The sequence below is a fragment of the Cyprinodon tularosa genome, unplaced genomic scaffold (genome assembly GCF_016077235.1).
Source record: "Cyprinodon tularosa strain WSP-4 unplaced genomic scaffold, ASM1607723v1 ctg736, whole genome shotgun sequence".
Taxonomy (NCBI): domain Eukaryota; kingdom Metazoa; phylum Chordata; class Actinopteri; order Cyprinodontiformes; family Cyprinodontidae; genus Cyprinodon; species Cyprinodon tularosa.
In genome coordinates, this window is record NW_024039492.1 from 7,400 (window position 1) to 147,432 (window position 140,033).

The following is a 140,033-nucleotide window of genomic DNA, read 5'->3' on the forward strand; positions in this document are numbered from 1 at the left end:
TGGAATTTCCCATGGGGAACCTGCTAGCACTAAGTTGCTAACTGGTTAGCAAGATGCTTCCAACAAACCAGCTACAACCAAACATGCTTGCAAACCTTCCTTCACAACAATCCCGCCCCCTTGATAATCGACCAATCACATTCACTTTATTCCCTCGTGTAAATTCGTGCACCACTCTGGAGAATTCAGAAATGCGACGTTTGGAACAGCCACTTCCGTACGACTTTAATAATGTCAATATAACTGCTGCTTTAAGTGGGACGTTCTGTCAGCTTTATCATGTTTTAGAGTCTCTATAAACCGGTTAATGATTAATCAATTACTAAATTAGTTGACAATTATTACTATAACTGTTTCAGCCCTAGTATAAAGTTAAACAATTAAGCTCGGCTTATTATTAAAAATGCTGTCAAAAATAGAAAATAGAAAGTTGTTTTTTGCCATCGCGGCTACAGACTCTGATGGTTTCATGAGGTTTTTCTGTGGATGTTTTTGTTCTGCAGCAGGAGGACTTCCAGGTTCCCGTCCTGCTATGAAACGCATCAGTTCCCTGTTGTTTGCGACGGCCTGAATAGAATCATGTTGTCCGTGAGGACAGTGATCCTAAAAACTGAGTGGCTGAGAAGTTCAAACATGAATCCATCTGTTCTGCAGCTGAGGCTCGGCTAAATCTGGGTCAAGGCAAAGCCGCAGCAGAGGGGCTGAAAGGGAGAAGAATGAGTGTGGAGCAACAGCCCTCAGCCTGATTGAAATGCTGCTGTGGGATCGAAGCCGTGCAGAAACCAAAGTCCTCTGACCTCAGCGACACCAAGCGAGGGCAGAAAGGAGAGTCGCCCAGATTCCTCCTCAACAATCATAGAACATCTGAAGCTGCTGCTGCTGCAGGAAGGCTCGTTTACGTCTCCCTTTACCAGCAGGCCGGTTGGGACTGCAGCGCCTACGCTTTAATACTCCATCCAAGTTTACTTTTTAAATTAAAGATTATAAGATTCTTGAGATTTACTTTAAAATTCAAAAGAGCTTTTTATGGTTGAAGGAAAGTTGGTGACATCAAAAGAAATAAGCCTGGAGATGGACATCAGGAGTCAGAAGGTCGGGAGAAAATCAAACATGGTTGAAATTCAGTCGCCGTCGTAAGGCGGTGGTGGGCAAATCGCTCAGCGGGCGAACAAGGATTCTTCTTCTTCTTCTTCCTCTCAGATGTAAACCTAGCAGCATGGCGGGGGGGCAATGAGTGAAATGGAGTTCTTCCTGTCAAACTGACAGACCGTAGTAGCCACGTTAGCTCAGCCATGTCTTTGTCCAAATACGCCGTCTCCTTTTCTTTTTAGGACTTTCAGCATTAAATTGCCCAAATATCCAAGGCAGCGCGTTTCACTCTAGTGAGCTTCATGTTCCTTTTCTACTGGTTTGGCTTCCAGATAGACGAGTCCAAGTAGCGCCATCTCACTGCGGAGCTGAGTCCCACCTGGTTTTTAGACGTACAGAGTGAGCAGGTAGATCGCATCAGAGCGCCGTGATGAGGAAACCGCAGAGGCTCGTCGTACAGTGTGAGCTGTAGCTGCGTGCAACGATTGAAAATATCGCACAGTTTACGCCCGGCTCGTGTTGCAAAACATAAGGTCACAAAATATAGTTTGATTTCAAAACAGTGCACACTGTTAGTGCTTCTGCAATTGTCCTAATTTGTTTAGTTTTGCTAACTATTAATGTGGCAAAGAAAAGGTGAGTCGGTTCGTCATCATATCGGCGCTGATGGAGGCGGGGTGACGGCTAATGGAGTCGCCTCCCTCACCGCGCAAACGAACCCCACCGTATCCAAGAAATTCAACGCAAAGATGTCCGTTTGAGTCCAACGTGTCCGCGGTCTGGGACTGAACCTCTGCGTGTTTTCTTCTAAGACTCCTTCTGTTTGAATAGGCGGGAAGCTGGCAGGGCGGACGTTTAACGCAGTGGAACGCCGTTTTTAGGATACAATCGCTGGACTGCAGGGTTGGAAGTTGCTCCTGGATTTTTTTCCAGGTTTTTTTTTTTTTTTTCCCGGCTGGGAGAAACTGTTTTTTCCAGGTTCCTCTGGAAGAAAGTTGGAAGGTCAAATTTACTGGAAAGTAAAACCGGGGCTATCCCAGTTCTCCAAAATATGATCTATTACCAGGAATTTCTTCCAGTTTCTACTAGTTTTCGGGACGAAATCTGTTTCTTCCAGAAGAAACTAAACCCTGCTGGACTGAATATTCATTACTGATATCTGTAAACGGAAGACATCTCTCTGTAACTGTAGTTCTGACTATCCAGGATGATGGTAATGATAATTAAATGTAAAAACGGCTTGCCATATTTATGGATCGTTGGTGACGCGGCGCTGAAATGTCCGGCAACCGCTGCCAGGCGAAGCGTTAGCCGTGACGGTACAGCTGTTAGGGTTAGTTTTTCCATTATTTATCGGTTTATTCAGGAAACGCAGCAAAATTTTGAAACTGAAAAAGGGCAAAATAAAGGCAGCTTGAATGGTCTGGCTGTTGACTTACGGTATTTGTGTTTTTATCTAAAGACTGTTGAGACCAAAGGTTCAAAAATGATTAAACAAAGGTCAGGTGTCAAAGTGGAGCCCATGGGTCACAGGGCATTACGCTGATACTACAAACCACAGGATGGGCTGAGAGGCGTTTATGGCTGAAACAATCAGATTAATCGATTATCGAAATAATTGTGAACTAATTTAGTAATCAATCATTCTTTAAGTGGATTTTAGAGACTGTAAAACGAGCCTTTAGCTGACAGAGCGACCCACTTAGAGCAGGAATTATACCAAGATTGTCAACATTTTGTATTTAAGATTAAATAAATAAATAGTCTGTCAATCTGCTCTCTCCAGAACTCCTTAAGTGGAAACGTTGTAGTTTCACTCGACAGATTAATCGATTTGCAAAATAATGGTTAATTTCTGCCCTATTGCCGCATCTGTGTATTCCAGGTTTGATGGTTAAAATCTTTTATTTAAGGAGGTCTGTAGTTATATGTTAAGAAAAGGGGAACATTTCTGAAGTCCAGTGACTTAATTAAAGTTTATTTAAATTTGAAGCTTTAAACGTCTCCGTCTTCTTTAACATTTAGCTCTGAAGTTCATAAACTAAACCTCTGGATATTCAAAACTTCAATTGTGCGTGTGAGGGACAAAACTTGAATAAGGACTAAAGGTGTTCAAAAATTTAAAAAAAAACTTTTAATATTGTCAGAATAATTAACAAAAGTTCAAAGGCAATACAAAATAGCTTAAATAATAATTAATAACATGGATTTGGGCCGAACTCAACTGAACAGTAAGTCACTGATAAAGAACAGAGGCTGCTTTAAATGAGGGAGGTACAAATAAAAAAAACAATGGCAATAAATCAAAAATATCCATACAAAACAAAAACATAATAAACACATAAAACAACTATTTAACTTAGAACAAATTTAATTAATATTAAGGTGAGAAAATAACAAAAGTCCACTTAAACAAATCCCCCCCCCCCCCCCCCCCCCCTCTGTTCTTTGGGAAGTGGTTTGTTCCTTTCTGCTTCCACCTCCAGCTGATCTGTATTTGTAGAACCTCAAAGAAAATAATGAGTGTGAGTTAAACTATTCAGAGATTAACTAAATGTGCATCAATTAGTAAATATAGATCTAAATGGAATAAACTGTATAGTTTTATAATTTGTATTTAGTTCCAGATTCAAACACTTTGTGGTGGAGCTAGAAGGATCCAGCGCAGTCCGGTTTGGGTTTTTTTTTTTCTTAGCAATTTTGCTTCAGTTTTTTCAAAGTTAAACTCCTGTTTCTGTTTCCAGCAGATGTTCAGAGATTGGAGGTGATGAAAGAGAAGGTTCCTTGGAGCCCGAGTCAGAATCAGCAGAACCCAGAACCGCTCCACATAAAGGAGGAAGAGGAGGAGCTCTGGATCAGTCAGGGGGAAGGTTATCTTTACGGGCTGGATGGGAACGAGCACGGCCGACTCCCGCTAACTGTTGTAGTGAAGACCGAGGATGAGGAAGAGGAACCTCAGACCTCACAGCTTCATCAGAGCCGAGCTGACGCAGGAGAAGCCGAGCGTCCGACCAGCAGCTCCTTCAAATGGATCAAAACAGAAACTGATGGAGAAGAGTGGGGGCGACTGGAACTGGTGAGGAAACCAAGCGCTTCAAGACCAAAGAGCGGCGCCGAGGCTTTGAACTCTGAGCCGGAATTCAGCGACGATGACGATGATTGGCGGGAACCTTTGTCAGAGAATGACTCGGGCTGTAAGGGAAGAGCAGCAGAGTCGGGGCTAGGCGGCGATAACGGCGCTGTCAAAAAACCCTTCAGCTGCTCAGAGTGTGGTAAACAGTTTCTATACAGGCAGTCTCTGAAGAGACACATGAGACGCAACATAGAAAAAAGCTCCTCCAACTGTTCAGCCAATCAGAAATGTTCTGACGTTAAACAAAACGCCAATTCAAAGACCAAAGTCCACACAGGAAAGAAAAACTTCAGCTGTGATATGTGCGGCAAAACATTCAGAGATCATTTCAGTCTGAAATCTCACATGAGAGTCCACTCGGAGGAAAAGCCCTTTGGCTGTGAAATTTGCACCAAGAGCTTTAAGCATGAGCACAATCTGAAGATTCACATGAGAATCCACACCGGAGAGATGCCGTTTAGCTGCGAGGTTTGCGGTAAAAGATTCAAGCATCAGCACAATCTGAAGACGCACATGAGAATCCACACGGGGGAGAAACCTTTCGTGTGCGACATCTGCGGTAAAAGAGCGAGACACCAGAATAACCTGAAGACCCACATGATCGTCCACAGAGGGGAGCGACCCTTCGGCTGCGAGCTTTGCGGTAAAAAGTTCAACCGTAAAACCAGCCTCAGGGCTCACATGACTGTCCACACCGGAGAAAAACCGTTTGCTTGTGAGATCTGTGGTAAAAGCTACAAACGCAAAACACACCTTCGGACTCACATGACCGTCCACAACGAAGAGAAGCCTTTTGGCTGCGAGGTCTGCGGTAAAAGGTTCAACCGTAAAACACACCTCGGGACGCACATGGCGGTCCACACCGGCGAGAAGCCTTACAGCTGTGACTTCTGCGGTAAAAGATTCACCCGCAAAACGCATCTAGATTCCCACATTACGGTTCACACAGGAGAAAAACCGTTCGGCTGCGCCGTCTGTGGGCAGGAGTTCTCCCAGCAGGGGAGCTTAAACCGACACATGACGTTACACTTAGGATAGAAACGCAACTAGAAGCTGGAGGTCAAACCTGAAGCTAACTTCACCTCCGTTACTGAGGTGGCCTGACTTTGTTGTACAACTTTGTTTGGATTTTGACTTTATTAACTACAAGTATGAATGTTATAACTCTTAACTGCCAGAGAGTGCAGCAACTATGAGAATCTTATTTTGGTACTTTCTCCCTTGGTTGATGTTTAGAAACACTAAGTCAAATTTTCTTAATGTTGATACCGGTCCTGTTTTCAGTCACATTTCTAAGTTTTAGGACCTGATTGTTTTATTTTCCATTTTTCTTTTGTTGTATTTCCATGCTGAAACTAATCATTGGAGGCATGATATGCAAAATGAGCTTTAAAGGGTCTGCTATCCGTATGCAGCCAGCACCTTAAGGTATTTAGTTCAGTCAAGCAGCACTACTCTAACAGGTCAAATCTGAAATTCAAACCAAAATAATTGGTTAAAGATCAGAGATGAGCATTTTAAGACGGCGGCTGTCAAAGTGGAGTCAGCTGGAAACGTCGTCTTTCCTTTCTGGGTGAATTAAGTTCCTGATTTATAAGCTTTTGCACTAGTTTAGTTCAGGATTATCCAGCTGAGAAAATGACTGAGCCTAACAGGCACTTGTATGTATTCATATCCATCAGTTATTATTTTCACATACCTTTAATTATCATCAGATTATGACCAAGTGTGTTTATAAAAAAAAAGTCAGATAATGGAAATCTATAGCTGAGAAAAAAAAAGTTGTATTTGATTTAAATAAACTTTGTTTTTCTAAAAAACAAAAAAAAGTCTATTTTTGTAATCTGTTTGGATAAAATAATTAATATTGTTCTTAAATGTGTGCCGCTAAATCCACCAAATGTTTCATCGGTGAAAAACACATAGCTTCAGAATAAATGTTCATATCTATATATATATATATATATATATAAAGTGTGTCATTTTAAATAGTTTTTTATAAGAAATATTTTTTCTGTGTTCAGCACCTATTTATTCATGTCCCTAAAGGCATAGATAAATTTATACTTTGCGGAGTGTTAGCTTAGTGAGTTAGAGCAGTGCACTTGTGCTCTGAGAAGGTTGCAAGTTGCTGGTTCGATTCCCACAGCTTCCACTCTGGGTGCCTGAGCAAGGGGACTTATATGTTCAGATGACAGGAAGTAAATTAGGTAAAGACGTCATAGAGCCTCTCAGGACAGCCAATAGAACCTTTTCCTGCTGAGGAGAAAACACTGACAGTCTGACTGAGGGATAAACACTGATATATATTTAAAAAACTCCTATTATAACTACCTTAAAATGTATTCAGATGGTTCTAAGAATTTAAAAGGACATATTGGAAAAGGAAATTAAATACCAGAGCTTGAAATATAAATCTCTAAAAGAATATCAGATCAACTGTCTGTTTTCACAGCAGAAATATACTAAGCTTACAGTCTGTAGACCAGACAGGCTGGTGGTCTGTGCAGATTCCCTGGAAAATATTCAGAGAGAAGAAAAATTATAGAAAAGATTTAGTATTAGACATTAAGCACATTCTATTTAGATTATCTAGGGGTGGCTTTGATATTTGGTTATGTTGGGTTCCAGCACATAAAGGCAATGAAAAGGCAGATATATTAGAAAAAAGGCTTTAGAGGGAATAATAATCATTAGAATTCCTATTGGGAAAGGGGAAGAAAAATCATTTATTAAGAGTAAAGAAATGGAAAAAAAGGCAAAAGAGGTGGAACGAAGATAAGAAAGGAAGAGGATTATATAAAGTACAAAAATCAGCATTAAATAGTTTCATTAATGAGAGAAACAGAAGGGAAGAAGTAATAATGAGATTAAGAGTGACTCAAACCTATTTAAATGACAATTTATATTTAATAGGGAGGAAAAATAATGATAAATGTGAAGGATGTGGATTAAAAATGTAGAACAGCTACTGATGAACAAACATGAAAAAGAGAAACAGAAGGATGGTTGGAAGGACAGAATAGGAACAGAGTCTTAATAGAATATTGGGAAATGAAGGAAATATAAATGATATTAATAGATTAAGGAAAGCATAAATTATTTATCTACAGAATACAATAAAAATAAAAAATATTTTTTTTTTTTTTACTGAATTTGATGTAAAGTATGAGTTATGCAGTAGGTGGCGGTATGCAGCTTAAAGCTGCTGGCGATCCACCAGAATAGAAAAGAAGAAGAAGAATCTGACGTCACTGCTAACAATGGCTGCTGAGGAAATCTGCACCGAGGCTGAAAAAAAACATCCTAGGTTACAAAGAAGACGTCAGACTGCTGGGAATCTACTGGAAACCGCAGATTGAACTCCAAAGAATCGGTAAAAATCTAAAACCGTATGATAAGTTTAATTTTCTGCTCTGATCTGCTAGCTTAGCAACGCGACGCTGAAGTCTGCTTCTGATTTAAACCACTGCGGTGAAACTAGTCTTAGAAAGATGGATGTTGTTGTAGGTTCAGGTGCTTCAGCCTCGTTACTCTGCCGGGTCAGGTAGACTGGTTTCAGGCAGCAGGTCTCTGACTCGTTTCAACTCGATCCACTGCGGCCATCTGAAGTTAGCATCCGAATTGTAATAAAGGGCCATTCCGCCTTTTTTCTTTCTTCAGTTTGTCGTTTTTAATGTCTTCTTATTCAAGAACTGCAGGATTTAGACAGTTAAAACCTGGATTATATTATTCTGCAGTAACAACAGAAGAGCTTTATGACGGCCCTATAATTTTTATTTCTATTTTTTGTTTCCAGGTCAGCTCAAACGCTGCAGCATTCAGTCATTTCAGACCTGAATCATATTAACCCACAATAACAGCACGACCCTTTAAACCCACTTTGGGATTTGTGAAAGCGATATCTGACTATTGAATATTTACTATATTTTTTATTTATTTTCCTATCCCTGGTAGGCCTGAAATAATTAAGCAGCAGCAGCTGGTTTCCATGCAAAGTCAATGGTTGACGCGCATCCAGGTGCAGCAGAAGATCCTGCAGCGTCTAGAGCAGCAGCAGCAGAAGGAGCAGCGCCTCATGAGCATCTGAGGCGCTTCATTTATGAAAAGAGCAAGAAAAACTTTGACAAATTTCACAGATCTCTCTCACTGCCCGATCGGCTTCTAAACCGTCCCGCAGGTTTTATTGCTGCATTTTCTTTGCTTTGGGGCTTTGCTAAATAGCTGCGTTTGATTTTGTTTTTTTCATTTGTTCATTTTAAAAACGTTTCATCATCTGTCCAAGTCAAATGTGAGAAATTGTTTTACCTTGTGTGGCACAGAGACAGAAGTAAAAAAAAAAAAAAAAACAAAGCTGCAAAGATCTGCTCACCCTGCGCAGATGGAGCCTCTCTTTACGCAGTCGGTGTGACCGGACCTTTACTCAGATCATTCTTTTAAATTATCTTTAAAAAAAAAATGTTTAATTCTCTATGGAAGTAAAACCACCTGATTCAGGATGCAGTCCTCCTGGGTCAGCATGTGGCGACAGACATCCCTGTGGATTGTCTTTTTTTTTTATTATTTTAGTTGAAAATAAGGAAACCGTTTTTGGATTTTCTGTTGGAAAACCAAATTTGAATGTTCAGCATGTAGACGGACCAATTAGGACGGCTCTACTAGAAGGACTCTATGATCCCGGTATTTTAGCATTAAAAAACAACAACCTGGAAGTAAAGTGATCATAGCCCTGAGAAAGTAAAAATTGTGTGTTGATCTGTCATTGTTAAAGGTAAAGAGGAGGATCTTTTATTTCCGGGTGGATCATCTCAATCAGTGGTCCTCCTAACTGTCAATCATTCTGGTGATATGTTTACGGTCGTCCTACGTGCTCGTCCCGATAGCTAGCTTTTTCTGCGCACTTTCAGGCGTATATCTGTGGTGAGCTACGGTTTCATTGAAGCTCACCTTTCTCACTTTCTTTGAAAATGGCCGAGAGTCGGAAGAGAAAAGGCGTCTACAAAGTTTATGAGAAGAACTCTCCTCGCAAAGCATTATGCACATTTAGCGCAGGCCAGATTATGATCTGAGCCCTAAATCAGACCACAATCTGTTTCCCATATGGAAGTTAAGATCCAGGAAATCAACATTTTTATTGAAACCCTCCGCTTCACTTTCCACTAGCAATGGAACAGAGGCTAATTATAATCATGATGTTTTGTTCCCTACAGAACTCCAAAAGCCACATGTCTCCAATGAGGAAGAAACTCTGACCGTCCAACAGCTCTCTGACCAGGAGGAACTAGTACCTCCATGGACTGAAGAGGATCAGATGGAACCAGATAAACCATCTCCTCCTTTTAAAGAACTGCTGGAACCAGAACCTCAGTGGATTAAAGAGAAGGAGGAAGAGCTCCTGCTTATTAAAGAAGAAAATATGGAACCCCAGGTTACCTGGGCTAATGAGGAGCAGAAGGAGCCAGAGTTTCTACCCATTAAACTGGAGGAACCAGGACCTCCATGGATTAAAGAGGAAGAACCCCCAGAGACCTCGCTTATTAAAGAAGAAAATGAAGAACCCCGTATTTCCTGGGTTATTGAGGAACAGAAAGAACCAGAGTTTCTACTGATTAAAAAACAGGAGGAACCAGGACCTCCGTGGATTAAAGGAGAAGAGAAAGAACAATCACTGTTTAAACTAAAGGAGGAACCAGATTCTTTCCTGCCTAAACCTGAGCAAAGCATAACCCAATGTTCCCAACCTAGACTGGACCTACACTGCAGACAGGAAGACCATCAGCTTCTTCAGAAGCAGTCCATCACTTTTATGGAGACTTTTACTCCTCAGGAAGAGGATTTGAGTAAAAATGAACCAAGAACTCAGCAGCATTCCTTTCATATCCCTCCTATAGCGGAGACAAAAGATCAGGAAGAAAGTTGCTCCTCTTTGTCAGAGAGTCGCTGTCAAACCGACAAAAAGACTTTCAAATGTGATATTTTTGGAAGATCATCTAAGACTAAATATAACATGAAACAACATTACAGAACCCACACGGATGAGACATGTACTTCATGCGAGATGTGTGGGAAAAGTTTCTCTCAGATTAGTCATTTAAATGCTCACATTAAAACCCACACTGGTGAGAAACCTTTTTTATGTAAAACATGTGGAAAAAGTTTCTCTCGAATAAGTAATTTAAACGTTCATATCAAAACTCACACTGGTGAGAAACCTTTTTCATGCAAGAGATGTGGAAAATGTTTTTCACGGAGAAGTAGTTTAAATGTTCACATCAGTACCCATACTGGTGAGAAACCTTTTCCCTGTAAGACTTGTGGAAAATGTTTCTCTCGAAAGAGTAACTTAAATGTTCACATCAGAAACCACACAGCTGAGAAACCTTTTCCATGTAAGATTTGTGGAAAAAGTTTCACCCGAATGAGTCATTTAAATGTTCACATCAGAAACCACACAGATGAGAAACCTTTCCAATGTCAGACATGTGGAAAACGTTTCTCATATATTAGTCAGTTTAATAGCCACATTAGAATGCACACTGGTGAGAAACCGTTTATCTGCAACACATGTGGGAAACGTTTCTCTCAGATTAGTCATTTAAATGTTCACATCAGAAACCACACAGGTGAGAAACCTTTTACTTGTAAGATATGTGGAAAAAGTTTCACTCAGGTTAGGATTTTAAATATTCACTTCAGGACCCACACAGGTGAGAAACCTTTTACATGCAAGACATGTGGACGAAGTTTCTCTCAGTTTGGTCATTTAAATAATCACATGAAAACCCACACTGGTGAGAAACGTTTTACTTGCAAAACATGTGGAAAACAATTCTCCCGAACTGACAATTTAACGAATCACATCAGGACTCACACTGGGGAGAAACCTTTCACATGCAAGACATGTGGAAAAGGTTTCTTTCGGATTGGTCGCCTAAATGCTCACCTCAGAACACACACTGGTGAGAAACCTTTTCCATGCCAGACACATGGAAAAGGTTTCTCTAACTTAGTCATTTAAATGTTTGCGATGTTCAATGTGAAAATTGTTTCTATGTGAGACGTGGGAAGCTGAGTAATTTAAATATTCACACATGGCATTATGTAAATATGAAATAAAGCTTCATCGACACTGGCATACTGAAAAGGTCCAGCCTTCTCCAGCCTCCACCCCCGCACTCAACGTATGCTCTGTTGCTTAGCAACCGTGCAGTTAACACACAAACTTCTCACGACTATTCTGGGTGCTAATATTTTCTGAGGAGCTTCAGCAGCAGTCCCATGGTCTGAGATATCAGATTTATAGTACCCATACTCCACAGATATTAGAATCTGAGCTTAAATGTCAGCCAAACCCATTTAAACAGGGACAGATAAATCCTTTCAATAAACCAAACATTACCGCCACATATCTGAATCTATAACCATTAAAACAATTATTTTCATTCATTTCACAAAAAACAATTCACTTCCTTGGATTATATCAAACTGCACTTCCAATATTCCCCACTGTTGGGTGCCATTTCTCTTTTTCCTCTAAGAACAGCAGCTTGCTTGGACTCGCAATGAATCATGGGATATCCAAAGTTACACGGGATACAGCAGACCTGTTCTTCAAAACGGGCAAAAAGGACGTAATTAATTTTTTGTTATTGTTGCACTTCAATGCATTCATCCTTTCTGTGTACATTTTTAAGGAGGCTTAGTTTTATACATTGAAAATGTTTGTTTTAAGTGAAGATGCATGTTTCTCTTTATTCTTGTTTTAAAAAGAGCTTGTCTGCTCTATGTTGCCTTCTTTTCAAATAAAAAAATGAAGAAGGCTGCATTTGTTGGCTGTTTAATGAGGAGTCTTCCAATCCAAACAGCCAGCGGTGCTGCGGTATGACGTTATCAGCCGACGAATCTGGCCTTCGGACACAGGCTGCTGAATTTGAACACAGCATCTGTCTCCCTTGCTGAGAATCTGACTTGGAGACCGGAGGACTGTGCCGATGCCTGGGGACAGGATTGGAGCGAGAAGAGAGGAAAGGAAAGTTCTGAGCAGAGGGCTCCGACAGATGCCTCTTTTAGATATTAAAGGAATAGTACACCCAAAACATGATTAGCCTTCATTTTCTACTCCCCCCCATGCTGAACAACACTCTGGAGTACTTTTTTGATATCTCAAATGCATCTGGAGATCTGGGAGGCTTCTTGCTGTCTGCTGACATTCAAATAATGGAGGTCTATGGCGCCCGAGGCAGAAAGGTCCATAAAAGTCCACAAAAAACGTGTCAATATTCCTCCATACTGCTCGTCCAATGTATTCCAAGTGTCCTGAGTGGGTAGCGTCCAGAATTTACTCGAAACGAAGTCATTTAGAATGTTTAAGAGCATAAACAGTAGTGTATAGGATTTCCTAAAAGCGCGATCACGACGCTACGGAAACCGCGGCAGACCAAACCAGATGAAAGTGCGCATTCAGCTCGGCAAAGAACTCATGCTCTTCCTCAACACTGAAGTCCTCAGACATTTTTCTTTCGTTGTTTCTTTCTTTGCACAGGTAAACAGCACATTTCTTCTTCTACGCTTGCATTATCGGCAGAGCAGACGCTGAATGCGCACTTTCATCTGATTTGGTCTGCTGCGGTTTCCGTAGGCTCGTGAACGCGCTTTCAGGAAATCCTATACACTATTGTTTATGCTCTAAAAACATTCTAAATGACTTCGTTTCGAGTAAATTATGGACGCTACCCACTCAGGACACTTGGAATACATTGGACGAGCAGTATGGAGGAATATTGACACATTTTTTGTGGACTTTTATGGACCTTTCTGCCTCGGGCGCCATAGACCTCCATTATTTGAATGTCAGCAGACAGCAAGAAGCCTCCCAGATCTCCAGATGCATTTGAGATATCAAAAAAGTACTCCAGAGTGTTGTTCAGCATGGGGGTGAGTAGAAAATGAAGGCTAATCATGTTTTGGGTGTACTATTCCTTTAATATAGCTAAATCTTTTGTATTTACTATTTTGCTATGCTAAGGGATTTTTATTTTTATTTTAATGATAATCTAAATGAACATTTTCAAGCCAAAAATAAATATTTTCAGAAGATAAAGTTTTAGTGAAATCTAATTTAATGGAAATTTCTCTTCATGCAGCTCTTTTAATGTATTTGAATCCCTCATCCTGTTTTTTTTTGTTGTTTTTTTTTGCTTCATGCTTTTCTGTTTCCCTGCGAATTTCCCTCTTTAAAAAAGTACATTATTTAAGTCATACCTTTGTCATTTAAGGCTGTAACATACAGAATGATCATGGATATGAAAGCAAAGTACTGCTTGTTTTGGTAAATTGTGGAAATAAAAGTTCAGGCATAGGAACCTTTAGCTGGGTTCTTTGTTTAAAGGGGATGTAAATAGTGGTTGAGCACAGATGGCTGGAGTTTTCGGATTCGTGTTTATTTTATTTACAGAATTTGATCTTAGAGGCTGTAAATTGTTTAAATCCCAGCAGCTTTCAGTCTGACTGAGGAAGGAGGCTGGATGAGGAGGAAATAAAGGTCAGATTAAAGATGAGCCTTTTTATTCTGCCTGAAATCACTGATTAAAATGGAAACAGATGCAGACAGAACACCTGAATAAACCCTTTATGCAGCCTGACCTTCATTTATTATCAGACTTTGTTCCTTTAAAGAAATAAAAACGATGCCTGAATAAAATTCCGACTGACTTAAACAATCTGTTGGTCATAAGTGGTTAATATTTTCAAATATAAAAAATATTTTACTAAATATTTATATTCTTAACAGCTGAATTTATCAGTAAAAATTTACAAGAAAGTCACTCAACTGCTGCGTCAACCGGAAGCTGCTGCCGTACGTCAAAGAGTCCGCCATATTGGGAAGGGTAGAGCAAACGTCAAATAAATAAACATCGTTGAAATGATCATAGAGGATACCGCTTTATGAACAGATTATTATTAATAATAATATTAGATGGATGCAGGCATGTAACCGACCCTATAGAGCAAGAATAAACTTCAGGACTTTTATTTTAAGTTTGTCATGAATTTGGTTTCAAATTACCTGATTAATGAGGGATAATGAAGCCAAACTATTGATGCGGCTTTGATGAATACTGACACCTGCTGGACATTTATTGACACTACAGGCAGCTGATTGGACAGAATAAACTGAATTAATTTAATGACCTAGAACAATGATATAAGATACTGTAGATTATTATAATGTATTGTTTCGTATCTATGTTTAAATTGAAAATGTCTTTGATCTTTTTAGATATATAATAATTTTAACATTTATCATAATGTGAAAATTTAGGTGGAAATGTGAATGAGGATGCTGGACCAGGATTTTAAATCATATTTTTAAAACGACAAGTACAGTCAATAAATATTTGAATTTACCTTTAATTCAGATAAGTTGAGTGGGCTTCATGCATCGGGGTTAATGGACCCATCACTGCTGCTAACTTTTAAAAAGACTAATAAGCAGATTCTTGACTAATTAGTTTTTGTTATATATATATATATATTATATATATAATATTATATGCACCTCTACGTGTGACTAAGGTGTGAATTGAGTTTATGTTGGGGTTACCTATGAACCTGTAATGGTTAGATTTAGGGCACTTCTTACTAGTGTTGCGCCAATGCCATTTAGGTTTAACAAAATCTCTTAAGTTTTCTAAACCTGAAAAGAGGGAAACTGACTTTTCCGTTTCACAAAGTGAGTTCCCTAAACCTCCGTTTCTGTTGCCATAGTAACATCCTCTCAGAGCTAACCTGGTCAGCAGCAGGTTTCCTTCAGTAAACTCAGTGTCCTCTGTCTCCACTCTCAGGAAAGGAATTACTTTAGAATTAGGATTCACTCGATAACAAGCTAATGATCCTACTGGCACAATCTGAAGCCATTTTATGGGACTGATAGCCGCTAATTATGGCCATTTATTGGGATGATAACATCAGAAGCGGCAAACAGCCACTTATTTACTGTGTAAAAGACAGAATGAAGATGAGGAGGAACCCATGAGATGATGAACAGGTTCCATCTATTAGAACATCGTTTTTCTCCTTTATCCTCACCTGCTGCCAGAAGATTTCACCTAAATAGATACATTGATCTACTACGCTTCACAACATAAGCCTGTAATATTTTCACAGCAACAGTTATGGCAAGCCATTTTGATATGTACTAGTTTTACTGAATATGTATTCCTAATATCTGAAAAAAAAAAACATTTCTTTCTTGCCTAAATGATTTCAAACAAATAAACCTGCTTGATGACAGACTGCTGACAACTGAAAAGTTAATGTAATTTTATGTCAGCTGATCTTTTTTCTTAATGTTTGTGTTTGTCCTACTTAAAGATGTCAAATACCAAAACTAAATGAAAGAAGAGGTTTCCTGGACCATTAATTTGGACCATCAAACATTAGAGCCACCAAAGAAGAGGAACTCTGCGTCAGTCAGGAGGAAAAGCAGCCGAACAAGGACCTAAAGATGGTTATCAATAAATTCCATTTTACAGTCGTGACTTTGAAAAACAATAAGAGAGAAATCTGTTTTCTGAGCTTTTTCCAACCAAAGCTGAAGGCAGCAGAGAATCAGGATGTCTTTCCAAAAAAATAACTGAGAAAATAAAAAACAGAAAGGGATGAAGAGGACAGTGAAGGCTGGAAGCTGCTAAAGATCCTGATCCACCTTATCCCAGACATCCAAAGATGGATGAAAACCTCTAAGATTCTTCCAACTCTACTATAACTGAAACCAGTGATGATGAATATTGGCAGAAATGTTCCGATTCTGAGCCTGAAATTGAAGAAAGAAACTATGATTCTTGGGCACCAGTTTCCGCAGAAAATGATGGTGTGGGAGGGAGCTCTGCGAAAATCACTTTTCGCTGTTCTCTGTGCAAAAAGCAGTTTGATTCAAAGTTCAATCTGAAAACACATGCGTGTGCATACAGGAGAAAAACCATTTGGTTGTTCTAACTGTGGGAAAAGATTTAGTCAAAATGCAAATCTCCTGCGACACAGGCTAATCCATACAGGGGAGAAACCATTTGTTTGTGATATTTGTGGTAAAAGATTTAGTCAGAGTTCTGCTCTCACAACACACAAACCACCGTCCACACAGGGGAAAAATGCTAAGCTGCTATGTTTGTGGTAAAATACTTGCTACAACCTCTAATCTTAAAGAACACCTGAGTGTCCATACGGGAGAGAAACCGTTTAACTGTGACGTGTGTGGCAAAAGATTCAATAAAAGGATAAATCTCCGGACACATACAACACTCCAAACAGGAGAGAAACCATTTTGCTGTCATATTTTTGATAAAAGATTTACCCAAAGCTCTATTCTTAGGAGACACATGGAAGGCCACACAGGAGAAAGACCATATAACTGATGTTTGTGGTCAACGATTTAGTACAACTGAAAATCTACAGGTACATATAAAAATCCACATAAGACCAAACAGCTGTGATGTCTGTGGCAAAATATTTACTAAAACTGCAAATCTTCTGGCACATATGAGCACCCGCACTGGAGAAAAACCATTTGGCTGTGATATTTGTGGTAAAAGATTTACCCAGAATTCAACTTTCAGGAAGCACATGTATGTCCACACTGGAGAGAAGATTTTTGGTTGCAGCATCTGTGGTAAAATATTTACCCAGAATTCAACCCTCAGTCGACACATGAGCGTCCACCCAGAGGAAAAGCAGTTTCTCTGTGATGTTTGTGGCGAAACATTTTGTACAGCAGCTGATCTAAGAACACACAGAGGTAGTCATGAAGGAGAAAAACATGCCTTGAGATGACATGATGTGAATTAGCGCTATAGAAATAAACTGAATAGAATTCTGGGAGAGAATGGATATACCCCTGCAGGAACTTCAGGTCTATTTGCATCTAACTGACAAATGAAGGCAGTAAAACCACCGATTAAAATGTTGCAGCTTTATTACATAACAATTCAGTTTAAAGTCTTGTACAAAGATATTTACATACAAATATAAAAATAGCTCTATTGCAAATAAGTAACAAACTTTTAAATGAAAGACAAACGGTGGCTGTGCTGGAAGGGGTTCTAGTTTCTCTCCCTTTAGATCATCAGCTTCAGATCCTGAATGTTAAAAATCAGCGTTCTGAGCTGAAACAGGAAGTCTGTTGCGTTTCTGCATTAAAAGTCGTTTTAAAATGTGAAACGTTGCTGTGATCTTTGGTCATGGGACTCAGCGCCTCCGTCTGCAGCGTGAAAATAAAGAACAGAAGCTCTGCTCTCAGGGAGGCTGGACTCTGAATCAGTCTGTAGTGGCGGCGGACGACGCATCACGCCTGATAGATGCTAAAAAGAAAAGCAGCAGCAGCAACAAACTGGATCTAAACTATGAACAGATTCATTGGATCACAGAACAGTTGGAGCATTTCCACAGGAAACGTACGGTCCGGCTGCGGGGCGGCGGCTCAGACGGCGCTCGGCGTCCCGTGCACTCTGAAGCGGTACATGCAGGTGTATTCCGGGTGGCCCCAGTTGGACAGAACCTGAACCTCGATGATCTGGAAGGCCTCGTCGTTCTCCTAGTGAGGACAAAAAAAGAAAAATACAAAACTAAAATAGATCAATAACAAAAAAATAAAAACTCCTGATAAAGATTTAAAACCGACAGGAAGAGCCTCAGAAAAACAAACTCATGTAGGCGATGAAGTGCTGAAATGAAACCGTTTTATCTGCTTTGTAGGAAAACCAGAACGTCCCGCAGGCAGACAGTTTTAGTCAGATTGGTTCAAACTCTGACGGACGGTCCGGGAGCAGACCAGAGTCATCGCCTGAAGGGGGTCAGAGAAATCCTGACATTCGATAACGGCCAACTTTCTGAACCTGAGGCGGTAAAGAAACTTAAAACTTTACTCAATGCGAGAATAAATTTGAAAATGATCAACATTTCAGTCGGGTTATCGGATATTGCGTCATGTTTACGACTTGATTTTACATTTAAGGCTCCTGTCACACTTTGCTGATTTCTCCAGCGTCTGCCTGACGTCCCAGAATCTCCTAAAACGCTGGCAGACGCTGAACTTTCTATGGATGCTTTCTATTTTAGGCGTAAACATAGAGGATTCATAACGAGTCCAGAACTTCTGTCCAACGAAAGCCTAACTTCTGCATAACGCACAGCAGCATAATGCTCAGGAAATGATGCACAACCAGAGTCCAGAGGGGGGCAGCGATGGGTCCAGAGGCGCCTGGCCTGCAGAAAAAAAAAATTTATTTGATCGCATCGTATAAAACTAGCTGCCGTTTACTGCCAGACGAAAAAAAAAAAAAAAAAAAAGAACAAATGGAAAGAAATAAAGCTAGGAAGTGTGTTGGTGGTGGGCGTGAACGCAGGAAGGATCCATCAATCACCTTCTGGCTCACCCTATGACGGGGATGAAGTCTGGAGGAGAACTGACAGTTTCCTCCTGTGAACCCCCTTTATACCAAAACGCTGCCAATACGCCATTATACAGTAGCTGGAAGCAGGGGCGGATTTAGGAAATATGAGGCCCAGGCAAAGACAGGCAGGGGGCCCCTCTGAATAGAGAAGACATCAAACAGCCCCATTCTCCAGATAGAGAAATGTTAATAGAGTAGACATCCATTATCTGTTCTAGGTTGTGTCCCTCTCTTCTTGTCCCTTTTCTTCTTGTTTTCCTCTCTATGTTTTGTACTCAGCTGACTTTTCATGCTGTCTCTAAAGGAATGAAAGATTTTTTCCAAGCACTAAGCTCACTTAGCTGATTGCTCCTTCCTGTGTTTCCAAAAAGGCCAAAGTAAATAACCCAGTCCTTCTTTTCACTGTAGACAAGCCATGATCTGCTTATCTGTTCTCCATTTTTCATTTGGATGAAATAATAGCTGCATGAATCATGACAGCAGACAAGATAGAGGAGAGCAGGAGGCGGGGTTACCAATCTACTCGCTCTGGAGAGCAGAGTTCGCTGCTTTTAGATGTTGTCTCCAAAGTCTCCAGTAGCAGAAAAAAGTCTCTAGATTTGGCGCTAGGAGCTTTTTAGAAATCAAAGTGCTAGAGGGGTCTGAAAAGTGGCTAAATATAGCGACTAAAGCGCTAAGTTGGCAACACTGCTCTTTGCATGGTTTGTTTTCAAATGGTTTGCTGCTGTCTGTTTGGACCTTTCTGAACATGTGCAGCAAATGGACTGATCCAATATGGTGGACACTGAAGGGGGGGGGGCTGAGACACACTTAATATTAGTGTTCTGATGGCATTTTAGAGAAAGGATTTTTATCAAAAACATCATTAATGTTCACAAATAAGGAATAGCTGTATTAACAATACATGGAAACAGAGTTTTATGGGGCCCCCAGGAACTTGGGGCCCTGGGCAACTGCCTAGTATTGCCTAATGGTAAATCCCCCCCTGGATGCAAGTTAGAAACACGTCAGATACTTTGAAATGCTTTGGAGAGAAGTTCTGGATAAGATACTCAGAGGTTTAGGATAATCTAGACGCCACGACTGATGAGGAACTGATGCTGAACGGATGTCGACCATCAGATAAGTGACCTGGAACTGATGAACACGTATGAGCAGATGCCGGCATATGTCAAGAAAATCCGTATGTTGACGTTTGCCAGCGTTTTTGCCAGATTTTTCATACGTCAGCAAATGCTGTCTAAATCATCATGGTGTGACAGGAGCTTCAGTTTCCTTTTGCTGCCGTGCGTTTCTGGACATTCCCAGCCAATCGCTCTGGACGTCCAACCAAATCAGACCTCTGAGCTTCCTTTGTCGGACCGTTGGAGCAAAAGTCACAGAACAGAACCACATGTGACCCGTTTCCACTTCAATAAACTACGGATGCTACCGAAGAGCAAGAGAAAATAACCTCCATGCAACTCATTCCCACCGCATCAGGAAATGACTAAACTAATTCCAGCAGCGACTCACAGCGATGGGGAACGTCTGCAGGTCCTCTCCGTTTTCATGGTAGGTGAAATTTCCCAGCAGCTTCCCTCTTTCCTGGCGCTCGGTTTGCAAACCCTGAAAAATCAGCATCAGAGATGAGCTTGGACCAAACTCTGTGGTTCTGAGGGGTCTGGCTCCGTCTTACGTAGACGCTGAAGTCTCTGGGAGCGCTGCGCAGGGTCCCGCTGGGGGCCAGGGATTTGGGGATGTGCTCCATGGTGACGGCCGTGGGAAGGATCCTCATGGACAGCTGGATCACCAGGAAGCCTTTGGAGCCTCTGAAGGCCCAGCAGTTCCCGGGATGGACGTCAGGCTGCGGGACGAAGGCGACGGATTATTGATATGGAACCAGAATAACGACGTCTAAAGTTAAACTTTCTGGTGTTTTTATTTCCAATCGACTTGGAAATTCTGGCTTTATGTGAATCTAATCTGCTCCGAGTTCTGGTGGTGTTGGTTGAACAGGTGAGTCACCTGGATCACAGCACGAGGAGACTGGGAGAAATACCAGAGAGGAACTCCGAACAGGCTGAGCAGGGCCGCCTTGGTCTCATAGGTCTCTGAGCAGCGAGTGCTGAGGATGCTGCCCCCTGCAGGACAGACACAGACATGACGAAGCTGAAAGAGGCCAAACCGTCTGAGTTTGCAGGAAACCAAACATCTGAGTCCGTTTGAAAAATGTAGACAAACTGAAGCGTTCCAGCGGAACCATAGCGGAGTGTTTCTGACCTCCAGACTCCAGAGCGTAGTCCGCCATGCCGGTTCTGTCCTGAGAGAACCGCCTCAGGGCCTCCGCCAACATCTCCTGGACCTCCTGGAAAACAAGGGACTCCTTTCAGAACCGTAATGTCGACATGTTGGGGGGGGGAAAGACCTCCTCCTCTCACCTCCTTGGTGACTCCGTTCCCGGCCTCACCCAGAACGGCATCTGGGAGCGGGTCCTCCCCCCGCAGCTGCTGCCGCCGGCGGCTGATGTTCTGCAGGATGCTGAGCTCCAGAGAGGACAGCGCCTCCTGCAGGTCATCCTCGCTGATGAACCGCTGTGACAGCCATTGCAGGAGAGACTCGGGCAGGACAGAGTCCCCCCACTGGGTCAGCTGGTTCCCGTAGATCAGAGCCCGAACCTCCTCTCGGATCAGAACCGACGTCTCCTGAGAAACCTGTGGGGGAGACTGAGTCATCATTGAGGCTTTTATTGTGAAACTGCGCTCTTGGTAACTTCCTGTCGGGTCTCTCACAGTCTGCTGGACGCTGTCAAGCCGCTGGCAGCCGCCCCGACACCCGGACAGACCGTCTACGTCTCGCCTGACGTCCACCAGAGCCGCCTCCAACCGGGTGACCTCTGCCTGCAAAGCATCATGGGAATGTTGGTCCCCGTTTGCGCCGCTGCAGGTGGAGAGCAGAGAAAAAACAACAAAATCAAGCCTTTAGGTCCAAACCCAGCAGTCGGGTTTAAATCAGAAGGATGAAGGACGAAGGCTACCTGGGAGTAGCTGGAAGGGCAGCAGGGGGCGCCGTGTCCGAGTCAGGTGGAAAATTCAGCTCCTGCACAACAAAACGCAGCAGGTCAGAGAGATGCAGCCAGAGAAGGATTCCTATCCTCCAGACTCACCTGACTGCTGGCAGTGACCTGCTGCAGCTGCAGCTCCAGCTGCTCCAGACGGGACCTTTGGCTCTTCAGCACCAGCAGGTCCTGCCGCCGCATCTGCAGACATGGCGATGACAGTGAATCGGCTGCTCCGATCAGGAAACCAGCAGGTATCAGACGTTTGAGTCTCCAACCTGTTCCCTCTGCCGCCTCTCTGCGTCGAGGCGTCTGCGTAGCAGCGACAGCTGCTGCTCCATCAGCCCGCTAATCCACAGCTCCACATCCACTCCGCCGCGCTGGGAGGCGGACGCCTGCTGGCGGAGGTCGGCGTAGAGCTGGAGCAGCTCCCTGTGACTCTGCTCGGCACGCCGCCCCGCGGCCTCCATCTCCTCCCACAGCGCCCTCAGACTCCGCTCCATGTGGACCAGCCGCTCAGCGTCCACAGCTGGTGGAGCCGCCTCTGGAGCCTCCTGGTAGGAAAGACCATCGCACACGTGGGACGCCTGGTTTAATACTTTATTCATTTCATCTACAAAAACATAAACCGAGGAGCTGAAATGCTTTGACCCAGTTTCCTTTAAATGTACCGTCCACCTGCAGTTGAAAGGTTACAGAAGCTCATGGAGGAAAACGTAACTCTTGCCTAAATAGTGGATGAATCAACAAGAAAAACAGCAACAGCAGATTAAACAGCAGATTTAATCTTTGATGGATCAGGCTGATTGTAAAACAGTTTCCACTGCAGGGTGGATGAAGCCGTTTGGTACGAGCAGGGCTGAATTAATTTATTTAAATCATTACAAAATGTTTGTATAGAATGAGGATATTAAAACTTAGCATGCTGTATTTTCCAAGAAAGCTAATAGTGAGAATAAAGAGTCTAAAACGGTAGCTTCTGGGTTACAGACGGATCGAGCAGTTCCACTGTGAGGCCAGCAGGAGGCACTAAAATCACCCAGAAATCAGACTTTTTTCTAATCTGTGTTTTTGTTGAGCTTCAGTTAAAACCTGCTGGACAATCCAGAGCGTCAAAGTGGAAACTTCCAGGATTCATCCAGATCATAGTCATTCCAAAAACCTAAAGTTAAAAAACATTGACTGAACTTTGTTTTCCAAGTTAGGCGACGTTTTGCTTCCCATCCAGGAAGTTTTCTCAATTAAAAATGTCAGAATTAGCCTCGAGTTCCAGGCTTTTATAGAGTGGACCAACAAAATAAACCATTACAAGGGGCGGATCTAGGAAATTTGGGGGCACTTTGAATTAAGACAACACATCAAACAGCCCCATTCTCCAGATAGAGAAATGTTAATAGAATAGACATCCATTATCTGTTCTAGGTTGTGTCCCTCTCTTCTTGTCCCTTTTCTTCTTGTTTTCCTCTCTATGTTTTGTACTCAGCTGACTTTTCATGCTGTCTCTAAAGGAATGAAAGATTTTTTCCAAGCACTAAGCTCACTTAGCTGATTGCTCCTTCCTGTGTTTCCAAAAAGGCCAAAGTAAATAACCCAGTCCTTCTTTTCACTGTAGACAAGCCATGATCTGCTTATCTGTTCTCCATTTTTCATTTGGATGAAATAATAGCTGCATGAATCATGACAGCAGACAAGATAGAGGAGAGCAGGAGGCGGGGTTACCAATCTACTCGCTCTGGAGAGCAGAGTTCGCTGCTTTTAGATGTTGTCTCCAAAGTCTCCAGTAGCAGAAAAAAGTCGCTAGATTTGGCGCTAGGAGCTTTTTAGAAATCAAAGTGCTAGAGGGGTCTGAAAAGTGGCTAAATATAGCGACTAAAGCGCTAAGTTGGCAACACTGCTCTTTGCATGGTTTGTTTTCAAATGGTTTGCTGCTGTCTGTTTGGACCTTTCTGAACATGTGCAGCAAATGGACTGATCCAATATGGCGGACACTGAAGGGGGGGGGGCTGAGACACACTTAATATTATCAGCGTTCTGATGGCATTTTAGCAAAAACATAATTAATGTGCACAAATAATGAATAGTTGGATTAACCATAAATGGAAACAGTTGAGGGGAAGATGGAGCGGGAGATCGATAGGTGGATTGGTGCGGCGTCTGCTGTGAAGTGACCCTGTACCGGTCTATTGGCTAAGAGAGAGCTGAGCCAAAAAGCAAAGCTCTCGATTTAGCGGTCGATCAGAGTCTGATTTTGCTGCTGTTAAAATTTATGATGAAACCAGATTAATGTCCCATCAGGGCAGAGACGACAGCATCATCTGCGTACGTGATGATATCTACATCTTCGCACGCAGCCTGGAGGTCGTTAATATAAATACTTCATCAGTTACCTGAGGCGGCTTTGCAGCCGATGGGGGAGGACTCTGGGCCTCATCGTCTGTGACGCCCTCTGCTGGTGGGGCCTGAGGAGACACGGGGACAGAGGACAGACCGGGGACATCCTCCACGTTGAAGCCGGGAAGGAGAAGATGGAGACCAGCAGGACGGAACCAAAGCAAACCTGACGGAGGAGCAGAAGAGTTTTATTATCCGTCGTTCCTCAGAATCTCCTGCAGGTTTTTATTTTCTGATGCTGAGAACGAGAGGAATCTCCTCCTAAAGCAGCGATTGTTTCACAGAAGCTCATCAAAATGAAACAACCAGTTCCTCAGGACAACTAAAAAACCAGCAGCCAGCTGCAGAAATTAAACTATTCAAGTAGAACTTACAGAACAGCAGAAGGAGCAGGAGTCCAACCAAGAGCCTGAGGAGAAAAAAAAAAACTGTCTGATGTTAAACTGCTGCCAATCAAACAGGCGTAGGATGATGGAGGGGGGGGGGTGGGTCAAAGGTCAACTCCACAGAGCAGAGAATGGTTTGCTGAGCTGCCTGCAGCTCTTATAGGATGCAAAGTAACATCTTACCTGCCGGGATGGAAGCGTGAGCCCGCGTGATTCCATCGACTGCCGACCCACCTGAACGCATCTCCCGCCATCCGACCTGAAGACACAAACGGATTCAGGATTGGCTGCAGGCCTTCAGCCGCAGGGCGGGTTTTATGAGGAGATGTTCCCATTGATGAACTTCTAGTAAACAGTAAAAAGCCAGAAACGCTCCCTCTGAGAGGAGGAGAAGAAAACGCAGAGAAACACCCAGAAGAAGCCGATCAGAGGCCAATCCAGGCCGTCTATTCTACCGCCGACCTACAGACGTCTATCTAGAGAAACGGGCAGCGAACACGGCGGCTGTGACCTGCAGAGCGTCCGGCTCTCAGTGAAGCGGTAAAAACCGTCTGGGTCAGGAGCCACAGAGCTGCAGCTGCAGAACAAAGCTGAGCGTTAGCATTTCAATCAGCAGGACCAGAGTTTAAGCTGCTGTAGCTCCCACTGTGGGTTTGACTGAGTGGACCTGTGAAGACTGCGGCGCTGCAGATGAACGCCGAAAGGCTGGATGACCAGGAGGAGGAGGGGGGGTCCAGCTGGGAGCGCTGCTTCTCCTTACAGTCGTCACCTGTTGGCGCCAACATCCAGTTAGAGCAACAGACTCCGTTATCCTTTCATTCAACTCTCAGCATTTAAAGATCCAGAAGCTTCCAGCTGTTCACCATCAGAGTCACTGGTTCCTGAATCTTAATGATCCATCTGAACGGTTCCCTTCACAAAGAAACCAGCATCTGATGCACAGGTTTGGATCTACAGCTTTCAATGTTTGAACTTTGACTAGGCCGTTCCAGGAGCTTATTTACAGGGAAACAAACTCAATTAACCTTAAATTAATTAGGATGCAGCTTCAGGATGATGGTAGAAGGCTGCAGAAAGCAGAGCAGCTCGTTAAGAAAGTCTAAAAAAATTTAACTATCCTCCGGACTTTGTTTCCGAGTTTGAAGGCGTTTCTCTTCCCATCAAAATGTCAGAAATAGCATTCCATGCTATAATTTCTGACATTTTGAATTAAAAAGCTTCCTAGATGGAAGAGAAACGTCTTCAAACTTGGAAACAAAGTCCAGTAGATTGTTTTTAACTTTTTTGTAATGACTCTGACCTGAATGCTTAAGAAACGTTTAACAAAACATCAGATCCAGTTGGGCAAACTTTGACCAAAATCACTCTAAACTTCTGTACCAACTTCCTGTTTTCCTGAATCTTTGCAGCCGTTTGTTTAGAGATTTTCCGCCTCAGAATACATTGATGGTTTGAAGGAGTGAAAAAGCTCAAAATAAAGACATTCATGTCGGCGACGACTGATTCAAACATCTAAACGATTCTGGGTTTAAGGAAACTCTAAATATTAATGCAAATGACTGAAACCCTTAAAAACATTTAGAAATAAAAGTTTGGAATATTTTTCAGCTTAAAGTCTGAAAAGCTATCGGATTTCTGCAGAAAATCCCTCCTTTCAGAGGGTTTAGTTGGTCTATAGAAATCGTTCCTCTCCATTAGATCCATCCTGCGGGACGCAGCTTCCTGCAGCTCCGTTTGCAGACGCGCTACGCTTCTCCTGACTGCACGCCGTACTGCAACACGTTTGACTCACACAGCGATCCGACGGGATGAGGCTTCAAATCCATGACTCCACAGTCAGCCGGAGCGGAGGGGACAGAGAGTCGGGACTTCCTGCAGCTAAAGGGCATCACCTGCGGCGGGGAGTGGCTGCGAGCGTTAGCCACCATTTGCATTTCACCCAGGAGACGGCCAAAGGGAGGCACCCATTGTTTGAGAGGAACCAGTTTGTGTTGAATCCCAGTTAAACACCAGTATGCGAGTCCCTCCACCTTCAGAGCTCATTACCTCTGCGCCTGTTTGGGTGGGGGGGCTGGAACGCCTGCAGCACAGAGAAGCAGAAGGCTGCAGTTCTCCTGACCATCAGCAGGGCGGAGCTCAGCCACAGCTGCAGCACATCTGGAAAAGGCCACAGATTAAAGCTCAGCTCATTTCCATGCACTGGTTTATACAAAGCATGGAGGCCTGGAGAGCAGCAGGAAAACATCCGATCAGCAACAGCTTCACTGCTTTCACTGGTCTAAGCTGCTCCTTCACGTTTAGCCACGTCTGGATGCTAGCAGACCCTCAGCTACACCCCACCCAGTCCACTAAATGCAGCCGGTTCAGGGGGCGGCCCTGCAGAGAGCAAAGATCCTGCTAAACGTAGCGGCCGCTAGCAGAGCGCTGGAGGCGACATTCAGCCAGCGTTCTCCAGCTGCAGTCACAAGAAGAAGAACGATGGGATGATCTCAGAGCAGCCGCCTCCAAAACGGTCAAAATGAGACTTTCAGTCCAACACTAGATGGATCAATAAATCATGAAAAACTGAACACAGAAATATCATCTGATGGTTTCAAACAGGGAAATTCCACTAATGGTTCTGCTGCCGGTCCGTCAGAGATTCTGTGATCTGCTCAGAGTTCTGATCAGACTGGACCTCTGAACCGGGCCGTCGGTCCTAACTTATCTAATGGAGGCGTCTTCTTCCACCTGCCTCGGGAGAATTTTCTCAAACAGTTTCTGTTTCTGAGAAAAATACTATAAGTGGCGTCCAAGTCCAAACAGGAACAGGGCTGACCGGGACCCCCCCCCGCCCGCCCCCGCCCCACGCTGGTTCTCCGTTTATCGGGCCTTTCAGGGCCTCCATCTTTACTGATCCCTTTCAGTCGTCTCCTCGTTCCAGAGTGATTTTCCTGAAGGTCTTTTTCTCTGTTCTTGTTCTGCACTCAGATAAGCTCCGCCCCCTCACCTGTACGGCCCCTGCGGCCGCGCTCCCGGCAGTAGACCGTGGAGGTTTCCGTCTCGACCTTCGGCTCGCTCGGACAGCTGCAGTCTCGACAGCAAACCGTGGCGAGGCTGGGGGCCGGCGGTTTGGCGCAGCAGCTGTCTGGACCAATCAGAGCGCTGCTCTCGCTGGCTATGATGGTGCTTTCTGAGGGAGAGAAGGTGAGAACAGAGGAGCAGCCTTTCTAACCACACGCCATCTTCATAGACCTACCTTTGGGATCTTCATCCTGGTCCAGACCTGAGGAGGAAGAGGAGCAGAGCATTAAACCCAGCCTGATGCATGATGATGAAGACGTCGGTCAGGTGAGCAGGCGTACCCCAGAAGGTTTCCACCAGCGTGCTCTCCCGGATGGACGACTCCTCCAGTAGCGAGGACATCAAGGAGGCGTCGGAGGTCAGGCTGTGGAGGCTGCTGTCGTGGAGAAAATGGCCTCCTGGTTTACGAGGAGAACCGGCAAGGAGGGACTCTGAGCAGGAGGCTGAGTGGCGCTGCGAATGACGGGGCCTGCTGCTCCTCCAGCTAACTCCGCCCACGCCATAGGAGGCGCCGCTGTGAGGAAGACTACGCTCCAGGAGGCCTTCGTCGAGCCGCAGGCTGCGTCTGGACATGAGTCCTGTCTGGATGGAGGAGGAGATCTGCTGGTCCTGCTCAGAGTCTGACAGCGAGGAGGAGTAGCTGGAGCTGAGGAGGAGGAGGAGGAGGAAGAGCTTCTGATACCAGATCTCATACATTAATCTTTTTATTTCTAAAATCTGAAACAATCTAAGAATCATATTTAATGAGGCGTGTTCCTGCTGGGATGAACCGACAGGTTTGGGATTTTTCTTTAAGTCTTTAAGGTTTTATTTTAGTTTAACAGAAATGCATTAATAGTGCTTTGATTCATTCTGAGTGAACGTTTAGGAATCAGTGACGCATCAGAACCACTGAGGCTCCATTAAACCAGCAGGTGCTCACTTCCTGCCCGCCTGATCGCTCCCAGTCTGATTACAACAAATCCCTGTAACCTGATCCCACAGCCTGACCTACATACGGACACATGAGTGGAGGATACACACAGGCCAGTCCAGCCCCAGCTCGCCAGCTCCTCGTCTTCCTCTCCCATTACAGGAGACGCACACAGACACATCACAGAACGCACGGATCGCTCAGCCCTTAACCTGCCAACGCTTCCTGCCCCGGCCAGGGGTCACCGAGCCCATTAGGCTCCGCCCATAAACACGGGTCAGGTGAAACGACTCCAATAAAAGCAGAACAGAAGAAATCCAAAGTTCAGAAAACAAGATGGAAGGAAAGAGCTGCTGGTTTGGATAAATAAAAAAATCTGGAGCAAACTGGAGTTTTAAACGCTGAGAAATCAGATCTATGAGTGTAATAATCCACAGGGAACGTTCCAGAAACACGATTCAATAAGCAGGTTTAACAAACTCTGGATTTATTTAACCTCAGGGTGGAAACTCAGTTTTCAGTTTCATAAAAGCTGCCGTGAATTCGTCCAATCAACTCTGAGGAGGTCCAAAGGATGAAAAGCCATTATCAGTCCAGATTCAATGAGTCACCGTGGCAACGGGAAGTGCCCGTTTCACCCCACTGGAAATTTAGATTTTAATGAACAAATCGGGAAAGGAAAATGTGTTTAAATGACAGAGAAACAGCGCTACAGCTGCAAATGAGAGGGAGAAGGAGAGGATTGCTGCTCGGGGTAATGGCTGTTATGGCAGGCCGTTTTTACATTTATTAAAAGCACTCTCCTCTCCGTTGTTCCAGCTGTAGATTAAATTAAAATAATAGATTTCCTAACTTAAATTTTTGCAGGAGAAATAAAAATAATCAGTAAGAATTAAGTTTTATATACTTTAAGTACCCATTCTTACATCTTTCAGCTTGACTGAATATGCATTTATTATATCTGAAATACCTTTCTTTAGATTGTAAATAATACAAATGATGAGCAGTAAAAATAGGAATATAGAGATCTCTAATTCATTTCTAGACATCTACAACATTTACTCTTGATGGGAAGAATTTTTGTTTGCAATTGTCTTTTTGAAAAGGAAAACTTTTTTCCCCCAGATATCAGGAATTCTGTAAAACTAATACGTATCAAAATGGCTTGCCATAGCTTGTTGTGACCTGTTGTAACATTATGGAGTTATTTCTTAAATGGTAGTGGATCACTGTGTCATTTAGGTGAATTCTGCTGGCAGCAGGTGAGGATGAAGAATAAAAATGTTTCTCTAATACATGGAACCTGTTCATCATCTCATGGGGTTCTTCAGTCTTCCATCAAACAGTAAATACTTAGAGCTGTTTGCAGCCGCGCTTCGGATGTTATCATCCCAATAAATGGCCCATATTAAATCTAGTGTTTTATATGGTATCGGGATGGTATCAGCCAGGTATGGGGGCAACACTAGTATATATATCTGAAATGCCTTTCTTCATATTCTAGATAATACAAATGATGAGCCCTAACAATAAAAATATAGAGATCTATAGTTAATTTCTAGACATCCAGAATCTTTTTTCTAGATGTGAAGAATGTCATTTTGTTTAAAAAGGTCACTTAGACAAAAAAAACAGTTTTTTCAGTTATCAGAAATACATATTCAATAAATCTAGTACATATAAAAACGGCTTGCCACAGTCTTGTGACCATGATAACATTATAGGATTATTTCTTGAATGGTGGTGGATCAATGTATGCGTTTAGGCGAAATCACCTGTCAGCAGGTGAGGATGAAGAATCAAAACGCTGTAATAGATGGAACCTGTTCATCATCTCATGGGTTCCTCCTCAGGTTGATTCTGTTTTCCTTCACACAGTAATAAGTGTCTGTTTGCAGCAGCTTTGGGTTTTATAATCCCAATAAACGGCTTTTATTAGCGGTTTTCATAAATCCCATAAATGGCTTCAGATCAAGCCAGTAGTCTCACTCGGTTGCCATCATTGAGTGAATACTAATTCTAGTAATTACCCCCCTGCGGATTTAATTAATCTATATTAATAAGCAGTATTCTTCGTGAAACGTAAAAATGAAAATACAGATCTGTATCAGAAAGCTTTTGCTTTTCAATTGAAAAAGCTTCCTGGATGGGAAGTGAAATGTCTTCAAACCTTGAAATAAAGTTTTAACCAGTTTGCTTTGGTTTTTCAAAAAGCAAAAACAAAAATTCCCCTTTGAGCATATTTTCATTTTACATACACAAACCTTGTCTTTTTTCCTGTTTTCCGCTGCAGGACCTTTCAAGTTTACTTCATTAGTAAACCCTTTAGGTTTAATTCTTTATTCCTAATAAATCTTCAAGGTTTACTCTTTGATAATTCACCTTTAAATTAATTATCAATACTGTGGAAGAGGATTCGGGACACTTTAATATGGAAAAAAAGACAGAATTCTGCCTTTAATCTCAGAATTCTGACTTTAATCTGAGAATTGTGGATCTTAATGTAGATGGGCTCCATGAAGGCAGAGATGTGGAGCACTCAGCTTCACTGACAGAGATGTGAGTTATTTGGGAGGAACAGGAACACATTGGTGGAAAATGATGGAATTAAGCGACCTTTTCCGTCCCTGGTGATGCTATTTGATTAATGGAAGAGCAGAAGGTGATTAAAACAAGAGAGCTAGACTCTAAAACAGACATGGCTACGGCTTGATGCTAACATGTTTGTTAGCTGTCAGAATTCAGTCAGAATTCTCAGATTAAAGTCAGAAGTTTTTTTCCCATATTGAACTAAAATAATATTTAAAAATCTGTTAACATTTAAAAAAAAAAATTTTAAGTGGCCCTAATCCTCTTCCGTTTCTGCACAAAGTTTGAAATCCTAAACGTCTCTCCGTTTCTCTAAAGCGATAGCCGCTTATTAATAACGTTCAGCCAATCAGCGTGGAGCAAAGAAAATTGATGTTGCATCGAGCCAATCAGCGTTAGAAGAGGGCGGAGCCCCGCGAAAAACAAACTAGTTTAGCCATGTCGCTTTCAGAGAAAAAACAGCAAATAAAACACAACATATTATTCAAATTAAACTATTTTACAAATTGAACGACCACCAATCTTTGAACTTACCTTCAGCAGAGTTCAGAGAAATAAACTGAGCGGATAGCGGCGGCTGCTAGCTAAACACTGAACAGCTGCTAGCTAAACACTGCAGATTAACAGCTGCCAGCACTCAGGCTGCTCAAACATGCAGAGAAAAGCTAATTTCATGAAAAATTATCAGATGACAACGACTTTACCTCCGTCAGTCAACGAATCAGCGCCGCTGAGGCTGCTGCTAGCTTTATAACTACGAGTTATCAGCGCCTCCTAGTGGCGAGAGGCGGTAACGGCTCCAAGGATTGTTCAGAGATCGTAAATTTACCCTAAGATGGTTCACCCTAAATTATCTCAGCGAATCAACCTTTTCCACACATTTACGCATTCATAATAATATATAGAATACCTTAAAAAAGTAAAAAAACAAACAAACAAACAAGCCATGTCATTATGTTTTACACTGATAATATAGAATAAGTGTAAAACATAATTAATTTATGTTACAGCTATACATTTACACCCTAAATAAGAGGTTAATCTTAATAAATGTAACAATTATTAATCATGTTATTTATATTTGCATGTGGAAGACCATTTTCTTGATGTCGATAAACTAAAAAATTGGATTTATTTTCTGCGTGTCAAAGCATTAGGTGACCTCGAAGTTAAGCATCGCTCCATCAAACTATCTTTTCGGTGAACCGGATGTAGAGAGCAGCTTCCGGCGCAGACTGCCCGCACGTGTGTTTTGAAGGCTTCTGTTCGGTTCGGTAGGTGCTGATCTGTTAGTGAAATGTTCTGGTTTCTGATGTTAGTTTGTGTTGAAGTGTTTCTGACGGCAGGAAGCTTCCCAGCGCGGCTCTAACTGGGAATAATGGGAGGAAAGCAGCAGCGCGTGCTTCCCTCTGTGTGTTTAACTCAGCCAAGACTCAGTTTCCTCTGTTCAGGTCAATCAGACATAACCGGGATTTTTATTGGACAAAATAAATCTAATTAAAGCAGAAATGGACCATCGATGGACAAACGACAGTTTAACCTCCGCTATCACAGGGGCGCCGCAAGGAACTTGGGGCCCCATGACAGACATTGATATTGGGCCCCCGACCCAGAATTCACAAGCTTTAATACTGCTATGCTAATGAAGATTATCCTCTATGCTGTCGATTTAATTTTTGTTGAGATATTTCTAATAAGGAAAATTATCAGAACCTGAAAAAGTTAAATTTACATTAACTTTAAATTTTACACTTACATCCTATCAAAAATAGTAACAGCTTATTTAAATCAAAAAGCTCAGCTGTATCTATGGATAGAAAAAGGGTTTTTACATTAGGTTTCACTATAACTTTATAAAAGGACACATTATTTTTCGTTCATGCGAACGTTTATTTACAATAAAACCTGTATTTTTGGTGAGGCTCATTCAGGCGGCTCATGAGAATGATCCAGATTGATGTCTTTTAATGGCTCTAATTTAATCTGAATATAAAAATCTAACTAAACAGTTTTAATATTGACACAGATTTTTATGTTGTTTCAGTGTTTACTGCTGATTATTTATTATTGATTTTACTGCTGGATTTTCTTTTTATAATATAAAATATAGCAGGACTAATCTTTTCTTCTTTTGGGCCCCATCAGTCAGGGGCCCTTAGAATCAGTTTAAGTTGCCAAGTTTTTTAAAATCATTAATATTCGTTGTATTTGTTTCAATAATTTCCTGCTTCTGGTTTAATGATTTCCATTAAAATAATCAACACAGTTATCACTGAAAGAACTTAGAAAAAAGTCTTTAAACATCTGATTTTCTTTGAAGTGAACAACTGGAGGGTCCTTCATGTTTTTTTCTAAGTAGTGATGCTGAGATGAAGCCTCATTTAACCGTTTTGGCCAAATTGGTTCAACGATCCCCACAGTTCATGAAGCTTCATGCAAATATGTCACCACCTACTGGTGGAAAGCAGAACTACAGTCAGTAATATAATCTGGGATTTTTTTTTGCAATTGTTTTTCTTTGTTTCTTTTTCCCCATTTAAGTTCCTTTGAAATTGTTAAATTTTGGTGTGTAAAATACAATCTTTTTTAGTTTTTTTTTTTAGTGTCTTAAAAGAGAACAATCATTTAAGGTTCACTGTTTTTCTGCAATTTTAGTGAAATAAGCTCAGGCTCAAGCAAATTGCGCAATGATGAGCAAAATGAAAGGTGTTAGTTATTTTTATTCAAACATAAAAGTTTTTCCACAGGTTTTATTCTAGTTGGAAGTTATGTGTTCAACCAATCTAATTTGGCAGCTTTTTTACCCGATCTATATTCGTACTATAGCAAACCAATACAAATTAGTCACATTAGCCAAAATACTTGTAAAGTATTATTGCAACTTTCAAAAGTCTGAGATGGGATTTGAACCAACAACCACAGGAAAGATGGACCACGTCTTGCAGCTAACGCCACTAGCTTAGAAAGCTCTGCAGAAAGCAATACTTCTTAACACTAATGTTTCAACTGCATCCAGCAGCCTGCTCAGATTTGATCAATACATTGTTTAATCTAACCAAACTAGTTTTAACCAACTAGATTGGTTGTTTTTTCAACCATTCTATTCTTAGAATCTATCCAAACTCTGTCCAACTGACAGCAAGTCTCCTATAAACGCCCACATCTTGACTGAGGCGGTTTAAATGCCTGCTGAAGTTCGGGGCGAGCTGAACCACTTCCTGAACCGGTCACATGGTATGGCGGGTAAGGAGGCTTTGGATGTCATCTATTTTGGCTCCTCCCCCAAATGAAGCAAGCCTCGCGGAAACGCCCCCTTCACTACTCGACACACCTCGAAGCCTCGGCTCATCGCATCTCTATTTTTAATACGTTTCAATCTAAGATGTGCGGCCTGCTTGTTTTATTCCCTCCCCTCTAGGAAAGCATCTCCATGTCTAACTGTGACCCCTTCAGATGATGTGTCTCATCTCCTGATGTTTGCGTCTCCCTCAGCTCAGAAGCCACCATGACGTCATTGGCTCTCCAGCTGAAGAGGCTCGCGCTGCCTCAGAGCGACCCCAACCTGCTGACCCGTAAAGAGGTCGCCTCACTGCTCTTCGATCCTAAAGATGCCGCCACCGTGGACAGGAGCACCTTCTACGCCCTGGGTGAGTCTGAGAGCAGAGCTGACGCAGGAGAACTTCCTGTTTTCCAGCTAACGTCCCGCTCTCCCGTCTTCTCCAGGCTGCACGGGGCTGGAGGAGCTGCTGGGAATTGAGCCGGCGTTCCTGGAGTTCCAGGACACTCTGTTCAGCCCTGCGTCGCTGACGCTGGAGCGCAGCGTCCAGTCCAAGGAGGTCAACGAGAAGCTGGATGCAGGAATCTCGCTGTTCCTAACGCGGCTCTGCCCCTATTTTCTACTGAAGCCGGCTCACAAATGCATCGAGTGGCTGATTCATCGGTATGTCGCTCTGCTTCTCGCCTGAGCTCTGAGCAAACCGGCGGCAGAGTTCTGGTCCTGAAGAATTCAGTTCTATTCAGTTTATTTCTATAGCTCCAATTCACATCATGTCATCTCAGGTCACTTTCCAGTTCACCAGATCATCCAGTCAGATTGATTCAAAGTTTTCTATCTAAGGAAAACCAGCTGATTGCATCGACTCATTGACTCTTCAGCAATCCCTCACACTAAGCATGCTTGTAGCGACAGTGGAGAGGAAAAACTCCCTTTGAACAGGAAGAAACCTCCAGCAGAACCAGGCTCAGTGTGAGCGGCCATCTGCTGAGGCCCACTGGGGTTCAAGGAGACAGAAGCAGACATAGAAAAAAAAGCATAGATACAAAAGGCAACTGTCAACCAGCTCCACAGGCGGCCCCGTCCAGGAAACACACAGCCAGGCAGACGAGCTCCGAGCCAGCTCCCATGTCAGAGGATGAAGAGAGCACATCCAGTTAGTCACAGTCAGAGAAACAGGACTACACTGGAAAACAGGCCAAGCTCCAACATCTAGAAACAAAGGTGTTGATGGCAGCAGCACAGCTGATATTTCTCTCCAGGATGGAGTCACAGCCAAACAGGAACAGACCAGATGAAGCTACTATGAGAAAAAGCAGAGAGAGCAGAACGTTAGAGATTGAACTAACAGATTCTGCAGAGTGGGAGAATAGAGATAGAATGAAGCAGAATGATGAAAAAGGGGTTCCTATGTCCTCCAGCAGTCTAAGCCTATAGCAGCAGAACTATAGAGATAGCTCAGGAGTTCTGAATGCAAGTTCTGTATGTTAACTGTTTGTTTGTTTTTATCTTTAAAATACTTAACGTTGTTTTGTTTGTCGCTGTTCTTCTCCTGCGATCCATAAAAGTTTGTGTTGAACAAGCAGAAAAAGCAGCATCCTGTAGGTTCAGGATTCTGACTGAGCTATCATGTCCTCTGTGGTCTTTGTCCAGCTTCCACGTCCAGCTCTATAACCCGGACAGCCTGCTGGCCTGCGCGCTGCCGTACCACGACACCAACCTGTTCGTCCGCGTCGTCCAGCTGCTGAAGCTCAGAGACGCCTCCAGCCGCTGGAACTGGCTGCGCTGCTTGCAGGTCAGAGTCTGTCCTCCCGCTGGTTCCGCTGACTCTGACTGAGCGGATCCCTGAAAAGTGTCGATGTCTCTGCAGAAACCGGGCGTGCCGCTGTCCAGGGGGACTCTGATCACACACTGCTACTCAGACCTGAGCTTCATGGACTTCATCTGCTCCATGGTGACGCGCTCCATCCAGGTAACCTCAGAGAGCAGCAGCTTCTCCTCCTCGTTGCTTCTGGCTTCTATGTAACTGATCTCTGATCTCCTCCTCCTCAGGCTTACTCCGGACACTCGGAGAGCTTCTCTCAGCTCAGAGTCATCTTCTCCTTCTACGCCTCCACCATTGTCCCCGCTCTGGACGCTGTGGACTCTGTGTCTGACTCCATCGTCGCCAAACTGCTGCCATATGTCCAGAGGGTAACCTCCTGCTCTGATCCACACTGGGACAAATTCCCCAAACTGTTTAAATAAGTTCTGCTGAAACAGTGGAAGATGGTGGTGGCAGCATCATGCTGTGGGCTGCTCTCCGGTTTAGCTCACATTAGAAGGTAGAGGGCTAAAACTTGGACTCGGTCGGGTCCTTTAATGGCAGACTGGTCCCAAAGCAGGACGGTGACTGGAACGCCACCAGTTCTGCTGGGAGGAATGATCCCAGAATGATGCAGGCGGCGTTTCTCCTCGTGTGAATTCAGCCGACACCAGCAGACTGAACATAACTACAGGAAGCAGATGATGAAGACCTGTTGGTTCTGTTTTTGGTCTCCTCAGGGTCTGAAGTCGTCCCTGTCGGACTACAAAGCCGCCACCTACATGATGGTGTGCCAGCTGGCGGTGAAGGTGGTGATGGAGGCCAGCCTGGTCGACAGCCTGACCGTGCAGATCAGCAAGTCTCTGCTGAAAGAGCCGGTCCTGGCCAAGGAGGGTTTGGGCTGCCTGCTGGTGCTGCTCCAGAACCAGAAGGTGGAATGTGTCGGTCCCAGGTAGGCCTGAGGCGCTCCGGGGGTGGAGGGCTCGCCCGGCGCCGCTCTGCTCTCCTCTGATCTCTGCTTTCGCTTTGTGTTCAGAGCCGTCGGCAGTCTGATCTCCATGGCGACGCTGGTTCCAACGCTGCAGGTCCTGGCGGCCGGTCATGATGTCAGTCCTCTGCTGCGGTACCTGCTGCCTCACCTGGTCCAGCGTGTGTTCTACAGCAGCTCAGGTAAGAGTGGGAACATGGAGGAAGTGACGGGCCAGCCGAGCCGCCAGAGTTAACCCCTCAGTGTCTGTCTCAGGTGAGAAAGGGACAGACGGCGTGAACGTGCTGGAGGCCGTCCTGAGCTCGGTCCCTCTGACCAAAGACCTGGATGGAACCGTGGGCCGGTAAGCCTCAGCCTCCTTCGTCTGGTAGACTAACAACTTTTATTCTCATGTTCATGTGCATATAGGCCTATGCTCTCATTCATCCCCTGCACTGCTCATTTTATTTACTTTTTATTTTTCTGTCTCTTTTATCACCTTACTTTTATCTTTTTGGATATTTTATGTGTTTCTTCTTTTATTTTTTATCTGTGATTTGTGAAATGTGAACGTGTGTGAAAGGTGCACTACTACTGCACAAAAATTGCCCATACTGGGACAAATAAAAGCTACTGAACTGAACTGAATATTCACATACAAAATGTCCTTTAGTGCAGCTTTCATAACAAAGTGCAGCAGTGATCAAATGTAAACAGTGTGGGAGAAAAAACATGGTGCAGAAAAAATGCATTGATATGGAAGTTCAGAGCATTAATATATATGGTGCAAATATGCAGTGTTTTAGTTTGGTGTTTAAGGTCTGGTTCTCCTCCTGCAGCAGTGAGATTGATGCAGATATTTTTGATTTATGCTCGATATTGAAGCGTGGTCTGCGCTGTGTTATTCCACGCCGCAATGCAAGGTGGACTATTACAAACTGGCTAGGATTGTGGGTTTGACGAGCTTGTTCGCCGTCTACAACCCCTCATCCAACGCCGGACGACGCACAGTTCATCCGTGAGTGTTCCCCAAAGACTGGCTGTAGCGCTGAGCTACAAACTAGCGTCCTGGGATAGTGTCAGGGGTGTTCCAGGCGCTGTGGACGCCGCTTCAGCCAGATATTCTGCCATTACCCACATCAGCCATGTGAGAAAACGTCTCGGCTGACTACTGGAGATTGTGGAGCTTCCTAAATTGAATTGAACTGACCAATCAGAGGCCTCGTTTCTTCGTGTCTTCGGTCACCTACAATTTTGGAGAGGTGCACCAGAGTGTCTGCGGAAACCTGAGTGAAGTTGGCCCCCCCACCTTTTTCAAATCAGACAAATTAGTGTCAAACGTTTGTGCAGCTATCATTTTAAAGATATAAAGAAATGCCCCCCCCCCCCCACCTTAATGATATTATTAATATCATTGAAATGATAGCAGTACAAATGTAAAATTTTAGAATAAATTTTAAATATATAATATTTAAAATAAATATATTAAAAACAAAAAAATGCATATTTTAAAACGTATACATTTTTTGTACTGCGATCACCTTTGATGACCTCTAGAAAAACATCACCTTATATCTTTAAAACGGTAGCGGCACAAACGTTTGACGCTAATTTTATCTGATTTGAAGAAGGTGGGGGGGCTGGTTGACCTTTTGACCTTTAAATTTTCATTAATGTCTTCAAATCCAAAGCAGCACAAGCAAAAAATTTTGCTGCACAAACGGAGCTGAGTTAATTGACACCCATTTCGTCTGATTTGAAGAAGGTGGGGGGGATGGTTGACCTTTGATGACCTCTAGAAATATTTCTTTATATCTTTAAAACGACAGCGGCACAAAGAAAAAAACCAGCAGAAACGTTTGACACTAATTTTATCTGATTTGAAGTAGGTGGGGGGGGCCAACTTCATTTAGGTTCTGCGGAAGCGGGGAGGGCATATCTGCGTTAACTGCGACACACGCAGAAGACCTGGTTTCTGGGCATAAATCAGGCTTATCAGCGTGTTGCAGAACCTGCTGGTCCTGCATTGAATGCTGGGAAGCCTCTTCCCAGAGGGCAGCAGGGAGAACAGTCCATGGTGGGGGGGTGAGGGGTCATTGATGATGTCACGGGACACGCAGCGCTGGGATGAAATGTCTTTAATGGAGGGAAGAGGAGCCCCCATGATCCTCTCTGCTGTTCTCACCTTCTTCCAGTCTGAGGCGCTGCAGCCTCCACAGCACACAGTGAGACAGCTGCTCAGAACGCTCTCTATGGTGCTTCTGGAGAAGGTGGGGAGGATGGGGGGCGGACAGGTGGGCTCTCCTCATCCTCCGCAGGAAGTCCAAGCGCTTCTGGGCCCTTTGGACCTGATAGATGGCAGAGCGCTCCGGTCCAGGCGACAGACTCTGGTTTATCAGAGTGATTCCGTTCCACTCTGGGTTGATCCGGTCCACGTCTTAATCCTGGTCCTGACGGAGCATCCAGAACCTTCTCAGACCTCCTGAGTCTGGTTTTAAATCTCTGAGCCCAGTTTTCCCTCCTGCTGCAGGCTGCTCCTGGATCAGTATCTGAAGCAAACGGAGCTCGCCGCCGCCGACATGTCGGCCCTGGATCAGCGCCTGCTGCCTCTGCTTCGGCTGTTCGAGTCCAAGTACGCCCCCTACTGGTGATGTAACGTCATTAGATGTATGCTCCCACCCCGCTGAGCGTTTCTCCTCATGCAGGTACTGCCACGCGCTGGACGCTGTGCTCTCTGGTCATGTGGTCGACAGCGACCCGCAGCAGAAGCGCCTCTTCCACCAGTTCCTGTCTCTGTTCGTCAGCAGCGGGAAATTCCAGGTAGAATTCAGAGGAAATGGAGAAAATGTGCAGAGATTCGGATTATCGCAGAGAGAAAGGCGTGTTTTCACCTCCTGCCTGAGAGTTTGTGTCTTCCTGTCAGATTCTAGACGACTCGGACACGTCGCTGCTCCTCAGCTTGAAGCACCCCCAGCCTTCGGTCCGAACGGCGGCTGTGGATCATTTGATGAGCCTCATCAGCTCGGAGCAGGTAGAGCCGGAAAACCGAAGCGTTGAGGTCCTGGATCCCGTTCTGTTAGCTCGGTTCTGACGTCTCGCCGTCGTGTCTCCTCTGACCAACAGCAGACCTTGGACCAAACGTTCCTGAAGGACGCCGTCGCGGAGCGCCTCAGTGACGACGTCCCAGAAGTGGTCTCCGCCGCCCTCCGCGTCCTGCAGGTCCGTTGGAGGAATCCCTCTCTGTTCGTTCCTCCATGATGCCACGTTCACTGTTGTTGTTTTTTGCAGCTGCTGCTGGACGTCCTGGACCCGGAGGACGTGGTGTCATGGCTGCTGTCGCTGCTCCACAGAGTCCGCCCGTCCGCTCAGCAGTGGTCAGTCAGCTAACGATGCTAGATTCATCCGACCCTCTACAGAACGAGTCACTGAGTGCTTCCTGTCTCCTCCAGGATGCCCGTGCTGACGGTGGCGGTGCGTTTGCTGTCCGACGGCCGGCTGGGAAACGGAGATGCTGAGTTGATGCAGAAAACAGGCTGGAAGCTCCTCCCCCTCCTGGTCATCACCTCGGCTGAACTCGGACTGGCCGCCTCCATCGCCCAATCCGCCGTCTTCAGCCAGCACCCCCTCACTCTGGGCTGGGCTCAAGGTGGAAAACCCAACTACTTCCTGTGTCCCTTTCACATTAAAAGCATCGGCAATGCAAGCTTTTACTTCCTGGGTGTTTGGGCCAAATGGAAACCTTTAAAGGAAAAGTCCGGTCAGCGAGGAATGAGGAACTTTCAGAAGTTTGAATTCTGAATATGAGCGACTTTTCCTTTAAAAGCAGAACTAAGACTGGGCGATAACAATACACGATATATGTCACCATATGTTTAAATTACCTTAAAGAAAAAAAAGCCTTTCTGCCACATGCTGTCTTTGGGTGTTAAAATTAAACGTTTAACAAAATCCCATCAACCAAACAGGAAACAAAGCAAAAACACACAATACTAAATAAAATAGAAAAAAAAGGCTCTTTTGTACATAATATAAAAAAAAGAAATTGACCTAAAATAACAAAAATGGAAATCCCGTCCAAAAGTTAGATCATTATCAGCGTTGATCTTACCTGCTGGGAATTATAAAGAAGCACAAAAAGTTATAAAATTGAGAACGTTAGAAAACCTCTGAACATCGCAGGTATTAGAGCATCTTAAAAATAACGTCTTAAATAGCGTCTGTAGTTTCCCTCCATCTCTTCCTTTTTCCTGGGATCGCTTTTTTAAAACGACGAGGCCAACGCCATCGGCTTCACGGCTGATCGATTGAACGTTTTAACTGTTGAGCTGGGAGACGCTGACATGCAGAGTTTACAACATTCATCATTCTGCAGCCGATGACTGTAGGGGGTGGAATAAATTTGTACTGCTGCCTTTTGCAGCAATGGTTTTGCATAGGGATGCACGATATAATCGGCCCCCTATCGGTATCGGCCTGAAAACTGAATATCGGACATCGGCCGCCCCACCGATATTTAACCCGATATTTGATCAGCTTCTGAGTTTCTAAAGTCTAAAAAATACAACTTCTTCTTCTTCAAAAACTTCTTTTTTACAGACTTAAAAACTTCTAAAGACGAGGGAAAAAATATTGATCCATTAAAATATCCCAATATCTTCATATGCTGATATATTGCCATTTAAAAACACCATATCAATCTCTTTTACTAATGAAATATTGCTATATGTCATCGTTATGCTACGAAATCCCCCGAAAATTCACCAAATGTTGCCATATTTTTATATGTTGATATATTGACGCGGTATCGATCTATTTTACTAACAAAATCTCACAAGAATTTGCAAAATATCACGAGAGTTTGTAACAGAACGATGAAATTTCACCAGATTTTGAAAGTAAAATAGATCGATACCGCGTTTTTAAAAATCAATTTGATATCAGCATATGAAAATATATTTGAGTTTATTATTTTTCAAAGTGTCAGAAATGGATAACAAAACTGCTATTTTCAATGACTACTTATTTTTGTCCAGCTTTAACATCGGTATCGATATCGGTTATCGGCTACATGAGTTTTAAAATATCAGCATATCGGATATCGGCCAAAATCCCAATATCGTACATCCCTAGTTTTACGGCGTCTTTTGTTCAATCCAAACCGCTGCCGTATGTCGCTCAGCTGAATCACCTGCTGTCGCCATATTTCGTTTGCCGGTTGCTGTAGAGTGCGAGAAAATAATCCTGTTTGGAAGAGGGGTTTATGATGCATTCAAAGTGTGGGGAAAATAAAACGCTTAATGTCTTAATGCGAATTTGTTTTTGATGGTTGCGATGGAGTCATTTTAACTATAATGTGTGGAGAAACATCGAGTATATTCAATATATCGCCCACCACACTTTGAACTAAGGTTCAAATAATTCCTCTGATTAATCGATTATTGACATAATTGTCAACTAATTATGTTAACAGGAGTATAGAGACTCTAAAACCTGCCTTTAGCTGAAAGAGCGACCCACTTAGAGCAGGAATTATACCAAGATTGTAAAAAAAAAAATTTGTGCTGTCAAAATTATCGCGTCATTATCGCGTTAACGCGAGGCCATTTTAACGGCGATAATTTTTTTAACGTGAGATTAACGCTATGTGGTTTTATGGTACAATTTTCCAAGTTCATCCCGCTGCAGCCTGCGGGAAGGCGGGGCTATTTTCCCCCAGTCAATGCATTTCCCATAGGCTTCCAGAGCGGACCTCCTCAAGGAAAAAAGACGCTCATACACTGGGTGGCGCTAGTGCCTTTTCTTTAAGCCCCACCACCAACAAACAAGTTGAGCGTCTGATAACTAGTAGCAACCTGAAATACGCTGAGAAAACAGATTACTGAGGTGAAATGGAATCTGCTACGGCACTCTTGCTGTCACAGGTCGGTATCGTGTGTGTGTGTGGGTGTGTGTGTGTGTGTGTGGGTGAGTGGGTGTGTGTGTGTGTGTGTGGGTGAGTGGGTGTGTGTGTGTTCTCATTTTTGTTAAGAGGCTGAAAAGTAACTTTCTAGAGCATAGACTACCTCCATCTAGTGATGTCGGTCTATTGATTTTGATGTATTGATTGAAAATTGTTCATTATTATCTTTGTTAATTAACATCTAATGTTAACTGTACTGCATTTTATAGCAGTAGGGTAAAATGCTTGTCTTTGTTCAAAAGACTGTATTAACTGTAAAGACTGTCTTTTACATCAGCCTGTTTTCAGGGCCTTTTTTTTGGCTACATATTTGTTATTTTTTGCTACATGCCTCCCCATCTTCTTGCCATATGTTTCTATGGCATAAATCAGTGTCTGTGACCTGTTCTCATTTAAAAAAAAGAACATTGGCACAAACCTAGCCTGTATGTATTTTTTGTATGTCATCGAGAGTATTTAAATGATTTTCAATCAGAAAAAAAATTTGCGATTAAAATGCGATTAATCGCGAGTTAACTCAGGCATTGATGCGATTGATCGCGATTAAAAAAATTTAATCGATTGACAGCACTAAAAAAAATATATAAAAATTTAGCATTTAGGATAAAAAATATATATATTTTTTCGTCTGTCAATCTGCTCTATCCAGAAACGTTTTAGTTTTAAATCGGTATAAAATCATCTTTAGCGAATTAAAGGTTAGTTGCAGGCCTAATCTGAACAGTTTCTCTGCTCCCAGAACTGCAGGATGTGATGAAGAGGAGCTCTGAGCCTGACTTGGTGGGCCTGGCCAACCAGCGCCTGGTCTCCACGCTGACGAAGAACCTGACCAACATGGAGCATTTCTCCAAACGGGACGCTGTGAGTGGCTCTTTGTGGATCCTAATACCGGACCTTTCCTTGGATGTAACCCTTTGTGTTTCTGGGAAACAGCTGGAGAAACTTCTGGTTCTGGTGGAGGAGCAGCGGAGCGCCGGCCTGAGAGGCAGGGCGCCCTTCCTGGTTCTGACCCGGACCCTGCTGATCAGCCTGGGGGAGCTGAGCCAGACGCAGCACCTGCTGACGGCTCAGAAGGTCTACACGCTGCTGGAGCTCCACCTGCTGGACGTGATGCAGAACGACAACAGCGAGGTGCGGCGTTACAGAAACCCAGTCTTTGTTATCCTGATGTAACATAGACTAAATATCAGAGTAGACCCCGCATTCACCGCTATCGACTGTGGGCCCCGACGTGATTTAGTGACGCCATCTTGGGGAGGTCAACATGTCCACTCAGTGTAATATGTTGAGCAGGAACAGAATTAATTTTAATCAACTTTAACTTGCTGAATATTGAACTAATTTTCCGTTTTTTTTGCTGAAAACAAACAAATGGTTCAGTTTATCTGAACATCCTTAATGGGTTCGAGAGTAACGGAATATTCTGATAGGATGGATGCATGTTGCAAAGCACAGCCACTCATATAGTTTTACATTTTTTATTGCTATATACACATATACAACCTATTTATACAGGTATAAGCAGATATATATATATATATATATATATATATACACATATCCCTCACTTAAAAAAAATATATACACATACATCTGTGTGTGTGTGTGTCTTCACAACGACATACAAAGCCGTAATAAGCTGCTCAGTGCTGAGGCATCCTCCTTCATTTCTCCTTCTGTTCGACCTCCCCAAGATGGCGGCCATAATTTCTGTGTTGCGACAGTCAGTTTGGGGTTTTACTCTTATATGTATGTCTATGTGAGGTAAAATGCCAAAGCGTTAAAGCGTGGGAGTCCAGGTGTATTGTGGGATATAAAGTCTGACTCTCTGTTCCCTCACAGGAGGCGGAGTTTCCCCTCCAGGTGCCCCCCTCCTTCTCTGAGGCTCTGGTCGTCTACCTGAGCAGATGTGAGCAGCAGCCGTCGGAGCGTCTGGATCAGGGCTTCAGCTCGGTTCTCATCACTCTGCTCAGAGACTTTATCTCTTCACTCAGGTGTCCTGACACCTCATTTAAAGGTACAACCCCACCACCTGTGACTGACACGGTGGGTGTGATTATGAGGCTGAGCGGAGGGTCTCCTTTCTGTTCCAGACCAGGCATGGTGGAACCCAGAGAAGATGGACACCAGCACCTGCTGCTACCTGGGCCTGATCTGCCGCCTCTTCGGCGTTCTCATCAGCAGCGCCGCTGAGAGCCCGTTTGCCTTCAGCTGCAGGGAGCTGATGAAGCTGCTCTTCAGGGTGAGGGCTGACCGTCGTTGGATGAAACTTTTTTAAATGTGCAGAGACTTTCAGTTGGGAGATGATCAAGTTTGCTTCTCCTCCAGGTCCACATGCAGGAGCCCATCGTGCTCTTTAGGTTCCTGAGCCTCGTCTGGGGATACAGCGGTAACCATGGAGACCAGCTGGACGTAAAGATTGGCGCCGTCCTGCAGACCAGAGCGCTGTACTTGGGCAGAGCCATAATGGAGGTCCAACCGGCCGCAGTGCTGGACCAGCTGGCGGCTCCAGACTCACCAGGTGAGAAACTGAAACATCTGGAAGGAAATCAGCTTTGAGGCAAAGCGTCTACGGCTGGACGCCGAGAACTGGTGGGGTCAGGCATGACTTCTCCTTATATGCTTTCCTACACTTTGGACGCTGAAGTGATTATGTCATAGCTGCAACGCCAGGCAACGCTATGTAGCGCTAAGCAACGCTATGTAGCGCTAAGCAACGCTATGTAGCGCTAAGCAACACTAGGCGGCAGCGCTAAGAAACGCTATGTAGCGCTAAGCAACGCTATGTAGCGCTAAGCAACGCTATGCAGCACTAAGAAACACTAGGCGGCAGCGCTAAGAAACGCTATGTAGCGCTAAGCAACGCTATGTAGCGCTAAGCAACGCTAGGCAGCGCTAAGCAACACTAGGCGGCAGCGCTAAGAAATGCTAGGCAGCACTAAGAAACACTAGGCGGCAGCGCTAAGAAACGCTATGTAGCGCTAAGCAAAACTAGGCGGCAGCGCTAAGAAATGCTAGGCAGCACTAAGAAACACTAGGCGGCAGCACTAAGAAACACTAGGCGGCAGCGCTAAGAAACACTAGGCGGCAGCGCTAAGAAACGCTATGTAGCGCTAAGCAACGCTATGTAGCGCTAAGCAACGCTATGTAGCGCTAAGCAACGCTAGGCAGCGCTAAGCAACACTAGGCGGCAGCGCTAAGAAATGCTAGGCAGCACTAAGCAACGCTATGTAGCGCTAAGCAACGCTAGGCGGCAGCGCTAAGAAACGCTAGGCAGCGCTAAGCAACACTAGGCGGCAGCGCTAAGAAACGCTAGGCAGCACTAAGCAACGCTATGTAGCGCTAAGCAACGCTAGGCGGCAGCGCTAAGAAACGCTAGGCAGCGCTAAGCAACACTAGGCGGCAGCGCTAAGAAACGCTAGGCAGCGCTAAGAAACGCTAGGCAGCAGCTCTAAGCAACGCTAGGCGGTGCTAAGCAACGCTAAGCAACACTAGGCGGCAGCGCTAAGAAACGCTAGGCAGCGCTAAGAAACGCTAGGCAGCGCTAAGCAACACTAGGCGGCAGCGCTAAGAAACGCTAGGCAGCACTAAGAAATGCTAGGCAGCGCTAAGCAACACTAGGCGGCAGCGCTAAGAAACGCTAGGCAGCGCTAAGAAACGCTAGGCGGCAGCGCTAAGAAACGCTAGGCGGCAGCGCTAAGCAACGCTAGGCGGCGCTAAGCAACGCTAGGCGGTGCTAGGCAACACTAGGCGGTGCTAAGCAGTGCTAAGAAATGCTAGGCAGCGCTAGGCAACGCTAAGCAGCGCTAAGCAATGCTAGGCATCGCTAGGCAGCGCTAAGAAATGCTAGGCAGCGCTAGGCAACACTAGGCAGCGCTAGGCAACGCTAGGCAGCGCCAAGCAACGCTAGGCAGCGCCAAGAAATGCTAGGCAGCGCTAAGAAATGCTAGGCAGCGCTAAGAAATGCTAGGCAGCGCTAAGAAATGCTAGGCAGCGCTAAGCAGCGCTAGGCAACGCTAAGCAGCGCTAAGCAACGCTAGGCGGTGCTAAGCAGCGCTAAGGAATGCTAGGCAGCGCTAGGCAACGCTGGGCAGCGCCAAGCAACGCTAGGCAACGCTAAGCAACGCTAGGCAGCGCTAAGCAATCTTATTGTTTCCTTCCTGTCAATAATCCAGTGAAGGTTGCTGGTTTTACTGGTTTGACCTTCCAGGCTTGTTTAAAGCTCTTTTCTCTGCTCTGATGTGTCTCCTTGCATCAGTGGTCCCCTCCTTGCTGTGCTGCGTTCGTTCTCCTGTTCGGGAGGTCCGTAGGGCCGCCCTCAGCGCCCTTCAGAGCCTATCAGGAACCAGCAGCCTGCCCTTCCAGCCAATCATAGAGAGGCTGCAGAGAACCTCAGAGGAGATCATAGCTGACCCGTCATATCTGAGCACGGTGAGATCTTCAATGACTTCAGACTCAATCTGCTCTGAAAACCTCAGAATCAGTGAATAAACCAAGTCAAAGGATCAGGGGTTGGTCTGGAGCTTAAGAACCGACCTGGTTTATCGTCTTCAGGTTCTCTCTGTTCTTCATGACGAGTCGTTATCCAGCAAAGTCAAGTCGCAACAGAAGAAGCTGCAGGCGGCGCTGCAGCAGCTGCTGCGGAACATTCAGGACCCCTGCTGCCCGTCGTACACCGCCGCCGCCCTGCTCAGGGCGCTCAGCCTCGTCAACGGAAAGGTGAGAGGTCACTGGCTGCCAGTTGGCCGCACCGGGGCAACCGTTGCCTGGGCAATAGTGTTGCTTGTTTTTAATTCTAATCTTTGTGGTAAACTGTCAGTAAAACTGATCATTTTAGTCAGATGTTTGTCTAATTTCTGTTGATGAAAAGTAATTTTTATCTGTTTTTGTAAAGGTATTCTGTTTCATGTTTATATATTATGACTACCTGGTATAAAAGAAATGAAAACTGCAAAAAAGATCTAGAAATGAGAAAAACTTCCTATATTAAGTGTATTTACTTAATTTGAGCTGGAAAATAAGCTGATCTGCCAATGAAATTATTATTAGGTAATATGTACTTAAAATAAGACAATGCAACTGTTTTTTTCTTATTTTAAATATATATTGTCTTTTTCCATTGGCACAGTGTCTCACTTCCCTCCTCAATTGTAGACAAAAATCACTTTTTTAAGAAAAAATGACTTATTTCATCTGTGTTGCTGTTTTCATACTTTCAGTTTTTTGCAGTGTAACTGCCAAAGGTGTAGCAAACAGAAACATCTATTTATTTATTTACCGTTTTCTTTCTGAAGAAGAGATGATACATTTTTTCCGTGTCCTTCCAGTTCATCCTCTCCGCTCTGCTTCCTGTCCTGGAACGCCTCCTGGAGCAAACCGGACCCGACACGCCTTCCCCGCTGCGCTCTGAGACCCAGCTGCTGCAGCTGGTGCTGGGGAAGTTTAACGAGGCGTCGGCGCCCCTGCTGGCCGAGGAGCAGAACTGCATGGACCTGTTGGTCAGAGCTCTGCGGCTGGCCGGCTGTCAGATCTGCGCCCTGGAACAGGTGGGGGCTTAACGAAGCTTAACGAAGCTTAACGAAGCTGCAGGTTAATGTCTGAGAGATTTCTGAGCATTTGGCCCATCATGCCTACAGATCACCAAGCCGTTCTTCTCGGCCCTCGGAGACGAGAAGGTGCAGCAGAAGCTGCTGTCGGTGATGTTCGACCTGCTGGCGGAGGGTCGCAGCCCGCTGGTGGCCGGTACGGTCAGCAGCGTCTTCAAAGCGGTGAGAGAAACGGAGACCAAGTTAAATAAACTTTACCGTAGGTGGCTTCTGAGGCTCTAAATGTGTTTTTAACAGATCGCCGTTGACGCTCAACTGGTGGCCAATGAGCTCGCTCCTCCTGACAAACCAAAGGTCAGCGTCACGGTTCAGCAAACCCGCAGGAGCAGAATGGTTCCCAGGTATTCAGCATTTCACTCCCTAAGAACTGATTCATTAGAGCAGCAGTCCCATCAGCATTAAACAGCTGGAGGTACCACATCTGCTCGGGGCCCCGCCCCTTCTTATGACATCAATGGATCGAATCTCTTTCAGAGTCTCAACATATTATTCCCTATATTTGCTATTATTTTACATTTCATCTGCGATCGAAAGCAGAGACAGTAGAAAACAATCATTGTGTAGACGTAGTAATGAACAGTAGAGCAGCTGCTTCCTGAGCTGTCAGGGTTTGGGAGCAATAAATCCAGAGGCGGTTCTAGACAGGGGCCAAAGGGGCCCGCACTGGAAAAAATCGAGATCTAGATTAGTCATTTTTTCTTGACAGAAGTGAATTTTTCTTGGATTGAGGAAAAAGAGACATTTTGCTAATGGAACAAGACAATTTACACTTAGACTAAGAAAACACAATTGCATTGTCTTATTTTAAGTGCATATTATCTAATTATCAAATTTTAAGAGTATAAATACTCATTCCATTGGTAAACTATCACATTACACTGTGCAATTTTTTTCAGTCGTTGCACGCAGCTACTAACCTGACTCCTCCAGATGGATTTGCTCCGCATATCCATCTGGAAACCTTCCGTTGAAGTAATTTTGGGAAGGGGCGAAAATACTGGTTATCTGATTGGCCTATGTTGGTGATAGACGGGCCAAATAAACCAATCAGATCAACGAAGCATATGACGTACTAACAGAGCGACGACGAAGAGGAGCCAATTGATAGATCAAACTCTTGCTGAAACCAGTGGGGAGAAGAGCAAAAACATCTTTTCCTCTGAGAAAAGCCTCCAGAGCAGTGTTTTGCTCTTCTTTCAGTGAAGAAATACTCTGTAATTCCCATAAAACTTGCTGGATAGCCACGCTAACGCTAGTTTCATCGGCTGAAGCCGCCATGTTCTTTAGACTGAACTGTCGCACTTCTCGTTGCGTCACACCTCAACCCGCCTCAAAGCCAACGCTGATTGGACGATCGTTTGGTGAACGGCTCCAAATTTTCTTTAACGGAGAGTCTCCAGACTGATCTGCGAGTGAAACCTTGAAAGCTCGCGAGATCAGGATGGTCTCACGAGGCTACGCAGCTACAGCTGCAGTTCACAGCTCACCATGTTTGTTCTCACTCTGTGCGACCCGACGCTCTGATGCGATCTACCTGCTCAAACTGTACGTCTGAAAACCAGGTAGGATTCAGCTAGTCAGCTAGTCCTACTGAAAACACACACAACAATATTGGTTCAATTAGCAGATGCAATTATTTTAAAAAACTAGGCTCGGCCTCAGCAGATGGCCGCTCACACTGAGCCTGGTTCTGCTGGAGGTTTCTTCCTGTTCAATGGGAGTTTTTCCTCTCCACTGTCGCTCCAAGCATGCTTAGTGTGAGGGATTGCTGAAGAGTCAATGAGTCGATGCAATCAGCTGGTTTTCCTTAGATAGAAAACTTTGAATCAATCTGACTGGATGATCTGGTGAACTGGAAAGTGACCTGAGATGACATGATGGGAATTGGAGCTATAGAAATAAACTGAATAGAATTGAATCTGTTTTTGCAGTGTTACTAAATCAATTTCTAATTATGAAAGAAGAGACTTTTACTGATTTGTACGTACAATATTTTGGATGGGAAATGTACTAAAATAATTATTTAGAAATTGCAATCAGTTTTAGCTTCACTCGTGAGAAATGATCAGTTTTTATCCGTTAGATCAGGGGTCAGCAACCTTTAACACAGAAAGAGCCATTTGATGCGTTTTAAACGGAAAAGAAAACACTGGGAGCCGCAAATACTTTTTGACATCTAAAATGAATTTATTTATGAACGCATTTATTAAATAGAAAGAAAAAATATTTAAAGAAGACAACAACTTCCCTTTCATGGTTCGTGGTTCACCCCAGCCGTACAGTACACTTATTTGTGCTTTGACTACCCTTTTGAAGATGGGCTATCATCTTATCTTAAATGAAGATAACACTGTTTATATTGTTTTTTCTTACCTTTATACTTTGTATAAACAACAAAAGTGGGTTGCTTATGAAATCTACGGAAGAGGATTAGGGCCACTGAAAAAAAAAAAAAAAGTAAACTGATTTTTTTTTTTTTTTTATATTGACATTTTTATTTGGAAAGGCAGGTTACAATTACTTTGTACATTCAACCTTCCACCACAGTGGAAATATGGAAAAGAACAACATAAGCCGATCCAGAGTTTTTGTATAGTAACCAAACATCTATAACTTAAAAAAGCGAGCGGGTGGGAACATGAGGTCTGATTCAAATTTTCCTTATTTTTGGGGAAAAGCACAATTCAGGACATAGGCCTGCCAAAAGGGAACAGTACACAGCACAAAAATATTTGCATGTGGTAAGACAAGTTTAGATCACAGGGATTACTGCTTTTACATAGTTTGTCCACTTAGACCAAATCCTGAAAAAAGATTCCCTACGTCCTTGGACAGAGAAAGTTAGCTTCTCCAGCATGTAAATGTCCTGCACTATGTCAAACCAGTCCTCTACTGTAGGTGCTTGAGGTTTTAACCATTTTCTGGTGATTGTCTTTTTACTTGCAGCCAGCAGCATTAACAGCAGTTTTTTATCTTCCAGAGTCCAGTTGTCAGATGGAATGTTTCCTAAGTACAGAATTTCACATTTACACGGGAGATTTTTAGTGAAGATGTTGTTTATGTGGGAACACGTTTGCTCCCAAAAATCTTTAATCACCGGACATCCCCAAAAGATGTGGTGGTGATTTGCTCCGTTTTTTCCACAGAGTCTCCAACAGGCGTCTCCGCTGCCATGATGTTTTTTCTGAGCTGGAGTTACAAAATATCGAACAGAGTTTTTCCAACAGAACAGTCTCCATGTGTTGGAGCTTGAAGTCATCCAGTGTAATTTATTAATCTGTTCCCAGACTTCGGTTGAGATAGTTACGTTTCCTTCTTTTTCCCACCTGTTCCTTATATAATTCGTATCGCCTTGTTTAGAAGATAGAATAGCATTGTAAAGTATGGAAACAAGTTTCTTGCATGAACCTGACTTCAACAAAGACAAAAACACATCAACCAATTTTGATTTGGCCGTTTCCCAATCATTACGTATGTTTTGATTGAAATAGGCCCTCACTTGTAAATATCTGAAGAAGTCGTCCCTCTCTAACCCATTAGATCTCTGAAGCTCCTCAAAACTCTGAAATACCCCCTTTTTGGTAAATGTATAGTAGGTGGTTATTCCTTTTTGGATCCATCCTCTAAATCTCCCATCCATCTTATTCGGTTTAAAAGCAGAGTCAAAGGCACACCATCTGAGTATTTTTATCTGGTTGCCCAATTTACAGATTTTAATCACCTTTCTCCAGGAATCCAGCATTGTGTGTAACATTGAACCTTGTGGTATGTTCAGCCCATCTTGTAATTCCGTATCCATTAATACTGATATCAGGGGTATTCCCTCCACTGTTCTACCTTCCATATCTTTCCACCTGGCATTGTATGATGGAGAGCATAGACAGAACACTGGTCTTAACTGAGCTGCAAGATAATAAACTTGCAAATTGGGAAGACCCAGTCCACCTTTCTCTTTCTTTAATTGCAGCGTCCTATACCTCACCCTTGCCTTTTTTCCCTGCCAAATATACTGAGATATCATTCTTTCCCATTCTATAAAACGTCTTTTTGATATCTGGATAGGTAAACATTGAAATAGATAAAGGAAGCGTGGGAGAATGTTCATTCTGACCGATTCCACTCTGGAGTATAGATTTGAAAAAGGGATCAGGTTCCATCTCTGTATGTCTGATTTCAGGTTTGAGATTAGGGGCCCATAGTTGGCATCAAAAATCTTAGAAAAGTCCTTGGGCAATGTGACCCCTAAATATTTTAAGGAATCTGCCTCCCAGTTCCAACTGTACAGTTTTCTAATATTGTTCTGTGGGTTATAATTTATTGTTAGAGCCTGAGTCTTGGTAACATTTATCTTGTAACCCGAGAGCGAGCCATATTCCTCGACTGCTCCCATAAGCACTGGTAGAGTTTGAGATGGATTTGTTATGGTTAGCAACAAATCATCTGCAAACAATGAAAGCTTCTGTTCTCCAGATGCCATGTGAACCCCAGCTATGTCTGTTCTCTGTCTTATCCATTGACTTAACGGCTCTATGAAGAGGGCGAAGAGAAGCGGCGAAACGCAGCATCCCTGCCTCGTACCCCTTTCCAAAACAAAGGGGTCAGATAGGTCTCCATTAATTTTTATCCTAGCCGATGGTTTATTGTATAGGGCTGAAATGACATCAATTATGTTCTGGTGAAACCCAAATCTGGACATAACTTTGTAGAGAAAGGACCATCTTACCGAGTCAAAAGCCTTCTCTGCGTCCAGACTCAGTACAAGGGTCTCTATTTTTTGTTGAGCTACATGGTTTAAGATGTGCAAAGTTTTTCTGATGTTGTCCTGTGTCTGTCTCTGCCTGATAAAGCCTGTTTGGTCCTTATGAATTATTACTGGTAAGATGTTTTCTAATATCTGAGCAATTATGGCAGTAAATAATTTATAATCAATATTAAGCAGGCTTATCGGGCGGTAGTTTCTGCAGTCCAACTTATCCTTTCCCTCCTTGGGGATTAATGAAATAATTGCATCTCTCCATGAAGGAGGAATTCTTTTCTTTTCCAGAACATTGTTGAAAACTCTTAATAAAACAGGGACTAATAGATCTTGCATTTCTCTGTACCACTCGGAGGTAAACCCATCCGTTCTTGGAGATTTCCCTCCTTTTAACTTTTTAATCACCGATCTTAGTTCTGCCTCAGTTATCTCTGATATTAATTGTTTGTTTTGCTTGGCTGTAATGTTGGGCAGAGTGAGTTGAGAAAGGAAAGTAAACTGATTTTTAAATTTTATTTCAGTTTAACATGGGAAAAAAGTCAGAATTCTGAGATTAAAGTCAGAATTCTGAGAAAAAAGAATTCTGACTTTTTTCCCATACTATACTGAAATAAAATAAAAAAAAAAAAAAATCAGTTAACTTTTTTCTTTTTCCAGTGGCCCTAATCCTCTTCCGTAGAAATCAACAAAGTGCTACAGAGAAAATAAAATTTTATCTAATGAACACATTTTGAATTCTTGAAAAAATAACACAATGTCTGAATGTCTCTTTCAAATGCGAGTATGATGTGTATTTTGAGCGACGAAAAAACTATAACATATTAATTCTAATATGTCAAGATCACAATAATCTTCCAATTTATGACTAAAATATTAAAGAACTAACAAAAATAAAATGAACTTAGTGTTTCCCGCAGGAATTAGCTTAGGCGAGGCGGTGAGGTGTCGGCCGGAACCAGTTTTGCGTGGATAACTGTCGAGCGGGCTGGGGGGGTCAAATTAAATACATAAAACTAAATCCTATCTTAATTTGTCAGAGCACACGAGGCAGATATTAATTTTCTATTATCAGTTTTAATTAACCACTTACCTTTTCAGATATAGTTCACCGATGATGATGACGACGAAGACATCACGTCACCCCCCCACCCCCACCCCACACGTCTCCTCGGATGATCAAAGAAAATTACTCATCTGTTTAACTCAGGCGCGGTACACTACGCCTTTTCCACCTAAAATGGCGTCTTAGTAACAAATGTCACGTGACTGGTGGAGGCCGATTCTGGTTTAATGTCTGGGCCTGGCAATGAATTAAAACTTCGGGGGGTTGGGTTTTTTTTTTTTTTTTCTTTTGGAACGTTGGCGAGGCGGTAGCGTGAGTTTGGCGAGGCCTCGCCAAACTCACGCTACCGCCTCGCCAAGATAGTGCTGCGGGAAACACTGACTTAAATTAAATACTTAGTTTTTTTTTTGTAATTTATTTTCCCAAGCCACTCAGAGCCGCAGTATAAGAATGAAAGAGCCGCATGCGGCTCCAGAGCCGCGGGTTGCAGACCCCTGCGTTAGATCATAAGTGCATCCTGGGCTTTATCTTGTTCTAGGTTTTATTTGTGTCTGTTTGTGTTATTCTTTAGTTCTTTGCCCCCCCCCGCACCATCCTGCCCCCCTGGTAAAGTCCATCTAGAACCACCCCTGACTAAATGCATCCTTCCTCTCCTGCCTTTCCAACATGTTTTCTCCACTTGTTGCACCACAGAGTCGTGTGTTCGGACCTCCGCTGCTTTATATTCAGAGCTGTTTTTTTCTGCTCATTTCTGTGCTTAGGAAGCCTCAGGAGAGCGACGCTTCGTGTCCAGAAGGGGGCGCTGTGCCGTGGCAGAGAGTCACACTGATCCTGGAGCTGCTGCAACACAAGAAGAAGCTGAAGAGAGCCCAGGTGTTGGTGCCGGTTCTCTTCTCTTTGCTCTCCAGGTACCAAACGGCAGCTTTCCTAGTCCATCAAAGTTCCACTGAAACCCGACTGAATGTTAAAACTCCAGATAAACCGAAATCATTTAGAAAATACAAAGGTAGCGACTGATGAAGGCTGTTTGTCTCGTCAGGAGTTTGGAGCCGTGTGCAGACGATCAGACAAACATGGAGTACACCAAGCAGCTGCTGCTCAGCTGTCTGCTAAACATCTGCAACAAGCTGTCCCCTGATGGCGGCCCCATGGCTGCAGGTGAGGAGGAGGAAGTCGCTCTGTGATCCTGGCCTAAAACTCGCTGCTCCTGTCTGATTGGGTTTTCTGTGTCCGCGCCCTGCAGAGGTCCTGGATGAGGAGAAGTTTAACGTGGAGCTGGTGGTTCAGGTGATCCGGTTGTCAGACATGCCTCAGACTCACCACCACGCCCTGCTGCTGCTGGCCGCCACCGCCTCCATCTTCCCCGTAAGCGCCGCCTCCTCTGGCGAGAAACAAACCGGTTTGAATAAATGACTCAGTGAGCTCCGTGTGTCGCCCCCTGCAGGATAAAGTCCTGCACAACATCATGCCCATCTTCACCTTCATGGGAGCCAACATCCTGCGGCTGGACGACGCCTACAGCTTCAGAGTCATAGAGAAGACCATGGCGACGGTCGTCCCGGCGTTGGTCCAGGTGAGCAGCTGCTGCGGGCGACGTCGCCTGATGCCTTGAAACCATTCTCACGTGTCGCGACGTCGCCCCTCTTACAGGCCCACCGGCTCTCCGACGGATCCTCCGCCCCTGCCATGGTTGCCGTGGTAACGAAGATCATGCACGTGTTCGCCGACGCCCTGCCCCATGTTCCTGAGCACCGGCGGCTGCCCGTCCTCGGACTGCTGGTGACCGCGATGGGCCCCGCCCACTTCCTGTGGATCCTCCAGCTGCTGCTGCTGAAGCTGCACGCCACGCAGAGCGGCGAAGCCGGCGACAAGGTACCACAGGCTCCGCCCCTGCTTAAGGAGCTAATGCTACTTAGAAAAGCTTCTGCTGCTTCATCTCTGATCCTCATTAAGGTCAGACGTCCAGTAAAGTGAGTCCAGAAGCTTCTGCTGCTCCTGTGTTCAGCTTCTCTGATTGGTTGATAATTTTTAAAACTCCAGCAGCTGCTGCTTGTGAAGCTTCAGATGCTCAGGAGCTCATGAGGCGCCGCTGCTCTAGACGCTGCAGGACCATTTTATGCGCATCAACCGTTGACTTTGCATGTAAAACGGCTGCTTCTGCTGCACATGTCGCATCCGGTGTGAGCGTAGCTTAATACTGCTACGGTTTTTCATGGTGGTCGGTGTCTGCGGTGCAGGACGCAGCTCTGGAGCGGGACATGGAGTTCTGGATCTCCCTCAGCTGTCAGTTCGACGTGAAGCAGCAGCTCAGCTCCGTCATCAACATCCTGAACTTCCTGCTGCAGCTGCCAGACGATAAAGAAGGTGAGAGCCGTCAACTCCAAATCCGCTCCCGTCTGATTTCTGTCAGAAGCGTAACACCGGGGTTCTGCTGCAGCTCCGCCGAGGCGGCCAGTGGGTCGGCGAGGAGTCGGGAGGAAGCAGGAGGAACCTGAGAGGACGGAGGAGCTGATCTTCAGCGTGGAAACTCACAGCAGCAAGGAGCTGCGGCACTTCAAGTTCCTCTGCGTGTCGTTCGTGGCTCAGCTGCTGGGCTCCAACACCTTCATCCAGAAGGTGGGAGAGAAGAAGCTGGAAGGTTGGGAGGAGTCAGGGGCAGTTTCTAAACGTCTGCTCCGTTTTCAGGTCTCAGAGGAAACCGATGACAGCGGCGATGACAGCGGCGCTTCCCTTCAGCAGCTGCAGCAGAGGTGAGTTCCCCTCAGAGCGCCGTCAGGCACAGCTGCAGGGAAGACGCTGAGTTTCTGTGTGCCGCAGGGTTCTGGAGGAGATCCTGCGCTACATCCAGTCTGTGGCTCGATGCGTGGAGGAGAACGCCGACCAACCCACCGCCAAGTTCTGGAGAGTTCTACTCAACAAGTCCTACGAAGTCCTGGACCGGGTGGGTCTAGCTACTTCGCCACGCAGCCGAGCTGCTCGTACGGAGCCCTTCTGTTTCTAACTCTGCTCGCCGCCGCAGGTGAACGCCTTGCTGCCCACAGACACCTTCATCACGGTGATGAAGGGGCTGATGGGAAACCAGCTGCCGTCGGTGCGGAGGAAGGCCATGGAGCTCCTCAACAACAAGCTGCATCAGCGCCCGCAGTGGGATGATCAACAGGTGACCCGTCGTTGCCATAGAAACCGCTCTGTCGAGGGATTGTTCTGACGCCGCTTTGTTCCCTTCAGGTGTCGGCACTCCTACAGATGACCTCCGACCTCCTGGCCGTCGTTAGGAAGAGTCCTGGGAAGGAGTCTGAGGAGGCGGAGCAGGCCATCAACAGGCAGACCGCGCTCTACAGCCTCAAGCTGCTCTGTCGCAATTTTGGCTCCGCCCACCAGGAGGTGTTTGTTCCCGTGCTGCTGATGGTAGTGGACATCGTAACGACGACGAAGGAGGAGAAGAACGTTATCGGCAGCGCTCTGCTTTGTATCGCAGAGGTGGTCACTGAGCTCAAGGCGCTCGCCATCCCTCAGTTACCAAGGTAACCGGGTCAGGTTACCCAGTCTGTGCTCTAGTGCCTCCACGGCACACTGCTCACCTCTTCATCTGCTCACCTCTTCATCTGCTCACCTCTTCATCCGCTCACCTGTTCCTCCACTCACCTGTTCCGCTGCTCGTCTTGCAGGTTGATGCCAGCTGTGCTGCACGTGCTCAGTGACAGGAAGGAGCTGCTAACCAATGAGATCTACCAGCTCAGCGCCGTCACCGCGCTGCAGCGCGTCACAGAGACGCTGCCGCACTTCATCAGCCCGTACCTGCAGGACATCATACTCCAGGTAACGCACCAGAGCGGCGGTCATAATTGGGTCAGCGCCCCTCGGTGGGCTCACCGTCCTACGCCGTGTCCCTGCAGGTGTGCCGCCTGACTCGCCTCACAGAGACCTCCTCCTCTTCCTCCTCCTCATCCTCGCCTTCCGCCCAGCTCTGCCTCCGTGTCTCATCCCTGAGAAGCACACTGGCCACCAAGTTGCCCCCCCGGGTCCTGCTGCCGACCCTCTCTAGGTGTTACAGCTCTATGGTGGAGGACAGGAAGGTGAGCGGTGTTCCTGATCCGATCACAACCATCGCTAGCAATTATTCTTTCTGCTGAGGCTCGGCTCGTTTCCCTGCAGGACCAGCTGGAGGCGCTGATGAGCGTCCTGAAGGAACACATCGCTCAGATGGACAGCGAGCAGCTTGCCGTCCACCAATCAGAGCTCACCACCTTCTTCCTGACGGCGCTGGACTTCCGGGCCAAGCGCTCACAGGTTAGCATCGGGAAGATGGAGGTCGGTCTGGTTCTGACCCGCTTTAAGACGAATCTCTCCCTCTGTCCTATCAGGGCGATCTGCAGAGGGCGTGGCAGGTTGAGGGCGGAGTCATCGACTGTCTGATCACCATGGTGATGAAGCTGTCCGAGGTCACGTTCAGGCCACTCTTCTTCAAGGTGACTCTGGGTTGAACTCTTTGCAGTGATTCTCTGCAGAACCGTGACTGAAGCCATCTGTTTATCCTCTGCAGCTCTTCGATTGGACCAAATCGGACAGGAAGGAGCGCCTGCTGACGTTTTACCGCCTCTGCGACCGCATCGCCGAGCGGCTCAAAGGACTCTTCGTCCTGTTTGCAGGAAGCTTGGTGAAACCTCTGGCTGACGTGCTGAAACAGACCAACAGCTCCAGAACAGGTTCCTGAACGTTCTCCAGAACACGCCTCCTCTGCAGGAATCCTGCTGATTAGTCACGCCTGCTGTCTGACCTTCTGTCCGTTCCAGATGAGCTCGTCTTTGACTCGGAAGAGAAGAACTGCCTGCTGCTTCAGCTGGTCCTTGACGTTCTGCAGAAGATCTTCCTGTACGACACACAGAGGTTCCTGAGCAAAGAGCGAGCCGACGCCCTGCTGGGTCCGCTGGTGGACCAGGTGAGACACCTCACTGATTTTGACTCTAAATTTAGCGCCTCTTCAGACCCCTATCAGCAGCGGCTATAAATTCACAATTTACCAAAAGCCATTCAAACGTTTACTAAGTTATCACATCAGTTTATTTATATGAATGCCAACAATAAAAAAAACATTAGAAAAACAAAACATCATTTCATGTCCAGGTTTACTTTCTGTCCATAAATCTTGTCCTTCTAAAGCTGTGAAGGTAAATCTGTCTTTTGTCCAATATTGTTTCACAAACCTAAAAAAATAATGAACCAGTTTAATAATGGGGAAGCTATTAGTCAGCTTTTTTTTTATATATATAAATTTATTTTCTCAGAATGTTTTTATTGTTCATTCTTCTTTGCCTTTTCTAAAAAGTTCTTTAAATCAGTCCTAGCTGTCTTTATCCAGGCTGGCTCAGATCCTGACCTTTGGAAAAAGGAGGCAGGGAAAGCAGGATAAAGCCTTAGCCTCACTACACGCAATTAGCCTCACTGCACGCAGTTAGCCTCACTGCACGCAGTTAGCCTCACTGCACGCAGTTAGCCTCGCTGCACGCAATTAGCCCCACTGCACGCAGTTAGCCTCGCTGCACGCAGTTAGCCTCGCTGCACGCAATTAGCCTCGCTGTTAGCCTCGCTGCACGCAGTTAGCCTCACTGCACGCAGTTAGCCTCGCTGCACGCAATTAGCCTCACTGCACGCAGTTAGCCTCGCTGCACGCAATTAGCCTCGCAGTTAGCCTCGCTGCACGCAATTAGCCTCGCTGCACGCAGTTAGCCTCGCTGCCGGCAGTTAGCCTCGCTGCGCGCAATTAGCCTCGCTGTTAGCCTCGCTGCACGCAGTTAGCCTCGCTGCCGGCAGTTAGCCTCGCTGCATGCAATTAGCCTCGCTGTTAGCCTCGCTGCAATCAGTTAGCCTCGCTGCAAGCAGTTAGCCTCGCTGCCGGCAGTTAGCCTCGCTGCATGCAATTAGCCTCGCTGTTAGCCTCGCTGCACGCAGTTAGCCTCGCTGCAATCAGTTAGCCTCGCTGTTAGCCTCGCTGCACGCAGTTAGCCTCGCTGCCAGCAGTTAGCCTCGCTGCACGCAATTAGCCTCACTGCACGCAGTTAGCCTCGCTGCACGCAATTAGCCTCGCTGTTAGCCTCGCTGCACGCAATTAGCCTCGCTGTTAGCCTCGCTGCACGCAGTTAGCCTCGCTGCACGCAATTAGCCTCGCTGTTAGCCTCGCTGCACGCAGTTAGCCTCGCTGCACGCAATTAGCCTCGCTGTTAGACTCGCTGCACGCAGTTAGCCTCGCTGCCGGCAGTTAGCCTCGCTGCACGCAATTAGCCTCGCTGTTAGACTCGCTGCACGCAGTTAGCCTCGCTGCCGGCAGTTAGCCTCGCTGCACGCAATTAGCCTGGCTGTTAGCCTCGCTGCACGCAGTTAGCCTCGCTGCAGGCAGTTAGCCTCGCTGCACGCAATTAGCCTCGCTGTTAGACTCGCTGCACGCAGTTTGCCTCGCTGCCGGCAGTTAGCCTCGCTGCACGCAATTAGCCTCGCTGTTAGCCTCGCTGCACCCAGTTAGCCTTGCTGCAGTCAGTTAGCCTCGCTGCACTCTGTTAGCCTCGCTGCACTCTGTTAGCCTCGCTGCATGCAGTTAGCGAAGTACAATTTCTCCCTCCCTCTCTCTGCTGCCATCCTGCATAGCGGCTGCCTGCCCTGCAGCAGATAGTAAACTTTTCCAATTCAAATACAGATTGCAGATTAAATTTGCAAAGCTGCTGCTAATCCCGCCCTAGATTGAAAAATTCAATCATGAAAATAATTTTTAACTAGCCCAGTTGTCTCTTAAAATAACCTTATTTTCGCCCTACAGCCTCATTCTCTTCCCTTCTGCTCCTCTGGTCTGCGTGTGTCTTTGCACCGCTGCTAATTTCTTCTTCTTTGTGTTTTTGTTTATAGTTTTTCTAGATGGTAAATGGTGCATTAATGCCCCCAGTTGCTGGAGTGTGGAACTAAATGGCTTTACTTCTTTTTGTAAAAGTTTTTATAAACTCTTCAAATCACCACGTTTCTTCCTTCCTGCAAAGCAGCTCATATAAATGTCCTATTTATATCCCCTGTTTTGACAGACAGCAAAAAAAAGAGATTAAAAAAATTAATGATTCAGAATCTGCTGCAGCTGGATGACATAAGCAGATAAGGCGATGATGTCATCTGGCGCTTTCTAGGAGAGCCAATAGCGACTTTTCTTGCTGAGGAGTTGGCAACACTGTGCAGAAAGAACTCTGCATTTAATCCTGAAAGAACAGTTGCTGAAGCTCTGCTCCTGTGTGCAGCTGGAGAACGGGCTGGGCGGGCCGCAGACCTACCAGAACCGGGTCACCCAGCACCTGGTTCCCTGCGTGGGTCAGTTCTCCGTGGCGCTGGCTGACGACGCTCAGTGGAAAACCCTGAACTACCAGGTCCTGCTGAAGACGAGGCACAGCGACGCCAAGGTGAGCTCAGCCGGACGCCCAGACGGTCGGCCTGTTTGTTCCTCCTCTGATCATCTGCTCCTCCTCTGCAGGTCCGCTTCTCCTCCCTCCTCCTGCTGATGGAGCTGGCGTCCAAACTGAAAGAGAACTACGTGGTTCTGCTGCCTGAGACCATCCCATTCCTGGCAGAACTCATGGAGGGTGAGGGGAAAACGATTGGTGACGGATCTGAACCGGTTCTGGTTCGGTTCAGAACCAGGGTCCATGTTTAACATGTAGTCACCGACCCATTCAGAACCAGAACCGTTCAGAAGCTGCTCCTGTGGAGCTGAACGGTTTGTTTCTTTGCTTTTCAGATGAGTGTGAGGAAGTGGAGCAGCAGGTCCAGAAGGTGATCCAGGAGATGGAGAACATCCTGGGAGAACCTCTGCAGAGCTACTTCTAGCATCACGGCCCACCTTTAGGACGTTCTGAGGAGGAACCAGAACAAAATGCTGTTTTTACCTGATCAATAAATGTTTTAATTTTCTAAACTAAAACTTGCCTGTTTTTCATCTTAAAGTTGTAGAGAAGCGGCTGTTCCAACTGTTTCTCCCAAGTGGTGCCCGACTTTACACGAGTGAACAAAGTGAATGTGATTGGTCGATTATCAAGGGGGCGGGATTGTGTTTCCAAAAAGGCCAAAGTAAATAACCCAGTCCTTCTTTTCACTGTAGACAAGCCATGATCTGCTTCTCTGTTCTCCATTTTTCATTTGGATGAAATAATAGCTGCATGAATCATGACAGCAGACAAGATAGAGGAGAGCAGGAGGCGGGGTTACCAATCTACTCGCTCTGGAGAGCAGAGTTCGCTGCTTTTAGATGTTGTCTCCAAAGTCTCCAGTAGCAGAAAAAAGTCTCTAGATTTGGCGCTAGGAGCTTTTTAGAAATCAAAGTGCTAGAGGGGTCTGAAAAGTGGCTAAATATAGCGACTAAAGCACTAAGTTGGCAACACTGCTCTTTGCATCATTTGGAACTTGGAGCCCTAGGCAACTGCCGAGTATTGCCTAATGGTAAATCCCTCCCTGAATCCACCACTAGATGGCCCCAGTAAGCGAAGGAGATCAGAATATCTAAACTCTGTCCTCTGAGTTAAATGTTGCATTTTAGGAGAAGTTAGTTCATAACTATAGAAGCTTTCATCTTAATAAAACGGCCTGTTTGCCTCATAATATTCAGAAGTTATTATATCACTTTATTAAAGGGGTGGTTTGGCCCTCCTGCATATCAAGGTTTTTTGGTCCAAACTGAAGCTGATGATCCTCTGAAGTCCTGCTGATTTAAAAACATCCAGTTAAACAGTTCCACCTTTTATTTCGGTTCTGATAAAAAGTATTTTAATTTTAGTTTCACCAGCTTTCATACAGGAAAATATGGGTTTGTTTGTTTCAAAAATCAATATAAAGGAAAATGTGAATAAAAAGGTTTGGTCGTCTTTAAACTGCTGGTTTGAGGTCAGACCAGATCAGTGACGCCGCGGTGTCTCCACCTGTCCGCCTGTGACGTCACGCAGGGTTTATGAGCGGCTCGCGGGGGTTCCGCTCCAACCATCCGCATGTCAGCATGCAGAGCGCGCGCACGCTGCAGCAGCTCTTGAAGCGGAGCCTTCACCATCCTCCTCATCCTCAGCAGCTCTCAGCAGGGATCATCGGAGCCCCTTTCTCCAAGGGACAGGTGAGAGCGCGTGCACCGTGCGTGCGTCGGTGGACGCCCGGCGCGCAGTGACCTTTCCGCGTGTTTCAGTCCAGGCATGGAGTGGAGTCTGGACCGGACCGGATCCGAGCAGCGGGACTCCTGGACCGGCTGCAGCTGCAGGGTGAGCGGCGTGACGTCACGGCTCGGATAAACAGCCAAACGTCCCAAAAAGTTTCCTACTTTTAGGAAAAGTTTGGAAACTTGAGGCCAAATGAAGAGTCTGTGGATTATTTCCATCCCAGAATAAACAACCTGATTTATGTTTAACCGCCAGGAAGCAAATCTTCACACAAACCAAACAGTTCAGGAGGTTTTCCAGAAAACCAGTTAATGTTTATCTGTGGAAATAAAACTGGACTTTAGATTAATTCCAATTTAATATCTTAATGTTTGTTTTAATATAGACTGAAGGGTTTTTAGTTTTATAAATGGATTTAATGCTCATTTTTATTTTAAATATCCTCAAATGTTGAAAGGAATAGTTTTCATGCGTTTGTTTGTTTTTCCTCCTCATCTGTTCAGCGTGTTTTTAAAAAGTCTCTTCTTATCAATGATCTGAACATGTTTTCAAACCGAGAATAGAAGAATATCTCCATCCTGTCTGCGGTTCGGTTCGGTTCTGCTTCTCCACCTGCAGGCTTTGGGCTCAAGGTTAAACCAACCTGAAAGTCCAGAAGTTCAGGTCACTGTCCTTGGTGCTGATGGCAGCGTGACGCACTGCCTGTTTCTGTTCCTGCTCCTGCTATGAATAAACAGAAGGAACCAGTTTGACTCATTTTTCTTCTGAGAACTCAGAGGGCGTCCTCAGACCTAATGAGAAAGTAGAAAATCTAACAATAGATCCACCATGCTGCAGATTTTCACTCATCCAAGCAAGGGTGTAACTTAGTGATGAAAGTTGGTGGGGGCGTTCTAAGGGTGCGCTGCAAAAACGATCTAGAAATAAGTACAAAAATTCTTAAATTTAGTAAATTTACTCTTAATTTGAGCAGGTAAATAAGATCGTTTGCCAATGGAATTATTATTTTTACTCTTAGAACAAGATAATTAGACAATATGCATTTGAAATAAAACAATGCAGTTATTTTTTCTTATTTTAAATGTAAATTTTCTTGTTCCATTGGCAAAGTGTCTCACTTGCCCCCTCAATTCAAGAAAAAAATTACTTATTTTAAGAAAAAATTAGTTATTTAGATTTACATTTTTTGCAGGGTGGGGGCGCTCTAAGGGTGGGGGCTGATGGACCTACAGTTACTCCAACTGAACGCTTTCATTTGGATTTTTTTATTTTCCAAAAATGAGCTCAAACATCTATTTATTAAATGCTTTCCTGTTGTTGAGAACACAGAGAACCAGAATAACTGATATTTATATTTATTGATAGAGAGATGCCTTTTAGTGCATTATATATATATATATATATATATATATATATATATAGGCCCAAAAACATTAATGTATAAAAAAAATAAATAACAGCCGATTCTGATTCCAAAATCAATATATCAGAAGAAGATTTACCTAGAAGTACAATTTCAATTCCATCCATCCAGAAAAATATGGATATGCTTCATTTTAAATATAGCATAGCAGATTTCTTTCTTGTAAACTTTGTGGTAAACTTGGAGATATATTTTATTGCGTGTTGATTATCCCAGTAAATCTGTTTCACCTTTAAATCTGCTGCTCTCCCGGCTTCTCTCTGTGCTGTTTAAAAAGATTTATTACTAATATGATGATGCAAGAAACAACATTTCATGATATTTAGAAGCTCTGCAGTCTGATTCTGTCTGTAAAATAAGAAAACGCGTTAATTTTATCCTGTAACTGGGAGTCATGGACCTCTGAGAATTTGTTTTTGTAACTAGTAAAGAACATTTTAACTATGTTTTCTCAAGCTTCTTGCATTAAAATACTAATTTGTATAAACTTACAATCTGTTGCCATTTTTATCTGAAAAAGTTTCTTATCTTTAACAAACAGATTTTTTGGTGCCATTTCTATTTTTTTTAACCAAACCGTCTCCTAACTTTTACTTAAACATTGAAGTAGCTGCTGGTTAATATTCACTGAGTGCTGCTGTGCGTCTTTCCTCCTCCACGTAGCTACTCTCTATTACGACCGCCAATCAGATGTCTCAAAGGACAGCTCCGATGACGTCACACATCCAAGTTTAGAAAAACTGAAGTATTTATATAATCCCTTTATATGCTTCTATTTACTGTTACTATTTTTACTTTTATTTAATTACTTTTACTTTTCTTTTCTTTTTTTTCTTTGCTCAAACCCCTGGTGATTGTTCACCGTAAATTGTACTTTTTTCTGTATTATAAAACTTTTTCTAATAAAATATATATATAAAAAAAAAGGTCCGCTCACTAACCAATACCGCTAATGGCCACCAGATGGCGTCCTGTGATGGTTCCAGAGTGGAATCAATACATCTAAATACCTTCCAAAATAAAACAACATGAGGAGCCATTTGTAAAGTGAAGCAGTTAAAAATTAGGAGCAATAATTATGGTTATTTAGCGTCTTTTCAGAGAAAAATAAAGTTTTTTTTTTCCAAGTAATTTTTTCACGCTCATTCATTCCTTTATAAAAATCTTACTTTGTTAAAGAAATATTTAGTCTGGAGCTAAATATTTATTTAACAAATTAAATATTTTGTTTGTTAAATAAATATTTATCTCCAAATTAAATATTAGGGTTATTAGTCTGATCTTTTCCATAAACATCCTAATTAGGATCCCAAGTCTAAACGGAGATGGAGGTGCCACCAGGTAGAAAGGTTGATGTTTGGATCATGTTGAACTCTGACCTCCATGGAAGCTCTGCTCCACGGCGCTCATTGAATAACTGTCCTCCCTCCCTCAGGCGTTAATGTTTCCCCAGCAGCTCCTGAAGTGAACCCCTGCAGCTGCAGAGGGCGTTCCTCTCAGGACGCCTAAGCTGCATGGACAGAGCCGTCCTCAGGTGGACATGTCCTTAGCTGTTATTGGTGACAGATGTTTGTTAATGCTCACCCGGAAGGAAATGATCAACATGACACCAAGAGGCTGCTCTAGAAATCAATCTCTATGTTGATTCTGTTTGCTCAGGCTGTGCAGTGAAGGATTATGGGAACCTGACGTTTGAGGACTTTGTGCTGGATGAGCCGGTCAGGGGATCTAAACGTGTCCGGGCGGTGGGCAGCGCCAACCAGAGGCTGTCGGAGGCGGTGCAGACAGTGAAGAGGGACGGACACACAGCAGTGGTCCTGGGAGGAGACCACAGGTCAGCAGACATAACGGCTTCATCTGCAATAACTTTCTGAAAATTAGTAAACATTTCTTAAAATATCCTTAATTTAAGTAGGAAAATAAGATGATCTGCCAATGGAATTAGTAGTTTTACCCTTAAAATAAGATAATTAGATAACATGCACTTGAAATAAGAGACTGTAGTTCTTTTTTCTTATTTTAAATGTAAATTTTATCCTTTGGCAAAGTTTCTCTCTTACAGAGGTGTCAAAAGTATTCATCCTGCTGATTAAAACACTTTTTAGAAGTTAGAGGATCAACTTCAGCTTTTTACTCCAATAAAAGTGTAAAAGTAGCATTTTTAAAACTACTTAAAGTATAAAAGTAAAAGTAATGCAGGAAAAAATGCTTTAATGCTCTACCCTATTAAAGGAAAATTTTTCTACAATTCTGGATGATAACTTCCTTAGACTTCATTTATTAATTTTTTTAACTAATGGTAACAGCGACACGTTTAACTTTGCATCATCTTGAAAAACTGTTTATTTTGGTTTGTGGTGAGCAACAGGTTGGGGCAGCACTGAGTCCAACCACAAAGAAATTAATTGTCTGGATGAAACTAATTATTTTGATGTTTTTTTTATTTATTTTTTTTATACACCAACAGAAATGTAAGGAATAGTACGACAGAGTATTAGGGCCAGGCTAGAGAATTTTATCTTCCTTCTATTTTGAGAATAAAGTTGTAACATTACGGGAATAAAGTCGTGAAATTACAAGAATAAAGTCTTCATACAACAAACCCGTTTCAGAAAGAAAGCTTGGAGCTCCGCCCAGCAGATGACAGCCGACCAGCTCCACCAATCAGCAACCAGAGTCCACTTTGACATCCTGCCCAGTTTGATGCTGCTGCTAAAAGATTTCCTGATTGGTCAAACCGATGCTAAAGTATAACTTCACATGATGCTCCACATTCCTCATTCTAGGGAAGAAAGGGATTCTCGTAGGAGTTGTCATAAAATGCAATTTGTTTCTCGTAATTTAGGACTTTATTCTCTTAATATTACGACTTTATTCTCGTAATTTTATTACTTTATTCTCGAAATAGAAGGAAAAAAAACTCTAGCCTGGCCCTGATACTCCGTCATAGATAAGAAAGTAAAAAATAATGAATCCAGTAAAGTATAGATAGCCAGCATTTCTACTTAAGGTAACAAAGTATTTGTACTTTGTTACTTGATACCTTTGGTCACCTACTTTTTCAATACCAGAAAAAATACACTTATTTGAAGAAAAATTGCAGAAATGATCATTTTAATAATAAATAGATTCTAGGCTCCCCTGTTTTCATCGTAAATAGAAACCGAACCAGAACCGTTAAACCTGTCCTGTCTTCAGTCTGGCCATTGGCTCCATCCACGGTCACGCCGCGGCGGCGGGCCCCCTCAGCGTGGTGTGGGTGGACGCCCACGCTGACGTCAACACACCGCTGACCTCGTACACAGGAAACCTCCACGGCCAGCCCATGTCGTACCTCCTGTACGAGCTTCGGTCGAAGGTGAGCGCCCCCTCCTGGCTGTACGCGTTAACCGCAGAGCAGGTTCCTCTGATGCTCTCCTCCGCTGCAGGTTCCTGAGCTACCAAACTTCTCCTGGATGAAGCCCTGCGTGTCCTCCAGGGACCTGGTCTACGTCGGCCTGAGAGACGTCGATCCGGCGGAGCAGTGAGTCCGGCGGCCAGAACCGCAGCAATTTGACCTAATCGGTGTCTAAAACGCGACCTTCTCTAATCCAAAGCTACATCCTGAAGCTGCTGGGAGTGAAGGTGTTCTCCATGTCACAGGTGGACCAGCTGGGCGTGGCCAGGGTCATGGAGGAGACATGTGACTACCTGTGGGAAAGGTGAGCCTCAGCTGGTTCAGAGCATTTCTGTTCAGGCGGGAATAGAGACCAAACCCGGAGCTTCCTGGGGTCCCATCAGACACCTGGAAGGACCCTAACCCCCAAAAATGATTTCTAATTGCTTGGTTTGTCTTTAAAGAGCAAAGAAACCGATTCACCTGAGCTTCGACATCGACGCTATCGACCCCTCTGTTGCCCCGGCAACAGGAACCCCTGTGGTAGGAGGCCTGAGCTACCGAGAGGGGCTGTTCATCACAGAGCAGCTCTGTCAGACAGGTAGGAGCCATGTTTACCGCCACCTACAGGCAGAACCGTATAAGTGCAGCTGAATCACTCAGAACGTCCTCAGGTCTGCTCTCCGCCGTGGACTTGGTGGAGGTGAACCCTCTGAGGGGGCAAACGGAGGGGCAGGTCCACTCCACGGTCAGCATGGCGGTCGACATTCTGCTCGGATGCTTCGGACGTCTGCGGGAAGGAAACCACCTGCTGGATTATTCCCTCCCAGAGCCGTGAGGAGGACTCCACTGTCTGAGGCGTCCCTGAAAGCATCACGTTGCTATGAATCTAACAGCACCGCTGCTGGGAGGCCTTAAAGTACTCAGCTGGAAACTGTCACAGCTAAATCAGTCACTAAGCTACAGACGAGGATTAGGGCCACTGGAAAAATAAAACAAGTTAACAGATTTTTTAACTTTATTTCAGTATGAGAAAAAAAGTCAGAAATCTGACTTTAATCTGAGAATTCTGACGGACAAACAAACAAAAAACATGTTAGCATCAAGCTGTAGCCACGTCTGTTTTAGAGACTAGATCTCTTGTTTTAATCACTGCTCCTCCATTCGTGAAAAAGCACGTAAAAAGTCACCTAGTTCCATCATTTTCCACCAATGTGTTCCTGTTCCTCCCAAATAACTCACATCTTTGTCAGTGAAGCTGAGTGCTCCACATCTCTGCCTTCATGGGGCCCATCTACATTAAGATCCACAATTCTCAGATTAAAGTCAGAATTCTGAGATTAAAGTTTCATGCTGACTTTTTCCCATATTAAACTGAAATAATATTTAAAAATTAGTTAGCACACAAGTTTTCAATTAACTCCTGATTACTGTTTTATATAGGAAATAAGATGTTTTGTTTTCTTGTGCAAAGCTAGAGTACAAAGAAAATGCACTGATTCTACAAATTTCTATTTTAATAAAAGTAAAAAGTAGCTGTCCATTAAATTATTGTAAAGAATGAAAGAGACTATAATAAAGGGTTATGTACAACTTAATTTTGTTTTAAAGAATAAAGGAAAGCAATGAGTACAAATAAATAAAAGATAAATAAAAGATAAATAAAATCAGGGAAAATATTTAGTGTTTTGATCTTTAACATCTGAAACAATTTCTTAAAGTGTTTAAAGTATTCATGACAGAATGGTGAACTACCTCCACTGACAATTACTTTTTACTGTACGTTAGGTCAACCTCAACAACAAAGATTGTGAACAAAAAAAAGAACTATCTATGGGAGCCCTTTGTAAAGTGAAGCAGTCAAAAATTAGGGGAAATATTTATTGCTATTTAGTTTATTTTACAAGGAAAATAAGGAGGTAATTTCCTCACTATGTCATTCATTTATAAAAATCAAAGTTCCAAACTAAATACTTAGATTGTTAGTTAAAACAATTATCAGCAAGCTACATATTTATTTTTCCAAACTACATATTTATTATTTTAACTAAATATTTAATAACAAACTATTTAAAATATATATATATATATATAATATAATGTATACATAATATTATATACATTATATTATATAATACTTATTTAACAAATTAAATTTTTAGCTAGCTAGCTAGGTGCTGGTTAAATTTTAGCTAGCACCAAGCTAGCTAGCTAGCTACCCAGAACCAAGCTAATATTTAGCTAGCTAGCTTGGTGCTCGCTAAAACGTAACCAGGACCTAGCTAGCTAGCTAGCACCAAGCTAATATTTAGCTAGCTAGCTAGGTGCTTGTCGCTACCCGATCCGTACCGGTAGCACGATCCGTACCATCAGCTCATTTGCGCCTGCGCGAACAGAATAACTTCCGGGTCGCCAAAAAATAATGTAATTACGGTACTGAAAAAACTTTATTTATATCCTTAAATAATTAAAGAACACTAAACTACACCGTAAAGACAATATTGAAGACTTTTCTGGAAGAAATGGATGCTTTTTAAATTCAATCCATTGTATTGCTTGACGTCATCATCAGACATGCCAGGAGCAGTCTGGGAATATATTATTGCGTAACGTTTATCTGATGCACTCTATGATAATAGAGTGAATGCACTCTATTATTTTTTTATTTGAGAAAAAAAAATGTATTTTATTCCTTAATAACATTAATTTTGTTTACACACACACATATATATATATATCTATATATATATATATATATAGATATATATATATATATATATATAGATATATATATAATCCATATTGTAATGTTTTACATTACATAAAGTTGTATAATAAACTTGAACACAAATACTCTTGTATAAAATAGATTTTTTAAGAACGTTAAAGTTATCAGTTGATATTTTAGCGCCCTCTGGTGTACACATCAAAAACAGGAGAAGACCTCGTCATTAATGCTCACATTGTTTATTTTTTACAAAAACCAAACAGGGAATAGAACAAAGAACACATAACAAAGCCAAAGCATACATTATTAAAAAAATGGTAGTTAGAAAAGTTGGGCAGAGAATAAAATAATTCAGAGAGAGAAAGAAAACCTTTAAAACTTATTAAGAACTGACTATACAAACATTCTAAGAACTATGCTCGCAAAACATGGTATTGACCTTTAGTCCCATTACATCAACACAGTTGATGTAAAACATTTCCATGTCTTCCTGATACTGGAAGGAAATTAAGAAGGGATCCTTTGCAGAACTGTATCCTTCAAGGGCCATTTTCTGCCTGGGCTTGCTCACCTGTAAGACTTCAGGTTCTCCTATTTCCCCACAGAATAAGGCTTTGTGCTGTTGAATCCAGTCCCATGCTTTATGCAAGTCCCTCAGGGTCTGTGTCTGTCCCTAAAGTATGAAAAAAGTACATAAAAAAACGTAAAATACTATATAGTATATATATACACACGTGACTCAATTCTGTAGTTTCAAAAGAGGTGATCAGGAAAAGAGCAGAACCAGGAGCTTGATGCTTTTCACCCTCGCTACACTAGCACTAAACATTAAACACACACCTTCGCATTGCCCTCTCCACCATCACCATTTCTGGGGGAAGTCTCTGCACTGGTGGACTTTGGAACCCTAAAGAATGGTTCCAGGATTCCTTCAAGAAGATGGGAGGATTCTTCTGTCCAGTGAGCAAATCGTTGTCCATGCCTTTGAATGGAACAACAGGATCATTAGCACATAGTAAACTAAAATACAGAAGACATTGAAGTTTCCTGTGTGAAGGTACCCTTCAATGCAAAACCTCTCGATTATCTGGAGGCACCACCAACGGCGAATGGTTGGCATCTCCCACTTGAAAAAACAGGCAAAAGCAAGTATAATAAAAATTACAAGTGGCTAGAAGAATTTCAATGTAATCAACCCCCCAAAAACTAAAATAAACATACCTGGGAAAAGGTAAATGGGGTTGATGTGCTGATGCAGAGGGCATACTGTAAAACATCAAATAACTGTAACACACAGTTTGAGCCATGAGTAAAAGCTTTAAGTAAGCAGTGAATACCATTAACATGAAGATCCCACAGTCATGTCCGTTGGACTGAAGAGGAAAATGCTGAGCAAAGAGAAGCAAAAAGACACATGTAAAATGAGAGAAAAGTACAACAATATATGAGCGATAAATATGTGTTTTACTGCAAACATTTTACACTTTGATAATTACAAACATACTTCAAGGTCTCTCCCTGTCTTCTCAGACCATGGCCCTGGATCAATAAAGGCTGCAATGCGTCTGCATACATTTGAATTATAAATTCAGATTAAGGTGACACACTGAAATATGCAAGTAGCCTGAGAACGAGGCTTTTATGAGCACCTAGCCTGAGAACGAGGCTTTTATGAGCACCTAGCCTGAGAACGAGGCTTTTATGAACACCTAGCCTGAGAACGAGGCTTTTATGAACACCTAGCCTGAGAACGAGGCTTTTATGAACACCTAGCCTGAGAACGAGGCTTTTATGAACACCTAGCCTGAGAACGAGGCTTTTATGAACACCTAGCCTGAGAACGAGGCTTTTATGAACACCTAGCCTGAGAACGAGGCTTTTATGAACATATATCCAAAGAGACAGAACTGGCAATAGGCCACAACCAGTGAATCAATATAGCTTGAACCTAAATATATTTTTGTAGGCCTCGTCACCAAAACCATCTGGTCGAAGGGAGTCAAGAAACACTATCTCTCTCTGTTTTACCAGTAGAACCTGCAATTGATATTCTTTTTATTATCACATCATTAAACAGCAATACATATAAATCCTTCACTGAGATTATTTAAAATACAAAAATTGTCATTACGCAGAGGAGCTAGTGATCAGCAGCGTCCTGTTGTTGGCTCCATGCTGGGAAAACTACAAGGTCTTTCGTTGTCAGGTCCTAATAATACCAATATGCATTAATATTACATCATACATGTTGTATACACTGAAGAATAGAAAGAGTGAGGAGGACAGCAATATAGATAAATTCACGAAAATACCTACAGGCAGTGAACACAAAGGATCCACATCTGCCTTCCACAGGGGCACCACATACAGATTGAAGATGTGTATGTCTTTTCCCTTGTGAAAACAGAAAGAATGATGTTAAGCTTTTCAATTGTTTCGCAGGGCGTAAATATGAAGATCTAGGCAATTTAATTACAAATCTTTTTGCCGTTTCCTCTACTATTTTCAGGCAAGCATTTCAATCTGAAAAACATTGAAATTAACCAGTGATTAGACAGTTAGATATTACAGGTTTTATGAGACACATTTAAGAATACTTACATTTGATTCCATGCACTGACTTAACCCCAAGGACCAGAAATCCTCACGTGTAAGGCACACACTTCCCTCCTTCACAATTAGCTCAGCAGGTGAACAATCCTGGTCCAATATGTAACATAGCTAAATGAAAGAAAATTAAAATATTTCAGGAGAAGTTATTACATTTGGGGCAGCAATGTGAGAAAGGAGAGGAGATTAAATTAGCAGAGCCAGTCAGGCGCAGATTCAGAGCAAAATATGTCAAAGCATACAAGAGCCTCTTGAACTGGGTTCACATCCCGTTCCCACTTTGCTCCAGAAAAACAATAGGAATGCTCCTGCTGCCAGTCCCTAGAGGAGTATTCGTGGTCGTTGAGGAGCTGCCCTTCAGATAGTTGCTCATCTGGTTGTATATATGATGACAACATTTTTTCAGTTATTCTCATGAAGTAAAAATATGAACACAAAGACACAGAAGTGTGGAACATCTAAAAGCACTTACTTGTTAACCTATAATAGGGCCTCAGTCTGGACACATTGACCTTCATGGTTGTTGATCCCTTCAGCACAGTGGCCACTCCCTTTTTTGTAATGTTTCCAATCTTGTAAGGTCCTCTGTGCTGGCTGGTCAATGTGTCCCCTGTACGTGGCCTTTTTGAAGCCCCTGAAATCAGACATTCATCCCCAGCCTCAACAGTTGCGACACGGGTAAATTTGCGTTTCCGGTCTCCAAAAGTCCTTTGCTGTCTTTCCTGTGCCATTTCAATATTTTGAAGAACCTTCAAAAATAGAAATGCACTTTAGGCAAGATTGTAAAAAAAATCTTACTTCTAATATTTTCTCAACATTTACAAACCTTGGTATTAAGATTGTGTACTTCAGTCAGCTGTTTATCGATTTCATCCTCTGCATCACCAACCTCAAAGTTGTCTCCCATTGGACAGGTATTCATTATCTCGGGCAGACGTGGGTGACGGTGGAACAAGAGGAAGTATGGGGTGTATTTGGTTGAAGACTGATAGCAAAAAAGTTCATGGTTATCTGTTTTCAGATATTTTGTGCAAATGAAACACTAGTGTACTACCTGCTTGGCAGTGTTAATTCCATAAACAACTGCAGGAAGGTGAAGGTCCCAGTCATTATGGCTTTCGTTGACGTACTTCCTCAGAGCACGCTTTATATTTTGATTTGTCCTTTCATCCTAAATGAAAGATATGTTTTTTCATAAATAAAGCAACTTGATTTAAACATGGAAGTTCTTGCAAAGCAAAGGCTAAATACCTGTCCATTGGTCTGGGGGTGGTATGCACTGGACACAGCATGCTGGATGTTCAGCAGTTTAAAGATGCTGTCATTGAGCTGCAGGGAACATAAATATCTTCAAAGGACTGAAGTTTGCAAAAATGACAGAAGAGAAGATGGATAAAATTTCACCTGGTTCACAAACTCCTTCCCCTGATCTGTTATTATTTTTCTCACTAGGCCAAACGTGTACAGCTTAGAGATGATTGCTGAACAAACTTCTACAGCGGTCTTTGTTCGTAGAGGTTCAGCAACCACCCACTTTGTGTACAGATCGGTCATAGTGAGGACATAGTTGTGTCCCAGAGAGGTCTCTGGCAATGGCCCAATCAGGTCCAATCCAAGAACCTCCCAGGGTTCTTTTACCTACCACACAATAAAAGAACAAATAATAGAAAGATATAATGGAAAGGGGTTATATTGACTTATAAAAACAGTGCTTGTGTTTCAGTCTATAAATTAAAAAAATTAGAACCTTGATTGAATGTAGAACCGGTGCTACAGTTTTCAACGCTTGACCTGAAAGGAAAATTTGTTTGTGTAGTTGATTCAGGCTGATAAACAACAAAATCAGCTAAAGACAACCTATAGCTTCTATTAATTGTGTATTACATTCTTTATGCTAAAAGTCTTCAAAATTAAAGGTGATGGAAGGTATGAGCCATAATTAATTTGTTTTACATTACCCATTCATCAACATCCTTTGTGATGGTGAGCCAATAATACCCAGCAATAACCCTGTCTCGAGTGGCCCTCCTGCCATTGTGGTTGCCAGTACCAGGATTATTGTGGCACTCCATCAAGACAGATGTTCTTCCTTTCTCAGAAAGTACCACAAGCCGCATGAACTGCCGTCTGGGACCAACGTAGAAGAGTCTGCTGTCTGTTAGAAGAATGGTTGGATGGAATGATATGAAAACAGTATAAATAAAACATATTTTATGTTTTTTTTCATGCAAAGACATAAAATTTAAAGCATACAGATATTTTTGTGCATCCCAGAGAAATGTAGTAACCCAAACAGCATACAAGATAAAATATATAAATAAATAGTTTAAAATTGTAAAAAATATTATCGCATTTAACATTTTAAATATATACTTTTACTTTGACCGTAACATGCTTGCTAGAATAAAAAGTGAAAGAAATAAGAACATAATCTTCTTAAATGTGAAATATATTCTATATTGGATTTAAAATTGAAAAGACTGCTTTCCCAGGGACAAAAAAAATTGTATCATTCTTATTTAAACATTAAATGGACTTATAAACTAAATAATTATTAAATGAATATTTTTTCTGGCTGGTTTTACTTTTTAATTTTCTTACCTTTAACTTGAAAATGTGGAGACATCCTTTTAATTTTTTTTCTGGAATAAAAATAAAAATTTTCGGGAAATGTTCCCTTATCAATGAAAAACTGCAGGTCACGAAAGGTAGCAAATGAATCCATTGTGGGATCAGTACTGCTGGAGTGCATCGTTAAGTACAGAGTAAATCAAATATTTAAATAAATTTAAATATAAACGCTGTGTGACGTATATTTGCGCATGCTCAGAGCAGTCAAAGTAACTATCACAAGACGATTGAACTTTTTTATGTATTTCTGTTTTTTTATTTTTAGAAAATGCAATATTGACGAAAATACAAAGCTATACAAAAAGAAACCCATGCCTCTAAAAAATACAAAAGAATAAAAACGTAAGAAAAAGGAAATATTGCCACCGGAAGTTATTCTGTTCGCGCAGGCGCAAATGAGCTGATGGTACGGATCGTGCTTCCGGTACGGATCGGGTAATGACAGTGCTGGTTAAATTTTAACTAGCACCAAGCTAGCTAGCTAGCTAGCACCAAGCTAATATTTAACTAGCTTAGGTGCTGGTTAAATATTTAGCTTGCTAACAAGTTTTTTTTAACTGACAATCTAAATATTTAGTTTGGAATTTAGAGATTATTATGAATGAATGAATGACATAGTGAAAAATAGCCCCCATATTTATCTCTTAAGAGATGCTAAAGGCGTCTAAAGGCTGCCACTCTACTGGGGGGAGTGGAGGCCTAGTGGTTATAGAGCTTGGAATCCAGAGGTTCTAAGTTCTGGCCCCACTCCCACAGACTGCCACTCTGAGTCCCTGAGCAAGACCCTTAACCCCACACTGCTCCCTGGGCCCCGCACAGTGGCAGCCCACTGCTCCCCAAGGGGATGGGTTAAAGGCAAAGGCAATTTCTGCAATGTGAGATCAATAAAGTGCAATCTGTTAAAATTAAATAATCATAAATATTGCTCCAAATACTCCATAACTATCAGCCTGGTTCTACTGCTTTTTAGGTTTAAACCTGGTTATTTTTTGTTCAGTAAAGTGACCCATAGTGGGTAAAGTGGTCAAAAATTTAACTTAAATTAAGATTAGCGATTAGAAGTAAAAAGTATGTTGCAGTGAAAATAGCAAAGTTTTAATTAACCATTTACTCCAGTAAATGTAACAAGTTACTCCCCACCTCAGCTTTCATGAATGATCTGGTAGCAAATCACCAAACTGTGCTGAAGCCTCACATTTAACATATTTAACATAAAACAGCATTTCTCTTTTATAATTTCTGCAGTAGCCAGTTAGATTTAGGAGAGGCTGTGGAACTCCTCAGACTGGGATAGAGGTTCAGAACGGCCTAGTCAAAGTCCAGATCTGTGGCAGCATCAACCTCTGGGTGCTGCTGTGGCTTTTTACCAACAATAGATGAGATTAACACGTATGTTTACTTGACAGTTTTTATTTTATTTTGATAATCATCTTCATCACAGTTCTCTTATTGACACTCTTTTCTAACAAGCTGGTTGATAAAACCAAAAGCAGAAAAGGTAACAGTGGTTTAAAACAGTAGCTGCTCCTCATCTGAACGGCTTAAAGGAAAAGTCGCTCATAATCAGAATTCAAACTTCTGAACGTTCTTTAAATCTGAAATGATTCCATCCTGTTCAATAAATGATCAGTGTTTTTAGTTCAGAGTAATTTTCATGTGAATGTACTTTACTGGAGGCATCCATGTTTGTCAAAGAACACTACTGCCACCTACTGGTTAGTGACGTCACGGTGCGGTATCGGCTGTTGATCAAGTCCCAGTGCTGTATCTGGTGTTTGTCACAACGCGCTATTATCCAAGTCATCTTGAAAACATTCTTCTTCCAAATGTTGGCTACATATTACGGGTTTTTTCTCTGGCCAGAAGTTCGATGGCAAATCCTCCCTCTTCAAGTTGGCGATCCAACGACCAACCCGTCCGTGGAGGATCAGGAATCAGAAAGGTGGAATAACTCTTTTTTTCACTTTTACCCGATGTATTCCAGCATCCAGCTGCCATGCACGTGGGCATTGTCAGTTTCACTATAGCTCTGGTGAATTTCAATGGTGAAGTCCTCTGGAAATCTTCAATAATTGTTGTTGATTGCAGATGTGTCTAGTAGTTCCCATTGATTTAGCTTGTAAAGCGGGGAGAATGGCGCTAGGCTTACCGCACCGTGACGTCACTGCTGGAAGATGGCAGGAGGGAGGGGCTACTATATTTGGGCAAAAATGGCCGCTCCCAGACTCAGTGATCGCAATAAAAATTCTTTTTATTTTTTTTTTACTGTTTAACGCTAAAACAATTAAATCACCATGAACTTATTAGTTTTAGGTATAAATAATGATCCATTGATTATTCCTCGCTGACCGAACTTTTCCTTTAATAAAGTGCAGCTTTGACCTCTATTGTTTCAAAAGAATAAGAGTTGCAGATCTAGAATGTGAACGCCATGATTCAACAGTTTCTGAGACGGACCAGACCAGCTCTGCAGAACCTTTGTTTTCCCTGCAGCTTCAATAAGAACTGAGTTAAAACCAAAGAATTAACCCAAAAAAACAACCAACCAAACAGAATGGCTCTAAATGATCCTGATGTTTCCTGAAACTGATTCCAACTTATCGACCCGGTTCTAATCGGCAGCAGAACCAGAGGCGGTCTGAGCCGAAGCACATGATCACTGATCGATATTGATGAACCTGGAGTTGGTAGAGTGAGACGTCCCCTTCCTGTGTGCATCTCTGCCACCATGATGAGGGGGAGGGGCAGCTGGTCACCCCCCAGCATCCAAAGGACGTTTCCTCATTTTTAATCTTATCGAAAATCATCTCTAATCTGTTAAAATCCAGATCGATCCGGCTGCTAACGGCCTCCTCCTGCGAGTCTAATCAGTAGTTTGTAGATTCGTTCTGGAGTGTAAACATCTTTGCAGAGGAGTGGGTGGAGCTTAATCTAATTGGCACTTTGCATCATGGGAATTTCAATCCCCAGCTGATGTTTTAGCTGCTCTGAGGCAGGAAGTTCTGACACACACACACACACACACACACAGATGAGCTCTCAGCCCAGATGAGGAGAAGGTTTGAGAGGATGGAGTGTCAGTCGATCCAGCGAAGGCCGCAGCGCCTCCTGAACTCCTGGCCCCGTTCATGGATCCATTTGTTGGAAACTAAAGGAGAGAGTTTGTGGAAGTTTATTCAGAAAAAATGAAAGGTTCGGAGAGATGGAGCAGAAACACCCGACTGAGCTGAGGGTGCCTGCTAGCTGCTGGCCTCCTCGGAACAGAAACTTCCAGGTTTTTCCAACCCGCAGGAGCCCGACAACAGCCGAGTGTTTCTGCTCCCAGTCATGATGGAGGACACCCCAACAGTTTCTCACCCCATTTGTTTCCCAGCAGCACCGGGCAGGCAGCGTGTCGGGTCCGATAGTCGCCCTCTCCACTGGGATGCAGGTTAAACCAGAACACGGCTGAGCCCTGCAGCCACAGGGTCAAAGGTCACACAGGATTAGCTTCCCTTCCTGCACAGGAAACCAGTGCTCCTTCCTTCCATCGTCACTACCTGATCCGACCTGGAAGCACGATCCATCCAGGTCACCCGCAAATGTACGTTGTTATAAAGACATAAATAACGTTTTTCCCTCCCCAGAAATACTATAATGTCTAAAAGGTTAATAATGTATTTTTAAGTCGTAGGGAAGCAGCTGTTCCAAACGTTACATTTCCGAATCCTCTCGAGTGGTGCACGACTTTACTTGAGTGAATAAAGTGAATGTGATTGGTCAATTATCAAGGGGCGGGATTGTTGTGGCGGAAGGTTAGCAAGCAATTTTGATTGTGGCCGGTTTGTTGGAAGCATCTTGCTAACCAGTTAGCAACTTAGAAACGACGCTGTCAAGGAACGCTATGGACAGCGGAAACATGCAAGAGGAGGAGAGTTTAGTGTCGGAGGTCGTGGATGAGTCTCCTCGGTCATCCATTTTTTATTTAGAGGAGGAAAGCGGGGACGAAGATGTTGTGGAAGAGGACGCCAGGGCGGCAGAAGCTTGGTTTGGTGTAGAAGGCTTCCAGCCGTCCATGTTTGAGCCCTTGCCTCGCAACGCTGCCAGTTCTGTTAGCTCTACGCCTGCCGAAGACACAGACGTCCATCCCCGTGAACACTGGGACGCAACTCAATGGGAAAGGAAAGGATTCTGATTTGAACCATTGCGTATATTAGCTGCGACACATGAATCAAGATGCTATGACCAAAAACATTTGATTGACAGATGACCGTTGATATATGATTGGCCGAATTTAGGTCTTCAGGCTGACGTAGAGCTAACTGGCCTGCAGAAGATAACAGAAAAAAACACAGATTTTAAGACAAGATTTTTTTAAATAGAAATTTTCTAAATTTTGGGACAATATGGTCTGATAAAGATGTTTAAGCCAGAATGATTTGACATTTAAATATGATTTCCCTATGACTTTAAATCCTTTCCGTTTTATCCATCTGTTCCTGCTCTGTACAGCAGATGGGATCCTACGCTACTTCCAGGAGCTAACTTTTTCCACTTTGGATTTAAACATAAAATCTACTCTTTTTGAGTTTTATCTTTTCCTTTCGTGTTAAAGTTATGGTATATAGTGAGTAAACTAAAGAAAGAAACAATTAAAATGCAGAAAAACAGATTTAGCCGGACTGCTCTGATGTTCCATGATGACGTCAGGCAAGCTGTTAAATGGAGAAAATCTAAAAAGCATCAAAATTGCCTCACTAAATTCATAGAACATTTTTTAAAGATGTGTGTTAGCATACTTTAGTGAGTTAAGGATAGAAATAAGTGATTTTAGTACCATCATTACATTATTTATGGAGACTTGGATCTATATGTATTTGCAGCAGTGCAGGATTTGTGCTTCCTGGACGGATCGGGCAGTGACATCCATTACATTGCATCACCAGCAGGTGGCGCAGAAGCTCACCTCTTTCGGTTGGACGGCAGCACCAATGTCCGTGAAGACTGTGGCGCCCCCTGCCTGTACGTCGCTCATCTGCAGCAGGAAGGAGGAGACGATCAGCTGATGAGCAAGAAAGGAAACATAAACAAGGAAGTGATGCTGAGGAGGGAACTGACGTAGAGCAGCCAGGTGGCGATCCGGTTCCCGGTTCCCAGCTCCTCAAACGCATCCGGCTCATCTTTCTGCAAAACACAAACGTTTACATGGATGGATTTCTGGAATTTATTCCGTTCCTCTTCCCAATGATGACCCAGAACCTGCAGGAATCTGTGGAGCACAGATCCGGTTTTCTAAAGAACCTTCAGCTGAGATGTGTGAAGGTAGATCCGATCTGTTCCCAGCGGTTCTCCATCAGAACCGGGATTCTTCTGCTGGGAACATCTGATCCAATAATCCCAGATAACAAAGATTTATTCTGGGTTTATTGTCTAAAACCTAATTCATTAATATTCCTAATAATTTATGGGATTATCATTGAAATCCTTCTTAACTATAACATCTAATTATTATGATAATAAACATTATTTGGATTTAAAAAACAAAACAAAAATTACATAAATTATTTACATTTAAATTTTATTATCTATTTACAAAAATAAACAAAAAAGATAAATAAAATGTACATTATATAAAGAATTTATTCATCAGATAAAGACTGATCTCTGCTCTCCAAACAATTATTCAGAATAATAGAAATATTATTATTATTATTAAGTAGAGGAAGAAATTAAAAATAATAATAAGAATATTAAGACATATTTTTTGTACTTTGACAGTTTTCCACTCTGGCTTAAAGTCGGATTAATCTTTTTTAGGGGATTAAAGTTATCAGATGTTTACCCGTCCAAAGTCAAAGTGAGGCTCATACTGTCCTCCTACGCCGTAGTTCGCCACCTGCAGGAGACAAGCAGTCCCCGTTAATCCCCCAAACAAGCGTCTGTATGAAACACAGCAAGGCCAGAGGTCAGAGGTCACCTGCAGGTCCTCCGCCGTGCTGACATCCAGCCCCGTGACGGCCTCGATCCGCTGGTTGATCTTCTCCACCACAGGATGCTCGAAGGCTCCCAGCCAGGCGCTGACAGACGGACACAGAGACGTCAGTCAGGCATCACAGGATGAGCGGCGGCGGCATCAGGTCTGTCATGATGCTCCAGCTGCTCAGGTCCACATGGAGGAGGTCGACTGCAGTCTGGATCCAGATGGTCTCTGGAGGATCCAGGAGGCTGAAGGTCCTCAGCTCCTCCTGATCTGTGGTTCTGATCCGATCAGAACCAGCAGCTTCTCCCCTCTTAGAGGCTCTGAGGAGCTGCGGACAGTTTGCCCGTCTGACGGGCAGGAACTCCTGGCTCCTCTAAGCTGATCCATCCACCAGGGGACACCACAGAGACAGACATAGACAGACGGAGACAGGAGGTCCATCTCTTACCTCTTACTGATGCGGTAGTGGGCCGTCTCCAGGACGCCGGTGACCGGGTTGGAGATGGTGGCTCGATGGAGCTGTGAAGCCCAAAGTTACAGCATTAATACAGCCCTGTCTCTGGTCGTCATGACAACAGTGGCTAAAGATGATGCTGCTCCGACTCTGAGGAGAACCTGTCAGGCTGGAGGCGGAACCTGGAAGAGCTCTGCAGCCTGGCTGCCATAGAGGAGAGCTATAATGAAACGGCCTAGTCAAAGTCCAGACCTGAGTTCAACCCAGAGTCTGAGCGAAGCCTGCCGCACTTTTCAGATTGCATGGATAAATAAAGCCATTCTCTTCCCACAATGCAGCACTCCTGACCCGCCTCCAGAGCCGGGTCTGTTCTACGCTCCTAATCAGAACCGCGCCGTCCGCCATCTTCTCACCCTGGGTTTGGCCAGCTCCTTCACCTTCTCCATGTCTCTGCGTGACACGATGTCATGGTAACGGACGATGTGCGGGCTGTCCCACTCGTCCTCCTGCTTCACCGGTCCGATCACCAACTTGGGGTGCCGTCCGTTGTCATAGTAACGGCAGAAGAGGCGGCTCTGCCTGCGAGGAGTCTGACAGGAGGAGAGCAGAAGCTGATTGGCTGTGGACATTGATGACATCACACAGACCGTACAGGGTGCGATTCCGCCGGCTCACCATCAGGACGCCTTCGCCGCGGCACAGCTTCTCGTAATGATTCCTCTCAGGCAGGTAGTCGTCACGGCGACCCCGGTTCTCCTTCTTTAACCTCCGCTGCTCCTCATCATCATCCTCCATCTTCCTCTGTTTGGACAGCTGGTACTCAAAGTACTTCAGGTTGCCATTGGCCCGCTGGTGGGATGGATCTAACCGGACAGAGCCAGAACTTTTAATCAGTGAACCCAGAACCTTCAGGACTCAGAAAAAAAAATAAAAAATTATTCCAACATTTTTTTTTATTTCGAGAATAAAGTTATTGTACCATTGGTGAAAAATAATCGCAATTTTGATTTTTTTGGCAAAATCGTTCAGCCCTAGCTTCAACCCACAGCCACCATGCAGTTTGGACTCTGGTTCTGGTGGTACCGACCCAGCTCTAGCAGCCTCTTAGTGAAGTCGAGCGCTCTCTCCAGCTCCCCCTGCTGGTAGACGGAGTAGCTGAGGTAGTCCAGAATGGCGACGGCGTCCACGGTGCCGGACCGCTCCCCTCGGTCCAGCTGCTTTAAGGCCTGCGCCATCCACAGCTCCGTGTGGTAATAATCCACCTCGGCGTACGCCACCCTCCCCAGGTCAAAGCAGTCCTCTACGGTCAGCCTGCTGCTCAGCAGCGCCTCAGAGCCTGAAAGAGGAGACAGGAGCTGCTGTCAGCATCCAGGCTGAAGGACCAGCGGCTTTCAGCTCTGACCCAGAATCAGCCGACCGAGCAGCCGCCCGCTGGAGATGGCCTCCGTCTCCAGCTGGTAGGTGTCCTGCAGCCTCATCAGAGCTTTGGCTGCTCCCGTCTGGTCGTCATCGCCTGGGAAGTGCTGCCTCTGGATGGTGAGGTTGGAGACGAACGCTGGAGGACCAGAAAATAAAAGAAGCTTTAGCAAAGCTAGCCGTTCATTATCAACACTGAGCACAGCGACGAGCGTTAAACGCTGAAAAAAGGAGAAAAACTGGAGAACAGAAAATAGAATAAAAATACACACCTAAGAAAAAACAAGGAAAGATTATCCAACATTTTATCCTGGATTTAAAGGGAACGAAAAATAAACGACGAGTCGGCGAGAAACCACGAGTCGGGAATAAATGAGGAGTCAGGGAGAAACCACTAGTAAGGGAGAAAGCACTAGTCGGAGGGAAACGACGAGTCGGGGAGAAACGACGATGCGGGGAGAAACGACGAGTCCGGGAGAAACGACGAGTCGGGGGGAAATGACGAGTCGGGGGGAAATGACGAGTCGGGGAGAAACGACGAGTCCGGGAGAAACGAGGACTCGGGGAGAAACAAGGACTCGGGGAGAAACGACGAGTCCGGGAGAAACGACGAGTCGGGGGGAAACGACGAGTCGGGGGGAAACGACGAGTCGGGGGGAAACGACGAGTCGGGGGGAAACGATGAGTCGGGGAGAAACGAGGACTCGGGGAGAAACGAGGACTCGGGGAGAAACGAGGACTCGGGGGGAAACGACGAGTCGGGGGGAAACGACGAGTCGGGGAGAAACGAGGACTCGGGGAGAAACGAGGACTCGGGGAGAAACGAGGACTCGGGGAGAAACGACGAGTCCGGGAGAAACCACGAGTCGGGGAGAAACCACGAGTCGGGGAGAAACGAGGACTCGGGAATAAAAGAGGAGTCAGGGAGAAACGACGAGTCGGGGGGAAATGACGAGTCGGGGGGAAATGACGAGTCGGAGAGAAACGAGGAGTCGGGGAGAAACGAGGACTCGGGGAGAAACGACGAGTCCGGGAGAAACGACGAGTCGGGGGGAAACGACGAGTCGGGGGGAAACGACGAGTCGGGGGGAAACGATGAGTCGGGGAGAAACGAGGACTCGGGGAGAAACGAGGACTCGGGGGGAAACGACGAGTCGGGGGGAAACGACGAGTCGGGGAGAAACGAGGACTCGGGGAGAAACGACGAGTCCGGGAGAAACCACGAGTCGGGGAGAAACCACGAGTCGGGGAGAAACGAGGACTCGGGAATAAAAGAGGAGTCAGGGAGAAACGACGAGTCGGGGAGAAACCACGAGTTGGGAATAAAAGAGGAGTCAGGGAGAAACGACGAGTCGGGGAGAAACGACGAGTCGATAATGAAAGAGGAGTCGGTGAGAAACGACGAGTCGGGGAGAAACGACGAGTCGGGAATAAAAGAGGAGTCGGGGAGAAACGACGAGTCCGAGAGAAACGACGAGTGGGGGAGAAACCACGAGTCGGGAATAAAAGAGGAGTCAGGGAGAAACGACGAGTCGGGGAGAAACGACGAGTCGGGAATGAAAGAGGAGTCGGGGAGAAACAACGAGTCCGGGAGAAACAACGAGTCGGCAATAAAAGAGGAGTCGGGGAGAAACGACGAGTCCGAGAGAAACGACGAGTGGGGAATAAAAGAGGAATCGGGGGGAAACGACGAGTCGGGAGGAAACGACGAGTCGGGAGGAAACGAGGAGTCGGGGAGAAACGAGGACTCGGGGAGAAACGAGGACTCGGGGAGAAACGAGGAGTCGGGGAGAAACGAGGACTCGGGGAGAAACGACGAGTCCGGGAGAAACGACGAGTCGGGGGGAAATGACGAGTCGGGGGGAAATGACGAGTCGGGGAGAAACGACGAGTCCGGGAGAAACGACGAGTCGGGGGGAAATGACGAGTCGGGGGGAAATGACGAGTCGGAGAGAAACGAGGAGTCGGGGAGAAACGAGGACTCGGGGAGAAACGACGAGTCCGGGAGAAACGACGAGTCGGGGGGAAACGACGAGTCGGGGGGAAACGACGAGTCGGGGGGAAACGATGAGTCGGGGAGAAACGAGGACTCGGGGAGAAACGAGGACTCGGGGGGAAACGACGAGTCGGGGGGAAACGACGAGTCGGGGAGAAACGAGGACTCGGGGAGAAACGACGAGTCCGGGAGAAACCACGAGTCGGGGAGAAACCACGAGTCGGGGAGAAACGAGGACTCGGGAATAAAAGAGGAGTCAGGGAGAAACGACGAGTCGGGGAGAAACCACGAGTTGGGAATAAAAGAGGAGTCAGGGAGAAACGACGAGTCGGGGAGAAACGACGAGTCGATAATGAAAGAGGAGTCGGTGAGAAACTACGAGTCGGGGAGAAACGACGAGTCGGGAATAAAAGAGGAGTCGGGGAGAAACGACGAGTCGGGGAGAAACGACGAGTCGGGAATGAAAGAGGAGTCGGGGAGAAACAACGAGTCCGGGAGAAACAACGAGTCGGCAATAAAAGAGGAGTCGGGGAGAAACGACGAGTCCGAGAGAAACGACGAGTGGGGAATAAAAGAGGAATCGGGGGGAAACGACGAGTCGGGAGGAAACGACGAGTCGGGAGGAAACGAGGAGTCGGGGAGAAACGAGGACTCGGGGAGAAACGAGGACTCGGGGAGAAACGAGGAGTCGGGGAGAAACGAGGACTCGGGGAGAAACGACGAGTCCGGGAGAAACGACGAGTCGGGGGGAAATGACGAGTCGGGGGGAAATGACGAGTCGGGGAGAAACGACGAGTCCGGGAGAAACGACGAGTCGGGGGGAAATGACGAGTCGGGGGGAAATGACGAGTCGGAGAGAAACGAGGAGTCGGGGAGAAACGAGGACTCGGGGAGAAACGACGAGTCCGGGAGAAACGACGAGTCGGGGGGAAACGACGAGTCGGGGGGAAACGACGAGTCGGGGGGAAACGATGAGTCGGGGAGAAACGAGGACTCGGGGAGAAACGAGGACTCGGGGGGAAACGACGAGTCGGGGGGAAACGACGAGTCGGGGAGAAACGAGGACTCGGGGAGAAACGACGAGTCCGGGAGAAACCACGAGTCGGGGAGAAACCACGAGTCGGGGAGAAACGAGGACTCGGGAATAAAAGAGGAGTCAGGGAGAAACGACGAGTCGGGGAGAAACCACGAGTTGGGAATAAAAGAGGAGTCAGGGAGAAACGACGAGTCGGGGAGAAACGACGAGTCGATAATGAAAGAGGAGTCGGTGAGAAACTACGAGTCGGGGAGAAACGACGAGTCGGGAATAAAAGAGGAGTCGGGGAGAAACGACGAGTCCGAGAGAAACGACGAGTGGGGGAGAAACCACGAGTCGGGAATAAAAGAGGAGTCAGGGAGAAACGACGAGTCGGGGAGAAACGACGAGTCGGGAATGAAAGAGGAGTCGGGGAGAAACAACGAGTCCGGGAGAAACAACGAGTCGGCAATAAAAGAGGAGTCGGGGAGAAACGACGAGTCCGAGAGAAACGACGAGTGGGGAATAAAAGAGGAATCGGGGGGAAACGACGAGTCGGGAGGAAACGACGAGTCGGGAGGAAACGAGGAGTCGGGGAGAAACGAGGACTCGGGGAGAAACGAGGACTCGGGGAGAAACGAGGAGTCGGGGAGAAACGAGGACTCGGGGAGAAACGAGGAGTCGGGGAGAAACGAGGAGTCGGGGAGAAACGAGGACTCGGGGAGAAACGAGGAGTCGGGGAGAAACGAGGACTCGGGGAGAAACGAGGACTCGGGGAGAAACGACGATTCGGGAATGAAAGAGGAGTCGGGGAGAAAAAACGAGTCGGGGAGAAACGACGAGTCGGGAATAAAAGAGGAGTCGGGGAGAAACGACGAGTCGGGAATGAAAGAGGAGTCGGGGAGAAAAAACGAGTCGGGAATGAAAGAGGAGTCGGGGAGAAAAAACGAGTCGGGGAGAAACGACGAGTCGGGGAGAAAAAACGAGTCGGGGAGAAATGACGAGTCGGGAATAAAAGAGGAGTCGGGGAGAAACCACGAGTCGGGAATAAAAGAGGAGTCGGGGAGAAACCACGAGTCGGGAATAAAAGAGGAGTCGGGGAGAAACCACGAGTCGGGAATAAAAGAGGAGTTGGGGAGAAACCACGAGTCGGGGAGAAACAACGAGTCGGGGGGAAACGACGGGACGGGGGGAAACGACGAGTCGGGGAGAAACGACGAGTCAGGAGGCCTTTTTCCATCCGTACTCCAGGGGTTTATGCCTCATCTGAGGAGGATCTGCTGCTCAGAAGGAGCCACAGCTTAGAGCAGATGGGTCTGACTATCACCTGGAAACAACGGAAAGCAGCCTTTTAGTTTCTAGGAACAGCACATTAGAGTAAAAATAGAAAAGATGGAGAGCTGATCTATCATCGCCCCAAAGGTCAACGACCCAAAGGTCCAGGACGCTGAGCAACGATCTGAAAGAACCACGATGCTAAAAACCGCCGAGAAATCTGTCAGAACCGGGATCTCATCTTTTATCCAGACATCAGATGAACGGATCTACAGGATCCAAAAGATTTCTCTTTACCAACTCCAGATGTTCTGCACTTTAGGAAAGTTTAAAGGAAGCCAGACTTTAAAAGTGTGTGTGTGTGTGTTTACCGTCGGACACGTCAGTCAGTACCAGGCTCTCTAGCTCCGCCCACTCCGTGTTCAGCCTCTTTATCAGCTGGAAGGCGTTCACCGGGTGACCCAGGAAACCTTCAGGATCCTGAGAGCCAGCAGCTGACAGGGCGTCCAGTCTGTCCGCCCACCTGAAGGCCCCGCCCACACACACACACACACACACACACACCTTCAGCTACCTGCGCCAGTCTGCAGCTCAGAGCTGCTGAGATGTTTGGGTCCACCTCACCGTTTGATTCGCTGCAGTTTGTCCTCCTCTGCTCTGATGTAGTCCTTCAGAGAGGAAACCAGGTCCTTCTCCATGAACAGCAGGTCCGTCATGTGACCTGAGAAGAAGCAACAGTTTAGATGTGCAGGAAGGGAGCAGGAGCGGAGGAAGGGCCTAAACCCACCGATGGAGGTGAAGAAGTCCCTGTGAGCCGAGACGGAGGCGAAGAGGAGCAGGAGGACCAAGCAGCGGTGGTAGAGCTTCATGTCGGCTGCAGACAGAAACAAGCAGAAGAAGGAGAATTACAGCAGGACTGCATCCACAGCCCTGATCCAACCTTCAACCTTCCTCAGGATCCGGATCAGGATCCGGATCAGGATCAGGATCAGGATCCAGTCAGAGGAGAAAGCCTCTACTTGAGGAACCATTCCTGGAAGTCTGAATGGATCTGGAATGTCTGAGGTGCTTGAGATATAAACCAGTCTGGATTCTGCTCTACGTCTGGATATATATTTATTTATAGTTATTTATGTTTCCTTATTTATTTACTTTTCTTTACAGCACTGCTGTTTTTTTTTTTAAGTGCTTAACTAATAAAATTGGATATTTTTTATTTTTTTTCCTACTGTGGGACAGTAAAGGGAGTTTCTAATCTATGTTGTGTATATCTGCTGTTCATTCAGTAATGTCTCCAAAGCTCTGATGCCTTCAGGAAGTTCTCCCTCCATCTCTGATGTCATCAGTCTGTTGATTTAATCAAAAATCTGCTGCAGCGCTGAGGCAGCCTTCTTCTGCTCTGCCTAAAGCAGCAGGTTGACCTCCCCAAGATGGCGCCCGTACAGTCAGGTTCACTCTTAATCAGGTCTTTGATCAGGACAGCTCCTCAGGAGAAGTGCCAGGTCCATCGAACAGATGGGCCCTCAGGGGCCCCCTGTCTGCTCCATCTGACTTTCCAACCTGAGTTTTTCCTTCCACCAAACTTCCCATGAAGAACTTGGATCCAGGCATGTTTCTCTCTGCCCTGCAGCCCACAGCATGACAGCTGTCAGCTGAGCAGAACCAATGATTCAGGATGAGAATCATGATGGATCTGATTGTTTGGGATCTTTTTTTTATTTTCTATAAACGATCCAAACCAGCAGCAGGACGGTTCGGAGTTCTGGTTCTGTTGGACTCCCCTGAACCTGACTCACCTGTGCACAGATCTCACCTGAGCAGGAAGTTGGAGGAACTGCTGGTATTTCTGAGCAAGAAGAAGGTTCTAGATCCACCATCTAGTCAGCTCCGGTTCCAACATGCGGATCCGAACCGGCTGGAGGGCGTCCGGTTCGGTTCGGTTCGGCTGTGCAGTGAGCTTAATCCCGGCGGTCCGATCTGAGAGCCGCTGAATCCATCAGAGCCAGAAATCACAGCAAGCTTCTGATTCCAGCTGACCGGAAACAAACCTGCTGCTCTTCTTCTTGAGTTTATTGGCGGCACTTTTTCTAAGCGCATTACCGCCACCAAGCGGTGAGGAAGTCAGAATGGCCCTATTTCTGAGAAGCATCCTGCTGCAGCCTGCGGGAAGAGAAGCATCCTGCTGCAGCCTGCGGGAAGGTGGGGCTTGACATCAAGCCCCGCCCACATCAAGGACAGCCATATTGGAAATTCTTCTTCTTCTTCTTTTCATTAATGGCGGATTGCAAGTAACTTTTAGGTGCCTACCGCCACCTACTGTACACGAGTGTGTAGCAACATTTTCTCTACATTTATTAAATTCTATTTATTAATCTGTTTCCTTCATTTCCTAATATTCCTTTAAGACTCACTTCTTTTCCTGTCCTTCCAACAATTCTTTTCAGATTTTCTCTTTCAGATTCATATGTTCTACAGTTCATTAATACATGTTCTACATTTTCTTTCTCTCCACATCCTTCACATTTATCATTACTTTTCTTCCCTATTAAATGTAAAGTGTCATTTAAATAGGTGTGTCCTACTCTTAATCTAGTCATAATTATTTCTTCCCTTCTGTTTCTCTCATCAATATTTCTAATTAGTACTGACTTTTGCACTTTATGTAATTTTCTCCCTTTCTTATCTTCTTTCCACCTTTTTTGCCATTCTTTTATTTCTTTCATTTTAATACATGATTTCCCTTCCCCTTTCCCGAAAGGAATTATCATCTTCATTGTCATTTCTAAAGCCCTTTTTGCTAATTTATCAGCTTTTTCATTTCCTTTAACCCCTTCGTGAGCTGGAACCCAGCAGAACCAGACATTAATGCCACCTCTATATAATCTAAATAAACTATGCATAATTTCTAGTACTAACTCTTTCCTATTATTTCCTTCTCCCTGGATACTTTCTAACACTGCTTTAGAGTCTGTACATATCACCACCCTGTCTGGTCGAACCTCCTCTACCCACTGTAAGCTTAATATAACTGCCATCCCATATTGGAAATGCTGACCGCTCTTGCCTTTAGGCGCTGGCAAGAGAAATGGCCAAAAAAATGTGGTATGTCACATGGTATGTCTGTCACGTGGTATGTCCTTTTTATTTTTAAATCTTTATTAAATTTTCAGATGTTAAAATAACATTAGTAACAAACAGTCTAAAATAAACAGCAATAAGGAATTATTATGAAGATGTAATTATCTATCCTCAAACCCTATGAAAAACAAATGTCATAAAATGTAAATTAAATTAGTAGTTTAGAGACAAATGTACATTACATTGAGTACACATTTATCTATCCAATAATTATCATACACGCACACTTATCCCTAGAGTGGTGTCGTTAGGGCTGGTGCAGTGGATTCTGGACAGATTCCCAGTCCATCGCAGATTAAGAAAAAATTTATCCATCAAATTTCTGACCCGCTTAATACCTCATGGGGTCGCGGGGGTTGCTCGTGCCTATCTCCAGCGTTGATTAAGAAAAGCAATATAACCAAATACTTGCTGGTGCGGAAGTTCAAATAATAATATAATATCAGTAGACCATGCATGCACCACTTAAAAAGTTTACAGTAAGAGCAAACAAAGCCCCATGGATTGATGATGAGCTTAGACAGAGCATGGCACATAGAGACTCCCTGAAAAAAGAAGCCTGTGTTTTAGGCAAAGTGGCATTTCCTGTGAAATGGAAAGCTTATTGTAAAGAGAGAAATAAAGTGACTATGCTCAATAGAAAGAAAAAAAGGGATTATAGAAAGTCGATAGATCAAAAGAAAAATGATGGTAAACAACTGTGGAATACCTTGAATGAGTTAATGGGCAGAAGCAAAATTAAGACACCAGCATTTTTAGAAGTGAATGGACTTTTTTTTAACAAAAGGTAAAGATATTAGAGACCATTTTGGTAAATATTATTATGATAAAATATATAAGTTAATGAATGACACAAAGTGTTACAGCAATCTGGGCACTTCATCTCAAATAATCAATGATTTGATTGTTAAGAATAAAAACTGTCATTTCACATTTAAATTGTTAAGCACAGATAAAGTTAAAAGTTTGCTTCTAAGTTTACATGAAAACAAACCATCAGGAATGGATGAGATTGATGGCAGATTACTGAAAATGGCTGCAAGTGTGATAGCTTCACCAGTCTGCCATTTGTTTAATCTAAACTTGACAGAAGGGGTCTTCCCTCAAATGTGGAAATCTGCTAAAATACTTCCTCTTTCAAAAACTACCAATGTTAGCCTCTCTGCAGTCAATAGTAGGCCCATTAGTATTCTGCCTATACTTAGTAAATTGCTGGAAAAGGTTGTTTTTGGACAGATTTCAACATATTTAAACTGTAACAAATTGATTTTTGAATCACAGCATGCATATAGGGAAAATCACTCGACATGTACAGCCCTTACAGAAATGACGGAGAATTGGTTGTCTAGCATAGACAAAAAACTGATAGTTGGTGCAGTGTTTTTGGATTTTAGTGCTGCATTTGATTTAGTGCATCATCAAATGTTACTTGAAAAGTTATCGGCATACAGATTTGGTGCCACACCTCTGAAATGGATACAAAACTATTTAACATCTAGATCACAATGTGTGTTTTTTAATGGAAGCTTCTCATCACCTCAACAAATGCAGTGTGGTGTACCACAGGGCAGTTGCCTAGGACCATTGCTTTTCTCAATTTTTATTAATGACATGCCATTTGTCCTAAAAAGGTGCAGCATAACTCTTTATGCAGATGATTCTACACTTTACTTTGCAGCAACAAAGATATCAGAGTTAAAAGAAACACTGCAGTTGGATTTGCAGGTGCTTCTTGCCTGGATTAATAAGAACAGACTAACCTTGAATGTTTCAAAGACAAAGTGTATGTTATTTAAAGCTAGGCATAAAAAATGTGATGATAAACTTGATATTGTGCTAAAGGATATGGACATAGAACAGGTTCAAGAGGTGAAACTACTTGGAGTAACATTTGATGAGCAGCTATCCTGGGAAAAACATATAGATATGGTGGTGAAAAATATGGGAAGAAATATGTCTTGTATTAAAAGATTTAGATCTTTCATGACCTCAGCCTCTAGAATTTTGGTGGTTAAATCGTTAGTGCTGTCTCACCTGGACTACTGCTCTGTGGTGTGGTCAGGTGCAGCTCAGAAACATCTGGCTAAATTACAAACTGCACAGAACAGAGCGGCCAGGCTGGCACTGGGACTGCGCTGTGTGTGGACTCAGAGCTCTGCTGAGCTGCATATGCGTCTGTCGTGGCTCAGAGTAGAGGAGAGACTAAAATGTAATGTTTTGTGTTTCCTGAGAAATATTATTGTTTGTGGAAAACCTTCTCTTTTGTTCAGTTTGTTACATTATGTGAGAAATGAGCACAATTATTCAACCAGGCAGGCAGCTTCTGGTCATTTGACTCGACCCATTCCGAGAACAGAAGCAGTGTGCAGGTCTGTGTTGTTCAGAGCTGTGACTCTGTGGAACAAACTGCCTCATAACATCTCGACTGCTACTACGAAAGGTGCATTTAAATCACTTTTAAAAAAACACTGTTGATGGCCTTAATATATGAATATTTGTGTAACATATTGTACTGTAATGTGATATAATTTGAAATGTATCGTGGTTCTAATGATGTGATCATTTGAAATGTTATGTGTATCTGTATAATTTTAAAGGGACCCCAGGAAGAGTAGCTGTCAAATTACTGACAGCTAATGGGGATCCAAATAAATAAACAATAAACAATAAACCCCAACAGGATTTATCCTGTAAAAGACTACCTAAAAAAGTTTAAACCTGATATTCCTGTGAACTGCACTTTTTGTGATCTTCTCCCAGAAACTGTAACACATTTGTTTTGGTTGTGTCCATACTCTAAGACGTTTTGGTTACACTTTTGCAACTATGTGAATTCAAATGTTATGAAAAATTTTCAGCTTCATTGGAAAAACATTTTATTTGGCTTTCAACTGCAAAGTAAAATGTTTCCCAAACCTTTCCTTATTAATCTTCTATTTTTGTTGGCCAAATTTCACTTGCATAAATTTAAATTTCTAAAAAAAAAAAAACGGACTTTAAAGCTTATTTAATAGAAGTCAAACAATATTTTCATACAATTCATCTTTCTTCTCATCAGAAAGCTCAAAAAACCATAACAATCTGTTCCCAACTAGAAATTCTAGACAACTTAATGTTGTAAAAGATATATTTATTTGTATAACACATACACACATATATATGACACTCCCCAGCGCATAGGTTTGTATAATTGCTTGTTTTTTTTCTCCTAACTGTACTTGTTTATTGTGACATACCCCCTGGCATATTTATTTGTTTGTTTGTTTGTTTATATATTGTTGTGTGACTTTAAGTGAAATAAAAAAATAAAAAATAAAAAATAAAAAAAAATCAGTAGACCCCGCATTGGCTGTCGCGGCGCAGGAATTACGGCCGCCATATTGGGGCGGTCGACCTGCTACTCAAACATGCTGATTCAAGCTGAACACACTAATGATGCCTCAGCACTGTGCGGCGTATTTTTGTTTAAATTTACAGACTATTTACGTCAGGGCTCGAGGGATAACTTTTCACAATTAAGATGAAAACATATCTTTACATATATCTTTATATATTCCCTGCCCTGTTACGTCAGCATTTCCAATATGGCTGTCCTTGATGTGGGCGGGGCTTGATGTCAAGCCCCGCCTTCCCGCAGGCTGCAGCGGGATGTACTTGCTATTTCTAGAGATACTTATCTATAATATTTACTAAATCCACCTAATTATTGCTGTTATTATTCAATATTTTAATAAATATTGATAACATTAATTTTTTTTTAAATTTTCTGCAGAACATCCACCATGTCCAATGTAACTTTCTCCCTAGTAAGCCTTCTAATCAACCTTTCTTCTTCATACTTCTTCCAATAAATAATTACATGCTCTACTGTTTCTGCTTGATATTCAAATTTACCTGAAATATGTCTCCTAATTCTGAATAGTGGATTATTTAATCCAGTCCGTCCAAATCTTCTTCTGCTTCTTTCTGCTCCTCCTTTCTCTGACTTTCATTGAATCCTATAAAAACATCTTCTTCTCTTTTCTTTTACCACCTTTCCTTCAGTCTTTGTTTAATAAAACTTTTAATTTCTGTCTTACTTAAGCAGAGGTACAAATACTTCATCACTGTGCTTAAGTACACTTTTTAGGTATCTTTTAGGTATTTTTCTTCCTACTCCTAACTTCTACTTATTACATTTTCACACAACTATCGATACTTTCTATTTATCCATTTTCTGAGACCAACAGACCTCCCTCATCCTTTGTCCTATCTACAAGAATTTTTACAAATAGTCAAAAAAATTCTGCATCTGGCTGTTTTATTTTAAAGGTTACTTTATACTTTTATACTTTAAGTAGTTTTTGGAGCACATTTGGAGCACCTGCTGCTCTTCCTTCCCACCATGGAGGAGTATCCGCTGGTCTGGCGCCCCCTGCTGGGCCGGAGCTGCTTCCTGGATCAGATCATCCCTCAGAACACAGCTTTTCTGACAGATTTAATATTCATCTCTTAATTCAGTTCATAAAGAATAAATATGACAATCAGAAGAGATTAATTAGTAATTCAGCGCTTAACACTTTAATCTGCAGGTTTAGTCAGAGTTTCAGTTTAAAATATCATTTTTTCTTCTTCTTTATCAGCAGTGGTGGAAAGAAACAAAGTACATTTACTTGATTACTGTACTAAGTACATGTTTTTGAGTATATTGACTTTACTAGGGTCATTAAAACAGAGCGTGCACGAGGAGAAATGGGCTCGTGCACGCTCTCGCATGTGTTTAATAGGTGTTCCTTCTCGGGAGCCAGTACAGAGTTGTGCGTTTGTGCATTTTTTTGTTTGTGCAGAGGGTGGGTCTTTTAAAAAATTCGTAACATTCCTCCACTATACCTTTAACCTTAGTGGATGTTTGACAGAATAATTTTTTCTTGTAGTTGAATGAGATTTGACTATGAGTATCAATACTTCTGCTGAAGTACTACAGTTGAGTACTTCACCGTTTATTAGCTCCTCTCTGAGGTCGTCTTCATTTTATAGTTTTTTCCTCTTAACCTTAATGTAACACCTACATATTTCTGTCCATAATTAAATACTAGTTGTTTTAGCTTCCTGTCACTCAGAGCAGGAACATAAAAATATGTTCAACTTTACATGCAGAGAAAAAAGCAGTTTATTTCCTTCCCCACTTACAGGCAGAGCTGATAGGAAGATAGATGGAGGGAAAACATTGAGTGACTCCTGGAAAATGAGCTGTTAGAGGCTGGAGGGGGCAGACAGGAAAAGAATTGGTAAAGAATTAAAGAGTTAAAGAAGGACGATGCATAAAAACTAAACCCGGTTTAAACAGAAAGAGGACAGAACAGGATGCAGAATATGACAATTTATTGTGAATCAGGGATAAACAGAACTTTTATTTATTTCTGCAGAAAATATCCCACTGAAAGCAGCAATAAAACACAAGTAAACCTCATTTTAACAGGAATATTTTCAACACGTACAAATATTGTACACAAAAAGATGCTGGTAGAGAGACGTCGGTGTGAGAGGAGAGGTGCTCGATGTGCGTTCATGTCGTAGAAAACCTCCTGAGGAAGAAGATGCTGTGGAAATATTTCTGTGGGTGAAGGATCCTCTGTGGATCAACATTCAGTCGGAGAAGCTGGCTTCAGATTCAGGCTAAAAATCAAAAAACCAAAATAAAACCTCTCTGAGCAACACAGGAAAGTTTCACCTTCATGTCAGCCTGCACTGGAAAAAAAAATCTAAATCTAGATAAGTCATTTTTCTTCAAATAAATGTATTTGTTCTTGAATTGAGGAGCTAAAAGAGACATTTCTCCAATGGAAAAAAAGAAATTTACACTTAATAAGGAAAAACAATTGCATTGTCTTATTTCAAGAGCATATTATTGAATTATCTTATTCTAAGAGTAAAAATACTCTAGAATGAGTATTTTTACTCTTGGCAAGTCATCTTATTTTCCTACTAAAATTAAGTGTAAATGAATTTAATTTAAGACATTTTTACTTATTTCTAGATTGTTTTTCCTGTGTGCATGACGGAAACTTCACACACCTCTGAAACATTTACCCTTAATTTTTATAGGTAAATAAGATGATCTGCCAATTAAATTAGTATTTTTAGTATTTTAATAAGATAATTGGATAATATGTGCTTGTAATAAGACAACGCAGTTTCTTTTTCTTATTTTAAATGTAAATTGTTGTCTTGTTCCGTTGCAAGGTGTCTCACTTCTCTGCTGAATTCAAAACAAAATGCACTTATTTTAAGAAAAAAATAGCTTTTTAGATTTATATTTTTTGCAGTGTAAACGTCGCTCACGCAGTCAAATCACAGATTAATACCGAACCTCTAAGAAGATACCAATTTTAAGCCTTATAAAATACATATTCTGATTTTTAAGATTTAAAACAAAAAGTGTTGCAAAAAAATACAACATTTAAAAAATAGAATTGAGAAAATTTACATTTGAATAACTGTTATCATCTTTAAATAAATAGAAACAAACTGTATTATAGTTGTAAAAACTGTAAATGTGCCGTTAGAAAAGTGTGAAAAACCAGAATCATTTCATTTCAAAGTGATTTTAGCCCAATAAGCACTTAGAGAACGAGCAGCAGTGTCCCTGTTCAACCAATTTCAATTCAATTCAGTTTATTTATATAGCGCCAAATTCACAACACATGTCATCTCAAGGCACTTTACAGTTCAACCAGATCATACAGTCAAACTGATACAAAGTTTTCTATCTAAGGAAAACCAGTTGATTGCATTGACTCATTGACTCAAATACAATCCCCCACACTAAGCATGCTTGTAGCGACAGTGGAGAGGAAAAACTCCCTTTTAACAGGAAGAAACCTCCAGCAGAACCAGGCTCAGTGTGAGCGGCCATCTGCCGAGGCCGACTGGGGTTCAAGGAGACAGAAGCAGAGATACAAAAAGCAGCTGTAAAAGGCGGCCCCGTCCAGGAAACACACAGCCAGGCAGACGAGCTCCAAGGCAGCTCCCATGCCAGAGGACGAAGAGAGCACATCCACTCAGTCACGGTCAGAGAAACAGGACCACACTGGAAAACAGGCCGATCTCCAACATCTATAAACAAGGGTGTTGATAGAAGCAGCACAGCTGATGTTTCTTTCCAGGATGACGTCACAGCCAAACAGGAACAGACGAGGCAAAGCTACTCTGAGGAAAAGCAGAGAGAGCAGAAGGTTAGAGATTGAACTAACAGATTCTGCAGAATAGGAGAACAGAGAGAGAATGAAGCAGAATGATGAAATGGGGGTCCCTATGTCCTCCAAAAGTCTAAGCCTATAGCAGCAGAACTATAGAGATAGATCAGGATAACCTGAGCCACTCTAACTAGAAGCTTTATCAAAAAGGAAAGTTTTAAGCCTAGCCTTAAAAGTAGACAGGGTGTCTGCCTCACGGACTAAAACTGGTAGTTGGTTCCACAGGAGAGGAGCCTGATAACTAAAAGATCTGCCTCCCATTCTACTTTTAGAAATTCTAGGAACCACTAGTAAACCTGCAGATTGAGAGCGAAGTGCTCTGTTAGGAACATAAGGAACAATCAGATCTCTGATATCAGATGGAGCTTGGCCATTTAAGGCTTTATATGTGAGAAGGAGGATTTTAAATTCTATTCTGGATTTAACAGGAAGCCAATGAAGAGAAGCCAGGATAGGAGAGATATGATCTCTCTTTTTCATTTTCATTAGAACTCTGGCTGCAGCATTTTGGATCAGCTGAAGGCTTTTAACTAGTTTGTGGACTTCCTGATAGTAAAGAATTACAATAGTCCAGCCTTGAAGTAAGAAATGCATGGACTAGTTTCTCAGCATCACCCCTGGACAGGATATTTCTAATTTTTGCAATGTTCCTCAGATGAAAGAAGGAAATTCTAGAAACCTCTTTGATGTGGGATTTAAATGACAGGTCCTGATCAAAAATAACGCCAAGATTTTTTACTTTATTATCTGAAATCAGTTTAATCCCATCCAAATGAAGTGACTGGCTAATCAGTTTCTTTTTCAGAGACTCTGGTCCAAAGACTATAACTTCTGTTTTGTCTGCATTCAGGAGCAGAAAGTTTAGAGTCATCCAGGTTTTTATGTCTTCAAGACATGCCTGTAATCTATGTAATGGGTTAGCTTCATCTGGATTTATAGACAGATATAGCTGGGTATCATCAGCATAACAGTGGAAATTAATCCCATGCTGTCTAATAATTCTACCAATTGTGAGCATGTATAAAGTAAAGAGAATTGGTCCTAGCACTGATCCCTGTGGTACTCCACAGGTAACCTTTGAGCGTGTTGAAGATCTATCATTAACATGAACAAACTGAATTCGATCAGATAGATACGATTTAAACCAGTCTAGTGCTGTTCCTTTAATTCCAACAAAATATTCAAGTCTTTCTAAAAGAATATTATGGTCAACTGTATCAAATGCAGCACTAAGATCCAACAGGACGAGCACAGATACAAGTCCATTATCTGAGGCCATGAGAATATCATTAATGACTTTCACCAGAGCTGTTTCAGTGCTATGATGAGCTCTGAAGCCAGACTGAAACTCTTCAAAAAGTTCATTATGGTGGAAGTGACTGCACACTTGTTTGGCAACTACTTTCTCAAGGAGTTTAGATAAGAAAGGAAGATTGGATATAGGTCTATAATTGACCAAGTCATCTGGGTCAAGAGACGGTTTCTTAAGCAGAGGTTTAATTACAGCAACCTTAAAAGCTTTAGGTACATATCCCTGTAACAGAGATAGATTAATCACATCTAAAATGGAGGAGGAGATCAAAGGGAATACCTCCTTAAATAACCTGGTTGGAACTGGATCTAACATACAAGTTGAAGGCTTAGATGAAGACAATAATTTTGCTAATTCAGAGAGTTCAACTGGATCAAAGCAGTCTAAACCCGGTTCAGATTCCATGACTACCTCAGGTACAATCGCGGATAGAGGAGTGCTTATGATCTTATTTTTAATAAGATCAATCTTATTTATAAAGAATCCCATAAAATCATTGCTGCTAAGAGCAGGTGGAATGGACGGTTCAACAGAGCTATGGCTCTGGGTGAGTTTGGCAACTGTATTAAAAAGAAATCTAGGATTATTCTTATTCTCCTCTATTAATGAGGAGAAGTATGCTGCTCTTGCTTTACAAAGGGTCCTCTTATACAGCAGTAAACCATTTTTCCAGACTAGGAAGGACTCCCGCAGGCCTGTGGAGCGATATTTTCTCTCCAGTTTCCTAGCATTTTGCTTCAAAGTACGCAGCTCTGCATTAAACCAAGGAGCAAGCTTTCTATTTTTAACGGTTTTCATTTTCAAAGGAGCTGCGTTGTCTAAGGCAATACGCAGAGAACTAGCAACCCCATCAACAAAATCATCAACCTGTGAAGGGGAATAAGCTAAGCTTTTGCACTCTGCAGCACTGCTCAGCGACACAGAGGAGAGAGAAAGTGAAGCAGATTCTTTAAAATTTATAACTGCTCTATCTGATAAAGATCTACTAAAATGTAACCTTCTTTTGGGGGAGGAGAATTCTGTTAAAGTAATCCTGAAGGTTATTAGAAAGTGGTCAGACAGGACAGGGTTGTGAGGAAACACTGTTATTTCTTCACATTCTATGCCGTATGTCAGCACAAGATCCAAAGTATGAAGATGAGAATGTGTGGGACTATTCACATTTTGAACAAAGCCAATAGTGTCTAAGATAGCATTAAAGGCTGCTCTTAAGCTATCGCCTTCAATGTCAGCATGGATGTTAAAATCTCCCACTATGATGACCCTGTCAGTATTTAATACCAAATCAGAAAGGAACTCTGAAAACTCATCTAAAAATTCAGAGTAAGGACCTGGTGGATGAACCACAGACTCAGACTTTATGGCAGTTAAAACATTACAGTCAAACTTTAGGAAAGTTCTGCTTTAAATCACCTCACAGAACAGAGACATTAATTTGTTTAACTCCTTACCTGAGTCACGTCAAACTTCAAGCAAATCAGTAAGACGTCATACCTCATTTTAACTCTAGGTGTCACTACTGAGGAGATAACAGGACTAGAAAGGCAGGAAAAAACCAGAAGAAGCTGGATGTTATTTTTAGAAAACCAGAAAGAAAATGTTAATAAATAAGTTTTTCATGTTTCTGTGTTTGGATCAACGTAGCTTACAGCTTATTTAAAGGAGAGCCAGGAATAACCAATGGATCATTATTTATATATAAAAGTAATACGTTCGCAGTTATTTAATGATTTAATGAATTTAGTGTTAATCGGTAAAACAATAAAAACAATAAGCGGCCATTTTTGCCCAAATCTAGTAGCCCCTCCCTCCTGCCATCTTCCAGCAGTGACGTCACGGTGCGGTAAGCCTAGCGCCATTCTCCCCGCTTTCCAAGCTAAATCAATGGGAACTACTAGACACATCTGCAATCAACAACAATTATTGAAGATTTCCAGAGGACTTCACCATTGAAATTCACCAGAGCTATAGTGAAACTGACAATGCCCACGTGCATGGCAGCTGGATGCTGGAATACATCGGGTAAAAGGGAAATAAAGAGTTATTCCACCTTTCTGATTCCTGATCCTCCACGGACGGGTTGGTCGTTGGATCGCCAACTTGAAGAGGGAGGATTTGCCATCGAACTTCTGGCCAGAGAAAAAACCCGTAATATGTAGCCAACATTTGGAAGAAGAATGTTTTCAAGATGACTTGGATAATAGCGCGTTGTGACAAACACCAGATACAGCACTGGGACTTGATCAACAGCCGATACCGCACCGTGACGTCACTAACCAGTAGGTGGCAGTAGTGTTCTTTGACAAACATGGATGCCTCCAGTAAAGCACATTCACATGAAAATTACTCTGAATTAAAAACACTGATCATTTATTGAACAGGATGGAATGATTTTGTATTTAAAGGACTTTTAGAAGTTTGAATTCTGAATATGAGCGACTTTTCCTTTAAATTATCAACTTGTTTTATTTTACTTAAGTTTCAGGTCCTGTCTGAAAAGGTTAAATTCATAAAGAATTAAAAAACATATTAAGAAACAATAAGTTGTTTCATTAATTTGATAATTTTGGAGAACTGTACAAATCTGGCAGCAGGATATCTTGAGGATATCTTTAAAAAGTGACGTTTTCTTTCTGGTTTTCTGCTCTTCACACAGAGCTAATAAATCCCATCTGCACCTGCTGATGCCTTCACTGCCATTAGGATATTTTGCAGCCGTTTCTGCAGCTTTGAGCGGTCGGGCTGAGCGGCGGCGGTCGGATCAGTTTCGGCTTTTTCAGCAGCGTCCCTCCACTCCTCTTGGCGGCGCTGTGGTGAGCTGTGACCGAGTAGGAGCTTCCGTGCATCATGCGAGCGTTGAGGCCATTGGCCACGGAGAAGGACTTGAGGTGGGACTTGAGTGCGAGGGGCAGCTTGTCCACCAGGTGGACGGGGGTGCAGGAGACAATGGAGCGGCAGCAGAGGTCCTGAAGGCTCAGAACTGAGCCGAAGAACAGAGATCCATCAGTGAACGAGGTCAACACTCCGAGAGCAACCAATTAACAGTCTGCTTCATTAAAAATTCATAAAAACAAACAAGTCAGAATTTTAAGGTGCATTGTGGGAATTTTTGAATGCAGTAGTTTTCCATACATTAGACGTTCGGACAATGATCTAAAATGGTCTATATAGTACTTTTTACTGCCATATTTTTAGTTTACATGTTTTATTTTGTATTATGCAATTATTTTTGTTATTATGAGTCTTATTTTGAAAGGCTTCTTTAGGAAGTGGAATCTAGCATGTTCGCTGAAAAACTAGAAGAAAAGATGCACACAGCATAACATTTGCAAGAAGTTTTACAAAGAGATTTAAGTTTAAAGGTCCTTTATTTCTCATTTCTACCTCAAAAGGAAGGGTCAGCCAGCGAGGTATGTTTATATGTATTTATATTATTTTTTATGTCACTTAAGTTTATGTTGTATTTTAGTTCGACGGTGGTTTTGGTGTCAGTGGCAAAGAAATTATAGGAAGATTTTCAATAAAACTGACTTCACACCAGCAGTACCGAACTCTTTATTGCTGTCAAGAAGAGGTGGAAGTGATAGTACTCTATGTAAGGGTTAGGGCTATAGTTAACGATTCATTAATTAATTTATTACTAGATTAATTAATGATAATTTCAACAATCAATTAATTAGAATTAAGCTGATTAATTGTTTCAGACCTAATCTACACAATTGTTTGTTTTCATAAATTCAGAAATAGCTAATTTTGTAGAAATGTAAATAAATACAGGCCTGAGGATATCTGTTCATGAAGACTGAAGTTCATTTTATAATCTGAGCAGACGCCTTTAGTTTGTTGCTTTTTTCACATTTCTTGTCTTTTTTAATCATCTTATTTTCTTTTGTTATTACATTTTTATTTAGTTTTTTATTTATTTTTGTCTGTCTTTTGTGCTGCTCAGACAAATTTCCCCTGGTGGGATTAATAAAGGTGTAATTTCCCTGTTGTCCAGCAGGGGGCAGCCTTGAACCGACCCGCTAACAGCTGAGGCCGCTGACCTTTGTTGGGCCTCCACAGGCGCTCCATGCCGTGCCTCATGAGGACGATCCGGGCGAGCTCGGTGAACGACTCGGTGATGTTGAAGTTGCACAGAGGGCTGACCTCAAAGAAGGTGACGCCCAGCTTCTCGGCGTACACCTGGGCCTGCTCCGTGGTCACCTGACGCTTGTAGGCCAGGTGAAGGCGGTTCCCCACCAGGATCTTAGGCACTCCTGGAGCATGCTGGGTAAACGGGAAGCAGCACAGGAAGGTTGATGGGATTTTAACCGACTCATGGATTCACCTCATCGATCTCTTTGATCCACCTGTCGATCCCATCGAACGACCAGCGGTTGGTGATGTCATACACCAGGATAACCCCCTGAGAAGAACAGAAAGCTACTTTAATGTCCAGCGTATCACGGAGTCTTTGATAGCAGATTAGAAATCTGACTTTCCTGTTTTTCTGTCCAACATAAAAAAATTCCAAACAAGAAGATTTTACAGGAAGCTGAATTAAAAGATCCACTTTCTTTAAAATCCTCTACAGATGCACGACTTTTTAATGTCCGCGGGAAATAGTTCCAGACGATGCTGTCAATAACTAGGAGATTATGAGCTCAGGTGAAACGCAGCAAAGCCTGATGGGAGTTCCAGGTTCAATCAGTGGAAAATGTGATGGTGGATCTATGTTCCACAGACTCCAGGTTCAAGACCCTCTGACAGCTCGTCCATGGCAACACTGCAGCTGTTGCTATGGCGATATCTGCTCGGCAACAGCTCGGTTGTATAAACAGTGTCAGAGGATGAGAAGGAGGTGAGCTCTGATTGGAACGTTGGATCGAATTCTAATCGTTTGGGTCAAACTAGGATCAGAAGGGCCGCTGTCCAAGGTTCTGAAACTGCTGGAAAACTAGGGTTCAGTGGACCTGAGCTGGTTCTAACGGTTCGCTCCAACCCAACTAACATGAGAGAAAATAAAGTTGTGGAGAATCTCCAGGATCCATACCTGCGCTCCTCATGAATAGGATCTGAATATGGTGCAGAACCGACCCTGTCCGGATGTGTCCCTGGAACAAACAGAACCAAACAGCATTAAATCTGTAGAAGGACTTCCTCTGTGGTTCTGAGAAACTGATTTCTGTTCCTGACAGCAGACAGGATCCGTCTGAACAACCGTTTCACTGTGTTTACGTACAAGACTGACTCCATCCTGGAGAGAAATATCAGCTGTGCTGCTGCCATAAACACCTTTGTTTCTAGATGTTGGAGCTTGGCCTGTTTTCCAGTGTAGTCCTGTTTCTCTGACTGTGACTAACTGGATGTGCTCTCTTCATCCTCTGACATGGGAGCTGGCTCAGAGCTCGTCTGCCTGGCTGTGTGTTTCCTGGACGGGGCCGCCTGTGGAGCTGGTTGACAGTTGCCTTTTGTATCTATGCTTCTTTTTCTATGTCTGCTTCTGTCTCCTTGAACCCCAGTGGGCCTCAGCAGATGGCCGCTCACACTGAGCCTGGTTCTGCTGGAGGTTTCTTCCTGTTCAAAGGGAGTTTTTCCTCTCCACTGTCGCTACAAGCATGCTTAGTGTGAGGGATTGCTGAAGAGTCAATGAGTCGATGCAATCAGCTGGTTTTCCTTAGATAGAAAACTTTGAATCAATCTGACTGGATGATCTGGTTGATGTGGATCTATAAAGTGACCTGAGATGACATGATGTGAATTGGAGCTATAGAAATACACTGAATAGAACTGGTCTGTGGTCCTGGTTCTGACTGTCTACCAGCAAGGATGTTTAGATGGACCCAGGAGGACCGCAGCCAGTCCAGGTTCTGGTTTCTAGGAGGATTTCAGTGATGCTGGAGGGACAGATGCTGATCTGAGTCTGTCCTGCTGCCTGGTTCTGGTTCTGGTCCAACAGGAGGGAGTCATGTGGATCGGTGGACCACGGAGGTTCGTTCTGCTGCTGCAGAGACTCCATCAGTTCTACCTTTACCTGGAGGCTCAGGTCCAGCTCAGGCTGCGTCTCTAATGTTCTGCTCTACAGAACCATTTCATTCTCTGATTATCTGCTGTCCTGCTGAGAAGCAGCTCCAGAACCAAACCAGGATCATTTTAAAGCTAAGGACCGTCAGACTGATGGTGTGAAACCTTCTCTAACGCCTCCAAAGCTGGATTTCTCACTTACAGATGATCTTCTTACGTCGCAGCAGAGCAGCAGGAGGGAAACCGGATTCTGGTTCCACAGCAGAGAGAATTTAAAATAAAAGCTTTTTAAATTAAAATTAAAATAAAAGCTGGAGGCTCCTCTCTAAGGAGTCAGAGGAGCCTCACATGCTGACTGTTTATTATCGGACTGCTGTTCCACAATCAGCCCGTCTACTGGACCACAGGACGGCGTGTTTTCATACCAGAGCTGCAGCTTGACTCGCCTCCCGTCCAGGAGGATGGTTGTCGTCTTGTAGTCGATTCCTGGAAAAGGACAAACAGAAAGACTTCCTCAGTCTCCTGCTTCTACACATTCCTCCCAAACAGGAAGTAATCCAACCTGTCAGGTGTGTTTATCTGTGGTTCACCAAGCTAACACAGGCCGCCATGTTTGCTTCTGTTTGACTTCGTTCCTCTGGACTAACTTGGATCATTGTGGATTTTTCTACGTCTCATTTTCTGGAGTCAATGCAGGTGAAATAAAAAGCCTCTTTATTGATTCCACCATCAGAAAGGAGTAAAAGTCTCATCTGTAATAAAATGGCAAATAGGGCAAGTTAGCGTTTTTGATCATGTTTTTGAGCCCACTGCTCTCATTAAGCCGGAAAAAAAAAGAAAAATAACTAACGCTCAGTTTAGGTGTTTTATAAAAGATGGGATTCAGGAAATTGTCTATAAACCAAACTGAACGATTGTTTTTCTCTACTTTACTTTAGATTTTAAAATGGAAAAATTTTCCTATTTTTATATTCTTTTATTTAAAAAGTCAATGTCTAACATGGATGCGTAAAAACCTCATTTTATTTCAGTGTTAAATTCTGTTTAAAGTAACGAATTATAATTAAAAATGTCTCCGGACCTTTACTGGTTGATGAGTTTCTTTATTTGGATCCCGCTGATTTTTAATTAGTTATCCCTGATCTAGAAGCACTAGATCTATATCCATCCATCCAGCATAGATCCTGCTACATGGCTGCACATCTTATGTTGGCATTTGACCAATTAGATGAGCCCTTCAATGATAGATTACCTACTGGAAATTAAGTTGGATAAAAGATAACAAGTCAAGAAAAAAAGGTAAAAATTAATAGAAAAGTGACAAAGTAAAGTTAAAAAGTTAATAAATCTAGTTAACAATTATATTTAGGTTTATAAACTAAAAAATTTCAGTGTCTCTAAGGTTATGGTGGACCAAAATAAAAATGTGTTTCTTTTTCTCACAGAGTTTTTTTTTTTTATGAATTTCTTATAGAAGAACTTTTATGATTTTTCTTGTTATTCCATTGACATTAATTTTTGCCATTAAAATATCAGCATTTTTAATGTTCCAAAGGTAATAAAGTCCTTTCCTGGATCAATAACACTATTAGCTGGAAATGTGGATTTCCAAAGTATTTCACTGAGGCCCTATAAAGGGTTAAAATGTGAAAACATCAGCCTTTATTCAGCATTAGTAGAAAATCAATCATTATGAACTCAGTTTTTTCTCCAACTTCTCCAGAACGGAGCTAAAAGTCTCTCGACACAAAGTAGAGCAGCAGAAACACAATCATCTGAATCCCAAGAATCTTTTTTCCTTTGTTTTTAATAACATTTCTCAGTTTTTCCAATATCTTTTAGGTCACATGATTAACTGACAGGAACTGATACAAATCCTAATATTAGAGCAGACAGTTGGTGCAGATTGAATTCTATCCTATTTTAATTAATTGTTCTATTTTTTTCTTTAATATTGGAAAAAATCAGGATTTTTTTTCCATCTTTCATTTAAGAAAGATGGAAATAAAAAGGGAGTTTTTCCTCTCCACTGTGGCCACAAGCATGCTTAGTGTGAGGGATTGCTGAAGAGTCAATGAGTCGATGCAATCAGCTAGTTTTCCTTAGATAGAAAACTTTGAATCAATCTGACTGGATGATCTGGTGAACTGGAAAGTGACCTGAGATGACATGATGTGAATTGGAGCTATAGAAATAAACTGAATAGAATTAACCACAGCAGGAGCAGCTCCAACTTTAATCAAATCCAAATATCCATTCATGTAGAAATGTCCATAGATGCATATTGCTTATTTATTCTCCAGGTGCAGTTTTTATATTGTTAAAACACTTTACAGTTTATCTTTTAACTCGTCACTATTATGTTATTCTTATACATTTTTCTAAGCTCCACATTGTGTGACCATTTTTTCTATAACCTTTTTGCTTCTCCATTGTGGGACAATAAAGGCATTTTCTATTCTATTCTATTCTATTCTATTCTATTCTATTCTATTCTATTCTATTCTATTCTATTCTAAATCCAGACGACACACAGAGGGCTGCTAATCCGGGTTCAGAAAGAAAGAAGCCTGAACAGTTTGCATTTCCAGCTCTATCAAGAATAAAAGAATAGTGACAAATGATGTCACATTCCAGCTGGACGTCTCCAACAATCCCCTTTTCCCACTAAATGTCTACTGGAAACACTGGTTTCCAGTTTCTAATGAAGCTAGTTGTAAAACTGAAACTAATACGTTCAATAAACTGGTGGAAGTGAAGAATAAACATCACTAATGGTGCTGCACAGCTTGAAGCAGGATCAATGCTGGCTAATATAATGAGCTGCTATAACCATGCAGTAAGGTGTAACTAGTCCTGCTGGATGCAGCGGATGCCCACGCTCAGTTTCTCCTCATGGCCCATTTAGGCTCAGTCTGACTCCTTCCTGCTGGATGAGCGGCGGCGCTAGAACCAGAAGCGTCTCGGTTCCAGATTAGATCATCTATCATCATCTATCCAGCTGCTGTCCTGCTTCCTGTAAACTGGAGAGATGGCCGCCAGGAGCTGGATGGTAAAACAACTAGGCCCCCAAACAGTGTTAGCTACTGACCGGGGCCCCATTTACAGACTAACAGACATGCTACAAAAGGTGGGAAGAAAAGTCTAATTTCCTTATCTTAAAAGGAAAAGTCGCTCATATTCAGAATCCAAACTTCTGAAAGTTCTTTAAATGTGAAATGATTCCATCCTGTTCAATAAATGATCAGTGTTTTTAATTCAGAGTAATTTTCATGTGAATGTGCTTTACTGGAGGCATCCATGTTTGTCAAAGAACACTACTGCCACCTACTGGTTAGTGACGTCACGGTGCGGTATCGGCTGTTGATCAAGTCCCAGTGCTGTAGCTGGCCGGCTTAAGCAACACAATTTTATAACTAAAAGGTGAGAGGGAACTGAGAACCAGGAGGGAACCGAGAACCAGAAGGGAATGGAGAACCAGGAGGGCACCAAAAACCAGGAAGGAACCAATAACCAGGAGGGAACCGAGAACCAGAAGGGAACCGAGAACCCGGAGGGCACCAAAAACCAGGAAGGAACCAATAACCAGGAGGGAACCGAGAACCAGAAGGGAATGGAGAACCAGGAGGGCACCAAAAACCAGGAAGGAACCAAAAACCAGGAGGGAACCGAGAACCAGGAGGGAACCAAGAACCAGGAGGGAACCGAGAACCAGGAGGGAACCAAAAACCAGGAGGGAACCGAGAACCAGGAGGGAAACAAGAACCAGGAGGGAACCGAGAACCAGGAGGGAACCGAGAACCAGGAGGGAACCAAAAACCAGGAGGGAACCAAAAACCAGGAGGGAACCGAGAACCAGGAGGGAACCGAGAACCAGGAGGGAACCAAAAACCAGGTGGGAGACGAGAACCAGGAGGGAACCAAAAACCAGGAGGGAGACGAGAACCAGGAGGGAACCAAGAACCAGGAGGGAACCGAGAACCAGGAGGGAACCAAAAACCAGGAGGGAACCGAGAACCAGGAGGGAACCAAGAACCAGGATGGAACCGAGAACCAGGAGGGAACCAAAAACCAGGAGGGAACCGAGAACCAGGAGGGAACCAAAAACCAGGTGGGAAAAAGGAACCAGGAGGGAACCGAGAACCAGGAGGGAACCAAGAACCAGGATGGAACCGAGAACCAGGATGGAACCAAAAACCAGGAGGGAACCGAGAACCAGGAGGGAAGAACCGAGAACCAGGAGGGAACCAAAAACCAGGAGGGAACCGAGAACCAGGAGGGAACCAAGAACCAGGAGGGAACCAAAAACCAGGAGGGAACCGAGAACCAGGAGGGAACCGAGAACCAGGAGGGAACCAAAAACCAGGAGGGAACCGAGAACCAGGAGGGAACCAAAAACCAGGTGGGAACCAAGAACCAGGAGGGAACCGAGAACCAGGAGGGAACCAAGAACCAGGATGGAACCGAGAACCAGGATGGAACCAAAAACCAGGAGGGAACCAAAAACCAGGAGGGAACCAAAAACCAGGAGGGAACCGAGAACCAGGAGGGAACCAAGAACCAGGATGGAACCGAGAACCAGGAGGGAACGAGAAACCAGGAGGGAACCGAGAACCCGGAGGGAACCGAGAACCAGGAGGGAACCAAGAACCAGGATGGAACCAAAAACCAGGAAGGAACCAATAACCAGGAGGGAACCGAGAACCAGAAGGGAATGGAGAACCAGGAGGGCACCAAAAACCAGGAAGGAACCAAAAACCAGGAGGGAACCGAGAACCAGGAGGGAACCAAGAACCAGGAGGGAACCGAGAACCAGGAGGGAAACAAGAACCAGGAGGGAACCGAGAACCAGGAGGGAACCAAGAACCAGGAGGGAACCGAGAACCAGGAGGGAACCAAAAACCAGAAGGGAACCGAGAACCAGGAGGGAACCAAGAACCAGGAGGGAACCGAGAACCAGGAGGGAACCAAAAACCAGGATGGAACCGAGAACCAGGAGGGAACCAAGAACCAGTAGGGAACCAAGAGCCAGGAGGGAACCAAAAACCAGGAGGGAACCGAGAACCAGGAGGGAACCAAAAACCAGGTGGGAACTGAGAACCAGGAGGGAACCAAGAACCAGGAGGGAACCAAAAACCAGGAGGGAACCGAGAACCAGGAGGGAAGAACCGAGAACCAGGAGGGAACCAAAAACCAGGAGGGAACCGAGAACCAGGAGGGAACCGAGAACCAGGAGGGAACCAAAAACTAGGAGGGAGACGAGAACCAGGAGGGAACCAAAAACCAGGAGGGAGACGAGAACCAGGAGGGAACCAAGAACCAGGAGGGAACCGAGAACCAGGAGGGAACCAAAAACCAGGAGGGAACCGAGAACCAGGAGGGAACCAAGAACCAGAATGGAACCGAGAACCAGGATGGAACCAAAAACCAGGAGGGAACCAAGAACCAGGAGGGAACCAAAAACCAGGAGGGAACCGAGAACCAGGAGGGAACCAAAAACCAGGAGGGAACCGAGAACCAGGAGGGAACCAGAAAAAACAGTGGAATAATGTGAGCGTGTATTTTCGGACGCTAACAGTCAGTTTAGGTATGAAGCAAAAGTTATTAAACAAATGATGACGTCATGAGGCAGCTTTGGTATCATGATCAGCTGATGGAGTCACACTGCTGCTGGCTCCCAGAACCACAGCCTCCCCCTCTGACCCCCCAGCCTCCCCCTCTGACTCACCCAGGCTGTACCCGTAGGGGGCCTCGCTGGCTCCGTCCTGCAGGCTCTCCAGGATCTCTCCCTTCCCCACGTCGCTGTCTCCCACCAGCAGGAACTTGAGCAGGAAGCCGTAGATTCGGATCGGACTGGTTCTGGTTCTGCTGCTCATCCTCGCAGCTTGTTTCCCATCATGAGCTGTGCCTCCTCCTGTCCAGAGGAAGGGGAGTAACTGAGGGCCCGGGGCCCCTCTTTAAGGGCCTGGTCCCCCCGCCCCCATCGGTCTGCTTGCTAAACGGTTCGGTTCTGGTTCTGGACTGGCGGGTAGACCCAGACCAGCTGGCGGATCTGTGGGCTCTGATCACAGCCTCCCTGCTGCAGAGGAGACCGGGGATGGAGCTGCTTGCTTTCATCTGATTGGCCCAAATATCAGTTGCTAGGGCAACCCGGAGCCCTGATTGGAGGAGAGGAACATCAGTCAGAGGAGCCGCTCTCTGTGGAGCAGAGATCAAGGTAGAAAAGTTCAGACCAGGTTTACCAGGAAGGATTTCAAAATAAAACTTTATTTGAATTTGGAAATTGGAAGAAAAACATTCAGTTGGTCAGATTGGCAGGGAGTCAACAGCCAGACCTCTCAGGTCTACTGGATCAGAACCAAACATGGAGAAGCAGCTTTAACTTCTTCTGCTCCACTGATCTGGAAGAAACTCCCAGAAAACAGGAAAAGCTCTGAAAGCCTCAAAGGATTTAAATCCAGATTAAAAACATGTTAGTTTAGTTTAGAGCGACCGGACTGAGAGATCTAAACAAATCAGAATTAAGTCAAACTTTCCTTTCATTGTTTATAAATCATTGAATAATTCATTCTTTAATTGATCCTGCAGTGTTCTCCGTTGTTTGTCCTTTCACTAAATGTTGCCATTTTCACACATTGTTGGTTCCCCTCATTTAATGAAACAAATGTTCACAGAAATCAGTTTGATCAAAGCATTGAATTAAAATCTTCGAGTTTAATCTGATTGGAAATCAGCAGCTTTCAGAGGTTTAACTCAGAGAAAAGATTCAATATTTATCCCAGTAAAGCAGCAATAAGAGGGATTTTTTACCTGATTATTGATGCATAGCTAGGAGGAGGGATTTACCATTAGGCAGGTGCCTAGGGCCCCAAGTTCCTGGGGGCCCCATAAAACTCTGTTTACATGTATAGTTAATACAACTATTCCTTATTTTTGCACATTAATTATGTTTTTGATAAAAATCCTTTGGCTAAAATGCCATCAGAACGCTGATAATATTAAGTGTGTCTCAGCCCCCCCCTTCAGTGTCCACCATATTGGATCAGTCCATTTGCTGCACATGTTCAGAAAGGTCCAAACAGACAGCAGCAAACCATTTGAAAACAAACCATGCAAAGAGCAGTGTTGCCAACTTAGCGCTTTAGTCGCTATATTTAGCCACTTTTCAGACCCCTCTAGCACTTTGATTTCTAAAAAGCTCCTAGCGCCAAATCTAGAGACTTTTTTCTGCTACTGGAGACTTTGGAGACAACATCTAAAAGCAGGGAACTCTGCTCTCCAGAGCGAGTAGATTGGTAACCCCGCCTCCTGCTCTCCTCTATCTTGTCTGCTGTCATGATTCATGCAGCTATTATTTCATCCAAATGAAAAATGGAGAACAGATAAGCAGATCATGGCTTGTCTACAGTGAAAAGAAGGACTGGGTTATTTACTTTGGCCTTTTTGGAAACACAGGAAGGAGCAATCAGCTAAGTGAGCTTAGTGCTTGGAAAAAATCTTTCATTCCTTTAGAGACAGCATGAAAAGTCAGCTGAGTACAAAACATAGAGAGGAAAACAAGAAGAAAAGGGACAAGAAGAGAGGGACACAACCTAGAACAGATAATGGATGTCTATTCTATTAACATTTCTATATCTGGAGAATCGGGCTGTTTGATGTCTTCTCCATTCAGAGGGGCCCCTGCCTTTCTTTGCCTTTTCCTAAATCCACCCCTGTTCAAAGGAGACCTGCCTCTGAGAAAAGCCTTAAAAAACCAAAGAACCAGGAAGAGACTGATGTGTCCAGGTGTATCCTGAGCTGCTCCTTATGGGCTAAAGGTTTCAGGTATCTATATTTATAAATGAAAGTCAATAACAATTTCACATTTTTTCTGTTTTTCAGCTCAAACATCTGTGTGACTTCAGATGTTTTTTTTAAGTGGGAACAAAAATTAAAAACCAACACCAGAGCAAACCTCTGACCCCCGATGAAGCTGTTACTCCTTACCAGTAGGTGGCAGTAATGCACCTGGAGGTTGTTTAATAGTCACCATTGTAAACCCAAACCAGGCTTTGTTAGACCACTCTATAAAACCTGGAACTAAACGCTATTTCTGACATTTGGGCTCTGTTCGAAAAACCTAGGACGTGTCCTCCAAGGACGCGGTCTACCTAGACTGGATCCTTCGAAGTCCTTGAAAATAAGGAGACCGGAAGAGTTTTGGCTGTGAATTCGACCAGGTCCACCCTTCGGCGGGTTTTACCGCCGTATGCTCTGTTGCTTAGCAACCGTGAACGTTGACACACAAAGCAGGAAAAGAATGAATACAGACGTTTTCAAAACTGTTTATTTCCTTTTTATTGTGAAGTGAACAAAGACTACACTCACAAGAATCCAGAGTGGAATAAAGGTTCCAACCACCGGGAGCAGGAACAAATAAAATCTAATGTAATGATAGAAACCTTAAATAACCTGCTGCTGTCATTCTGCACATGTCTGATGTTGCTGCTATTTTCAAATATCCATTACTGTAAAACTGTCTATAGCTGCATATTGGTTATTTATTCCCCAGTTTTATATTGTTAAAACACTTTACAGTATTTTATTGTTTATATTTTAACTCTTCCCTATTATGTTATTCTTATACATATTTCTAAGGTCCACATTTGTGTGACCATTCTCAATAATCTTTCTGCTGCTGTAAATTTGCCCATTGTGGGAAAATAAAGAGATTTTCTATTCTATTCTATAAAAGGGGTAGAAAGATATAAGTAAATCTAAACAATTTATTTATAAAAAAATATATCTGCAAAATCTCTAATATTCAACAACAAAAATACGTAGTTAAGCATATTTTGCAAAACAGCAATAAAAAGATAAAAATCCTATCAGATTTATAGTCCCCACCCTGCAGATCTATTAGAATCTGTCCTTAAATTCCAGCCAAACCCATTTGATCAGTAACAGATAAAAACCTTTAGATAAACCAAACATTACCGCCACATATCTGACTCTATAACCATTAAAACAACTATTTTTCATTTATCTCAGATGGAACTATTAAATGACTTGTATTATATTAAACTGAACTTCCAATTTTCACCACTGTTCGGCGCCAAGTAACCTTTCCTCTGATCACGGCTTGCTTGGTCTCGCAATGAATCCTGGGATATCCAAGAATACCGAGGATACATCGGACCCGTCCATCAAATCGCGCAAAAATAAGGACGCATTTTAAGGCCGCATAACGAGGACTCTTGGAATCCGACCAGACCTCGGCGCCGCGCTATGACGTAATCGGCCTTCGAATCCGGTCTTCTAAGGATGCGTCCTAGGTTTTCGAACAGAGCCTTGGAATTGAAAAAGTTTCCTGGATGGAAGAGAAACATCTTCAAACTTGGAAACAAAGTCCAGTGGATTATTTTATAACAACTGTAAATAAAAAAGGCTAATTTTCTCAGATGGAGCTGATTTCTATAAACATACTTTATTTTTTTATTAACACAGAGTCAGAGATGCATGATCAGGATTTATTGGTCTGCTTCCAGACGGGTGATTACAAATAAATATCGCTCCTCAGCAGTCCGTCAGTCCATCAGCGGCTCCAGTCTGTCATTCACCCTGGATTCCAGCTCCGGACCGGAGGCGGGTCTCTGGGCCCACCTCTGTTCTGGATCTGAACATGCAGCTCAGAGCAACGATGTAAGAAAATAAAAGACGTTCCAAAAAACTTGAGTTCTTAGAGTGAGCGCCATGTTTCCGCTTGAACTGAAACCCTTTTATTAAAAGAGCGGCGTAGGTCCGCCTCCGCTTCAGTTGTAGCTGTACCCGGGCACCGGCAGCCTCTGACCCTCCTTGGCCTCGAAGAAGGTGTAGGACAGCGTGATGGTGTCCACCCGAGCCATCCGCGGGTCATCGTCGAACTCTGGGTCGATGTAGAAGAAGACGGGCATGTCGACCTCCTCGTGAGGATTAAGGCGCTGCTCCTCGAAGCAGAAACACTGCAGAGAGAAGCAGAGTTTCCTGTTTGAACCGGTTTATGTGCTTCAGTTTTATTCCCAATGGATTCTATTAACCTATGGTTAATTCTATGCAGTTTATTTCTATAGCTCCAATTCCCATCATGTCATCTCAGGTCACTTTCCAGTTCACCAGATCATCCAGTCAGATTGATTCAAAGTTTTCTATCTAAGGAAAACCAGCTGATTGCATCGACTCATTGACTCTTCAGCAATCCCTCACACTAAGCATGCTTGTAGCGACAGTGGAGAGGAAAAACTCCCTTTGAACAGGAAGAAACCTCCAGCAGAACCAGGCTCAGTGTGAGCGGCCATCTGCTGAGGCCCACTGGGGTTCAAGGAGACAGAAGCAGACATAGAAAAAGAAGCATAGATACAAAAGGCAACTGTCAACCAGCTCCACAGGCGGCCCCGTCCAGGAAACACACAGCCAGGCAGACGAGCTCCGAGCCAGCTCCCATGTCAGAGGATGAAGAGAGCACATCCAGTTAGTCACAGTCAGAGAAACAGGACCACACTGGAAAACAGGCCAAGCTCCAACATCTAGAAACAAAGGTGTTGATGGCAGCAGCACAGCTGATACTTCTCTCCATACGGTGTGCAGGAGGTCAAACAAACATTCATTATGTTTCAAATGCTGTAAAATTTTGTATAATAAATAATTTAAACAACAAATTTGAACATTTCTGTCAATGAATATAAGCATCATGGCTGCAGCAGGTTTCAGCATGGTGCGCTGCCAGGCAGGAGGCTGCTGTAAACAAAGGGGCGGGTCTGTGTCGGACCATGGATCCCAAAGGGAAAACAGGAAGATGGCTGAAGAGAACAGAGGATGAGAACAAAATCATGGTTTTGGGTCACTGCTGCGTGAACGTCGCCACAGAGCCTTGTTGCCATACGAGGCTTATAGAAGATTTTAACTTTTTTGCGACTCTAGACAGTTCTTTTGGGTCCAATATGGCTCTGTGAAGAGTTGTGGGTGCCGACCGCTGGTCTACATGAACCTGATTAATATTCTACAGCCGTCTGTGTTAATCTGTCCCAGAAAATCCCTCTGCTGTGTGAAACGGCGGCGCGCTCCGACGCTCTGAAATCACCTGGATCTTGTTGAAGTACTGCCCTGCATCAAAGGGAACCACGTTGTAGGTGGAGATGCCGATGATGGGTTTATCTGTGGGGTTCTTGGCTCTGTAGAAAGCCAGCGCCGTCTCACCGGGAACCACCTGCAGAGAGGAGGGATCAGCGGGGAGGCCGCCATGTTTGCTCTGACAGGAAGTGCGTAAAGTGGAGCGGGAAGTCTTACGTAAATCTCCGTCTGCTGGGGTCTGAAGTTCCACTGGATGCTGGCGTGCGTGTCGGCGTTGAAGGTGACCTTGATGACGCGTTCCTTCACCGGCGTCATCGTCTCCACCTGGTCCGTGTCGTGCCCGGCTACAGCCGTGCCACCAAGCCCCGCGGCCTGTGTGAAAGGCGAAGGGGTCACACCGCCGCCGCGCACTCAGATGCGTGGCTGCTGTGTGTCTCAGGGCGCGTCTCACCTGGCAGTAAAGGCGGTACAGCGGCACAGCGGCGTACGACAGGCCGATCATTCCCACCCCGGCGGCAGCGATGTACGTCAGCACCGTCTTGTTCCTGGTCCTCCACTCGTCCTCCTGACTCCTGGACCTCCTGCTCTGTTTCCGCGTCACCAGGTGGGACGGAGGCCGCCGCCGCAGCAGGTTTTCAGCCTGAGAGCGCAGAATCCACTGAGATCTGCAGTGAAGCGCCCGGGCACAGCCCGCCAGAGGGTGGCAGAGGGACGGACGCAGCAAACGATGCAACGGCATCACACCTGAGGAGTTTACCTGCAGGGAGAGCAGAGATAATGAAAGTCTTTGGTTTGTCTTTTATTCCGGAGAAAATAACATTTAAAGAGCCGAGTTCTTTAAACAGCTTTGATGGTAGTTATCAATTCATAAGAAAAACAGTAATGACACAACATCCACGGATCAGAACCTTTATCCACGTTCAAAGGCAGAAATGGTTAAAAAAAAAGGATAAAATAGTAAAATATTTAAAGATAAAAATATTAAAAAAAATTTAAACAGGGAATCCAAAAACCAGGAGGGAACCAAGCGGAATAAGGTAAGGATGTATTTTAGGATGCTAACAGTCTTATAGTGCAACTATGAAGTAAAGTTAACCTTCATCCATATTTAAAGGCAGAAACTGGTATCTGCTGTAGCATCGGCCATCTTCTATGGAGCTGTCTGTTGGAGCAGCGGCTCATCTATAGCTGAGAGGAAGCGGCTGGATCAGCTGATCAGGAAGGCCAGCTCTGATTGGATGCCCTCTGGACTGGAGGTGGGAAACAGATGGATCCTAACTAAATGAACATCTCTGATGGATAATGTCCCCCCCCATGCTGGTTCAGCTGGTACTGAACTGGAGAGCTCCTTCAGTGACAGACTGCTGCACCTTAAATGCACCAGGGAGCGTTATCACAGATCCTTCCTCCCAGCAGCTGGAAGACTCTAGAACCACCACTGTTCCCAACAACCTCAACCAGTTCTTCCATTCAGGCTGATTCTGCTCAGCTTCTACCTTAGTCAGTTAAATAACCTGCTGCTGTCATTCTGCACATCTCTGATGTTGCTGCTATTTTCAAATTACTGTAAAAATGTCCATAGCTGGATATTGGTTATTATTCTCCAGGTGCAAAGTTTGATATTGTTAAAACTCTTTACACTACAGTATTTTATTGTTTATCTTTTAACTCTTTACTATTATGTTATTCTTATACATTTTTCTAAGGTCCAAAAGATTATGGAAAAAATGGTGCTGTAAACCCAATTTCCCCTAATAACAGGATTTTTTAAATTCTATTCTATTTTATTCTTTACTTAATGATTAAAAATTAACGCAAAATAATTTTATACATTAATCAACATTAGTAAATAAAGAAACACAAGGTGTCCAAAAAACATGAGCTTTAAAAGTCTGTGTGAACAGTGAGGATCTGATTACAGATGGAAACAGGAGCCATTAAAGAGCTAAACTGTTTCTTTCTTTTCATCAGAAAAACACAGAAGCTGGAGGTCATCAGACGCCAACATCTGGGTCCTCTTACAGTTTTAAAAGAAAAATCAGTTTTACTGAGAATGCTGATGCTGACAGATCGGTGTTTTTCCAGCCCAGTTCAAAGGGAGTTTTTCCTCTCCACTGTCGCTACAAGCATGCTTAGTGTGAGGGATTGCTGAAGAGTCAATGAGTCGATGCAATCAGCTGGTTTTCCTTAGATAGAAAACTTTGAATCAATCTGACTGGATGATCTGGTGAACTGGAAAGTGACCTGAGATGACATGATGTGAATTGGAGCTATAGAAATAAACTAAATAGAATTCCGATGATGCTATTTCTATCTTATTTCATCAGTTTTCAGCTTTTAGTAAGAATTCATACTTTCTGCTGAACTCATCGTTTGGCCTCAGCCTCTATAGATCAGCTGTTTGCTTGGTGGCTAAAGATCTGACCTCAGATCAGCGTTTATCCTCCCAGCAAACATCAAAGCAGCCCGAAAAACTTCAAATAAAAAAACATTAAATGAAAAAGAATCCCGCTTTTAGTTTTATTAAGAGTCATAATAGTTTTAGAAATATATTTACCTAAGCAGAGCAGCTTCGCGGTAAACAGACGGTTACCAAACATACAGAAGTGCAGCACACAATTAGCTCCGACAGCAGGAAGAATGGTTCCGCTGAAACAGTTCCGCTTGTCTGGCTCATTCCTGCAGAATTTGCTTTGTATTTACTGACTAATTTATTAATTTATTGAAAATTCCACACGCATTAATTTATAATAAACAAAAAATTACTGACTGAAGAAGAAAATAATAAAGAACAACAGAACCATAAACTGAACATGACAAAAAACAAAGATCTCTAAAATACACAAGGAATCTTTAAGATTAGTTTTACAGTAAAGATCACCTTTTTCATTATAATTCACTTTTTTTTTTACATATAAAAAAATAACAAACAACATAGGTATATTTAAATCAAATGGGATTAGGAACAAAAAAGGGAAAAAAGATAATTCAGAATCGAAATGCTTAATGCAAATATCAAACACTATGATTTGGAACCATTATTTATATGGAAATAAATAAAGGTGTATGATAAATAGTGGACAAAAAATAGGTAGAAATCACTTTAATACGTACATAAATGAAGATAAACAAGTACAGTAAGATTACATTTAATCAATCTGTCAATAATTTATAGAATTATTTGACAGTTGTTCGGTCATTCAATTCTAGTGAGAAAATAGATGTACTGGGTTTAATGTTGTTGTTTTTTTTTTATTAGATCTGCACAAAAATATTACCTGTTTTTCTGTCCAAATTTGTATGGCATTAAAGTTCTACCTAAAGCACAGGTTACTTTACAAGGAAATTATAAATAATAATTCTTTTTTTATTATTTTTTTTTATTAATATTGACCTTTCTTGGGTGTGCAATAAAGATCTGACTTAAATTCTTTGGATTTTATAGATCTAGTTTTTTTTTTAGGAATGATTTAATTTAGCTGCAACCAAACTTACAGCAGTAAATCTTTTCTTTTCTCACATTCTTTGACAAAACAAAGTCAATGACGAACCATAAACTCTCCCTCAAACATCCGGTGAGGTATAGATTTTAAAATCAAATGAATGCATCAATCAAACGACTAGCTACATTTACTGAATGTTAATTAGATTAATTATAAAAAGGGGGAAATTATCTTATGCAAAATGTTGACGTGTTAAAGAAGGGACGTTAAAGGAAACTCGTTCAGAGCATCAAAAGAAAAGGTTTTGTTTTTCACTTCTAATTGTAAACTAGTTTGATGTCAATGAGGAACCGTTTGTAAAATGAAGCATTTAAAATTAGGAGCAATATTTATTCTATTTATATTTAATTTGTCAAATAAATATTTAGCTCCAAATTAAATATTTATTTAAGAAAGTAAGATTTTTATAAATGAATGAATGACTGACATAACCTCCTTATTTTTCCCTTAAAACGCGCAAAATAACCATAAATATTGCTCCTAATTTTAACTGTTCCACTTTTCAAACCCATAGACAGAACCACCCAAATTCTTCTGGAGTTTATTCAGGTAAAATCAAGTGATCTTTATAAATAAGCTGATGGAGCTGTCTCCATGGCTCCGCTGGAAGCAGCAGGGAGGCTGTACGGAAGCCGGGAAAGGCCAGACAACAGCAGTGATGGAGGGGGTGACGGTGGGCCAGGTCTTCGATGCGGAGTGTATCCTCAGTAAGCGGCAGAGAAAGGTAAGAAGCGGCTGTCTGTGGTGGTTCCGCGGCCTTCTGGTTCCGGTTCTGGTTCTGGTTCTGACTGTGTTTGTCTCTCCAGGGGAAATTCGAGTATCTGGTGAAGTGGAGAGGCTGGTCCTCCAAGTGAGTAGCCGCTGCTAGCTGCTAGCTGCTAACACAAAGACGCTTTTTGCTTTGCCCGACTGCCTCGGTACCAGCCGAACCGACACCAGCTGCAGACTTCTAATACAGAACGCCTGACTGTAGACTCCGGACCGGACCGGTACCAGCTACACCAGTACCGGTGGCTACCTGCTAGCACAGAGTCCGCTTTAGCTGCGGGCCCAGCGGTACCAACCTGCCGAACGCACACAAGCTTGACCCGGTTTAACCAGTACCACCTGTAGGCTCACTGGGACCCGGGATGTTTCGGTGAACCGGGCCAGAACCGGATCATTTGGTACCGCGGCCGCTTTGATGATCAGGATATGCAGAAGATCCCAGAGACCTGAATGTAAACAACAATCAGCCAAAGCCTTCAGGGAGGAGGAGCTGATGGACCGAGTCTGTTTACAGACCTGAACCTGAACCTGTTTACAGACCTGGACCTGAAGCTGTTTATCGACCTGGACCGAGTCTGTTTACAGACCTGAACCTGAACCTGTTTACAGACCTGGACCCGAACCTGTTTACAGACCTGGACCCGAAGACCTGGACCCGACTCTGTTTACAGACCTGGACCTGAAGCTGTTTATCAACCTGGACCGAGTCTGTTTACAGACCTGAACCTGAACCTGTTTACAGACCTGAACCCGAACCTGTTTACAGACCTGGACCCGAAGACCTGGACCCGACTCTGTTTACAGACCTGGACCTGAAGCTGTTTATCAACCTGGACCGAGTCTGTTTACTGACCTGGACCTGAAGCTGTTTATCGACCTGGACCGAGTCTGTTTACAGACCTGGACCCGAACCTGTTTACAGACCTGGACCCGAAGACCTGGACCCGACTCTGTTTACAGACCTGGACCCGAACCTGTTTACAGACCTGGACCCGAACCTGTTTACAGACCTGGACCCGAAGACCTGGACCCGACTCTGTTTACAGACCTGGACCTGAAGCTGTTTATCAACCTGGACCGAGTCTGTTTACAGACCTGGACCCGAAGACCTGGACCCGACTCTGTTTACAGACCTGGACCTGAAGCTGTTTATCGACCTGGACCGAGTCTGTTTACAGACCTGAACCCGAACCTGTTTACAGACCTGGACCCGAACCTGTTTACAGACCTGGACCCGAACCTGTTAACAGACCTGGACCCGAAGACCTGGACCCGACTCTGTTTACAGACCTGGACCTGAAGCTGTTTATCAACCTGGACCGAGTCTGTTTACTGACCTGGACCTGAAGCTGTTTATCGACCTGGACCGAGTCTGTTTACAGACCTGAACCCGAACCTGTTTACAGACCTGGACCCGAAGACCTGGACCCGACTCTGTTTACAGACCTGGACCTGAAGCTGTTTATCAACCTGGACCGAGTCTGTTTACTGACCTGGACCTGAAGCTGTTTATCAACCTGGACCGACTCTGTTTACAGACCTGGACCTGAAGCTGTTTATCAACCTGGACCGAGTCTGTTTACTGACCTGGACCTGAAGCTGTTTATCGACCTGGACCGAGTCTGTTTACAGACCTGAACCCGAACCTGTTTACAGACCTGGACCCGAAGACCTGGACCCGACTCTGTTTACAGACCTGGACCTGAAGCTGTTTATCGACCTGGACCGAGTCTGTTTACAGACCTGAACCCGAACCTGTTTACAGACCTGGACCCGAACCTGTTTACAGACCTGGACCCGAAGACCTGGACCCGACTCTGTTTACAGACCTGGACCCGAACCTGTTTACAGACCTGGACCCGAACCTGTTTACAGACCTGGACCCGAAGACCTGGACCCGACTCTGTTTACAGACCTGGACCTGAAGCTGTTTATCAACCTGGACCGAGTCTGTTTACAGACCTGGACCCGAAGACCTGGACCCGACTCTGTTTACAGACCTGGACCTGAAGCTGTTTATCGACCTGGACCGAGTCTGTTTACAGACCTGAACCCGAACCTGTTTACAGACCTGGACCCGAACCTGTTAACAGACCTGGACCCGAAGACCTGGACCCGACTCTGTTTACAGACCTGGACCCGAAGACCTGGACCCGACTCTGTTTATCGACCTGGACCGAGTCTGTTTACAGACCTGGACCCGAAGACCTGGACCCGACTCTGTTTACAGACCTGGACCCGACTCTGTTTACAGACCTGGACCCGACTCTGTTTACAGACCTGGACCCGAAGCTGTTTATCGACCTGGACCCGAAGACCTGGACCCGACTCTGTTTACAGACCTGGACCTGAAGCTGTTTATCAACCTGGACCGAGTCTGTTTACAGACCTGGACCCGAAGACCTGGACCCGACTCTGTTTACAGACCTGGACCCGACTCTGTTTACAGACCTGGACCCGACTCTGTTTACAGACCTGGACCCGACTCTGTTTACAGACCTGGACCGAGTCTGTTTACAGACCTGGACCCGACTCTGTTTACAGACCTGGACCCGACTCTGTTTACAGACCTGGACCCGAAGCTGTTTATCGACCTGGACCGAGTCTGTTTACAGACCTGGACCTGAAACTGTTGGAACCTGTTTTACAGACCTGGACCCAAACCTGACCGAACCTGTTTTACAGACCTGGACCTGAAACTGTTGGAACCTGTTTTACAGACCTGGACCCAAACCTGACCGAACCTGTTTTACAGACCTGGACCTGAAACTGTTGGAACCTGTTTTACAGACCTGGACCTGAAACTGTTGGAACCTGTTTTACAGACCTGGACCCAAACCTGACTGAACCTGTTTACAGACCTGGAACCAAAACAGACCTGGACCCGATGCTGTTTACATACCTTGACCCGTACCTGTTTACAGACCTGGACTGAACCTGTTTACAGACCTGGACCCAAACCTGTCTGAACCTGTTCACAGACCTGGAACCAAAACAGACCTGGACCCGAAGCTGTTTACAGACCTGGACCCGAAGCTGTTTACAGACCTGGACCCGAAGCTGTTTACAGACCTGGAACCGAAGCTGTTTACAGACCTGGACCCGAAGCTGTTTACAGACCTGGAACCGAAGCTGTTTACAGACCTGGAACCGAAGCTGTTTACAGACCTGGAACCGAAGCTGTTTACAGACCTGGAACCGAAGCTGTTGGAACCTGTTTTACAGACCTGGACCCAAATCTGACCGAACCTGTTTACAGACCTGGAACCGAAGCTGTTTACAGACCTGGAACCGAACCTGTTTACAGACCTGGAACCGAACCTGTTTACAGACCTGGAACCGAACCTGTTTACAGACCTGGAACCGAAGCTGTTTACAGACCTGGACCCAAATCTGACCGAACCTGTTTACAGACCTGGAACCGAAGCTGTTTACAGACCTGGAACCGAAGCTGTTTACAGACCTGGAACCGAAGCTGTTTACAGACTTGGAACCGAAGCTGTTTACAGACCTGGAACCGAAGCTGTTTACAGACCTGGAACCGAAGCTGTTTACAGACTTGGAACCGAAGCTGTTTACAGACCTGGAACCGAAGCTGTTTACAGACCTGGAACCGAAGCTGTTTACAGACTTGGAACCGAAGCTGTTTACAGACCTGGAACCGAAGCTGTTTACAGACCTGGAACCGAAGCTGTTTACAGACCTGGAACCGAAGCTGTTTACAGACCTGGAACCGAAGCTGTTTACAGACCTGATACCGAACCTGTTTACAGACCTGATACCGAACCTGTTTACAGACCTGGGGCCTGTTTCAGAAAGGAGGTTAAGTGAAAACTCTGAGTTTGTTAACCCTGAAATGAGGGAAACTCTGGGTTTTCTGTTTCAGAAAGGGAGGTAAGTTAAACCTGAGAAAGCAGAGTAAGTCAAGCCCGTTTCTGAAAGAGAGGTAACTTATACTCAGAGTCAGTTACCATGGCAATTTACTCTGTGAACCTAACCTGGTCGGGAGCAGGTTTTCTTCAGAAAATCCAGAGTTTATTTTGGTCTCCTCCCCTTTTTTAAAGAGGAAGTGGTGTTTAAACACCTCATTGATTCTTTGGGGACATACAGTATTCATTGCACACATTTCAGTCACGTAGAGCGCATCAAAGGGAATGAAATGGCATGTCCTTTAATGGATGATCCTGTTTGTAAAGCCAGGTAGCTACTCTACTCCCATGATGTGCTCAAGGCTTACCTGCTTGAATTTTTTTTTTATATTTCATTTTCAGCTGCTGCCATGTTCTTTTGATGCCTGCAGGATTGCACCTATCCATGAAAACTAAATTAGGTTTAATAAAATACTGTTCTTCCAGTTTCACCTCTGATATTATAACAGTTGGGTAAGTTACTCTAAAATAGTTCTTAATTACTAACTACAAATTTTATCTTCAACAAGTCTAATTAGATTAATGTAATAATTACTGTCTCTAGAAAGTATTGGTCTACTTACTAATTTGTTTTACTTACTTATTAATTACTTTCTAAATCCCAAATCAACCTCAACCACTTGAACAATACAAGGAGAGACAAGAAACTGCACTTCTAATGCTTTCAAATAAACAATATTCAATTGCATGAATTAATCTTAAATTGACCAAGGTGTGTAACTAGAGGGAGAAAGTTCAAATCAAAATATACCTTTTAAAATTTGATATTAAATTCACTATTGTTTTATAGTCTTTAATTTAATTACAGTATTTATATTACTTAAGTAACTTAATTCATTACACCCAACACTGTATAAAAGTAATTAAAATGTAAACTTACGCATTGACTCGAGCAGCTATTTTCACCCAAGCTAACTCTCTCTCCTTCGCCGCTGCAGCCGTGTTGCTTTTTTTAAAAATACATGTTCAAATTCTGCATATGCTTGCATAAGCACATCCAGTTCTGCTGGTGAGAAATATGCACACCTTTTTTTGTCTGAAGCTGTTGCCATGGTGACTCGTAATATCTGTGCTCCATTGATGATGGCTTTTTATAGTTGTGGTGCACGCGCTTAACTCAGAGTCAGTCAATTTAGAGTTGATTGAACTAACTCATTTCAGCTGTTCTGAAACCCAAAACTCAGAGTTTCCAATCTCAGGATAAGTCAACTCAGAGTTCAAGTTTTAACTCAGAGTTGGTTGAACTTCCTTATTGAAACAGGCCCCTGGACCCAAAGCTGTTTACAGACCTGGAACCGAAGCTGTTTACAGACCTGGACCCGAAGCTGTTTACAGACCTGGACCCGAACCCATTTCCAGACTTGGACCAGGCGGAGCATTCCGGTTGATCTCTCTGCTCTTTTCTTCTGGTTTCAGGCTTTTTTAGCAGCTGTTGTTTTTCTTTCTTGTCGTTTTCTTTTTTTAACTAACGATTATTTTGGAAATTGATGAATCTGTTTATTTTTTTGATTCATTGATTAATAATCAGAGAGCCAAAGATTTTTTTACGAAATTAAACCAGATGAAACTAAAACTTTTCCACCTGTGGAGTTCTGGATAGAGACAGATGGAGAAAAAGTAAAAAAAAAAAAAAATTGAAATGCAAAATGTTTAAATCTTTTTTACAATCTTGATATAATTCCTGCTCTAAGTGAGTCACTGTGTCAGCTACAGACTTTTTAGAGTCTCTATACTCCAGTTAACAATGATTTCAATAAACGATTAATCAGATTAATAGTTTCAGCCCTGATTTCATCTTCCTGCATTTTAGTGTCTAGATCCGTATATTTTTCAGTTTGTCTCTGGATCATTTAGATCTAGGATATGAACACTGATTCCCTCTCAGAAGCTCTGCTGATCAGTTTTTATTCAATTGAAACATGTTTAGAATAAATCAGCTGTTTCTATCAGGACTGAAGCTCATTTCTCTTTTTTAAGGCATAACAGCTGGGAGCCCGAGGAGAACATTCTGGACCCGAGGCTGCTGGCGGCGTTTCATAAGAGGTGAGAATCCACTCCTCGTTTTATGGGATTTGTCTGGTAAAAAATGTTTTTCTAAAAACCCAACCGCAGCCATTCCATTAGAGCAGGGGTCTTCAACGTTTTCAAAGCCAAGGACCCCCAAACTGATGGTGAGATGGAGCGGGGACCCCCTGATTATTTATATTGTATGAAATAGTGTTCTATCAAACTGCTCCTATAGTCACTCTATTACAGATGGAGTACCGTAATGTAACTAAAGTAATCCCTCCCTGGGATTATTAAAGTATTTCTGCTTCCTGGTTGATGGGACAGGTGTTGTGAATGAAACGGTGTCCAGCTTGAAAGAGCTCCTGTGTGTCTCTGATAGGGTTGTCAAAAGTATCGAAACTCAAAAAAGTATCGATACTGAAATGTTGTATCCGGATACAATACTCGTTTTTAAAAGTATCGATACAGTGCCGTCACCAGTGGCACCTAAGCAGTCATTCATCTAAAGTGCAGAATAGAGGAAAATGCACTTTCTGAACACTGTGTGATTGAAGAATTCTACGCTCTTTTCAGTTTCAGACTTTTTTTTTGTAAGAGGTGCAGCTGCTGAGAATTATTTTTGTTTCTTAACTGGTTTGGCTAGTGTCATTGTTATGTGTGCAAAGCATAGCCAAGGAAGGAACACTTAATTTGAATTTTATAAGTTTTTTATCAAGCTTGCATAATATTATGCACAGCATACAACCTTTATTGTATTTATTTATTGTATTTTATTTATTAATGAAAATATTTCTGTTGAATTTTGGAGTCTTTATTTTTATCCTTGTGGTATCGAGTATCGAATATTTTCCTTAGTATCGGTATCGAGTTGAAAAGTTTAGTATCGTGACAACCCTAGTCTCTGAATGTGAGCATTGATGACTGAAAGACATCTTCTGCCTCCATTTATCTGTTTACTACAGTCTGTTGGATTCATGTTAATGTGGATTTAAAGACATTTTAATTAGTGCAAAAAATTGCAGGAGGGAATATAAAAAAGTAATCAACAAAGACTTTTGCGACCCCCATGCAGTACCTCCGTGGACCCCCTAGGGGTCGCGGACCCCCTGTTGAATACCTCTGCATTAGAGTGATGGAAAAGAGACGCATCGTATGCAGAGTTTAATAAAACTCCTAATCGTAGAGTATTATTATTAGAGCTGTAGACAACAAAATCACTTTTATTTAAAAAAATCTGATTAGGTGTTTATAGTATAAAACGAGGCACGGGTCGATCATCAGTCGGCGTCAATCAGTTTCTCTGATGGTCGTCGTCCTGCCAGGGAAACTGGGCTGATATCTTTTCCTTCTTTATTTTCTTGCAGCGGCTCGGCTGGTTGTTCTTATTATGATCTTATATATCAAATCAGGTTTCTGCAGGTCATTAAAAGTCATTCAATTATTATTTTCATGGCATTTAAAATACTTTATTTAAAAAAAAAATGGTTATATTAGGGATGCACGATATTGGGATTTTGGCCGATATCCGATATGCCGATATTTTAAAACTCATGTAGCCGATAACCGATATCGATACCGATGTTAAAGCTGGACAAAAATAAGTAGTCATTAAAAATAGCAGTTTTGTTATCCATTTCTGACACTTTGAAAAATAATATACTCAAATATATTTTCATATGCTGATATCAAATAGATTTTTAAAAACGCGGTATCGATCTATTTTACTTTCAAAATCTGGTTAAATTTCATCGTTCTGTTACAAACTCTTGTGATATTTTGCAAATTCTTGTGAGATTTTGTTAGTAAAATAGATCGATACCGCGTCAATATATCAACATATAAAAATATGGCAACATTTGGTGAATTTTCGGGGGATTTCGTAGCATAACGATGACATATAGCAATATTTCATTAGTAAAAGAGATTGATATGGTGTTTTTAAATGGCAATATATCAGCATATGAAGATATTGGGATATTTTAATGGATCAATATTTTTTCCCTCGTCTTTAGAAGTTTTTAAGTCTGTAAAAAAGAAGTTTTTAGAGGAAGAAGAAGAAGTAGCATTTATTATTTTTTTTTAGACTTTAGAAACTCAGAAGCTGATCAAATATCGGGTTAAATATCGGTGGGGTGGCCGATGTCCGATATTCAGTTTTAAGGCCGATACCGATAGGGGGCTGATTATATCGTGCATCCCTAATTAAATTAAATTAGAGTTACTTATTCCTGTAAAAACCCTGTAAATTAAATCTCAAATTTATGAGATCATAAACTTTCACCTTTATAAGGAAACAGGTAGCAAATTTAAGAGAATAAACTTGTTAATTTACTGTATTTTTCATATTGAATCCCACTTTTACTAAAAACTTTAATATTCCATCTCATCTCCCATTAATGTTGCATTTGCATGAGCTTTATGTAGAATACTTTAACGTGAATTATAATCTGGCATTGTGCCGCTAATTTACATGTTTAAATCTGCTACTTTTTTCCTCCTAAATTTGCGTGTTTTTTTATAATTAATTTGCTACGTTTTTTTTCTCTAATAGTATATTTTAATTTTGTAAATGTTGGTGTTTTTGATCTTAAATGTGTGTTTATTCTCGTAAAAATTTCACTTTAACGTGAAATATGTAAATTCCATTTAGGAGGATTTTTTTATTTAAGAAATTTTACCAGTTTAGTTTTTGAGATGAAAAAGATTTGATGAAGCGTTTTAACTTTTAAATGGTTTAGTAAAGTAGAAACATTGGTGATGTCACAATGTGAGAGTGGGGCTGTAAATCCGGTTAGCGATTAGCGTTAGCCGCCTCTGCTCACACTGAGAAGGTCCGTCTGAGTCTCGTTCAGCAGCAGCTTCCACGCCGCGGCGCCAGGCCCCCCATGCATCCCGTGGTTCCGTCTCTGATCCGGCTGAGCCCAGTTGTTTAGAACTAAAGTTTGGTTCTCGGTGTTTTCCAGGGAACAGGAACGGGAACTTCTGTTTCAGAAGAAAGGGAAGCGTCCCAGAGGACGGCCCCGGAAGATTCTGGTAAAAGCAAACCTCACGGCTCCTCCTGCTCTCCTGCCGTCTCCTCCTCATCATCTTCATCATTCTGTCTCTCTTCCTCAGCCTCCTCCTACTGCCACCAAGGACAGCCGTTCCTCCTCCTCCTCCTCCTCCTCCGGCCTCTCGTCTGAGCCCTCCTCTTCCTCAGAGGATGAAGACCACATCAAGAAGTCCAAGCCGAGTCCCCGGGTCCACCCCGTCCCCCAGAAGAGGCCTCAGATCCTGTTGGCCAAGCCTGATCCGCCCCGGAAGAAAAAGCGAGGGAGGAAGCCGCTGCACCCGGACCTGAAGGCTCTACGGCAGGGGAAGAGCCTTCCTCCTCCTCCTCCTCCTCCACGCCATCACCAGCCAATCAGGTCGCCCAGAGACGACCTGCGGCCCGGCGTGAAGAAGCCTCTGCAGCCGGCCAGTTTCACCTACCCTGGGCTCAGTCGGAGCTCCAGAGAGGAAGGAAGCTCCTCCTCCTTCTCTCAGAGCTCCGCCTCCAAACCCGGATCCCTCAGCTGCATCTGGACCGGCCGCTCCGTCTCTTCCTCGTCCTCCTCCTCTTCCTCTCACAACAAAGGCGGCGCGTCGCAGAAGCCCTCCGAGCTCCGACGCTCCTTCTCAGAAACGGGGAGCAGCAGAGCGGAGGCCTTTAAAGCGTCTCCTGTGAAATCTGCCGGCGGTTTGGCGCCCTCTGGTCTGCACAGCAGCTTCGGAGGACATCCAATCGCAGCACAGCGCCCCCAGCTGGCCCACAGGAGGCAGGACGGTCAGACGGGCCCTGTTCAACACAAGCAGAACTCCGGTTTCTCCAAACAGAACCCGTCTACCAAAGAGCGACCCAGCCAGGCGCTGAACCTACGAGCGCTCAACCTACAGAGCGTCGGCAAGCTGCCGGCCGCCGGCAACCTGCAGGGCGGCGCCGCGGCCGGAGGGCAGCGCTCTGGGCCGGCGCTGGAGTCTGGGCGGAGCAGGACGCAGCCGTCCGCGGCCGGCAGACAAGAGGAGCGCAAACACGGGCTGAGCCTGACCGAGCTCAGCACCGGGGATTCCGACGACACCAGCAGCAGCGAGTCGGAACACGACGCCCCGTCGCTGCCTGACGACAGCAGGCCTGGCGTCGGCGGCAACGCCACCGAGTCGGACACAGAAACGGACTGGAGGCCGGCCCGCAGCCTCATGGAGCACGTCTTTGTGACGGACGTCACGGCCAACTTCATCACGGTGACGGTGAAGGAGTCTCCAACCAGCGTCGGGTTCTTCAGCTCCCGCAATCACTGACGGAGCCAAGAGGTCCTCGCTCAGCGCCGGGTTCTGTCAGCAGAACCGCTGTTGGATCTCCGCAGCGAAGATGAACCCTGAAACCTACTGGTGTTAGTCAGACCGCAGGACGCCGCCGCTCACCGAGGCTTGGTGGGTTTCTGTTGGACCTACGCAGCTGGAGGTTCTGGTTCCTGACGTGCTGCAGCTGCAGGACGTTTGATCAGGAGAGGAAAGAAGAGGCTCCAGCTCCGCCGATGGTTCTGCTCAGCTGGGTTCCCACCTAATCCCTGTGGACACACTAACGGCTGTCTGGGTCGGATCCGTCCGTGGGCGTTCTCTCTGACCCGTTGGGTGTTGGACAGTTATCGGGTTTCACCAGCAAGTGGAGCAGTTTTCCAGACGTACTTCCTGATTCATTCCAGCCGGTTTTTGTTGAGAATCTGCAGCTCAGTGAACAGAACGTGTCGGTAAACGGTTCATTAGTCTCGTCTCTGCAGGTCGCCCTGCTCTGACGTTTGCTTTGTGAACAGGAGCTGCAGTGAACGGTTCACTAACGCCGCTCTGCAGCCTCCAGGTCCGTTCACCGCTTCACCAACTTATTTTAGTATTTTATCTGAATCATGACGATAATCTGTCTTAATAATCCTTAAAGCTCATTTTAATGTATTCATATCTGGTTATTCTGATTTATTCTGGTGCTGTTGACCCATTCTGATGATGGATGGAGAAATAAGATCAGCTTTGCTTCCAGAAAGCTGATCTTTATCCATCCTGGACCTTATCTCGCTGAAAGTTCAGGTTCTGCTCAGTTCTGGTGTCTCTAATTAATCTCATCAGGTTAATCAGTGTTTGATTTTTGGGAAGTTTTTAAAGAGCTGACCATTTATCCGATTAAATCTTTGATTAAAAGAGGAGATTATAATCGTTTAAGGTTTAGGAAAACCTTTGTTCTTTTAGGGTGAAGGAAGAGTCCGGTTTTATTTTCTGCTGGTTCTTCTGGAAGAAATGGCCTCCAGTTGAACCGGTGCTGCCGAGGCTTAGGCTGGACCGACCATCGGCTGGACGCTCCGCCTCCATCTTTGGCCTCCTGATGTCTGAACTTTTCCCAGAACGTCTCTGTGTTCTGATTGTGGACCAAAGCTGTATTGAATGTGAACTCTGTAGTTCTGACTTGTATGGTGGACAGTATCTCCAGCTCCAAGCACAGCGCAGTGGGAACCTTCCAGTATAACTTTTCTACCGTTTATAATACATACTTCATTGCCGTGTCTTTTGAAGTGAAATTCTGTGTTATTTATATCTGTAAATATGTGTGTTCCTTTTTTTTCATGATATCTGGATCTGGTGCTCGTGTCGGCCGATTAGCTTCACATTATTGTAGCCTGTGTGCCTCTCTGCCGTCTGAAGGATTTGGGAAATAAAGCTGACCAGCTGAGCCGCCGATGTGTAGTTCCTGTTCCTACCAGCAGGGGTCTCTGTTCAGACTCCTCTCAGGGATCACCCTCAGAAAGCAGAGAAGAAGACATCAACCTGCTCACCTGATGGGAGAAATAAGCCTTTAAAACACCTAAAATAAAAAAAAATAATGATGCCGTGTAAGAAGGGAAAGAACATTTTCAGATTTATAGTTTGAATTGGCATTTTTACAAGAATAAATACAGATTTACAAGTAAAAACAAATTTACAAAATAAAAAAAATAAAAAGTAGCAAATTATCAAGAAAAACAAAACTAGGAGGAAAAAGGTGAATTAGCAAGATTTAAATGTACATTAGTGGAAAAATAATAATGCACATTAAAATATGCTACATAAAGCACATGGAAAAGCATAATTAATGGGAGATTTAGAGATGGAGGGAGTCTGTAAATTTACATCTTTATTTCGTAAATTTATGTTTTTTCCTTGTAAATTTGCCTAATTTTTCTTGTACATTTGTTACTTGTTTCTTTCTAAATTTGCATGTTTATAATCTTGTAAATTTGTTTTTTTATTTGAGTGTTTATTCCTGTTTTGCTTTATTTTTGTCCTTGCATGGCCCTAAAATGCAGTCGTACCTTATTTTGCTGAGAAGCAGAGAAACTGCTGGAAACCACCGAGTATGAAGGAGCTGGAGAACCACTTTTACACACACTTAAATCATTGTATTTCGAAAGTTTCTTATTATTATTACGATTCTTGTAGCACTTTGAACGCATTTTACAGGGACTTTGCATATTCAAAAACTCAGTAAAACATGGCAGTAAATTTTCCCCCGCGTGAAATAGCCGGTCTATAATGGAATCCAAAATGGCCGCCCCCAAATTACGCCACAGCGCCCCCTAACGTGAGTTGGGGGAAACTGTAAGTTTATATATGATTATACATATCTTTCCTAATAATTTATAAAGGTAATTCCATCTTTTTTCTTCTCCTTTTCCTTGTTAAACCAGTTAAAACCATCAAATGCTGAGTTTGTATTCAGCAGCACAGCTGATATTTCTCTCCAGGATGGAGTCACAGCCAAACAGGAACAGACCAGATGAAGCTGCTATGAGAAAAAGCAGAGAGAGCAGAACGTTAGAGATTGAACTAACAGATTCTGCAGAGTGGGAGAATAGAGATAGAATGAAGCAGAATGATGAAAAAGGGGTCCCTATGTCCTCCAGCAGTCTAAGCCTATAGCAGCAGAACTATAGAGATAGCTCAGGATAACCTGAGCCACTCTAACTAGAAGCTTTATGAGCCAAGTTGTTCAGCAGGTTGAGTCTCAGATCAGAGTTCTAGTTTCTAATAGATTCAACCTTTAACCTCTATTATATATTGTAAGAATGAGGAGAATCCAGACTCCTGTTTTCATTCCTCCACTATACCTTTAACCTGAGTGGATGTTTGACAGAATAAATTTTACTTGTAGTTCAATGAGAATTGACTGAGTATCAATACTTCTGCTGAAGTACTACGGTTGAGTACTTCATCGTTTATTAGCTCCTCTCTAAGATTGTCTTCATTTTATAGTTCTTTCCTCTTAACTTTAATGTAACACCTACATATTTCTGTCCATCATTAAATACTAGTTGTTTTAGCTTCCTGTCACTCAGAGCAGGAACATAAAAAATATGTTCAACTTTACATGCAGAGAAAAAACAGTTTATTTCCTTTCCCACTTACAGGCAGAGCTGATAGGAAGATAGATTGAGGGAAAACAGACTCTTTCTCTTTGGTAATAGATTCAACCTTTAAACTCTATTCCATAGAGAACGAATGAGGAGAATCCAGACTCCTGTTTTCTTTTTGGATTGTTTTTAAATAATAATCAAATATTTAATTTTTTTTTGTGTGTGAGTGGGGCTTTTTATGCTTAAGTTCTTTCCAGGTGGTGTAGAATCTCTATCAGGGTTTTCTACGTATCAGTACATGTGAAAGTTAAGGAAAGTTACTGGTTCTTTAAAATTTGACAGAGTTGTTCTGATATTAGAGATTTTTTTTTGTATTTTTTTATTTCTTAAGTATTTTCAAAAGTGAGTACTTTAATACTTTAACTTGATTAGATGTTTGTCTGAGTCACTTTTACTTGTAGTTGAGTAAGATTTGACTATGAGTATCAATACTTTTACTCTAGTACCACTGCTGAGTACTTTGTCCAGCAGTGGTCTGTGTCACAGCTGCTCCAGAGAAGCCTCTGACTGAAGACACTCTGCCTGCCTGGTGATTGAGCTCAGGGATGTCCCTGTCCACTGATGTCCCTGCAGAAGGTCCAGGATTGAGAGCGGCGTCTCCTCCCATCTGCAAACACACTTCTGGGTCAGATTATTTTTTTGGGGTGGGACATTCAAACCCGACCCGGTGACTGTATGCTTCCCTCCTCCTTCCCGGTAAGGCTACATGTTTTGGTCGACTACGTGTTGCACTGTAGTCGACCAAAATTCTGGATGATTTTAAAATTCCCCCCGAAATTTTTTAAGGAATGAAAAGAGGACGTCTGGTCCCCCTACCATATCAACAATCTGATGTTTCAGTGAGTGAGTGCTTGTTGCTATGATGCGTCTTTGCTCAGCAGCTTGGCTCGTTGTAAACCAACCAATCAGAGCACAGCTAATCTAAATATTCATGATCAAACCATAAAAGGATGAAAACCTGTGGTTTCATTCTAGAGCTTTTAACCAGGCTGCATTAGGGCTCATAGAACAGCTAAGATGCCATTTTCAGCCCAACCAATGTTACACACCCTATTAGAGACCTGAAGGACCAGATACCCTATAGAATCATTCTATCACCCTATTAGAGACCTGAAGGACCTGATACCCTATAGAATCATTCTATCACCCTATTAGAGACCTGAAGGACCTGATACCCTATAGAATCATTCTATCACCCTATTAGAGACCTGAAGGACCAGATACCCTATAGAATCATTCTATCACCCTATTAGAGACCTGAAGGACCTGATACCCTATAGAATCATTCTATCACCCTATTAGAGACCTGAAGGACCAGATACCCTATAGAATCATTCTATCACCCTATTAGAGACCTGAAGGACCAGATACCCGATAGAATCATTCTATCACCCTATTAGAGACCTGAAGGACCAGATACCCTATAGAATCATTCTATCACCCTATTAGAGACCCGAAGGACCAGATACCCTATAGAATCATTCTATCACCCTATTAGAGACCCGAAGGACCAGATACCCTATAGAATCATTCTATCGCCCTATTAGAGACCCGAAGGACCAGATACCCTATAGAATCATTCTATCGCCCTATTAGAGACCCGAAGGACCAGATACCCTATAGAATCATTCTATCGCCCTATTAGAGACCCGAAGGACCAGATACCCTATAGAATCATTCTATCGCCCTATTAGGGACCCGAAGGACCAGATACCCTATAGAATCATTCTATCGCCCTATTAGAGACATGAAGGACCAGATACCCTATAGAATCATTCTATCGCCCTATTAGAGACCTGAAGGACCAGATACCCTATAGAATCATTCTATCGCCCTATTAGAGACCTGAAGGACCAGATACCCTAGAGAATCATTCTATCGCCCTATTAGAGACCTGAAGGACCAGATACCCAATAGAATCATTCTATCACCCTGTTAGAGACCTGAAGGACCAGATACCCTATAGAATCATTCTATCGCCCTATTAGAGACCTGAAGGACCAGATACCCTAGAGAATCATTCTATCGCCCTATTAGAGACCTGAAGGACCAGATACCCAATAGAATCATTCTATCACCCTGTTAGAGACCTGAAGGACCAGATACCCTATAGAATCATTCTATCGCCCTATTAGAGACCTGAAGGACCAGATACCCTATAGAATCATTCTATCACCCTATTAGAGACCTGAAGGACCAGATACCCTATAGAATCATTCTATCGCCCTATTAGAGACCTGAAGGACCAGATACCCAATAGAATCATTCTATCACCCTGTTAGAGACCTGAAGGACCAGATACCCTATAGAATCATTCTATCGCCCTATTAGAGACCTGAAGGACCAGATACCCTATAGAATCATTCTATCACCCTATTAGAGACCTGAAGGACCAGATACCCAATAGAATCATTCTATCACCCTATTAGAGACCTGAAGGACCAGATACCCTATAGAATCATTCTATCGCCCTATTAGAGACCTGAAGGACCAGATACCCTATAGAATCATTCTATCGCCCTATTAGAGACCTGAAGGACCAGATACCCTATAGAATCATTCTATCACCCTATTAGAGACCTGAAGGACCAGATACCCTATAGAATCATTCTATCGCCCTATTAGAGACCTGAAGGACCAGATACCTTATAGAATCATTCTATCACCCTATTACAGACCTGAAGGACCAGATACCCTATAGAATCATTCCATCGCCCTATTAGAGACCTGAAGGACCAGATACCCTATAGAATCATTCCATCGCCCTATTAGAGACCTGAAGGACCAGATACCCTATAGAATCATTCTATCGCCCTATTAGAGACCCGAAGGACCAGATACCCTATAGAATCATTCTATCGCCCTATTAGAGACCTGAAGGACCAGATACCCTATAGAATCATTCTATCGCCCTATTAGAGACCTGAAGGACCAGATACCCTATAGAATCATTCTATCGCCCTATTAGAGACCCGAAGGACCAGATACCCTATAGAATCATTCTATCGCCCTATTAGAGACCTGAAGGACCAGATACCCTATAGAATCATTCTATCGCCCTATTAGAGACCTGAAGGACCAGATACCCTATAGAATCATTCTATCGCCCTATTAGAGACCTGAAGGACCAGATACCCTATAGAATCATTCTATCGCCCTATTAGAGACCTGAAGGACCAGATACCCTATAGAATCATTCTATCGCCCTATTAGAGACCCGAAGGACCAGATACCCTATAGAATCATTCTATCGCCCTATTAGAGACCTGAAGGACCAGATACCCTATAGAATCATTCTATCGCCCTATTAGAGACCCGAAGGACCAGATACCCTATAGAATCATTCTATCGCCCTATTAGAGACCTGAAGGACCAGATACCCTATAGAATCATTCTATCGCCCTATTAGAGACCTGAAGGACCAGATACCCTATAGAATCATTCTATCGCCCTATTAGAGACCTGAAGGACCAGATACCCTATAGAATCATTCTATCGCCCTATTAGAGACCTGAAGGACCAGATACCCTATAGAATCATTCTATCGCCCTATTAGAGACCTGAAGGACCAGATACCCTATAGAATCATTCTATCACCGCTTTAAGGGTAGATACACTTAATTTGAGAATTCTTTCTTATTTCTAGATCCTTTTTCCAGTGTTCAACTTGGAAACTTTTGCAATCACTATGACCTCGATGACTAAGAATCTTCACCAGCAGAAAAATGTGAAATATGAAATGTAAAATAGTCTGAAAGTAAGGAAACCTCTCTATAGAAAGGTAAAACACACCTGAGCTTCATCAGTAAAAAAAAACAACAATGCATCTGTTTTTGGCATTTATTCAATCCTGTTTAGTTACTGTAAGACATTTTTTATGTCCTACCCTGCTAACATGAACAAAACGTTTTAAAGTAACTGAATATGATTAATTAAATGCCAAAAACATTTAAATAAAACAATAAAAACATATTCTATCACCGCTCTTCTTCGCTGAGAAATGGAGACTTCGCTGAAAAATATATTTTTAAAGGAGTTTAATTCATGAAAAATTATAGATATCAAATTTTTTTCACTGAAAAAGAGAAATATTTATGAAATCAGATTTTATTTATTGGTTTACGAGTTCAGATAAAAAGTTTTTGTTTTTATTCAATAAATGGTTTTAAATGCACTTTAAAAACTTTATTTCTTTTTTAAAGTTATTTTAAACAAAACAGTTCAGATTATTAAAGTTTTTTTTTCATCCTGGTTTGTTTCTGGAATCAGTGGAAATAATGAGAAAAAGTAAAACCCGATCAGAACCGATTCTTCTGTTACAGGAATTAGAATAAAATAGAAGATCTGATCCGTTCAGGTGATTTTCTCTGAGCTTAAAAGGAATTTATTTAAAATGTCATAAATAAAGCTCAGATAAAGTTCCGCAGGCTCCGCTGCTCAGGTCGGACAGGAGCATTTGCACTCGGAGATGACCGGGTACTGGATGTGGATCCAGGAGCACCTCTGCAGCCGTTTCTGCGGGCAGTACCACCTCAGGAAGGTTAAATGAGTCACTCTGGCAGGTTTGCACACCATCCCCTCCGGAACCGAGCAGGACCGCTCCCTGTAGCAGCTCCCCACCTTCAGGTGGCGCGGCCAGAACCGCAGACCCAGTTCGGTCCATGCGTAAAGCACCGGGCACAGCGTGTAGGACCACAGCATCCTGCGGAGCTTCCGGTTCGCCTTCTGCTTCTTCCCGAACAGCATCTCCAGCTCCAGGGTTCGGATCTCTTTGGGCATCGGCCCGGAGAGCCTCAGGTTCTGGTCCAGCTCGTCCTCGGACAGGTCCTCCGGTGGAGACACGGACATGAAGTCCGGGTTGAAGTGGCTGCCCAGAAGGCTCCTGAGCTCAGTCCCGTTCAGGTCCTTCTCCTTTGGGTCCAACAGCGGGTCCGGTTCCTCCTTCAGAACCTCCACGGGCATGGAGTCGCTGGGAACCGGCCGGATGAAGTGGTTCAGGTGTTGGCTCATCCCGTCCTGGATCCACAGAGCGAGGGAGAGAAGCAGTAGGGGCCAGCGGGGGGGATCCA

The 140,033-nt window shown here is 43.6% G+C and overlaps 10 protein-coding genes and 3 long non-coding RNA genes across 13 annotated transcripts in view; 5 read left to right on the top strand and 8 right to left on the bottom strand.

Annotated features, from left to right (window-relative positions):
* LOC119772974 (gastrula zinc finger protein XlCGF57.1-like) overlaps positions 1–6,042 on the top strand; it is a 7,646-nt gene extending 1,604 nt beyond the window's left edge. Inside the window, exon 2 of the mRNA XM_038269705.1 lies at positions 3,834–6,042. Within this exon, the coding sequence (XP_038125633.1) occupies positions 3,834–5,260 (1,427 nt within the window). The 3' untranslated portion in view covers positions 5,261–6,042. The remainder of the gene's footprint in view (positions 1–3,833) is intronic.
* Positions 6,043–9,494: 3,452 nt separating this feature from the next.
* Positions 9,495–12,309, top strand: LOC119772973 (zinc finger protein OZF-like). The gene has a single exon (XM_038269704.1). The coding sequence runs from the start codon at positions 9,534–9,536 to the stop codon at positions 11,238–11,240; it is 1,707 nt and encodes a 568-aa protein (XP_038125632.1). The 5' UTR covers positions 9,495–9,533; the 3' UTR covers positions 11,241–12,309.
* Positions 12,310–17,174: 4,865 nt separating this feature from the next.
* LOC119772969 (SUN domain-containing protein 1-like) lies at positions 17,175–28,640 on the bottom strand. The gene is made up of 19 exons (XM_038269701.1): positions 28,570–28,640; positions 27,828–28,192; positions 27,722–27,748; positions 27,473–27,655; positions 25,151–25,252; positions 24,995–25,060; positions 24,667–24,742; positions 24,472–24,506; positions 24,094–24,263; positions 21,985–22,260; positions 21,815–21,907; positions 21,686–21,747; positions 21,441–21,588; positions 21,090–21,362; positions 20,932–21,016; positions 20,677–20,792; positions 20,348–20,515; positions 20,185–20,277; positions 17,175–17,810 (listed from the first exon to the last, which is right to left on the bottom strand). Exons 1-19 carry the CDS (start codon positions 28,638–28,640, stop codon positions 17,697–17,699), a joined length of 2,523 nt encoding a protein of 840 aa, XP_038125629.1. The 3' UTR covers positions 17,175–17,696.
* Positions 28,641–32,247: 3,607 nt separating this feature from the next.
* Positions 32,248–62,421, top strand: heatr1 (HEAT repeat containing 1). The gene is made up of 45 exons (XM_038269703.1): positions 32,248–32,322; positions 34,541–34,695; positions 34,772–34,988; positions 35,976–36,117; positions 36,193–36,294; positions 36,375–36,515; positions 36,867–37,078; positions 37,163–37,296; positions 37,370–37,457; positions 39,624–39,725; positions 39,799–39,913; positions 40,017–40,124; positions 40,217–40,312; positions 40,382–40,467; positions 40,543–40,739; positions 43,792–43,913; positions 43,986–44,183; positions 44,895–45,069; positions 45,146–45,294; positions 45,381–45,573; positions 47,311–47,483; positions 47,607–47,771; positions 48,380–48,598; positions 48,689–48,820; positions 48,896–48,999; positions 55,239–55,385; positions 55,517–55,635; positions 55,721–55,842; positions 55,922–56,050; positions 56,128–56,349; positions 56,715–56,841; positions 56,915–57,093; positions 57,163–57,227; positions 57,295–57,418; positions 57,497–57,637; positions 57,706–58,001; positions 58,146–58,296; positions 58,374–58,553; positions 58,633–58,767; positions 58,842–58,946; positions 59,021–59,183; positions 59,271–59,416; positions 61,749–61,907; positions 61,979–62,087; positions 62,243–62,421. The coding sequence occupies exons 2-45, from the start codon at positions 34,554–34,556 to the stop codon at positions 62,329–62,331; spliced, it is 6,420 nt and encodes a 2,139-aa protein (XP_038125631.1). The 5' UTR covers positions 32,248–32,322; positions 34,541–34,553; the 3' UTR covers positions 62,332–62,421.
* A 1,009-nt stretch (positions 62,422–63,430) lies between these two features.
* Positions 63,431–69,470, top strand: arg1 (arginase 1). The gene is made up of 8 exons (XM_038269700.1): positions 63,431–63,601; positions 63,671–63,743; positions 66,724–66,898; positions 68,263–68,422; positions 68,493–68,587; positions 68,661–68,765; positions 68,905–69,041; positions 69,115–69,470. Exons 1-8 carry the CDS (start codon positions 63,446–63,448, stop codon positions 69,276–69,278), a joined length of 1,065 nt encoding a protein of 354 aa, XP_038125628.1. The 5' UTR covers positions 63,431–63,445; the 3' UTR covers positions 69,279–69,470.
* Positions 69,471–72,250: 2,780 nt separating this feature from the next.
* On the bottom strand, positions 72,251–72,761 carry LOC119772970. The gene is made up of 4 exons (XR_005279323.1): positions 72,673–72,761; positions 72,506–72,556; positions 72,390–72,434; positions 72,251–72,294 (listed from the first exon to the last, which is right to left on the bottom strand). It is a non-coding gene; the product is annotated as an uncharacterized LOC119772970 (long non-coding RNA).
* A 549-nt stretch (positions 72,762–73,310) lies between these two features.
* Positions 73,311–73,687, bottom strand: LOC119772971. Its single transcript, XR_005279324.1, has 3 exons — positions 73,645–73,687; positions 73,485–73,562; positions 73,311–73,377 (listed from the first exon to the last, which is right to left on the bottom strand). It is a non-coding gene; the product is annotated as an uncharacterized LOC119772971 (long non-coding RNA).
* A 4,987-nt stretch (positions 73,688–78,674) lies between these two features.
* Positions 78,675–89,421, bottom strand: LOC119772975 (prolyl 4-hydroxylase subunit alpha-1-like). The gene is made up of 14 exons (XM_038269706.1): positions 89,312–89,421; positions 89,149–89,245; positions 88,896–89,047; positions 84,240–84,377; positions 83,910–84,158; positions 83,498–83,685; positions 83,236–83,412; positions 82,817–82,887; positions 82,366–82,465; positions 82,231–82,284; positions 81,507–81,572; positions 81,355–81,423; positions 79,767–79,863; positions 78,675–79,557 (listed from the first exon to the last, which is right to left on the bottom strand). Exons 1-14 carry the CDS (start codon positions 89,391–89,393, stop codon positions 79,487–79,489), a joined length of 1,611 nt encoding a protein of 536 aa, XP_038125634.1. The 5' UTR covers positions 89,394–89,421; the 3' UTR covers positions 78,675–79,486.
* A 7,587-nt stretch (positions 89,422–97,008) lies between these two features.
* Positions 97,009–102,004, bottom strand: LOC119772977. The gene is made up of 2 exons (XR_005279325.1): positions 101,661–102,004; positions 97,009–97,317 (listed from the first exon to the last, which is right to left on the bottom strand). It is a non-coding gene; the product is annotated as an uncharacterized LOC119772977 (long non-coding RNA).
* Positions 102,005–102,795: 791 nt separating this feature from the next.
* Positions 102,796–112,322, bottom strand: LOC119772976 (ras-related protein Rab-40B-like). Its single transcript, XM_038269707.1, is given in 7 exon segments — positions 102,796–102,957; positions 102,960–103,189; positions 104,256–104,478; positions 104,540–104,617; positions 105,245–105,305; positions 106,641–106,701; positions 111,944–112,322. Coding segments are annotated over 7 exon segments (891 nt in total). The 5' UTR covers positions 112,092–112,322; the 3' UTR covers positions 102,796–102,867.
* A 3,340-nt stretch (positions 112,323–115,662) lies between these two features.
* Positions 115,663–119,955, bottom strand: LOC119772967 (cytochrome c oxidase assembly protein COX11, mitochondrial). The gene is made up of 5 exons (XM_038269699.1): positions 119,858–119,955; positions 117,752–118,057; positions 117,517–117,672; positions 117,311–117,436; positions 115,663–116,195 (listed from the first exon to the last, which is right to left on the bottom strand). Exons 2-5 carry the CDS (start codon positions 118,037–118,039, stop codon positions 116,007–116,009), a joined length of 759 nt encoding a protein of 252 aa, XP_038125627.1. The 5' UTR covers positions 118,040–118,057; positions 119,858–119,955; the 3' UTR covers positions 115,663–116,006.
* A 1,437-nt stretch (positions 119,956–121,392) lies between these two features.
* On the top strand, positions 121,393–132,583 carry LOC119772979 (chromobox protein homolog 2-like). The gene is made up of 5 exons (XM_038269708.1): positions 121,393–121,527; positions 121,610–121,653; positions 127,478–127,543; positions 130,474–130,543; positions 130,625–132,583. The coding sequence occupies exons 1-5, from the start codon at positions 121,462–121,464 to the stop codon at positions 131,825–131,827; spliced, it is 1,449 nt and encodes a 482-aa protein (XP_038125636.1). The 5' UTR covers positions 121,393–121,461; the 3' UTR covers positions 131,828–132,583.
* A 6,574-nt stretch (positions 132,584–139,157) lies between these two features.
* LOC119772980 (noggin-3-like) overlaps positions 139,158–140,033 on the bottom strand; it is a 1,096-nt gene continuing 220 nt past the window's right edge. The window contains exon 1 of the mRNA XM_038269709.1: positions 139,158–140,033. This exon is cut by the window's right edge and continues 220 nt beyond it. Within this exon, the coding sequence (XP_038125637.1) occupies positions 139,402–140,033 (632 nt within the window). The 3' untranslated portion in view covers positions 139,158–139,401.

Excerpts from the sequence above, each read along its gene's own strand:
- LOC119772973 (XM_038269704.1), top strand. The coding sequence starts at position 9,534 with ATGGAACCAGATAAACCATCTCCTCCTTTTAAAGAACTGCTGGAACCA.
- LOC119772969 (XM_038269701.1), bottom strand. The coding sequence starts at position 28,640 with ATGTGTCTGTGTGCGTCTCCTGTAATGGGAGAGGAAGACGAGGAGCTG. Across the intron at positions 27,749-27,827 it reads GCTGGTGGAAACCTTCTGGG|GTCTGGACCAGGATGAAGAT; the intron begins GTACGCCTGCTC and ends CTTCCTCCTCAG. Across the intron at positions 24,743-24,994 it reads GAGAGCCGGACGCTCTGCAG|GTCGGATGGCGGGAGATGCG; the intron begins GTCACAGCCGCC and ends TTGTGTCTTCAG.
- heatr1 (XM_038269703.1), top strand. The coding sequence starts at position 34,554 with ATGACGTCATTGGCTCTCCAGCTGAAGAGGCTCGCGCTGCCTCAGAGC. Across the intron at positions 44,184-44,894 it reads TGCAGAACGACAACAGCGAG|GAGGCGGAGTTTCCCCTCCA; the intron begins GTGCGGCGTTAC and ends GTTCCCTCACAG. Across the intron at positions 48,599-48,688 it reads AGATCTGCGCCCTGGAACAG|ATCACCAAGCCGTTCTTCTC; the intron begins GTGGGGGCTTAA and ends TCATGCCTACAG.
- arg1 (XM_038269700.1), top strand. The coding sequence starts at position 63,446 with ATGAGCGGCTCGCGGGGGTTCCGCTCCAACCATCCGCATGTCAGCATG. Across the intron at positions 63,602-63,670 it reads CCCCTTTCTCCAAGGGACAG|TCCAGGCATGGAGTGGAGTC; the intron begins GTGAGAGCGCGT and ends CGCGTGTTTCAG. Across the intron at positions 63,744-66,723 it reads GGACCGGCTGCAGCTGCAGG|GCTGTGCAGTGAAGGATTAT; the intron begins GTGAGCGGCGTG and ends CTGTTTGCTCAG.
- LOC119772975 (XM_038269706.1), bottom strand. The coding sequence starts at position 89,393 with ATGAAGCTCTACCACCGCTGCTTGGTCCTCCTGCTCCTCTTCGCCTCC. Across the intron at positions 83,686-83,909 it reads TAAGAGGCTGCTAGAGCTGG|ATCCATCCCACCAGCGGGCC; the intron begins GTCGGTACCACC and ends CTGTCCGGTTAG. Across the intron at positions 83,413-83,497 it reads GCGGCGAAGGCGTCCTGATG|ACTCCTCGCAGGCAGAGCCG; the intron begins GTGAGCCGGCGG and ends TCCTCCTGTCAG.
- LOC119772967 (XM_038269699.1), bottom strand. The coding sequence starts at position 118,039 with ATGCCGTTGCATCGTTTGCTGCGTCCGTCCCTCTGCCACCCTCTGGCG. Across the intron at positions 117,437-117,516 it reads CCCAGCAGACGGAGATTTAC|GTGGTTCCCGGTGAGACGGC; the intron begins GTAAGACTTCCC and ends TCCTCTCTGCAG. Across the intron at positions 116,196-117,310 it reads AGTACTTCAACAAGATCCAG|TGTTTCTGCTTCGAGGAGCA; the intron begins GTGATTTCAGAG and ends TTCTCTCTGCAG.
- LOC119772979 (XM_038269708.1), top strand. The coding sequence starts at position 121,462 with ATGGAGGGGGTGACGGTGGGCCAGGTCTTCGATGCGGAGTGTATCCTC. Across the intron at positions 121,528-121,609 it reads TCAGTAAGCGGCAGAGAAAG|GGGAAATTCGAGTATCTGGT; the intron begins GTAAGAAGCGGC and ends TTGTCTCTCCAG. Across the intron at positions 127,544-130,473 it reads CTGGCGGCGTTTCATAAGAG|GGAACAGGAACGGGAACTTC; the intron begins GTGAGAATCCAC and ends GGTGTTTTCCAG.